Here is a 144179-nt window from a genome sequence, read left to right on the forward strand (position 1 = left end):
TCTTTAAGTGTGTTTCCAGAAGGCTTTTGGTGATATAGTCAAAGAAAACAGAAGAAATCAAAGATGAAGAAACCACTCTATCACATTCTTTCCTTTCCCATGAAGAGAAAATGATTGCACAGAGGTTCTTATAAATGCCTTAGGAGACAGACATTTGGACTTTCTGATATTTCTTGCTACTCCTCTTTTCCCTTCACTTCTTTCCTCTCTAAATTCTTATAACATGCCATGTATCTTCAAAGCGTGGGCCTCACAACCATTATTCCAAGTATCTAAACATGTCTATGGTATAGTTTACCTACCAGTGCATTGTACAGTAATGGTGTGGACACACAATTTATTTTGTTGCATTCTGTTGTTTTTTATTGTTAATTTTTTCTCAATACAAAAGTAACACATGCTCATATTAGAAACACCGGAAAGATCAGATACATAAAGAAGAAAATTAAAATGCTACATAAGTTCACATCACAGAGAAAACCACTGTTGAAATTTTGCTGTATATTTTTCTGGTGTTTTAAATATATAACATATATACACATGTTAAAAATTACATTTGGGGTCATATTGTGTGGGGTGCCCAGAAAGTCTGTAAACATAGGTGAAAATGATATTATCTATGTTAATAATATTATAAGAATTGCTGACATTAGCAAGGATATATTAATATTATTTCATATTATTTATTCATCTTACAGTTTGGAGATGTCCTTGAAGGCAGTATATGTAATTCACCTATGTTTCCAGACTTCCTGAACACATTGTAGGTAAGCGATATATATATATATCTATACACACACACACACATACATATATATATATATATATATTTTTTTTTTTTTTTTTTCTTCAGATACGGTATGGCTCTGTTACCCAGGCTGGAGTGCAGTGGTGTGATCTTGGCTCACTGTAACCTCCACCTCCCGGGGTCAAGTGATCCTTCCACTTCAGCTTGCTGAGTAGCTGGGACCACAAGTGTGTCCTATTATGTTGGCTTTTTTCTATTTTTTTTTGTAGAGACAGGGTTTCACCATGTTATCCAGGCTGGTCTTGACCTCCTGGGCTCAAGCAATCTGCCTGCCTCAGCCTCCCAAAGGGTTAGGATTAAGGTGTGAGCCACTGCACCTGGCCGGTGTAAATATATTTCTTGACCTTTTCTTTTTTTGCACCATAGCAGGTTCCAATCCTGACATGACCATTCATTTAAGGTCTTCAAATGGGCAATGGTCACAAATGTAGAAATATTCCCACTTGCTGTGCCAGAAAAGAAACATTTTACAAATATCCTAGCTTGTTTTTCCAAAAGGTCAGTTTATAAGCTCTCTGCAGATTTATCAGTTTCAAGCTCAATGACCACAATACTTGGCAAAAGTCCAACAACTGGAGACATTTAAAAGTAGCATATTTTCTGAAATCCCTTACCTTTCCCAAACACACTCCTTGTAGAAAAATTAGAAAGGGTGGAGGGTAAGAAGGTAGGGAAAAAAGTGCCAGCCTCGGCCTTAGCTGTTACATAGTCGAAATATGGACAGGGAGAGACCAATTCTTAGACAGGCCTTCAGTTATATTGACCTTTACAAAACATGTCTCCCCTGTCATGCCAATGAAGTTATTGAAATTGAAATTTATTCTAGGCCTTTATGAAACAGCTGCAGGACAAGGCCAGTCTCCATCATCTTCTGGGGAAAGCCTTCACTTTCATGGAGCTAAACTCCACTGATCAGCCCAATTACAGACTTAGAGGATAAATGCTTCAGAGCCACATCTTTTCTAAAGGTTTTCCTTTCCAGAAACTTCTTTTTTTAAAAAAAGTTATTAATTTCCAAGTGGCTGTGGTTATAGTCATGATATTTTGTGCAATGTTTCCATTTGACCTGACTCATAAGCATTACAAATTGGATATTGAGAAAAAGCCTTAGCATCGAATGGATTCAAATGTTTGGTGCTATTCTAATTGTCAGGTGTGCATTTTATATGGCAATTTCATCACTGCTGAAGAGACATACATGTTTCATTAGAATATGAGCCTGTTCCTGAGAGGTGAAGCCAGCTGGACTTCCTGGGTCGAGTGGGGACCTGGAGAACTTTTCTGTCTTACAAGAGGTTTGTAAAATGCACCAATCAGTGCTGTGTAAAAACGCGGCAATCAGCACTCTGTAGCTAGCTAGAGGTTTGTAAAATGGACGAATCAGAACCCTGTAAAATGGACCAATCAGCAGGACATGGGTGGGGACAAATAAGGGAATAAACTCTGGACACCTCAGCCAGCAGCAGGAACCGCTCAGGTCCCCTTCCATGTTGTGGGAGCTGTGTTCTTTCGCTCTTCACAATAAATCTTGCTGCTGCTTGCTCTTTGGGTCCTTGCCATCTTTAAGAGCTGTAACACTCACCCTGAAGGTCCGTGGCTCCATTCTTGAAGTCGGCAAGACTACAAACCCACGGGAAGGAATCAACTCCGGACACATTCCCGTCTTTTGTTCTGGAGCCAAAACCTTAAAACAATGAAAATCGAAGTATCCTGACTATAGGCTGATTATTTGAAATGTGAACAAAATGCAAACATGACCTTGGCCCTTGCAATACTGAAAAAGGAATTTTTAAAAGTGTTTCGAAGTCACACATATAAGAACTCTCTTTTATTTGCATGGTTTTGAAATATATATAATATATTTGAACAATCTCTCAATTTATATCCTTTGATGGGTAAGTCAGTTTTCTCCCACCACATTTTATGAACACATATATTTTTGTGAAAACAGGGAGTATGGATGTCCTTTTGTAAAGGAAAAAAAAATGTGAGCACCTCAGGCAAGACCTTTTCCCAGCCTAGTGATTTGAGAAAGAGCAACAGGAAACTGAGGCAGTAGAGGGCTAGGGTCTTATCTGTTTGCTGCCTCTCTATCTTCAGAGCTTTATTGGACAGATTGACAAGTTTGGTTTGTCCTTTAAGAGAAAGGGGAGGCTGGATTAAAATCAAAAGTCCTCTGGTAGAGGAAAGTTACCCTGCATCAGAGGCCAGTAAAAGAGAGAATGAAGAAAAGGAAGCACATTCTTTAAGACTGACCAACAACCTTAAGGTGCTTGAGTCAAATCTAAAGAAATATTGGATTGCACAGGAGTAGTCTCCCCTTGCTACTCATGATGGCCATAGCAACTTTAGGAAGTAAAGGATTTGCATTTTCTCTTCACATCTGTTTGGCGTGAATACACTCAAAACTTCAGTATACTCTCTTTCAGTGAAGCAGGGGAGAATTTTTCCACTTCCTCCAGAAAGTTTGTCTTCCTTTGCCCTTCTTATTCTCAGTACCTAAAATGTCATCCTCTCTTCCTTCATTTATTGTCCAGCCTTTTTTCCTTTTATCAATATTAGTTTCTTTTTTGAACGTCCTCCAGCCCACACACTCCTGTCATTATTTTGAGCATGCAGAATTCCCTCATTTGGATTCTCTTTAAAGTTATTTTATATTATTATTATTTTTAAATTTTACCCTAAGTTCTGGGATACATGTGCAGAATGTGCGGGTTTTTTACATACGTATACATGTGCCATCCATGGTGGTTTGCTGCACCTATCAACCCGTCATCTAGGCTTTCAGCCCTGCATGCATTAGGTATTTGTCCTAATGTTCTCCCTCCCCTTATCCCCCCACCCCCTGAAAGGCCCTGGTGTGTGATGATTCTCTCCCCGTGTCCATGTATTCTCATTGTTCAACTCCTATCTAGCATGCAATTTATCAGTTAGCATTGAGATATTCTTCTAGAGATGTTCTCCCCAGGCTACTGAGTGATGCCCTGACAATAGGAACCTGAGAGACTTCTTCCCATCAGCAGAGGGCCAAGAGGAAAGCAGATTCTCAATAAACCCACACACAAACCAATGGTGAAAGGATGGCTCTTAGAGAAGTTATCCATAGTCTGCTTCTGATAGTTTATATTTATTGGTGCAAATGTCCTTCTTCGTCTCTCACAACCTGATAGCTAAGAAAACATAGCTTAATCAATAGCTTTCAAGCCAAAGAATATGGGAACAATCCGACAGAACAGGACCTGCATTGTTTCTTCTGACTCTGAACACGTGTCCTGTGTTCAAAGGAATGGAGAGGGTGTTATAGAGCCCAGTAAATAAAAATCTCTGATACGCTTTAATAACCACAAAGCTTTATTTTAGCTACTTAAGTCCCTTATCAATTTTTTAAAAAATGCATCTTAGCCTTCCTGTTGATTTGATCAATGAGAAAAGAAGGAGGAGAAAAGGAATAAATAGTAACTTAATATGATTCAGGAGGATTATATATACATTATCATATTTAAGCCTCAGGACAATCTGACAAGTAAGTCTCATTATCTCCTATCACAGAGAAATAAACAGGATCATAGAAGTTAAGTAACTCAAAATCACACAGAGAATGAAAGAAGGAATTGGCAGTAGAACACAGGTCTCCTAATGTCTGGGCCAATTTTCCTTCCACTGGACAGTGTTTCCTAAGATTAGAAGATTTGTAATTGTGACTTGGTTATATAACCTTTAAATATAAAAGCTTTGTATCCTCTTCTGACTGATACCTGAAGAAACTGCTTCTGTAGGTTGCAAAGCCACTGAAGTACATCAAACAAAAATGAGTTGGTAGCGAGCACTCTTTGCTTTCAAGAACACATCTATACACCTTCCTTCTTGCTCTGGTGACAGTTTTCATCTCCAGCACATTTCACAGATTTGATCACTTACTTGAATCTGTTGCATAAGAGATCACACACACAAAAAAGCTCCCTATTATTCCCAAAGACCATAAATTTGTTCTGGTGAAAGCCTGCATAGCAAAGCAGATGGCCTCTCAGCAGACAATGAGGTGAGTGTTAGCTTCAGTTTCCCTGGAGAAGGGAGGTTGCACATAGGGTTATATTTTATGTAGTGGGAGGTAAAGGGGAGAGTAACCCTCTCTCCGTCAGGAGAACGAGTGAGCCCTTGAATCTCACTGGGTGATCTAAATAGAAACTAGGCTCTGAAGTTGACAGTATAAACTGGAACACAAGTATGGTACAACTAGTGCCAGATTTTCTTTTTATAGTTTTAAAATTTTGGACAAAAATATAGATGTAGCAAACAGGCTACACTGAGCCCCAAAGGGCTGGCATCCTCCCAAGGGGGCATGAACATTTCACTGTAGTGAGTCTAAGAGAGACATCTACTGGCTGAGCCCTGGACTTCCAGTGCAGGCTCTGTTGGCCTTGTGATTGACCGACGCTCCCCATCTCTGACAAGCTTGTAAATAAATGAAAATAATAATAATAATAATAATTACATTTGTTCATACAGAATGACTAATTGCACACTTAGCATGTGTGCAAATAAGCAAATATTCACAGAGGTCCGGGTAGATAGGGTGGGTAAAGAATCATCCATTCACATGTTTATTTTTAAAAATGTCTTTACTACATCTGACCAAGGAATGGTAAAGGCATTTTAGTTCTCCTATCTAAAAGAAGTCAGGAGTTCAAATTCAACCAAAGAACATCATGAATTACCATTTTTTTGACCACCAGATTAAAAGAATTGTGATATAGATAAAAAGTATTAATTCCAGCATGATAAATCCTGTGATAAACTCAGAAGTGCCCCATTGGTAGAATATTTTCATATAAAGCACCAATTTTTGGGGCAAATTTAAGGCACTGATGGATCTGTATTGGGGGAGGAACAGTTCCCATGAGCAGAACCCACCAGATAATCCTGTCTCCTGGCATCTGTGCTATGTGTCTGCTCCTTTGCTGCCTCCGTCGGGATTAGGTAACTATCTGCAACATTAGGACTGGGCCCTTATTAATCAGCATGAACAAACTTCCTGCTCTTAACTGTGAGGAATCATGAATTGGAGGACTAAATATAGGCAAACAAATCCAATAACGAAACCCTCATAGCCTAGACATAAGCAAATATAAATCCCTCTTGTGTTATTATAATGCCTACCAACCTAATTGAGAACACATTCATTTTAAGCTAAATAAATTACCGCTACAATTATATAACCTTGAGGTCACCTCCTTTAGGAGACGGCCAACACTTGTATTAACTATTCCACGCTTTACTGTAAGTGGCCTCAGCCAATCAATGCCAGATAAATGCTGTTAAAATATGCATTTAATTAACCCAGTCCTTCATTTATTTGCTATTTTAGCCTAGGGATGAAGAAGAAAGTGAAGTTAAATTGTGTGCATTCTCAAACAAGACTTCAGAATGGAGAGCTTTTTCTTTCCAGTCAAGGCACTCTCTTCCTTATTAATCTAGCGAAGAGAGAGCATTCCTCAACTTTAACAGAATAGTACATCCATCTGAAGAATGGGGCTTTGCCTCTGATATTTATAGCCCCACAATCAAGGAACCAACTCCTTCCCTTTTCCTTAGAGAGATGGATTTCCTTAGAGAAATGTCTTTTGCACTGATGGTTCGATCCCTCTCTGGCTGTGAACAATTACTGCAGTACCTTTACAGTCACATGGATCCAGTGGCAATTATATTAGTAACTGATGGATTCATGAATTACTTTATTGTTTCAAGGTACAGAGCTGATTTTGGTTGTGTGTTGAAATATTCTCTTTTCTTTCTTCCAGTGTTATGCAAACAATCCTAGCAGTACCTACCTAGTAGGTTATATGTCTTTCACCAATACTTTTCTTTTGGTTTTGATCCTGCTGTTGTAGGCACATTATTATTCACTGAATATCCATCTGCTCGCTCACATATCCCAGCTGTGTTCGTTGAAACCAGGTGGCACTGGGCTGCGAACAGAAGTGATGTGTGCTACTTCAGGCTGAAGCATTCAAGAGCTGATGCACCTTTTACCTCTCTTTGTTCCACAGTGATCCTGAAAGTTGAAATGGCCAAGGTATAAAATGAAAGCAGCACAGCTTGTGGAGTCCCCGTATAGAGGAGAGCTGCTTTGAGGGGGCATTCTGTCTTACACTGCTTTTTACATGAGCAAGAAAGCTTTGTTTTATTAAACCACTGAGATTTCAAGGTTTATCATAACATAATCTAGCCTGTGTTGACAAATGTAATTGGCTTCCATGGTAATAAACAAATCTATATTCTATAGTACTAAGTAACCACCTAAACTGTAGTAATTTGGATCTAATTTGCACGAATATTAATTCTTTTAAATAAGAAAGGAAAATTATGATATTCCCACAGCCTCCATACCTTCAGAACAAGCCATTTGTTCATTAATTTTTAATGAGAAACATTCATTATTATGAATTCTTCGACAAGACTTTGATTTTCTTTTTGGTAAGTGATGACCATAATTAAGCTCCTCATAATGAACACAGCAATTTTTAAACAGTACAATTTATATAATGTTTCTCCTCTGGGAGACTTAGTTTTCTCAATAAAAAGCAACAGTAGATATATGACTAAGTTTTCACAGTGCATGAGGATTTGTAGTTATTATTACATTCACCTCTGTTTTCATTGATTCATTCATCCATTGACACTTATCTTTTCTGCACTTCTTGCAGAACTGAGTTTTACTCTGTCAAAGAGTGAATTTTAAAAAAGGAAACTAAATATTGTACATTAGAGGATGTTGGGTTACTGGCAATATAACATTTCCTCCCCAAAGGGCTTTCCTGTTATTACTGGCTTAATGGCTTCATTTATCTACGTAGTTCAAAATCTTTTAAAGTCTATCATTCTCTTCTATAACACATAAATGTAGTCACATATACAACAAGGTCAATCATTAGTCAAAATACTAAAAATATTTTTCAGCAGCATTTGGTATCAGAGAAAAGGATACCGATAGAAACTTCTCTCTTATCTAGTTGCACCATTAGGAAGCCTTAATGGGTTGTGTCTCACCCCCAATCACAATAGGAAATATTTGCTGGACAATGGTAGCCCACACAAAACAGCTTTTCTGTAGTTCCCAACCATAATACTTTAGAAACTATTAGCACCTCTGCCTTGCTCATCTCATCTGTAGTAAAGGCAAACAGGAACAGACAAATTTGAAGGTAAAGAGGCCCAAACTGGGCAGGATCCAGTTGACATTAACACATTGTCCCTTTTTCATACTACCAAGTCTCACAGGTCACATGTCAAATAGCGTTCTGAATCCCAGCACATTTTTACAAAGCCATTGTTTTCATTCACTGTTTTCTACAGGTAATGTTGGTCCCTTCTAAGAACTTTTACTGGTTGAATCTTTCACTGCTCTGCATTTTAATATTACAATCCTTCTTCTACCCACCCTGTCTGTATTCCCGATGCCTCTAAGCCTACTCTGTTTCTACTCAGAATACTTTCCATTCTAAAAAATACTATATACTTACTATATTAATATTGGTAGATATTATCACTACCACACTAGAATATAGGTTCCCAAAGGGCAATGATTTTCTTATACCTTTGGTTAATAATATAAATGCTGGCACATAGACAGCATGCACTAAATATTTTTCAGTGAATAAATGAACAAATAAATGAATGAAAATTTCGCTGGTCCAATAAAACATTCTGATACTTATTTTCCTGATATTCTCTTTTATTCACCCCAAATCTACTTTGCCTCTGGTCATCTTATTACTGAATCTCATTCATTCTTCAACTGATCCTGGCAGCTTGTCACATGGTTGACTTGCTTCACAATTCTCCAACTTTTCTACTTTATTTCTTGGACCCAGACCACTGTCTTTTTTTTTCTGGCATGATGTTTTTCTGGACAAAAGATCTAGATAATTTCTTATGTGTGTTCCCATGGGCAGTGCTAACCAGAAATGATGAATTCCTATAGATGGATTATACATTCAATTTAATTTAAATTATTTAAAATCTAATTATAAATGGATTTTAGGAGATATTTTGGTAAAAAATACATGCACAGTGTGATTTAGAAAAGAAGAAAATAAAATCATCCATAACTCCACTATGAGAGAAATCTGTAGTTATTATTTTATTTTATTTCATTTTTTTTAGGTTCACTGGTTTATTATAAAGGACAGTACAAAGGATAGAGATGAAGAAATGGATAGAGCAAGGCATGTGGGAAGGGACAGGGAGCTTCTATACCCTCTTCAGGTACAGCACCCTCTTCAGGTACAGCACCTCCACATGTTCAGTTACCTGGAAGTGCTCCGAAATCTGTTCTTTTGGAGTTTTATGGAGGCTTCATTATGAAGGTATGATTACCACTGGTCACTGGTGATCAATTTAACCTTCAGCCCTTCTCCCAAGAGTTTGGGGGAGGACTGAAAGTCCCAACTCTAATCACGCTTTTGTCCTTCCAGTGACCAGCCCCTAGGGGCTGCCAGCCAGCAGTCAACTCATTAGATACAAAAAGCCATCACTCTGGAGACACTAAGGATTTTAGGAGCAGTATGCCAGGAAACAGGGTCAAAGACCAAATAAATACTTTACGATATCACAGAAAGACAGAAAACCTATCAGAAACCCTTAGTAATTTAAATTAGGGGTGTCATCAGCCCTAACTTCTTCTGATACCAGGGGAAAATACACATTCTAAAGAGCAAAGCAATTCAAGCATAACTTGGTATCTAATAATTTTGTTTTTGTTTTTTGTTTGTTTGTTTGTTTACCTTTCAGAACTTAGTTTGTCCCTTGTCTTCAGCGGAAGTGGCCACAGTATGTGTGTTTATGTAAGCCTGCACCAGTGGTCCATTATGTAGGGGTAGGGTTACAAGAGACCCAATGAACTCTACTTAACACAGTGTTGCCACTACTAGAGGTATCTTTTAGACCGAGCAGAAAGTGAGTACTAAGGTGGAAATACAGCTTCCACAAAGAAAATGTAATAGAAGCTGTTTAAAACTGAAAGCTGCAGTGATCTGTGATCATGTCACTGCACTCCAGCCTCGGGAACAGAGCGAGAGCCTCTGTTGAAAAAAAAAAAAAAGAAAGCTGCAGCTATTTCTGTCTTTCTCACCTCTCAGCCAGTTATTCTCTCCTCTTCCAAAATTGGAGCAATGACTTCAATCTCTTTCTAGTACTGATGGGACAATCATAAAGAGGGCAAAACCAGATCTCAGGACCCAGCTTTATCTGTCACTAGGGTCATCCCTAGGCATTCACATAAATCTCTGGTATACAATGTGGACTGGTGTCAATGGTCTTGGCATCTTGGAGAATACTTTTTTTTTTTTTTTTGAAACAGGGTCTCATTCTGTTGCCCAGGCTGGAGTGCTGTAGCATCACAGCTCACTGCAGCCTCGAACATCCCTGGACTCAGGTCTCCTCCCACCTCAGCCTCTCTGGTGGCTAGGACTATAGGCGTGCACCACTGTGCCTGGCTAATTTCTGGGTTTTTTGTTTTGTTTTGTTTTTGTAGAGACAGGGTTTCTCCATGTTGCCTAGGCTGCTATTGAACTCCTAGGATCAAGCAATCTGCCCACTTTGGCCTCCCAAAGTGCTGGGATTATAGGCATGAGCCACCACATCCGGCTGGGGAATACTTTTAAAAACTTAAAGCAAGTGAAGGGAGTCTGATTAAAGTATGCACAATAAAATATAAAGCTGTTTAGAAGGCCTAAAGGTCTCGGCAGTAACCTAATTTCCCCACTTTCCTAACTTTATACTAGTAATTACAAAATATTTCCTGATGAGAAACTTTGATTTCCTTGAAATTTTATGATCACTAATAGGGAAGGACTGCTGAGTCACAATAGTCACTGGTGGAATGGGGATTTAATTAGCAAGAACAGTCAAGTCCCACCCAGTAAGCACCTGAGAGCTTGTGAGTCAGTTGAAGACACATATTTGCTGAGTACCTGCCATGTGTAAGGTGCTGGTGATAGAGCCCAAGGAACTTGGCTGCTATGCTTCAAAGGAGTGGTGGACTGTTTTACTAAGTGGGATATGGCAGGACCTTGATTGCAACACATACTCAGAAGTAGTTCACCTCATTATAGCTTAAAAATGTAACACTCTGGGCTTCAGGTGATTCCATTTCTTCCTCAGTTCAGATCTGGTGCTGTCAGAAGCAAAGATGTAGTTGATGGATTCATAAGACAGATCCCACACCTGAGACTGGGTCAAATTAAATGTTTCAGCTGCCAGCTGGTACTCTTGAGAAAGGTGTGTTGCAAAAACACCCTTATCATCAGTACAGATCACAGAAGGATGGGCAATGCTGTACCAGAATCCGAAATGGTGCTGGTCATAAGATGGAACTGTCTGACTTTTGACGTTTGAGGTCAAACAGAGTTCCAGTGGTATCCGATGTTGCCTCACAAAGTCCACCAGATCCAGGGATCCTCCCTCACAGAAATGTTCCATGCCCGATTCTGTCAGGAAGCAGATCCAGGAGTATTTGTGTTTCTTTTTTTTGGTTTGGAATAGTAGGGTCTCCACTGAGGTCAAGGCCAAGAACTGTACCCTCAGTAGAAAGGAAGAACTCCTCGGCAAATTTTACAGTCTCCTTGGCTACTAAAGGGCCACCTCTCCTGTCAACTGCTATCAAATACCTAACATCAATGTCTAAGTTTTCTTGTTTGGACTGTTTTATACCTTTAAGTATAGATTCCACTTAAGTCTTTTTAGTCATTCTGGTAGCATTTTCTCTTCTGGGTGTGCTCCTTAGTTCCAGGTACTTGACGCCGTCATCTGCAAATTCTTTTATGACATCTTTTGTGACCATTAGTATATCTTCAGGGCTACTAGTAAGCTGATGAATAGTTTGAAACATCTGGAAACATCACTTTTGGCAATTCAAAATAGAAGTCTGTTTTGCAAGGCTGTTGCTCTTCTGCCTCTATCATTTTAGCAGGAAAAAAAAATGGTTCTTCTCCACTCTTACTCTTGGTATGAGCAATATGATGTATTTCAGTCAGTAAACTGTATGGTACTGAATTTCCTTCAGATTGCTTTACTTCCATACATTTTGGTAAGATTAGTTGTATGTGTAGATCTGAGTTCAGCTTCACCCTTTTTTTTTTTCTTTTGAGACAGGATCTTACTTTGTTGCCCAGGCTGGAGTGCAGTGTCACGATCACAGCTTGCTGCAGTCTCAAGCGATCCTCCCACTTCAGCCTACAGTGAGTTATCTTCTCATTTTTCTGTTCCTTCAACCTCTCCCTCTCCACTGGCTGGTTTCCCTCACGGGACCAACACGCATGTGCAGTATTTGCTTCCACCTCTTAGAGATTTCTCAACTACGAGGACTTAGGCAAGGTTTCCCTTTTGACTGGAAGGCTTGTAGAAACGTGACAACCCGCCTTCCCTAACACTCATGCCACAGCGGTAGCGGACCGTATTCTGGGGCAAACGGAACTCAGGACATTCAAAACAAAGGTCAGCCACAAGCGAACTTAGCACTGGCTACACCCTCCTCAATTCTGGTTGGCGAGATGCGCTCTTCCAGGAAGTGACGCACAAGTGCCGGCGGAAGGGGAAGTCCAGGAGCATGGGTGGCTTTTCCCCCTACCGAGGTCCGTGAGGTGTGTACTGTGCTAACCAAGGGGCGGCTCACAACCGTAATAGACTGCCATTCCTGAGTCTCTTCTGGCCATGGGCCCCCGGAGCCGCGAGCGTCGGGCAGGCGCGGTACAGAGCACCAACGACAGCAGCGCCCTCAGCAAGCGTTCCCTGGCCGCGCGCGGGTACGTGCAGGACCCCTTTGCCGCATTGCTGGTTCCGGGCGCGGCGCGCCGCGCACCGGTCATTCCTGTAGTTATTATTTTAAATAGCATTATTTATTATTCCTCTTTGAACTGACTTCTTAAGTTAAAACCAATCAAATTAATTCATAAAAACAGATTTCAAGCAAAGCTTATAAATGAATACAACAAGGAAAGAGATGAAAATAGGATGCTCAGAATTAGAAAAAAGAGAGCATTTTATAAATGAAGGGGGCACTTCATTTATAAAATGAGTTCTCTGACCTCAAGTCACTTTTTTTTTTTTTTTTCTTTTTGAGATGGAGTCTCGCTCTGTCGTCGAGGCTGTAGTGCAGTGGCGAGATCTTGGCTCACTGCAAGCTCCGCCTCCTGGGTTCACGCCATTCTCCTGCCTCAGCCTCCCGAGTAGCTGGGACTACAGGCGCCACCACCACGCCCGGCTAATTGTTGGTATTTTTAGTAGAGACGGGGTTTCACCGTGTTAGCCAGGATGGTCTCTATCTCCTGATCTCGTGATCCGCCCGCCTCGGCTTCCCAAAGTGCTGGGATTATAGGGGTGAGCCACTGTGCCCGGCCCTCAAGTCACTATTAAACAAGTTGAACTTACAGAATACAGAGCTCATGTCTATGAAAGGAGCTTTGTGTAGAAACAATTTCAGGGAAAGTTACGATCTCAAAGAAGGAGAATATCGCCCAAATCAATTGCACTGTTCAGTGGTGCTACGATGACCAACTCTCCCAGTTTGCCCACGACTGAGGGGTTCCTTGGGTTGCTGGTCTTTCGGTGCTAAAACAGAGATAGTCCCAAGCAAACTGGTACAAGATGGTCACATGAGCAGTATCTCAAACTGCTTGGGCATCGTGGGGGGGGGGGCGGGGGGAAAACTCAAAACCCTACACATCCTTGTTTTTTGTATGTAAGGCTTGTCTTAAATAATTATTTAGTATTTGGCCAATACAAGTGCCGTTAGGAAATTCTTTATGATAGAAATTTTAAAATAAAATAAACTCTGACACAGTGATGGCAAAAGAGGGACCATTCCTTAAAACTAAATCAAAAGCTAAAGTGGGCCCAAGCTGATGTTAAGAGTACAGAAGCACCTTCATTTCATTCAATTGCAGGAGATCAGTCCTTATCAATGTCTTTGCATCTGCCAGGCAGAGTCAGCAATAAGAGAAGAATGTAATTCAAGTGATTTGGATTAACTGACAGGCAGGAAAAGCCCCCTTTCTTCCAGATCCTGACAGGAACAGAATGGTTTGCTGTGGCATCCAAAGCAGGCCTCAGACTGAGTCAATCTTGAGGCAATTAAAAAAATATAAGGGTTGGACATTTTCTACCGAAATTATATAAGGCAGCTATCTGTCTCTGGGTGGTTTGTCTAAGAGGAAGGCAGTGGAAGGAGGAAATTCTGAGTATTCAGGATGTTTCCCTCTTTGTTTATGTTTACTAATGTTCATCAAGAAAGTGATTTTCAGAATATTTTATGCATGAAACCAAATTAAGAGCAACTAAGGAAAACACAAAGCTAAAAAAAAATAAAATCTCCCAGCTTTTGAGAAAAAAAGATAGAAGTAAAAATTGGAATTTAAATTGAGAAGAGATTTTTCCAGAAGTCAAATTTTTTGGGTTAGAAGAAAAGAAGGTTAAGTTATGATAGCACTGTCATGAACGAAAGCTTCATGAGAAGAATGAAGTATTTGAGGCACTCTAAAAAGTAACTTTTTGTTCCATGTTACCAAGGTACTTTTAAGGAAATGCATACTTGCCTGTTGGGTTAAGGAAGTGGCAAACAAGTCTGCCTTCCACAGAAGATTTTACTACTGCAAAAATGTTCTTGAGCTATTACAATTATACTAGTAACTCACAATCATTCAAATACTAACAGAAACTTAAACACAATAAAATGCTAAAATCAAACAGATTACTCACTTTCCCCCTCACATAATTATAACTCATTTGAATATCACTTTTGAATTTAGTCTCCCAATCATTCTGTGATTTAAGTGTTTATATTATTCCTGTTTTACATGCAATAAAACTGAGGTCCAGGATATTTGTAGTTTACTCAAGCTTTCACTGCTATGAAGTTCAAGGGCTACAGTTGCACTTAGGTCTTTTGGGTTTAGATGTTAACTATTAATATAAAACAAGCTCTCAGTTTAATCTCATAATATTTTGACTATTAAGGAGACAGCACCAATTTCAAGATTATCTCTGGCTGGGCGTGGCAGCTCACGCCTGTAATCCCACTTTGGAAGGCTGAGGCAGGTGGATCACCTGAGGTCAGGAGTTTGAGACCAGCCTGACCAATATGGTGAAAGCTCGTCTCTACTAAAAATACAAAAATTAGCTGGGCATGGTGGCATGTACTTATAATCCCAGCTACTCAGGAGGCTGAGACAGGAGAATTGCTTGAATCCGGAGGTGGAAATTGCAGTGAGTCAAGATCATGCCACTGCATTCCATTGTGGGTGACAAAGCAAGACTCTGTCTCAAAAAAAAAAAAAAAAAAGTATTATCTCTGCATTACATTAGTAGGCATAGAAGTTTTTGGTCACTCACTTCAGCAACTGCAGTGGCCAGAGACTTATTACTTCCTTCATGTTGACATAGTCATGAAACCTCAGGGGTTATAGCTGAAAAATCAATGCCAGATGGCTGTAAAGACTCCTGAAGACTCTGCTACTGTCAAGTCACCCCAACAGAAATGTCCTCAATGCTGATGAAGATGGAGTTAACACACACAGACCATCTGTTCCAGCCACATGGCTTTTAACAAGGAAAACCTCTTAGGGTATAATGAATGAAGACTAGCTACAGGCAAAGGAACATCTAGGATACATTCTTATTTGTCTGTTGGTCATTAGCTAATTGTGGATGGAGATAATTAAGACAGGTCTCGAAAAGTTGTCCCACAGTTCAGCTACTAGCTACTATTACTGAACATGTAGGAACATGTTGAATGACGTGAAATTAATGTTGTTGGCAAAATTGCTAAATTGCTTCAAGAAAGTCCAAATAAGCTTCACCATAATTTTTTTTTACCAGAATTTATTACTCTACTTTTTCTCAATATATTTGAGGTCACTTTTAGCAAAAGACAAAGGTGTGTAAAGTTAGATTAGAAAGTCAAAAGATAAACATGATCAAAATTGATCACTACCTATAGAACATGTATTGCAACCAACTGGTACATAAGTGTGATTGTAATAGGGGAAATTTTAAATCAAATTAGGGGCATTTCAGGCATTTCAATGTGTTACGTAATCAAGAAACTGATTATTAATATTACACCAGAAAGTCCAAAATCACTTCCTTTGGCTTTGATAGTGATGCATAAAACCGATACGTGACCTCTTCCCATGGGTTTCATCATGACATTGTAATCATACTTGGGATCCTGGAAACCTGGTTTCCAAGAAAAAGTGTAAAGTAATGAAAATTTTTACCTGAAGATGCTTGCTTGGAAACACCCCTCACTGAGAGATGATTGTGAGGGGCACCATTGATGTTCACTTGCTGATGCATTTTGGCAAGGTCAGGAATGCTAAGGCTAGAGGGTTCTTGTACTTTGCTTTAAAATAGAATAAGAGCTCTTCAGTATATGGCTTCAAAAAAAGGATCAATTCTTTAACAAGCTTTACAACCATCATGTAAACAAGGAATCTATTCAAGTTTAGGTTGGAGGCCATTTAATCATTTAGCACTGGTATTTCTAAGTAGATTTTCATTCCCTGCTGTTGTCCAACTTTTTAAATAATAAGATGGGTTGGGGCATCAATAATCTGGTATAAAACAAGCAGGTATTCCATAGAAGTTATTTGTGGAGACTCAAACGTTTCAAATTACCACAATATCAATGCTAGGACCTTTTAGAGCAGAAGTTCCCAAACTTTTTCAGTTCATGGTGACCCCAGAGCAAAATATATACCTAACAATTGTTTATTAAATGCTTACGTCCAAACAAGTCAATGTATATTTATGTTCTAACAACTTTAGTAGCCATGTGAAAAAATAATACATACATACAGAAAAAAATACTATTGTTATTTTATTATTAAATAACCACAGCTATTTACTAATAGGATATGCGTACCTGTTGCATACTGCATAACTTCTCAAACCTTGGACTCAAACTAGGCAATGCTACCCTCATTTCTTGGTCTACATTAAATTTTGCATAGTACTTGATTTATATTACAACAACCTCTGAATACCCAGCTACACAAAAATATGGTGTCATCTAATAAATGTAGTGTTAGCTAATGTTGAAACTACCAACTCCCTGGAGCTAGTAGTTTGTGTGGCATCCACGTTTCCTGCAACCAAGTACTGCAGTGTCCCCTCAATGATTTGAAATATTCCATGGTGCCTTCCTCTGAGTTCACTGTAGCACACTCAGGTAGCTTTTGATTGATAGGTGGGGAGCTGCAGTTATAAAAAGTTGTAACAATACCTTTGAGCAACAACAATAATAATATTACTGAGATGTTGCACTCAAGAGACTGACCAAATTAAAAGCAAAAGCTACTTTGAACATATTCTTATAAGTCACAACTCATCTGGAATAGAAAGAGAATGTGATCATTGTGGTCAACATTGGTTGTGAACATTGGGAATTTTTGTTGTTCTTCTCAGTGAAAGAGAAGGAAGTATGAAAGAGTTATGTTTGTCAGTGGTTAGGCAAGCCTGGCTTTCTGGAAGGCTGGGTGCAGAATGCAGTAGAGATAGATTAGAAGTTTTAGAATTAGAAGGCATCATCTAAATGTTCTGAATAATAAAGAGGAAGCTCTAATAGTGAATGCTTTCCCCATTATCGATTTCTTTGTATTTTGCCTCAATCTCTTTATAAAGGTATTCTGCATAAGTAATTATGGTTAATCACACATCTTAAGAAAACTGTCCTTTTAGACATGCAATTCACACGAATCCCACCGTAGCCCTTCTCACAATTTTGCAGCTTTCTGAACAAATGATTCAGTAGCCATGCATATTAATGTTAAAGACCAAAACGAGAAAAAATGAATTGCTGAAATCTAGACATTCAGAGAAGTCGTATGCTAATGATACCCCATTTCTATATTTCATTCTGTTCACATTTGCTAAAGAACTTTGGAACAAGCAATCAATGGATGAAAATAAGACCTCAGCAATGATTAACACATAAGTTATTTTTTCATTTTTTAAAAAACATTCATAATAATATGTTTTTCAAGAGAATTTACTGGTTCACTGAGATATGTAAGAAGTCAGTGTATTGTGACGTGAAGGAATTTACCTTTTTGCACTGGTTGAACTGCAAATTAACTACGTGGTCTTAGGTCAAAGCCACTTTGCCTCACTGCGCCTCACTCCTGCATGCACGATGGTGGCTAGATGTCTCTAATGCCCTTGAGTTGCAACACTGAATACTCTATGAACCTTTTTGCTCAAGTGGATTTTTGCTGTCTTCTGAACAGCATAAGTATTCTTGACCCAATCAGTCAAATAGTCGAATTAAAGAAAGAAGATACTACTGCTGAAGATTTTTTTAATTTAAAAAATTTTTAAATTGTAATAAAAAACACATAACGTGAAATTGGCCATTTTAACCATTTCAAAGCATATGGTTCAGTAGTGTTAAGTATATTCACATTGTTATGCAACCAATCTTCAGAACTTTTCCATCTTGCAAAACTGAAACTTTATATCCATTAAACAGTAACTCCCCATTCCCCTGTCTCCTCACTCCCTGGCAACCACCTTTCTGCTTCCTTTTTCTATTAATTTGACTAGTCTTGATACTTCATACAAGTGGAATCATATAGTATTTGTCTTTTTGTAATTGGCTTATTTTACTTAGCATAATGTCTTCAAGGTTGATGTAAGTTGTAGCATGTGTCACAATTTCCATTTTTTTAAGGCTGAATAATATTTTTGCAGGTACACACCACATTTAGTTTATCCATTTATCCATTGGTGGACATGTGGGCTGCTTCTGACTCTTGACTATTGTGAATAGTGTTGCTATGAACATGGGTGAGTTTTAAAGGAGAGGAATGCATATTTATTTTTCTCAGACCCCAAGGACATCGCAGTGCTGTCAATAATCTTCTGATTTCATCTAGAGAGTTTCCAGAAGTAAGGGAGGTAGGTCACCAGGGTGCTTAAAATCCATTCTGGGAGACACATAGGAAGATTATTTGAAATATTATTTCCAGATGTGTCTTAGGGCTAAAATGTGTTTCCTTCTGTTTTATTACCAGTCATTACAGGAAACAACAGGCAAAGAGAAAAACAAAGTTTTGTCTTCCAAAATGTCTTCGCTATCAGGACAGTTTTATTGAGAACCTGAATCTCCATAGGCATCTTTTATTTCTAATTAGTTACAGCTCTAAACCTTTGTGAGAAAAGTCTCATGGGGATTTAAAAATTTTAGCCCCATGTATTAGTGTAGCTGTCCCACTTCAAAAGTGTTATACAAAAGAATATTAATGTCCTTGAAAAATTTGTATGTCTAAGTCAAGCCAGATCATTTTTTAAGCAGTAGGCTCAGAACTTTTCAAGGAAAAGTTGTTTTTTGTCTTTTTTTTTTTTTTTAATGAAAGAACATCAGTCTTTAAACCAGATTAAAACTCCTACTTTTAGTTCAATCACTAATTAAAGTAGCATGTATATCTTTGACTTCAGATGCAGCAAAGTATTGCCTGATAACTGAAGCCACTTCTGTACTTGCAATATTTGCATTTTGTTTGTTTGTTTTGTACATTCTGCTACTTAAGTACTTTCTTTTCTAAGTAGGCTATATAAAGCTCATGTTGAGTGCAGCTAGAAAATCTTTTAATGAAGAAAGGCTTTCAACATTACTGACAATATTTTTATCTTATCTACATATAAAATTTTGGGGTAAATGTCATCAGGGGAATCCATTCTAAATTAGATGCTCAGTTTGAAATAGAAAAAACAAATTCTATTTAAATAGGAAAATAAGTTGCTCACAATCCGTAATTTCCATCTTTCTGTATCTGTGACGAATACAGGTGTAGAGGTCTCGTGCATGCATTTCTCTAGGTAGAACTCCATATTGAAGGCCTTTAGTTACCATTGTCCATAAAAATGCAATATAAGCCATATATGTTATTTTAATTTTTCTAGTGGCCACATTAAAGAATAAAACAGTGAAATTAATTTTAATAATTTATTAATCCAATATATAAAAATCTTATTTCAAGATATAATATAAAATTATTAATAAGGTATTTTACCTTTCTTAGTATTAAGTTTTCAAAATACTGTGTACGTGTTTCACTTAATAATCCATCTCAGTTTGGACCAGCCATATTTCAAGTCTCAGTAGCCGCATGTGGCTAGTGGCTACCATATTGGACGGCACATGCAGATTTAGATGACTACTTTCATTTCACCTCTTCTGCCTTATATACATTTATATTTATATGTACAATTTATGTTATCATTTATATTTATACATGCATTTCTAGATGTTTTAAACTTTTAAAAAGCCCGATATTCAGACACCCCTGAGTATCTATCATACCAAAGTTTCCTTATTTCACAAAGCAATCCATCACAAGTTTTCTTTGCACAGTGAGAGCTTCTGGTTTATTTCAAATAATTTAGTTTATAGAAATATGATATTCCAATGATTCTTAAAGAGTAACACACGAACTACGTAAACCAAAAAAACACCTGTATATCCTTACAATAAAGGAATCTAATTGGAATGGCAACCTAGTCCTCCTGGGTAATAAAGAAGAGGTGAAGATTGAGTCAGGATAACTTCCCATCTGGAATATCTATTTATTGCAGTTCTGTCTTCACCGTGAGAGGATAATTGCTTTCCTGTTACTCAGATATTTACATGGCACTTATTTTATTTAGGTCAGTGTAGAGAGTTTCTATGTCCAAAGTATAAAGGATGTAAACATCCTCCTTTTGATTTCAGGATTAAATACACATGCACAGAGTAGGTTAAATGTGAACAACAACATAAACATATACTTTTTATCTCTTTGTAGAGAGTATAACAGAATGTTAAAATCTGAATCTCATATATTTTCAATTTCAGCTCCCTCAATGTGACAGAGGAGGAAAGACTAAGAATCACTGAATGACTTACAGATCATCAAACATCTAGCCTACTCAGTAAGTAGCCTCCATTGTTTCTTTTTAATAGAATAGTATTTCCTCTTCCCTGCTTTGTTCTTTTTCCCATGCCTTGTCTTTCTCTTGCTTCCAGGTGTAGCTTCCACTGGACAGTAATCATATCAACCTGGATAGTTTTAAGCTTGGTGAATCCTCAGCTTAAGTCTCGTGGCAACTCCTCATTTGGCTTGTCATAATTGGCAAGTTTTGAGGTCTTCCAAGGCATCTTAAAAACATTCTATTTTTTCTACTCCTATTACTACTGGATATACTCTGGGAATATTAAATAACCAACAAGCATAAATAGTGGGACTTTGTTGGTCAGGTGGGGAGGGGAATGCAAAGGAAAGGAGTTCACCAAAGAGACAAACAAAATGCTTGTAACACTGAAGAAAGCAGAGTCTGGTGCCAGTGGGCCATTGTAACCACGAGTTTGTATCAATGAGTGCTGACACAATAGTCTGAAAAGTTGAGAAGGGCCAGTTTGTGAATGGTCTTGACTGCTGGGTTTGCTATTGAGTTTGCTCTCTATATAGGCAGTGGCAAACCAACTACTGATCTGTGTGTGTAGGTGTGCACATGTGTGCATGAACAAGAGTGTGTTTTAAGCAGGATGGTGACATGTTTAGGCAGTGATCTAGATAAATAATTGTGTTAACAGACTTAATATAGCAGAAGGGTTTGAATTAGGAAGGCCAGATGAGAAATGGTTGCAGCAGGGCATAGGAGAGCTAATTTGGACACTAATTGGTTATAATAGTATCTAACATGGATTGAGAGTTGTATGCATTTTCTCATTTAAATCTTACCATAGTCATACAAGGAAAGTTTTGTTATTAGTCCCATTTTACAATTGACTTTGGAGTTCAGGGAAGTTAAAGTAACTTCTTCAAGGATAAGCAACCGATTCATATCATTGGTGTTCAAATATTCTGTTAAAATCATGTATCAAATGAGCGAAAAAGTTTTGAGTATCCTTCTCAAATACAGGCATTCTAATTTATAAATTTTTATATTCATTACTGTCTATCCACATACTAAATATTAATAAAGCTTATTATTTTAGTGCAGCCCAATGGGTGATTTGGTGTAGCCACTGGGTTAAACGCACCCTGCTCTGGAGACTACTGGTCTACGTAATTGAATTGGAATATCTTTAGACATTGGATAAATCTTAAAGTTGACAATAAACCCTATACAGATCTTCTGCTATGTACAATGGGGTTATGTTTCAGTAAACCCATTGTAAGTTGGAGATATCATTAAGTAAAAAATGCATTTAATATGCCTAACATACTGAACATCACAGCTTAGCCTAGCCTACCTTAATTATGCTCAGGGCTGGGTGCAGTGGCTTACACCTGTAATCCTAGCACTTTGGGAAGCCGAGGCGGGTGAATCACCTAAGGTCGGGAGTTTGCGACCAGCCTGGCCAATGTGGTGAAACCCTGTCTCTACTAAAAATACAAATAATTAGCCGGGTGTGGTGGCAGGTTCCTGTAATCCCAGCTACTCGAGAGGCTGAGGCAGGAGAATCCCTTGAATCCGGGAGGTGGAGGTTGCAGTGAGCTGAGATTGTGCCATTGCACTACTCCAGCCTGGGCAACAAGAGCAAAACTCCATCTCAAAACAAACAAAACACCATGCTCAGGACACTTACGTTTACCTACAATTGGGCAAAATCATCCAACACAAAGCCTACTTTATAATAAAATGTTGAATATCTCATGTAATTTATTGAAAACTGTACTGAAAGTGAAAAACAGAATGGTTGTATGGGTATTCACAAAGTACAATTTACTGAATGTGCATCACTTTTGTACTATGTTAAGTTGCAAACTCCTGAGTTGAATCATTGTAAGTTGGGGACCATATGTATCTCTGAGACCTGGCTGCTTTGTAAATTGATTTTAACTTTTTGGCCCCTGAAGGCATCTGAGTTTGAAACTCCATATTAAACTTCACTGTCAGGCTAAGCAAGACTCTTACTACTTGCATACCTTCATATGATCCCTATTTGTATTTGTTTTGTTTGTTTTTTGAGTTGCTTTTATATATCAGTGATGTAGAAATGTTTTTAAGTGGTTGAGCTTAGAGGTTCTCCTAGTGATCCTTTGGTTCATCTCACTGACACTACAAATAAAAATGAGGAGAGGAGTATAACAAAAAAACGATTCAAGTTGAAGGTAGAGCTTGTTAGAGATTCATAATTAGAACTCAGATTTCCAAAGCTCATTGTTTTAAAACCTTTGAAGATACACAGGCTACCTTGATGTTGGCTTAATAGGCAAATATTTTGAGCATCCAGACAGCATTTTATATGCTTGTTAATGTGATATGTGATTGGCTCTAGAATTATTTAGTAAATTTTACATTATTATGATAATTATTTAGGATAGTGCTTTTAAACTCTGGTTCCTTAGAATCATTTGTGAAACCTTTTTAAAAATACTAAAGTCCAGGCCCTCACTTGCAGAGGTTCTTTTTGTATCATTCTGGAATGTGCAATCAGGAATTCATACTTTAAAAAAGCTACTCAGATGATTATAAAGTACAGCCAGGGTTCTGATCTTCGATTAAGACCTATCCTGATATAATACCTGCCTTGGAGCAACGAGGAGACACATATGACTATAAATATCGGGCCTAAAGTTGTTGTGAAATTATCTTTGAGCCATATCATGTAGATAAAAGAGATAAGATACAGAGAATTTGAGAACTCAAAAGACTGACTTAATACATACATATCTAATCTTGGACTTGTAACCAAAGAAAACACATTTAGTTTGGAAATGACTATAGAATATGTAAAAATTGCTATATTCTAGGCTTTCAAAACAACAAAAATATAAACCACTTAGTAACAAATCCAAGAAAAACTGTGTGGAACCATCAATGAAGACAACCAAAAAATGTGTCTGATGAATATTAAAGATGAGTCTAATAAAAAGGACATGTTATGTTCCTGAAGAGAAATGTTCAATATTTCCCAAGTTAACTGTTCCCAGTTAATTTTAAGACCGTAATTTCAATTAAAATAAAAAATTGTCAAATTTTAAAGTTTATGTAGAGAAATGTGTAGGCAGGAACATAAAAAAATAGATATACAAGAAAAGAATTGCACTGCAGTTGTTAAAAAGTACTGCATAGTTAATTAAAATAGTGGGTATTGGTGCAAGAATGGACATGCTTTGGAGAGCGGAATAGATATTAGACACAACATTTATATATAAGAATATCGTGTCTTTAAAAGTCACTATTTCATATCAGAAAAAAATAAAGGATTATTTAATATCAATTCTTAGGAAATTGGTTAACAATTTGAAAAAATTTTATATATCTATATGATATATACAATTCAAAAAAATATATCTATTGTATGTATATCTACATTGCATATTATGCCAAAATAAGTTGCAGACATATTACAGAGTTAATGCAGAAAATGGAATTACTAGACAATTAGAAAATTCTGTATTGACAATCTTATATTAGTAAATATAAGATTTATAAGTAAATATGAGTAAATATATAGACATTTCCGAAATACAAAGGAAAGCAGAAAATAATTTTGACTACATAAAATATAAAAACTTCTGTATACCCAAAACACACCATAAATGAAATTAAGAAACAATAGGCACACTATGATGAACCTTTGCAACCAGATATCAGAAGGTATATAGTTTTATGAATCAGTGAATCAAAGACAAGTATCTTACCAGGAAAATGGGTAATGAACAATAAATCTGCAATTCTCAAATAAGAGATACAAATAGGTGGGCAAAAACTCCAGAATATACGAAGAATATGTACCTCAGTGGTAATCAATTTCGTAAACAAAAATGTAAAGCAAACAGCTAGACCTTATGTCTACAAAATGTTCAAATGTTTAAAATACATAAAATTTTTATTGTTGGGAGGGTGGAGATAAGTGTTAGGGCATTATTATAATACCCTGTGATTGAGAGGATTAATTGGTACATCCTCTTGAAGGGCAAGAGGATTGTACCATTAGTCCACACTCCACCTGCACTCACATTAGTGAATGATTTAAAAAATTAAGCAGCTGATTTTAAAAGTTAAGCAACATGATTTAAAAAATTAAGACTCTTCTTTGATTCAGAAATAATACTTCTAGGAGTCTATCTTAAAGAAGATAGATGAGGAAAATTATGCATATTTTGGGTGGTACATATACCTCCATGGAATACTATGCAGCCATAAAAAGAATGAGATCATGTTCTTTGCAGGAGCATGGACGGAGCTGGAAGTCATTATCCTTAGCAAACCAAGGCAGGAACAGAAAAACAAATACCACATGTTCTTACTTAAAAGTGGGAGCTAAATGATGAGAACACATGGACACGTAGAGGGGAACAACACACACTGGGGCCTGTTGGAGGATGGAAGGTGGGTGGAGGGAGAGGATCAGGAAAAATAACTAATAGGTACTAGGCTTAATACCTGGGTGATGAAATAACCTGTACAACAAACTCCCATGACACAAGTTTACCTATATAAGAAACCTGCATATGTACCCCCAAACTTAAAAGTTAAAATTAAAAAATTATATTTTATAAGTTTTGTTCATCACAATACTATTTCTAATACCAAACATAGGGAAAACCTAATGCCCTCCAAATGAAGGAACAGTTACATAAATATTAGTAAGCCATGCTAAAAAAGTAATTTTCAGAAATGTAAAATTAAGAATCTCGTGCAAATACATGACTGCGTATTAAAGATTTTATTCTACTTATTAATTAATGAGGAAATCTATAAGATGATAAGAGTGGCTCAAAGAGCATTTGAGGAGTATTTATTAACAGTTTAATAAATGAATATTAGTATAATAATGTTGGTTCAGTTATAAAACCAGCTTATATCCTAAAGGGCAATAAACCCTAAACTTTGGAGTTATGTTCCCCTTGGAAAGAAAATATTTACATCTCAGGAAAAATTCCACAGGTTAACATTTAACTTTACTAATTCTGGAATCTTTATTAAATAGTAAAAGGTAAGTTGAATACATTTTATCTTTATAGATAATCTTATGGGGGGCTTTTGCCTGATTTAACATAGAAAGGGCTCAGCTTTTTGCCATATTTATGTTTTGTGTATTTTTTCTTAACAAGCCACATGTGGAATGCAAGCAATCATTAAAATTTGTAGCACAGATAAATAGGTATATATGGAAAAATGTTCACAATATTTTGTTAAATGGGAAAAAAGCAGATCAATAAAGATTACATACTTTGATCTTAGTTGTAAAAACAATGGGTAAAATTTGTAAAATATGCACATAAAAACATAAATCATATTTATCAGAATATTAATAGTGCACCTTCTGGTTTTAGCTCTGATATGTAAAGTTATCCCTCCCATTCTTACAAGAAGAAATAGTGGAACAAACTGACCAATTGAGAACTGAAGTTGCCAGGCAAACTGCTACTCTGAAATCTAGAGAGAAAGACAAATGTTTGAGAGTCACAGCTGATACTTGCTTACCTGGAACAGAATCATCTGGAGCCGTAAACTGGTAAAACATCTAATTGATAATTTCAACAAACTACTGCAGGTGGAGTGTGGACTAATGTGAGAATGAGAAACTCCTGGGGGCCACCATCTTGGATGACCCCATACGTTGGCGAGTTTTACTTTCAGGAAGTCCAGCAGGTTCTCATGGTGAAGATCAAAGAATGATTTGCCTTGTGTCTCTGGTAAGAGAAGGAAAGACTATCCTTGTGAAATACACTCAGAGGATTCTTCATAACAAAAGTTTACTATCCAGGGAAAAAGTCTTTACCAGAGCTTTATTCTAGCTGGGAGAAGGAATTTCTTCCCTCTCTAGTCATTTCTAGACATCCTGTCTCTTCAAAAATCAGGCAAAACAAAACAACAACGTAAAACGATACCACCGTAGAAACACTTCAGGTCATAGAACAGAGAAAGAGGCACAGTGAAAGAACTAGATTTAAATATAAAACTATAGAACACAAACTTTCTTCTCACTTGACCACAATACCACCAGGCCTTCAGTATAACAACCGTGGATTACGGTGGAAAGAGCTGCGAGACACAGACTCTCTCTGAGGACGAGTATTTAGGGAAGCCCAAAGTCAAGGTGGGAGATGAAAACAGGGACACAAGAGGAATTTAAAGACTGTGACATCTGCAGTTATAATTAATATCAAAGACAGCCTAATTCCTAGTCAGATTAAAATGAATCATCACACTAATGACTTATTTACCTCCATTCCTATTACGTGATACTACATATCTGGCTTTCAACAAAATATCACAAGGCATGCCAAAAAGCAAGCAAAAACACAGCCTGAAGAGGCAAAGGAAGCATCAGAACCACACTTAGATATGACAGGAGTTAAAGTTATCACACGTGTAACTTAAAATAACTGTGACTAATGTGTTAAGGTCTCTATTGGAAAAAGTAGTTAATAAAAAGCATTCACATTAGAAAGCAATAAGTAAAACTATATTTGGAAATGATATGATCTTGTATATCCTAAGGAATCCACTAAAAGACAATTATAACTAATAAACAAATTCAACAAGGTTGTAGAATACAGAATCTAAAAAAACAGCAAAGGTCTAGAAGGCAATAGTAATTAAGACTGTGTATATTGACGTAAGAATAAACATATACATCAATAAAATAAAGAATCCAGAAAAAAACCAATGTATCTATGGTTAACTAAATTTCAGCAAGGATGCCAAGATCATTTCATGAAGGAAATCATGCTGTGAAAACTAATGAACTATATTTAAAACACTGAACTAGCACACTTATATTGCACCATATTAAAAAATCTCAAAATTAGGCACAAATGGTTTTCCTGGTAAATTCTACCAAGTATTTAGGGAAAAAATAATACCAGTTTTATAAAAATTCTACCAGAAAGTTGAAGATGAGGGAACACTTACAAACTTAATTTATTAGGCACCAATACCCTGATACCAAAACCAGATGAATAAAATACAAAAAATGGTAGACTCTTCTTGAACTAAGACACAAAAATTCTTAACAAATCTAATCCGAGAATATATAAAAAGAATTATATACCCTGACAAGTTGAACTTATTGCAGGTATGCAAAGTTGATTTAACATTTGAAAAACTAACTCGTGTAATCTACCACATCAGCAGATTAAAGAAGAATCTTATGATCACATCAGTTGACACATAAAAAGCATTTGACAATATCCACATACATTTGTGATAAAAACTCTGAGCAAACTAGGAATAGAAAGGAACTTCCTCAACTTGGTAATGAACATCCATTAAACACTGTATAGGTAACATAGTACTTAGTGATGAAAAACAGAATACTTTCCCTCTAAGATCAGGAACAAGGCAAGGAAGTCCCTATCCACCACTCCTATTCAACATTGTACTGAAAGTAGTAGCTAGTGCAATAAGACAAGAAAGGGAAATAAACATACAGATTGGGAAGGAAGAAACAAAATGTCTTTTTGTTTGTAGATGACTTGATTATTTATATAGAAAATCCCAAAGAATTGACAAAAACAAAACAAAAAACTTTCCTGGAACTAATAAACAAATATAGCAAGGTCTCAGGATACAAGGTTAATATGAAAGTCAGTTGTTTTTCTTTATATCGGTAATAATCAATTGGAATTTGAAACTAAAAACAAATGTCATTTACAATTAACAAAAATATAAAATATTTAGGTACAAATAAAATACAGAATCTATATGCAGAAAACTTAAACTTATGATGAAAGAAATCAAAAAGATCTAAGCAAACGAAGAAATATTCTGTCTTCATAGACCGGAAGACTAAATATTGTTAAGATGTCAATTTTTTTCAACTTGTTACATAGTTCATTCAATCCCGATAAAAATCCCATTAATCTTTTTTGTAGCTATTGACAAACTGATTCTACAATTTCTATAAAACAAAAAAATCTAAGTTAACCAAAGTAGGACTATAGAAGAGAAAAGTTGGGGTGGGGGGAGGTGCCTCATCAAAGAAGATATATAAATGGCAAATAATATTTAAAGATGCTCAACATCATTTATCATAAGGAAATTTCAAATTAAAACAATTACTATTATATAAATATAAGAATGACTAAAATAAAAATCTGACAGTATCAACTGCTGGCAAAAATATGGAACAACATAAACTCTTATTCATTGCTAGTGGGAATATAAAATAGTATGGTCATTTTGGAAGACAGATCGACAATTTCTTACAAAGCTAAACATAGTTTTACAATGGAATAAGGTGTTCCTAGGTATTTACCCAACTGATTAAAAAACTTAGATCCACACAAAAATCTGTATGTGAATGTTTATAGTAGCTTTATTCATGTTTGCCAAAAACTGGAAGAAATCAAGATGAATGAATAAGTGAATTCATTAGGTTAATGAATAAACAAATTGTGGTGCACTGTGACAGTGAAATAACTTTCAATAAGAAGAAATGAACTATCAAGCCCTGAAAAGACATAGAAGAATTTTACATACATACTGTTCATTGAAGGAACAGCATAAAAAAGCTATATACTGTCCTTGTCCAATTATGTAATAGTCTAGAAAAGGCAGAACTATAAAAGTAGTAAATTATAGGTGACCAGTGCCTTGACAGGAGAAAGGGAGAGTTCAATGGGTGAAGTATAGGGAATTTTTTAGGGTGGTACACAATTATTTTTATGATACCGTGTTGGTGAATACATCATATTATGTATTCATCAAATACATAATGCATTCATCAAAATCCATAAAACGTAAAGAATAAACCTTAATGAATGCAAGTTTAAAAAACTCTTATAGAAAATTGGGATATTCCAGGATGAAATGCAGAATGTGACAAAACAATCTAACTGCATTACAAACCTATGACACAACCTTACTGAATTTGGTGTGTGTGTGTGTGGAGGTGGAAGTGCTTTGTGCATTGTATAAGACTAAATTCAAAAGAAGCTGTACATAAGTATTGCACTCTATTTGATAAAGATTTTTTCTCAAGAAGGTATGAGTTAACAATTGTGATACAACTATATGTGTACACTGCAGAGGAACTATTAAGTAAATGGAGAGTGTAAGCCTGTTTTCTCATTGTTGGAGTGGAAGGTTACAGAGAATTAAGGGGATGAGGCTAGAATGATTTATATGGTAATGGATTAGAGTTAGAGACATCATTATAAACTCATGTTTAGCTGAATATAGACATAGTTGTTACATAAGGAGATACCTAGAGATGTGTGTGTATACATCATCTGGCACACACACACATATATTTCCTTGCTCTGTCAGCTGACAGGGTCTCAAAGAAAGACAATCCTTTAGCAACAAATGCATTAGTACCATGATATTGGTTTCTAATATTCTCCAATCAAAGGAACCAAGATAACTGGGAGAAATGGCTCATTCCATAACCGGGCTGGAAATATTCCAGATGAGCCTGGAACCAAGAAAATAAGTTAGCAAAAACAACAACAAAACAACCACAACAAAACCTACAAATCAAAAACCCATTCACAGTGATGGGGATGTTTAAAGGATCATAGGAGCCAATTGAAAGCACTCTCAATGTCCAAAGGTGGAACAATTTGTTCAAGAAAATAAACTAGTATAAGATTATTACCTAAAGTATAAAATAAATATCCATGAGTCCATTTATATTTAGATGGATATAAATAAATTATTGAATAAATTTAAAAAGTTGAATAGACAAATTTTCCATGCAGAATAATTTCAAGTATTGTATGTAGAGACTCTGCCCTCAAGAAAGTATAGCATAACTTCCCATTCTTCATGTGTGGTCTGTGCATGGTGACTTCCTTCCAAAAAGAACAGTATGGAAGTGGGGGAAAAGGGTAGTGTTTGTCAGTCTTCACCAATAAGTGAAGACCTTAACCTTATTGTGCTGATATAGGGTGAGTCATGTTGAAGACATATATATCCTTGATGCAGTGTGATGAAAATGGCATTTTACCTCTGTGGTTCTCCTCCCCTAAATAAATAATTCTAGTGTAACGGTGAAAAAAACATCAGACAAATCTCATCTGAGGGACACTGCACAAAATATGTGAGCAGACTCCTCAGACCTCTCAAGGTCATCAAAACCAAGGAAACTGGCTGGGCACAGTGGCTCACGCTTGTAATCTCAGCACTTTGGGAGGCCGAAGCAGGCGGATCACCTGAGGTCAGGAGTTCAAGACCAGCGTGGCCAACATGGTGAAACCCCATCTTTACTAAAAATACAGAAAATAGCTGGGCGTGGTGATTTGTGGTGGTAATCGTAGCTACTCTGGAGGGTCAGGCAGAAGAATCTCTTGAACCCTGGAGGTGGAGGTTGCAGTGAGCTGAGATCGTGCCACTGCACTCCAACCTGGGCGATACAACGAGACTCCATCTCAAAAAATTTAAAAACCAAGAAGAAAAAAACAAGGGAAGTAAGAAACTGTCACAGCTAAAGAAGAGCCCAAGGAGACAAGACAACTAAATGTAATGTGATATCTTAGATGGGCTCCTAGAACAGACAAAGAGCATTCGGTAAAAACTAAAGAAGTATGAATAACATATGGACTTTAGTTAATAATAATGTATCAATATGTGTTCAATAATTGTAATACATATATGTATTATACTAATGTAAGATAATAAGGGAAACTGAGTGCAGGCTATTTTTCTGTAAATCTAAGACTATTTTAAAATAAAAAGTTTATTTATAAATATTGGTGGTGATATTCTCGGTTAATTAAAGTTTTTTCTTTCTGCAATTTTAAATGCTCCAAATGATAATAAACCCATATTAATTTCAAAATCAGCAAAAATGTTTTCTAATACGAACAAATACATATTTTTTTAAAAATAAAAATATTGGCCGGGCGTGGTGGCTCACGCTTGTAATCCCAGCACATTGGGAGGCCGAGGCGGGTGGATCACGAGGTCAGGAGATCAAGACCACGGTGAAACCCCGTCTCTACTAAAAATACAAAAAAAAAGTTAGCCAGGCGTGGTGGCGGGCGCCTGTAGTCCCAGCTACTCGGAGAGGCTGAGGCAGGAGAATGGCGTGAACCCGGGAGGCGGAGCTTGCAGTGAGCCGAGATCCCTCCACTGCACTCCAGCCTGGGTGACAGAGCGAGACTCCGTCTCAAAAAAAAAAAAGAAATAAAAATAAATAAATAAGTAAGATAAAATAGAACTATTTTCAGATTGTTTCAAATATACTTATTTTCTTCCAGCAAGATAAGAATACTATTCTTTTCTTTTTCTTTTTGGAGATGGAGTCTTGCTCTGTCACCCAGGCTGAAGTGCAATGGTGCAGTCTCGGCTCACTGTAACCTCCGTCTTCCAGGTTCAGGAAATTCTCCTGCCACAGCCTTCTGAGTAGCTGGGATTACAGGCACCCACCACTACACCTGGCTAATTTTTGTATTTTTAGTAGAGACAGGGGTTTCACCATGTTGGTGAGGCTAGTCTCGAACTCCTGACCTCAAGTGATCCACCGGCCTCAGCCTCCCAAAGTGCTGGGATTACAGGCATTCGCTATGCTCAGTCTTAATGAAATCAACTATATGACCATAATATGCATGAAGAGATGAGTCAATAAAACACAAAAGAACTCAAGAAGTGCAACATGGCTAATTAGTAGATGCTTATACAGCTGGCTTTTGTTTAAAGAAAGGCATCTAATTGTTTAAGTGTTTATATATACACCAATTGATTTGGTCAAGTTGAGCTGTTTGGCGAATTATGTCAAAAGTCACAAAGAAAGACCCCTACTGTTTCATCATGGGCTAACTTTCTGCTCTTCAGATGAGCCGATCCTATAGCCAACACTAAAAAGATTATTTTAGTATGAAATCTATTTTCATTACAACCAAAACTCCCCATAACTTACCTGAGGAGCCGAGTCCTTTTGCCCCAGTGCAGTGCTAACCTCTTTGTCTCCTTTTTCTGAGGGCAGAAAATGTGTGCAAAACACTGTGGCCCTGTTTCACTTATGTAAGCAGGCCAAACTAAACTTCAGTCACAGTTGTCTTTATTTTATGAAGATTTAAAGTCAGAGTTGCCCTCATGCCCTTCATCAGCGTCTACAAGAAAGATTGCAGCCAACAGCAGGAGGCTGGAGCACGGCAAGGCCACCCAAATTCTGCCTGCTGCTTAGAGTGGTGAGAGCACACTTAAGAAGTCCTTCAAGATTTACTTCACACCCAGGAAGATAATGGGAAATGCCTCCGGGTTCAGGATGGTGGTGCTTTGTGTGTGGATATGTAAAGTAGCGTGCAGCTTCTCTGCCCCAGAAATGACCCTCGCAGCATCCTTTGATTTGTAGAAACAAAATGCAAACAGGGAGGCTGTTCTCAGACAGGCTATAGGCAGATGTTTATGATGCTTGCATAATTGCTCACACCTGTTTGGGAAAGAAATTTTTAAACATTCCGTAGATGTTCTGGGAACTCCACTGTTGCCTTTGCACCCCCAAACTTGGCATTTGAAAATAATGGTTGTTAATGATCCTAGAATTTTTTTCGTTTTCGTTGGGGTTTTGGTAAAACTAGAATTAGTTCACATGACTCCCCTATCTCCAAGTGATGAAGAAAGGAAACTGACCAAATGCCTTTATCTTTTTAAGTTACGTTGTTGCTATAACCTGAAAATGCAAAGTAATTTCCTGATAAAACAGTATAAGGTAAAATGCTAGATTCAGATCACTCCTTACACAAAGTTCTTCCTATGCGCTGCAGTTTGTTAGCCCACTGCAATACTCTTTTCTTTGATTGCAATGCGATGCGTCTCACTTTGAGTTGTATGCCTGTTAATTTTCTCCCCCATTCAGCTTTGGAATTAACTTGTTAAATTAATCTCATCTTCATTTATTTTACAGTATCTTCATGTTTAAATGCAGATTTTATGAACATCTGTTTCAATCACAGTTGCAAACCCATTAGTTTTATGAGCTGTACATATTTTAGAGAGATTTACTGCTGACCTTTGTTGGTGAATTGAATGTTTTTGTTGTTAGTAACATTTCTGTAATTGATGCCATTGTTACTGCCACCGGGATAGTGGTTTCAAATGAGATATGTTTTGGGAAATCCTTTTGCTTAAACACATTAAATCAGACAGACATCACTTTAAAATTGTGTAGCTTTGGAAAAAAGTTTAGTGTGTTAAATCTTGCAGCATGAGAGCTAGGTAAACTGCCACTCAATTTTCCTTTACTTTGAAATAGTTTAAAAGTTTCATATTTGCTAGAAATGACATTTTTCCTTCCACAGTATTTGCCATTTAATAAAACAATTGGGGAGGCTACACTACTTATGTAACTGCTACTCGACTATTGATAAACCCATCAATCAAAGGTGTATTGTGCATTCAGCTTTCCACCCCCATAGAAAAAAATGCTGTTTTTCACAGTCAGATAGTAGAGTAAAACAGCACCTAAATGTTCAACCTCCAGTCTCCAGGGAGACATTTTAAATTCCCTCTGTGTGTTAGGGATCTAGTAAAAAGTGAAAGAAATTTTGTTTCTCATAGCAAGCTGTTGAAAGTGGCAGGCTGTTTGAAATATCTTCCACTTTAATGAGTATGCAGGCTGACTCTTGCCTTCATCCTGGAGGAGGTAATCAGAGTTGGAGTACCTTGGAGGAACGGGGTGAAAAAGCCATACTCATAAAGATGACAAATTTATTCTCTAATCTGTCTTAGAGACAACTTTTAAGAACTTTGGTATGATCATTTCAGTTCTGTACACAGTGGTGTGTTCTCAATTATGATGCAGAAAGTATTTGGTTTATTGTAAAAATTATCTATAGTTATGTGTCAATTTGTCTATATTCTGAATCAGAAGAAAATATCTAGTCTCTTCTGATGAAAAATGCATTTTATTTATTTTTATTTGGGTGCTTCCTTAACCTTTAGATAACAAGAGTCCTTGATTAGCATAAAATAGACTGCTAATTTTCATTTCAAAATGTTGCATTATGAAATAATGCTATTAAATTCCAAAAGTACATAGTAGTTATAATGTGAAATCATACAAATATATATTTAAGTTGAATTTTCTCTTTCCAATAAAATATTGGTTTTTTACTCTTCATGATCCAAAGCATAGTTACAACATTCTTATCTTTTCAAGCACAGAAAACAATTATAAATCACAATTGTATGTAACAATGTCTGTGATATGTGTCTTTTTTTTTTTTTATTATACTTTAGGTTTTAGGGTACATGTGCACAATGTGCAGGTTTGTTACATATGTATCCATGTGCCATGTTGATTTCCTGCACCCATTAACTCGTCATTTAGCATTAGGTATATCTCCTAATGCTGTCCCTCCCCCTCCCCCCACCCCACAACAGTCCCCGGAGTGTGATGTTCCCCTTCCTGTGTCCATGAGTTCTCATTGTTCAATTCCTACCTATAAGTGAGAACATGTGGTGTTTGGTTTTTTGTCCTTGCGATAGTTTACTGAGAATGATGTTTTCCAGTTTCATCTATGTCCCTACAAAGGACATGAACTCATCATTTTTATGGCTGCATAGTATTCCATGGTATATATGTGCCACATTTTCTTAATCCAGTCTATCGTTGTTGGACATTTGGGTTGGTTCCAAGTCTTTGCTATTGTGGATAGTGCCGCAATAAACATACGTGTGCATGTGTCTTTATAGCAGCATGATTTATAGTCCTTTGGGTATATACCCAGTAATGGGATGGCTGGGTCAAATGGTATTTCTAGTTCTAGATCCCTGAGGAATCGCCACACTGACTTCCACAATGGTTGAACTAGTTTACAGTCCCACCAACAGTGTAAAAGTGTTCCTATTTCTCCACATCCTCTCCAGCACCTGTTGTTTCCTGCTTTTTTAATGATGGCCATTCTAACTGGTGTGAGATGGTATCTCACTGTGGTTTTGATTTGCATTTCTCTGATGGCCAGTGATGATGAGCATTTTTTCATGTGTTTTTTGGCTGCATAAATGTCTTCTTTTGAGAAGTGTCTGTTCATGTCCTTTGCCCACTTTTTCATGGGGTTGTTTGTTTTTTTCTTGTAAATTTGTTTCAGTTCATTGTAGATTCTGGATATTAGCCGTTTGTCAGATGAGTAGGTTGCAAAAATTTTCTCCCATTCTGTAGGTTGCCTGTTCACTCTGATGGTAGTTTCTTTTGCTGTGCAGAAGCTCTTTAGTTTAATTAGATCCCATTTGTCAATTTTGGCTTTTGTTGCCATTGCTTTTGGTGTTTTAGACATGAAGTCCTTGCCCACGCCTATGTCCTGAATGGTATTGCCTAGGTTTTCTTGTAGGATTTTAATGATTTTAGGTCTAACACTGAAGTCTTTAATCCATCTTGAATTAATTTTTGTATAAGGTGTAAGGAAGGGATCCAGTTTTGGCTTTCTACATATGGCTAGCCAGTTTTCCCAGCACCATTTATTAAATAGGGACTCCTTTCCCCATTTCTTGTTTTTGTCAGGTTTGTCAAAGATCAGATAGTTGTAGATATGCGGCATCATTTCTGAGGGCTCTGTTCTGTTGCATTGATCTATGTCTCTGTTGTGGTACCAGTACCATGCTGTTTTGGTTACTGTAGCCTTGTAGTATAGTTTGAAGTCAGGTAGCATGATGCCTCCAGCTTTGTTCTTTTTGCTTAGGATTGACTTGGCAATGCGGGCTCTTTTTTCGTTCCATATGATCTTTAAAGTAGTTTTTTCCAATTCTGTGAAGAAAGTCATTGGTAGCTTGATGGGGATGGCATTGAATCTATAAATTACCTTGGGCAGTATGGCCATTTTCACAATATTGATTCTTCCAACCGATATGTGTCTTTTAGCATCTGTATTATCTGATTTAAAAAACTACATTGCTCTTGCCTTTTTATTATGTTGACCAAAGTTCTCTCTTTTTTTCCCTCACTTCCTGGTTACAAAAATAATGCTATTGTAGAAATCTTGGTTAGGCGTAGAAAAGTATCAGAAATAAATCAAAATTAACTGCTATACAGTGTAAGTACTGCCAACATTTAAAAATATTTCCTTTTGAATATGGTTTTGTGTTATGATTTTATCACTAGACATTCTATCATCTTTCTGTCATTATGAAGTCTACAAAAGACAAGCTGTGATGCTTATACATTCCATCAAAAAGGTTTATAACAGATTTAACTATTTATTTAGTTTTGCACAGGTAGATTGATTCTGATTTTTTAAGTATCAAAAATAATATTGTGATGAATACATTTGCATGTAAATCTCTTTGCACATAGCTAAATTTTTATTCAGGATAAATTCTTGAAAGAATTTATAGGGTAACGGTAATTTTGTTGAAGAAAACATACATTTGAAGAGTATCTAAATTTTGCTTTAGGAAAGATGGACTGATTTATAACCCTATAGCAGAGAATGAGACTATTCATTTTACATTCTCATTTATGGTGGCTATTGGATTTGGTTTTTAAATACCTTGATGGATTAAAAATACTTAACTTTTGTTTTAATTTTACCTTGCATTTAAAAAATTGTTGAGATTTAACTTTTCTCATTATTACTTATTATTACCATGCATTTTTGTGAATTTGCTGTTTATTTCTTTGTTCCATTTTTCTATGGGTTATATGTTTATTATTAAATGTAAGAGCTCTTTATATATTTAAAAATACTAACCTGTCAATTTATATTTATGTGGCAAACATATTTTTTATTTGTCACTGGCCTTTTGCTATGTACAGAAGTGTTTAATTTTGTGTTACCATATTTATTTCTTCTTTTGCTAATATGCTTAGATAGCCGTTTGGCAACCAGAGATGATCTAATTATTTTATGATTTTCCTTCTTTTCATATAAGTCTTTAATATATCCAGAATTTACTTTGGTGTATGGTAAGAAACAAAAGTTTATTTAATTTTTTTCCCAAACAGTGAACTAATTTTTTCAGCTTAATTTGTTCACTACCCTTGCCTCATGATTCCATCTTTCCCATAACATGATTCTTACATGTGCCAGGGTTTGTTTGGGGGCCTTCCATGCTGTTTTATTGACTAGTTTTACTTATTTTTTCTTGCATTTTAATAGCCACAATAATATAACATAATATATTAGTTTGGGCAAGTTGAATGACTTTTCCCCTCTCATCCTCAGAGATACAGCTCTTGACGTAGCTGATGCACAGTAGTATTGTCTAGCATGAAAAACAGATTCTTTTATGAAAATTTTATTTCGTTATTTAGAAGATGTACTTATTTTAAATTTTACCTCTGAAATGAAAACGTGTCCTGTAATTAATGTTAGCAGATGGCAGTCACTAAAAGAGTTATTAGGACATGCTCCAATATTAGTATATTAGTACATGCAGTAATAGTTACAGCTTTTCCTATTTTGTTACATCAGTTACATTTAGTGCATTGCTGACATTATGAATGCTGCATTTGTGCACTTAAGATGTCCTCACAATTACATTATGATTGTTCGTTGAAAAGTTGTATGTAAAAACTAAAAAGACAGACATATTTGTCATTGGACAAGGGACTTCAATTTTATATTTTCTAGCCAAAGAAATACCTATATGCATTAGCCGACCTACACAAGGAAGATGCCTACAAGTAGATGAAACTGTGTTATATGTTGTCACTAAGATACAGGAAAAGGATCGCTTATTATGCACTATGCAATGCAACTGAAGACAGGAGAAATCACCAAATCCCTTGGAACAGATCAAAGAAATTTCAAAGCAATGAGTAACATATGTGAACTGGCTCATGAATTGTGCAGGATACCACACATTAAATTACCAGAAACTTCTTACTGACTTTGGACAGAAGCCAGTTAGCATCTAGCATCATGTGATTCAATTGAGTAAAAAAAGTGTTGCCATCAAAATTTGCAAAGGGGGGGTCAGGCACAGTGGCTCATACCTGTAATCCCAGCACTTTGGGAGGCCAAGGCAGGTGGATCACCTGAGGTCAGGAGTTCGAGAACAGCCTGGCCAACATGGTGAAACCTTGTCTCTACTAAAAATACAAAAATTAGCTGGGCTAATTCCTGAGCCTCCAATCCTCTTGATGGTATGAGGAATGATGCAGTGACAAAATCTGTCTAAATCTGAAAACAGTTCTTTCAATAAGTATTTTTTAAATGAAAAGAAAGAATTACATTAAAATGTAATTGCTACCATTGGTACTACATAAAATAATGACAATCAATACATAATATCATAGATTGGATAAAAAACAGAAGTTTTCCTGATTCTCTTCTTTGGAAAATTAGTGTACCCATGGGTAAATCCACCTCCTCTGTCTCATAGAACTCTATGAACAGATTTTGGTCCTAACAACAAGTTTTCCTAAAGTTCTTGAAGGACATAATAGCACTGAAACTTCCATGTAGAGAACCTTGATCTCAATTTATAAGCCTTAGAACTCAAACGTGGTTATTCCCACTCATATCTAGGGCTCAGCTTCCCAAGTTTCTCTCACTTACAGTAATTTTTTTAGACAAGTCACTTGGGGGCAATTATGAGTGTCCATCCATGCATGACTGCAATCTATATTTTCTAACAAAATCTTCAATATCTTAGTTCCCAACACTCCACTCTTTTAAAAAGTATTCTGATTATTCTTATTCTTTTTATTTTTATAATGTGAGCTCTAATTTTGGATTCAGGTGGTACACATGAAGGTTTGTTACATAGTATATTGCGTGATGGTGAGGTTTGGCATGCAAATGATCTCATCACTCATAGAGTGAGCATAGTACCCAATAGGTGGATTTTCAACTCTTACCCCTCCTTCATTAGTCCCAAGTGTCTATTGTTCCTTTCTTTATGTCCATAACTACCCAATGTTTAGCTCTCACTTATAAGTGAGAACATGTGGTATTTGGTTTTTCTATTCCTGTGTTAATTTGCTTAGGATAATGGCTCCCAGCTGCATCTATGTCACTGCAAAGCACATTGCATTCTTTCTTATGGCTGTGTAGTGTTCCATGGTATATATGTACCACATTTTCTTTATCCAGCCCACCAGTGATGTGCACCTAGGTTGATTCCATGTCTTTGCTATTGTGAATAGTGCTGCAATAAATAAGCAAGTGCATGTGTTTTTCTGGTAGAATGATTTATCTTCTTTTGGGTATATATCCAGGAATGGAACTACTGGGCCCAATGGTAATTCTGTTTTTAGTTCTTTAAGGAATCTCCAAACTGCTTTCTATAGTGGCTGAACTAATTTACATTTTCACCAACTGTGTATACGTGTTCCCTTTTCTCCGTAGCCTCACTAGCATCTGTTGTTTTTAAATTTTTTAATACTAGCCATTTTGACTGGTGTGAGATGGTATCTCATTGAGGTTTTGATTTGCATTTCTCTGATGATTAGTGATGTGGAGCATTTTCTCATATGTTTGTTGGCTGCCAGTATGTCTTCTTTTGAGAAATGTCTGTTTATGTCTTTTGTCAACTTTTTAATGAGGTTATTTGTTTTTTTGCTTTTTGAATTAAGTTCCTTATGGAATCTGGATGTTAGACCTTTGTTGGATGCATAGTTTGTGAATATTTTCTCCCAGTCTGTAAGTCGTCTGTTTACTCTGTTGATATATATATATATTTATTTATTTTTTTTCTGTGCAGAATCTCTTTAATTAGGTCCCACTTTCAAGTTTTGTTTTTGTTGCAATTGCTTTTGAAGACTTAATCATAAATTCTTTGCCAAGGCCCATGTCCAGAATGGCATTTTTTACATTTTCTTCTAGGATTCTTACAGTTTGAAGTCTTACATTTAAATCTTTAATCTGTCTTGAGTTAATTTGTGTACATAGTGAAAGGTAGGGGTCCAATTTAATTCTGCATATAGCTATGCAGCTATCCAGCACCATTTACTGACTAGGGAGTCCTTTCCCCATTGCTTATTTTTGTCAGCTTTGTTGAAGATCAGGTGGTTGTAAGTGTGTGAATTCATTTCTGGGTTTTCTATTTTGTTTCATTGGTCTATGTGTCTGTTTTTGTGCCAGTATCATGCTGTTTTGGTTACTGTAGCCTTCCTTATGGTATAGTTTAAAGTCAGGTAATGTGATGCCTCTGGCTTTATTCTTTTTGCTTAGGATTGCCTTGGCTATTTGGGCCCTTTTTTGGTTCCATATAAATTTTAGAATAGTTTATTCCAATTCTGTGAAACATGATTTTGGTAGTTTGATAGGAATAGTGTTGAATCTGTAGATTGATTTGGGCAGTATGGCCTTTTTAATGATATTGATTTTTCTAATCCATAGGCATGGAATGGTTTTTTATTTGTTTGTGTCATCTCTAATTTCTTTGAGCAGTGTTTTGTAGTTCTCCTTGAAGAAATGTTTCACCTCCTTGGTTAGATGCACTTCTAGGTATATAATTTTATTTGTGGCTATTGTAAATGGGATTGCATTTTAATTTGGCTCTCAGCTTGAATATTATTGATGTATAGAAATTCTACTTATTTTTGTACAACAATTTTGTATCCTGATAATTCACTGAAGTCACAAAAATGTCAACAAAATACTAATAAACCAAATCCAGCAGTATATCAAAAAGTTAATTCCTCATGATCAAATAGGCCTCGTTCCTGGGACATAAAGTTGGTTCAAAATATGCAAATCAATAAATGTGATTCACCACCTAAACACATTAAAAGCAAAAAACATAGATCATGTCAATAGATGTGAAAAAAGCCTTTGACAAAATCCTAAAAACTGTCAACAAACTAGACATCAAAGGAACATACCTCAAAATAATAGCCATCTATGCCAAACCCACAGCCAACATCATACTGAATGGGCAAAAATGGAAAGCATTTCCTTGAGAACTGGAACAAGACAATGATACACACTCTCACCACTTCTATTCAACATAGTACTTAAAGTTTTTGCCAGGGCAATCAGGCAAGAGACAGAAATAAAAGGCATTCAAATAGGAAAAGAATAAGTCAAACTATCTCCCTTTATAGACGATATGATTCCTTACCTAGAAAACCCTAGAGACTCCACCAAAAGTCTCCTGGAACTGATAAACACTCTATCTTTATATGAAGCCTCAGAATGACCAGAGGGGAAGTGATGCCTTTCACTTTTTTATCCTGAGAAGTGTTTGAATTTGAATGTCTTCATTCATATACTTAGATTCCAAATGCAAATTGTCTCTTTCTTGTTCCAGCTTTTTTCAATCTCTCTTGCCAATGTTCTCAATTTTTAGACAATTCTCCTCTGCCTAGTTACTGTATGTTCATGTATTCTGCTTTTAATTCTATCTTTGATGAAATTCTAGATCCGATGTATAAGGCACAGTATCAGACATTACTTAAGGGAGGGTAGAAAGATCCTTGAGTCTTTGTAGGCTTGGTATTTAAAAATACATACATAAATTTTTTGACTATTCTCTCAGTTTAATGTAGATCCTGATGTTTCTCTCTCTGAGTTTGCCTAGACTTAGTGATTTGCTTCTAGCAAATAGTATATGGAGGAAGTAACGTGTAGCTCTAAGGCTAGGTAATGAAAGCCATTGCATTCTCAGCCCTGCTCTCTTTCTCTGTATCACTCTTTCTGGGGAAAGCCAGCTGCTATTTTGTGAGCACACTCATGCAGCCCTAAGGAGACCCAAGAAACTAAGGCTTCCTGCCAATAGCCAGAGAGGAACTGAGGCCTCCTGCCAAAGCCGTGGGAGTGATCATCTTGGAAGCCCGTTCTCCAGTTCCAGTTAATCCTTCAGATGACTGGAACTTCATCTGACATCTTGACTGCAACCCCAAGAAGATCCCTAAGCCAGAAATACCCAGTTAAGCCTCCCTCAAATTCCTGATCCATAGAAACTATGACATAATAAATGTTTATTGTTTTAAACTTCTAAGTTTTGGGGTAATTTGCAATCGAGAATTAAACAAAAACAGATGACTATAGCTAAGGTAGATGACATATCCAAAACATTTGCCATTGGTAGCTGTTGTAGTCCCAGTGGGCAGGCCTCTGGGATGAGGTCAGCTCTAGCCTACCTTATTCACACTAGTTTGTCCATTGTATTTCCCACATCTCAATCTCGTCTTTATCACTTGGTGTGGGTTTAGTAGCCTCATGTTTCCCAGTTGCCATCTGGAATAGAGAAGATTATCCACTCTAGTCCAAAATCATGCTGCAAGCACTGTGCTGTGTATGATTTGAGGGAGCTGTTATCCATATTGAAAGATAAAGATTTCAAGGTATAGAGTACAGGAAGCTTAGTCTGTAGAGTAGCTATAATCTAAGGCCATTACACAGCATTGTCAGAGCTATAATTTATTTTTGAAATTTGTAATTTGCATAGTGTCTACTTTCAGTAAGAATCAAATTGATAAATACACATTTTTGGTGGTAACTAATCCTGTAAGTATAAAAATAAATTCAGAGAATGAGAAAGAGGAAGAAAAAATGAACTAATAACTATTAGGGACCCACTATATTCTAGGCATTGGGCAGATAATACTAATATAACAAAAAGATTGATATAGTTACTGTAATTGCTCTACCTCCTTTGCACCTGACTTTGTTGCTGGTAATTTGACTTTTTTGCTGGTAATTTGCCCTTAATTTGCCCCTTCAGTTGCCTGCACAATCAAATTTCTCTTGACCGTGGACCTTAGCTACTTCTTGCCTATATTTTTCACATCTTCTCTTGGGTTTCCTGATTAAACAGTGATTAAATAGAGTGCGAAAAGGAAGAAACAGATTGCTGGTAGAAATGCAAAATAAATATTAAAGCTCATTAATTCTCAAATATTCTTATCATACTCTTGCACATGATCTATCTGATTTGGGATTACCACTTCCTGTCACTCAAGTGGCTGTAGTTCTTCCTTCTTCACCTGCAGTTACAATGTTCTGCCACTAGTTGGACCTGGATAGGAGTTTATGGTGTCAACAGCCAGATTTTAGGCACAGGTAATACAGATAAATGAGTAATTTTGCACATCTGATGATTGTTAATTCAAAAGAAAATGATCATAAAAGGTATAATAAAATTGTTAATATCAGAAAGCAAATTACTGAAAGAAATATAAACACCCAGATCTAGTCTAAGTTGCTGGGAATTCTAACGTTGGTTTATCCTTGAGCTTGACCTAACTATTTTTTTCAACTTGATTTTGTACAGTTGGATTCAAAGTCTTCTTAGTATATGCACATGGCAAGAATTTTGGGCTTTGGTGTCTTTCAAATGAAAGCTTTGCCCGCCTTCTGTAAATCGAAGACAAAGTCCTTTTCCTTTTTAACTTTACTCCTTGACAAACTGCTACTTTAAAAGGACAGACCTTATATGCTATTTGTGGGAGAAGATAAAATAAATTACAAAGTATTTTAAACATCTCTGACCATCAACAATCTTGGAAAACGGAGAGGTTTTTTTGTTTTTGTTGTTGTTTGTTTTGTTTTGTTGCTTGCTGTATGAGTTCCTAGGCATTGTTTTGCTGCACAGAATCTTGGTAAAGGAGGAACAGGGAAAGTGAAACAAGTCAGAAAGGTTAAAATGAGCCACATATTAAAGAAGCTGCACCAGAGACAGGTGAGGGAGGATACAAGAGATGGTATACCAGGCTGGAAGAGACTTTTGGGGAGTTGAAACTATAGGGACTTTGGGAGCAGTTGCTACATCTGGAAGAGGTTGACGAGACTGGAAAGATAATATTTCCAAAGATTTTCTGGATATATTCCTTCTTTGGTGTTTTTATTAAAGCCTTCAGTAAAAATTTACGTTGTTTTTAAACTAGTTTGGAGACTCTACTGATGCTTCTTTAACATAAAGTTATGCCACAAGAACCCATGAGTTGCCTGGACTTTATACAGATAATACATTTTTTAACTTTTTTGGGGGGTGAGGGAATAATTCAATTGATGCCAAATTGCTCCTCATCTTTAAATATCTTGTATGCATGTGTGATGCTGCTTTTAGCACCAAGCTGTAGAAAATACAGTAAGCTCTTCAAATTAGTCTTGTGAGATTGAAATTCACAAAGGAGCCAGTGAAATACAATATGCAGATGTAAGGGGGTGGCAAAGCTCACCCTTCCAGTATGGCTCCATGTGACCTTTCCTTTCTATTGTCTTCTGTGAACCCTTTTCCATGCCCATCTGTCTCCAGTGGTCTAGCCCATGGCGTTGTTACTTGATTATGTTATTCTGTTTTCCTCCATTTATGGCATTTCTGGAAACCTCTGAACTCTGCTGGACTTTAGTTTTGGGAATTGTCTCTGAGTTCCAGCTCCCTCATAGCTAATCCCTCATAGCTGATCCCTTACAGATGATCCTATCAGCCAGTTTCTCTATCTTGGCTCCATCATTAGGTGGTAGGCTCCATGGGCTCCCTTGGAATACAACTGTTTTCTATTTTAAGCAGGCTTTTGAAATTGCTTATGGTAAAAAGCAACAAAAGTATTTATTTTTGCTGGAAAGGCAATCCAGTAAGATCTGCTCTTTCTTAGAAGAACATTTTAACTGGAAGCAACAAATAAAGATGACTTTATAAGGATTAACATAGCAATGCATAGTATTGTCCCTCAGTCATTTATTTTTAAAGACAAAATATCAATGAACAAATAATTTGATATATATTTGCATATTAAGAGCTAATATTTATCATTTCTCAGAAGGCTTAGTTAACTCTTGGCTTGGGACCAAACCTCCCATTGCAACACATAAATTTGGCACCTGCACAATGAATATGGCCAAGTGGATTAGGTTATCATGAAAGAACCAGGAAAGCATTTTATTTTGTTAACATAAGGTTTCTACTGGGCTAAAACAAATACCAACTTCTTAGTAAAAAGTACTATTCAATGATAAGAATGTAATTGTGAAAGCCGAATCTCTCATTAGAAGGCAAATGAAATAATGGTTAAGTTTTCTTAAAAATTTATCACCACAAATTGAGAAGGAAAGTGGGCACATCTATTTCATAATTGTTCTAATAGAGTTTCAAAGTTTTTGAGAAACACATTATAATGTATAATTAAACGTGTCATGGGGATTGTGCCAGTTATATAACTGAGATAATTGTGTCAGGACATTTTGTGTGTGGAGTGGGGTTGGGGGTGAATGTTAATGGTATGAGACATATCCCTGATATCTTTCTTGATTGCATACACAAAAGAGATGTATGTTTGAACCTTGCCTCTAACTTCTTCATTGTGAGTATCTCACTATCTGGCTTTTAAAGATTTTAAGTTGGAGCAATTAAAAATATAAATGAGCTTCTGATGAATGTGCATGCAAGTCATTGAATTCATTAAGACACACAAAATTCCGCTTGAAACAAAATTTCATTGAAATTGACCATCTTTATTTGCATCCCCAACTCACTATAATAGGAGCTATCAAATGGTTCATTGCTAACAGGAGTATTTTAAATATTTCATACTTTTAGATGAAATACAGATAGAGTGTGTGTGAGAGAGAAAATGATTGTGTGAGTAGGGGGTGAAGAATGTCAGAAAGAGAGGAAAATGAAGTCAACTCTTAATTACCTGGGCTAATGGAGTATAGATAAAACAATATGGCATACAATCAGCCAATCAACCTGAGAGTTTTTCCCATCACCACAAACATTTCTTACTCTCACAGGAAACTCAGGTCAGGAGAGAGGTGGGCCTAGGATGCAATCAGGAGAAAGATTTGTAGGATAGCAGTCAGTAATCAGATTTTTTTTATTAGACCCCTTTAAATATTGCTCAATACATTTTCTTCATTTAGTAGAAAAGAAAAATACAATGGTTTCCTTCAACCTTACTTCAACCAACCATAAAACATTTAAATTTCTGTTCCATCCCTACCCATGTATAATAGGAAGGAATGAGGCTAGCTGAGATGCCTGTTCTGTTTCATCCAATAACAATATAGTTGCCACTACTGTCAGATTCCTTTAGTAAGACATTCATAGGCACATAAACGTGCCTATGGAATTTGAGCCTAAAAACATAATTCTGCCCACATAATTCTAAGTAACTCAGTGAGAAAGAAAAGGGGGAAGAAATTACAGAAACCAATATGATGGCTTGGGAATCCTCTGGTAGATTCAGCTTTGAAACAAACTGTAGACAAGAGCAGATAACCAAAAAAGAAATACAAGAGAGCAGCATGAGCCTATAGGAAAGGCATCACGAAGGCTGAAGCCAGAGACAGTCAAGAAGTACTTCATTTTATTTGGAGAAAGAAAATGAACTCATGTAGTGAACATTTATAAGTTATCTGTGTAGCTTTCTTGCCAATAGTATCCTGGTTTTCTTTTTTGGAATTCACTCTCATATATGCTTCATGTGGGACTGATACCATTTTCAGTTCCTGAGATGGCCCTTGAATCAATTCAATCAATTTATTCCTTTCTTCTAATCACCATGTTTTACTTCAAGGATGGATATCTGACCCAGTTAGGGCCAATGAAAAAGTACAGATCCCAGGATCTATGTGGGAGCTATCAGACACTCTTTTTCTTAGATGAGTTGATGTAGAGACAATGTGATGACTGGAACTATTCTAGCCATTTTTTCTACCATAGTGGGAGAGTTCTGAAATTGAATGGAAGACCCTAAAAGACAGATGGGAAAGAGAAAACAGAAAATGCATCCAGTGAGTCATTAGGCTATTCCTCTCCTGAGGCTGGAATTACCTGTGGAATTTTTTTATATGAGGTGATAAATATTCTTTATTATTAAAGACTGTTTGAATCAAGTTGAATTTTGCTGTCATTTGCAACCAAAATATGCCTAACTTAGAAGAAAATAGGAAAGATAGTGCAAAATAAGCTGGGAACTGTATTTTGTGAGTAAATTTTATTTTCGGAGTCCCATTTTAATCCTCACAGCATCTCCAAGAGTACAAAGCATAGCAGTACATTTCAGCCGACCTAAAAACCTTAACCTCAGAGAGGATGTCTATTTGGGAAAGTGACCCTGCAAACAGAACTCCCATCAACTCATTCGGCAGGAGTGTGTTTGGGGTGTCACCAGGAACTTGTACCTAGTCAATAAAAAGGATTAGAGAAGCTGTAAGAATAGAAAAAGAAAAAACAGTGGTAATGGCAAAGGAACTTTTTTAAGAACTTGGAAAAGTATCTTCACAATGATCAGTAGATATCTTGGTGGTAGAGCATCTTTATGGAGTTTTGAAGATCAGGGAAGACTCTCCAAAGGGAACTGTTGCTTTTTCTTCTGATCTGTGAAGCCTTTTTTGAGAAAGACTTTTTGAGGAGTAGTTGTATTTATTCTTCAACAATACTGAATGAAATTGTATGTTTTGTCTGTTGGTATCTTTTTCTTAATCACAATATTGTTCTGATTAAATAGCGCACTGTTGAATATTGTTAAATTCTACTTTATGGTAAGGAAACTGTATGTCAAAGAGGCTGAATAACTTGCCAAAGATCACACAGTGTGTTAATGGTAGTTCCAGGGCCTGAAATTTTGACTCTGTATCTTCAAAGCCATGTGTTTTCCATAACATAATTTTGCTTCTATCTTCTCAGGGAGAATAATTTTCAAACTGAGGAGGATAGATAAAGCATTTCTAAGAGGAAATTAAGGCACTAAATAGAAGAGTAGACCAAGGAAGCACCTGGATATGCTGAATTTCAGACTTCCAGGCCCCATTGAATTGTATATTATATGGGCCAGACAAACTTGTAGATGACATGAACATTTGAGAACTTGTGGAAGAGATAGTAAACATTGTTTTCCAAAGGGGGAAGGGGAAGATTCTGGAATTATAGACTGATGATTTATAATCTCTGGCCCAGACTGCTCCTCTGAATTTCAGAGCTATATATCCTATGTCTATGACATTATAATTAAGGCTCATTTGGAGGCAATTAAGCAAATGTTTTATAAAAGAGTTAAGTTTTTAGTAGCTAGTATCTGTGCCATGCCACATTTTTTATTAAAAGGAATGGTAGATATCAGCTAAGTGGCTAACTAGAGGTTCCTGGTGCTCAAGTCTTCCACAAAAAAAAAAAAAAAAATACACAAAACAACAAACAATCAAAATTCAACTGTAATGTTTGAAAGAAAGTGCTGGAGTACAGCAAGGGAGTGGCAAAATCCTTGTGGAACACAGAAGCACAGGATCACAGCATAGAGGGAAATGAGGCATCCTGCCTCTGCCACCCTGTCTCTCCCACTGAGATCAGCTCTCAGCCAAGAGGGACTTCCTTCCCCCTTGCAAGAAAAAGGTAAGCAGAAGATGCCACCCACAAGCCCTCATTGCCGCTGCAGAAACTTGCAATTCTTACTACAGGAAAATCCCACAGTCCTCACAAGCCCAGAGTCCAGTTTGGGGAGTGGGGAGCTGCCTGGAATTCTTATGGTTACATTACTCCAGAGTAGGAGCACACATTGTGCATTAACCCTTCCCCTTGCAACCTTGCAACCCGTCCACCCCCAACCAGGACACACGCAGCTGCAGCAGTACACCATCTTGAAAGTGGAGCCACTGCTAACATGCATTTGGCTCTAGGGATCAGTAACCATGGGACCTCTCCAACCTTGAGGCTCTATGCGGTCATTCCAATGCAGTCATTCCTGGTCATTCTGGGCTCATTCCAAGGAAGTCACATGGGTGACTGCAATACCATGACCCCCACTTCTTGGAGCCTGGGCCTGGAAATGATGTGACTCCAGTCCTGCACAGCACAGAAGGTAATTTCAGGCTAGCTGAACTGCCATGCGTCCATGCCCCTGGCTAGAAACAACCCAGTAAATCTACCCCTGGCGATTTAGCCAGGTGTCCCCAGTCATAGAAACAACCTGGATGGCTTGCCCCTAGTAAGTCAATCCCCAGTCTACTTACTCACCATACACCCATACCCTTGGCCTGAGAGACAGTCTGGAGGCCCTGCCCTTGGACCAATTTCCAAGCTGGCTGACCCCTTACTTGCATGCTGTGAGAACCAGCCTGGTGAGCCCACCCCTGGCAAAGCTGCACCGCCACCACTGAAAACTCCTGTAGCCTAGGCTACTTAGGAATTTGCATACATAATTAAAGTGGGTTATAGCTGAATAAACTGCAAAGAGGCTATACTAATGAATCCACTCAGCTACCCAACTGACACCCTAGGACTCATCTACATTTCCTACAAAGTCACTTCCTACAAAACTATTGAATAAAATTGGAAGAGGCAAACATTCCACCAGATGTGCAGCTATCAATGTAGGAACAGAAGAAACATTAAAAAGCAAGGAAATATGATGTCTTGAAAAAAACCACAATAATTCTCCAGTAACAGACCCCAAAGAAAAGGAATTTATTAAATGCCAGAAGAGTAATTCAAAATAATGATTTCAAGGAAACTCAGTGAGATACAAGAGAATATAAATAAACAATTCAACAAAATCAGAAAAACAATTCAGTATCTGAATAATTAATTCAATAGAGATAGATATCACAAAAAAGAACCTTACAGAAATCTTGGACATAAAGAATTCAATGAATGAAATAAAAAATGCAACTCAGAGTTTAACTAACAGATTAGGTCAAACAGAAGAATTTCTAACCTTGAAGACAGGTCTTTTGAAATAACCCAGATAGATAAAACTAAAAAATAGATAAAAAATAAAAAGAAGGAAGAGAGCCTACAGAACTTTTGGGACATTATTAAGCAAACAATTTTTTTGCATTGTAGAAACTCCAGAAGGAGAAGAGATGGAAAAAAGCATAGAAAACCTATTTAATAAAATGATAGCTAAACACTTTCCAAGTCTTAGAGATAAGAACATCCAGATGCAGGAAGCTCAAAAGTCCCCAAATAGATTCAACCCGAAAAGGTGCTCTACAAGGCACATTGTATTCAAACTGTGAGAAATGAAAGACAGAATTCTAAAAGCAGCAAGAGATGGTGTCAAGTCACATTATAAGGGAATCTCCATTAGACTAACAGCATATTCCTTAGCAGAAATCTTACAGGCCAGGAAAGAATGAGATAATATATTCAAAGTGCTGAAAAATAAAGTTGCCAGTCTAGAACAGTATACCCAGCAAAGCTATCCTTTAGAAATGAAGGTGAAATAAATTCTTTCCCAGACAAGAAAAAAACTGAGGAAATTAACCACCATTAGTCAAGTCTTACAAGTAATGCTTAAAGAAGTCCTATATCTGGAAGCAAGAGGACAATAATTATCATCATAAAAACATGCAAAAGTGTAACACTCACTGGCAGAGCAGATAACAAAGGAGGAGAAAATATCAAATCTTTTTATTTCAGAAAACCACCAAACCACAAAGCAAACAAGAGAGGAAGAAAGGATCAAAGAATATACAAAACAACCAGAAAACAATGATCAAAATGCCAAAAGTAAGTACTCCCTTATTAATAATAACCTTGAATATAAATGAATTAAATTTCCCAATTTAAAGACATAGACTGGCTGAATTGATAAAAAAATACAAGCCCCAACTATATCCTGCCTACAAGAAACCTACTTCACCTGTAAAGACACACATAGATTAATAGTAAAGGGATAGAAAAAAATATTTTATGCAAATTAAAACCTAAAGTAAGCAGGAGTAGCTATACTTAGGTCAGATAAAAAAGACTTTAAGACAAAAACTATTAAAAAAGACAAAGGCGGCCGGGCATGGTGGCTCATGCCTGTAATCCCAGCACGTTGGGAGGCCGAGGCGGGCAGATCACAAGGTCAGGAGATCGAAACTATCCTGGCTAACACGGGGAAACCCTGTCTCTACTAAAAATACAAAAAATTAGCCGGGTGTGGTGGCGGGCACCTGTAATCCCAGCTACTTGAGAGGCTGAGGCAGGAGAATGGCATGAACCCAGGAGGCAGAGCTTGCAGTGGGCCGTGATTGCACCACTGCACTCCAGCCTGGGCGACAGAGCGAGACTCCATCTCAAAAAAAAAAAAAAAAAAAAAAAAAAGACAAAGGCTATTGTAGAATGTTAAAGGGATCAATTCAGAAAGAGGATATAACAATTATAAATATATATGCACTCAACACTGGAGCTCTCGGATATATAAAGCAAATATTATTAGATATAAAGAGAGAGCTAGACTCCAGTACAATAGTTGGTGCCTTCAGTATCCCATTCTCATCATTAGACAGATCGTCTGGAGAGAAAATCAACAAAGGAATGTTAGATTTAAACTGCACTATAGACCAAATGGTCCTAACAGACGTTTACAGAACATTTCATCCAGCTGCAGAATGCACAATCTTTTCATCAGGACATGGAAAATTCCCCAGGATTGGCTATATGTTAGGATGTATTAGGACACAAAACAAGTCTCAACAAATTAAATACAACTGAAATTGTATCAAGCATCTTCTGGTCATAATGAAATAAAACTAGGAATCAAAAACAAGGAATTTTGGAAGCAGTACAAATAAATGGAAATTAAATAAAAATCTCCTGAATGATCATTAGGTCAATAAAGAAATTAAGAAAAAAATTTTTTATTATACTTTAAGTTTTAGGGTGCATGTGCACAACGTGCAGGTTTGTTACATATGTACACATGTGCCATGTTGGTGTGCTGTACCCATTAAATCATCATTTACATTAGGTATATCTCCTAATGCTATCCCTCACCCCTCACCCCACCTCCCAGCAGGCCCCAGTGTGTGATGTTCCCCTTCCTGTGTCCTCTGCTCTGTTCCATTGGTCTATATATCTGTTTTAGTACCAGTACCATGTGGTTTTGGTTACTGTATCTTTGTAGTATAGTTTGAAGTCAGGTAGTGTGATGCCTCCAGCTTTGTTCTTTTTGCTTAGAATTGTCTTGGCTATAAGGGCTCTTTTTTGGTTCCATATGGTAGTATTTTCTAATTCTCTGAAGAAAGTCAATGGTAGCTTGATGGTGGTAGCATTGAATCTAAAAATTAGTTTGGGCAGTATGGCTATTTTAACAATATTGATTCTTCCTATCCGTGAGTATGGAATGTTTTTCCATTTGCTTGTGTCCTTTCTTATTTCCTTGAGCAGTGGTTTGTAGTTCTCCTTGAAAAGGTCCTTCACATCCCTTGTAAGTTGTATTCGTTAAGTATTTTATTCTCTTTGTAGCAATTGTGAATGAGAGTTCACATGATTTCGCTGTCTGTTTGTCTATTATAGGTGCATAGGAATGCTTGTGATTTTTGCACATTGATTTTGTATCCTGAGACTTTGCTGAAGTTGCTTATAAGCTTCATGAGATTTTGGGCTGAGACGTTGGGGGTTTTCTAAATATACAATCATGTCATCTGCAAATAGAGACAATTAGTCTTCCTCTTTTCCTATTTGAATACCCTTTATTTCTTTCTCTTACCTGATTTCCCTGGCCAGAACTTCCAATACTATGTTGAATAGGAGTGGTGAGAGAGGGCATCCTTGTCTTGTGCTGGTTTTCTTCCTTTCTTTTTTTTTTTTCCACTTCCACTTAATGAATAGTAAATATATTTTCTCTTTTTTAGAATTTTCTTAGTATTTTCTTTTGTTTGTTTGTTTTTTCTCTCTTTCTTTATTTTATTTTTTTATATATGCTTTTATTTTTCCGTGATTACAAACACAACTGAATATCAAATGCACAAAGTAAGAATTATACGGGGAAAAAAAATCAGATATGTTCATATATATATCACCTTTTCAAGGCTATTTCCATCCAGAATAACCTTGGTTTGCCAAGGCCAATAGAAAGAAGTCACAAAATCGCCTTTAGTCAAATTTGTGTGTTTGCTTTCTTCTATAATTCCAATACCTCCAGCATCAACAACTTGAGATAGCTGCCAAGGTGTTATATAATCAGTGCCAGTGTCTTCATTCATTCTACAACGAAGGCTGTCACTCCACACTTGGAAGGTTGCACAGCGGCCAGGCAGAGGCACTCCTCACTTCCCAGACGGGGTGGCCGGGCAGAGGTGCTCCTCGCTTCCCAGACGGGGTGGCCAGGCAGAGGCGCTCCTCACTTCCCAGACGGAGTGGCCAGGCAGAGGCGCTCCTCACATCCCAAATGATGGGTGGCCGGGCAGAGGCGCTCCTCACTTCCCAGACGGGGTGGCCAGGCAGAGACGCTCCTCACTTCCTAGACGGGGCGGCCGGGCAGAGGCGCTCGTCACTTCCCAGACGATGAGCGGCCGGGCAGAGGCGCTCCTCACTTCCCAGATGGGGCAGCCAGGCAGAGGTGCTCCTCACTTCCCAGACGACGAGCGGCTGGGCAGAGGCGCTCCTCACTTCCCAGATGGGGCAGCCAGGCAGAGGTGCTCCTCACTTCCCAGACGGGGCGGCTGGGCAGAGACGCTCCTCACTTCCCAGACGGGGTGGCGGCCGGGCAGAGGCGCTCTTCACTTCCCAGACGGGGTGGTGGCCGGGCAGAGGCGCTCCTCACTTCCCACACGAGGCGGCTGGGCAGAGGTGCTCCTCACATCCCAGATGATGGGCGGCCGGGCAGAGGTGCTCCTCACTTCCTAGATGGGGTGGCCGGGCAGAGGTGCTTTTCACATCCCAGACGATGGGCGGCCAGGCAGAGACGCTCCTCACTTCCTAGACGGGGTGGCGTCCAGGCAGAGGCTGTAATCTTAGCACTTTGGGAGGCCAAAGCAGGCGGCTGGGAGGTGGAGGTTGTAGGGAGCCGAGATCACTCCATAGCACTCCAGCCTGGGCAACATTGAGCATTGAGTGAGCGAGACTCCGTCTGTAATCCCAGCACTTCGGGAGGCCGAGGTGGGCAGATCACTCGAGGTCAGGAGTTGGAGACCAGCCTGGCCAACACGGCAAAACCCCATCTCCACTAAAAATACAAAAACCAGCCAGGTGTGGTAGTGTGCGCCTGCAATCCCAGGTATTCGGCAGGCCGAGGCAGGAGAATCACGGGAGCCCGAGGCAGGGAGGTTGCAGTGAGCCGAGATGATGCCACTGCACTCCAGCCTGGGCAACAGAGGGAGACAGTCTCAACAAAAAAAGAAAGGAAGGGAGGGAGGAAGGAAGGAAAGCTTGTGCTGGTTTTCAAAGGGAATGCTTCCAGCTTTTGCCCATTCGGTATGATATTGGCTGTAATAACGCCACACATCTAGAGCCATCTGATCTTTGACAAACCTGACAAAAACAAGCAATGGGGAAAGGATTCCCTATTTAATAAATGGTGTTGGGAAAACTGGCTGGCCATATGCAGAAAACTGAAACTGGACCCCTTCCTTACACCTTATATAAAAATTAACTCAAGATGGATTAAAGACTTAAATGTAAGACCTAAAACCATAAAAACCCTAGAAGAAAAACTAGGCAATACCACTCAGGACATAGGCATGGGCAAAGACTTCATGACTAAAACACCAAAAGCAACAGCAACAAAAGCCAAAATTGACAAATGGGATCTAATTTAACTAAAGAGCTTCTGCACAGCAAAAGAAACTATCATCAGAGTGAACAGGCAACCTACAGAATGGGAAAAAAATTTTTGCAATCTATCCATCTGGCAAAGGGCTAATATCCAGAATCTACAAAGAACTTAAACCAATTTACAAGAAAAAAACAAACAACCCCATCAAAAACTGGGCAAAGGATATAAGCAGATACCCCTCAAAAAAAGACATTTATGCGGCCAACAAACATATGAAAAAAAGCTCATCATCACTGATCATTTGAGAAATATAAATCAAAACCACAATGAGATACCATCTCATGTCAGTTAGAATGCCAATCATTAAAAAGTCAGAAAACAACAGATGCTGGAGAGAATGTGGAGAAATAGGAATGCTTTTACACTGTTGGTAGGAGTGTAAATTAGTTCAACCATTGTGGAAGACAATGTGGCAATTCCTCAAGGATCTAGAATCAGAAATACCATTTGACCCAGCAATCCCATTACTGGGTATATACCTAAAGGATTATAGATCATTCTACTATAAAGACACATGCACACTTATGTTTATTTCCACACTGTTCACAATAGCAAAGACTTGGAACCAACCCAAATGCCCATCAGTGATAGACCTGGATCAAGGAAACATGGCACATATACACCATGGAATACTATGCAACCATAAAAAAGGATGAGTTCATGTCCTTCGCAGGGACATGGATGAACCTGGAAACCATCATTCTCAGCAAACTAACACAGGAACAGGAAACTAAACACTGCATGTTCTCACTCATAGTGCGAGTTGAACAATGAGAACACATGGACACAGGGAGGGGAACATCACATACCAGGGCCTGTGGGTGGGTGGGGGGCTAGGGGAGGGATAGCATTAGGAGAAATGCCTAATGTAGATGACAGGTTGATGGGTGCAGCAAACCACCATGGCAAGTGTATACCTATGTAACAAAACTGCACGTTCTGCACATGTATCCCAGAACTTAAAGCATAATAAAAAAAAAAGAAAAAAAAGTAATTTTTTTAAAAACAAATCTTAAAAAAAATGAAAATGGAAACATGCCAAAAGCTATGGGATACAAGAAAAGGAGTGCTAAGAGAGAATTTCATAACAACAAATGGCTACATAAAAATTATAAATATTTCAAATAGACAACCTACAGATATACCTCAAGAAACTAGAAAAGCAAGAACAAAGCAAATCCAAAATTAGTAGGAGGATATAAAGATTAGAGCAGAAATAAATGAAATTGAGACTAAAAAACGACACAAAAGATTAACAAAACAAGAAATAACAAAAATAACCCGACAAATAAAATCAGAAATGAGAAAGGTTACCAAAGAAATACAAAGGATCATTAAAGACTATTGTGAACAATTATACACCAACAAATTGGGAAACCAGAAAAAAATGGATAAATTTCTAGACACAAAAAACCTACCAAGATTGAACCCAGAAGAAATAGAAAGTCTGAACAGACTAATAATGAGTCACCAGATTAAATCAGTAATTAAAAAGTCTCCCAAAAGCAATAACAAAAATCCCAGGACCAGATCACTTCACTACTGAATTCTATAAAATGTTTAAGGAAGAACAAATACCAATTATTCTTAAATTATTCCAAAAAATTCAAGAGGAAGAAATTCTTCCAGTCTTATTTTGTGAGGCCAATATTAAACTGATACCAAAACTGGACAAGGACAGTACAAAAGCAGAAAAATACATACCATTATCCTTGATGAACATAGAGGCAAATATTTTCAACAAAATATGAACACATCAAATTCAACAGCACATCAAAAAATATACACCATGTTTAAGTAGGATTTATCTCAGGAATGCCAAAATGGTTCAACATATACAAATCAATAAATGTGAAACGTCACATCAACACAATGAAGGACATAAACCATGTGATTATCTCAGTAGATGTAGGGTAAACATTTGATAAAATTCAACATCTCTTCATGATCAAAACTCTCCACAAATGGAGTATTGAAGGAACCTACCTCAACACAATCAAGGACATATATGACAAACTCATAGCTAACATCATACTGAAGAACTGAGACAAGACAAGGATACCCACTGTTATCACTCTTATTCAACTTCCTCTTGGAAGCCCTACCCAGAGAAGCTAGATAAGAGAAGGAAATGAAGAGCATCAAAATTGGAAAGGAAAAAGTCAAATTTTCCTAGCTTGAATATTACATGATCTTATATACAGAAAACCTTAAAAATGCCATCCAAAAACTCTCAGAATTGATAAAGAAAATTCAGTAAAGTTGCAGCATACAAAGTCAATCTACAAAAGTCAGTAGTGTTCTTACACAGCAACAATGATCTGAGAAAGAATTTCAGCAAGCAATCCCATATACAACAGCTAAAAAAAACTGAGAAATGAATTTAACCAACCATGAATTTAATAGTTTTCTCTTAAGTAAAACTATACAAGATTGATATAAGAAATTAAAGGAGACACACACAAAAACATTGAAAGACATCCTGTGTTAATGGGTTGGAAGAATTAATATTGTTGAAATGACCATACTAGTGAAAGTGATCAACAGATTCAGTGCGATCTATATCAAAATGACATTCTTCACATGAAACAAAAAATGCAATACTGAATTTGTATAGAACCACAAATTCCCTGAGTAGCTAAGGCAATCTTTAACAAAATGAACTAAGTTGGAAGCATCATACTACTTGACTTCAAACTATACTATAACAGTAACCGAAACAGCATGGCACTGCCATAAAAACAACCACATAGACCAATGAAACAAAATGAAGAAACCAGAAATAAATTCACTTATTCATAGCCAATTGATTTTTGACAAAGGTGCCAAGAACATTCATTGGGGAAAGGACTGTCTTTGCAATAAATGGTGCTGGGAAAACTGGATATCCATATGCAGAAGAATAAAAGTAGGTCCCTATTTCTTAGCATATACAAAAATCAACTCAAAATGTATTCAAGACTTAAATGTAAGATCCAAAACAATCAAACTCCTAGAAGAAAACATTGGGGAAACCCTCCCAACATTGATATGGGCAAAGATTTTATGCATAAGACCTCAAAAGCACAGGCAACAAAACAAAAAATAGACAAATGAGATTATATCAAACACAAAAAGCTTCAGCACATCAAAGAAAACAATCAACAGAAGGAAGAGACAACCTGCAGAATGGGAAGAAATATTTGCAAACTACTTAATGACAAGGTATTAATCCAATTAAAAATGGGCAAATAACCTGGATAGACATTTCTCAAAAGAAGACATACAAATGGGCAAAATGTATATGAAAAATGCTCAATGTCACTAATTATCAGGGAAATGCAAACCAAAGACACAATGAGATAACATCTCAGCCCAGTTAGAATAGCATTGAACAAATGACAAAAAACAAAAACAAAAACAAAAAACAAAAACAGAAAGCAAATGGTGAAGATGTACAGAAAGGGGAACTCTTAGACCATGAGTGGGAATGTAATTAGTATAGCCAATACAGAAAACAATATGGTTGTTCCTCAAACAAATAAAAATAGAACTACCATATGATCCAGCAGTCCTGCTACAGGATATATATATACAAAGGAAATGAAATCAGTATGTTGAAGAGACATCTGGAGTCCTATGTTATTGTAGCACTGTTGACAATAGCCAAGCTATGGAATCAATCTAAGTGTTCATTGACAGATGAATGAATGAAAAAAAATGTGGTGTATATACACAATGCAATACTATTCAGCCATAAAAAAGAATAAAATCCTGTCATTTGTAACAACATGGATTATCCTGGATGACACAATGCTAAGTGAAATAAGCCAGGCTTAGAAAGATAAATATCACATGTTTTTACTGACATGTAGTAGCTAAACAAGTTGATCTCATAGAAGTAGAGAGTAGAAGAGTGGTCACAGAGGCTGGGAGGTGTAGGAGGGAGGAGAGAATAAGGAGAGTTTGGTTAGCAGATACCAAATACAATTAGATAGGAGGACTAAGTTCTAATGTTCTATAGTACTGTTGGGTTACTACAGCTAACAATTTATTGTATATTTTTGATAGCTAGAAGAGAGAATTTTGAATGTTCTCAACACAAAGAGATAATAAATGTTTGAGGTGATGGATATGCTAATTATCATGACTTTGTTGTTACCTCTTGCACACATGCATCAAGATATCACACATGTATGATTATTATGTGCCACTTAAAAATAATTTAAAAATAAATTGTATTAGTCACGGTTCTCCAGAGAGAGAAAAAGAGATAAATATTTATTACAAGGAGTTGGCTCACATGATTATGGAGGCTGACAAGTCCCAAAAATTGCAGTCAGCAAACCAGAGACCCAGGAGAGCCAGTGGTGTAGTCTCAGCCCAGAAGTTGGCAGTTTGAGCCTAAGGAAGAGCTGATGTTTCAGTTTGAGTCTAAAAGCAGGAAAAACTGACTACTCAGCTCAAAGACAGCTACCCAGAATAAATATCTTTTGACTCAGCCTTCCTGTTTTATTTGGGCTTTCAACTGATTGGATGAGCCCCATCCAGATTAGGGAGGGCAATATGCTTTACTTTTTATACCAATTCAAATGTTGATCTCATCCAGAAAAACTCTCATTGACAAATCCAGATATTTGATTAAATATCTGGATGCCTCATAGTCATTCAAGTTGACACAGAGTTAACCACCATAAAAATATTCATCACATTTGAGGATGCAACAATGATGGAAGAAATAGCTTTACGTTGTGGTACCAGTACCATGCTGTTTTGGTTACTGTAGCCTTGTAGTATAGTTTGAAGTCAGGTAGCGTGATGCCTCCAGCTTTGTTCTTTTGGCTTAGGATTGACTTGGCGATGCGGGCTCTTTTTTGGTTCCATATGAACTTTAAAGTAGTTTTTTCCAATTCTGTGAAGAAAGTCATTGGTAGACATAGATCAATGGAACAGAACAGAGCCCTCAGAAATGATGCCGCATATCTACAACTATCTGATCTTTGACAAACCTGACAAATACAAGAAATGGGGAAAGGATTCCCTATTTAATAAATGGTGCTGGAAAAACTGGCTAGCCATATGTAGAAAGCCGAAACTGGATCCCTTCCTTACACCTTATACAAAAATTAATTCAAGATGGATTAAAGACTTAAATGTTAGACCTAAAACCATTAAAATCCTACAAGAAAACCTAGGCAATACCATTCAGGACATAGGCGTGGGCAAGGACTTCATGTCTAAAACACCAAAAGCAATGGCAACAAAAGCCAAAATTGACAAATGGGATCTAATTAAACTAAAGAGCTTCTGCACAGCAAAAGAAACTACCATCAGAGTGAACAGGCAACCTACAGAATGGGAGAAAATTTTTGTAACCTACTCATCTGACAAAGGGCTAATATCCAGAATCTACAATGAACTCAAACAAATTTACAAGAAAAAAACAAACAACCCCATGAAAAAGTGGGCAAAGGACATGAACAGACACTTCTCAAAAGAAGACATTTATGCAGCCAAAAAACACATGAAAAAATGCTCATCATCACTGGCCATCAGAGAAATGCAAATCAAAACCACAGTGAGATACCATCTCACACCAGTTAGAATGGCCATCATTAAAAAGTCAGGAAACAACAGGTGCTGGAGAGGATGTGGAGAAATAGGAACACTTTTACACTGTTGGTGGGACTGTAAACTAGTTCAACCATTGTGGAAGTCTGTGGTGATTCCTCAGGGATCTAGAACTAGACATACCATTTGACCCAGCCATCCCATTACTGGGTATATACCCAAAGGACTATAAATCATGCTGCTATAAAGACACATGCACATGTATGTTTATTGCGGCACTATTCACAGTAGCAAAGACTTGGAACCAACCCAAATGTCCAACAACGATAGACTGGGTTAAGAAAATGTGGCACATATACACCATGGAATACTATGCAGCCATAAAAATGATGAGTTCATGTCCTTTGTAGGGACATGGATGAAACTGGAAACCATCATTCTCAGTAAACTATCGCAAGGACAAAAAACCAAACACTGCATGTTCTCACTCATAGTTGGGAATTGAACAATGAGAACTCATGGACACAGGAAGGGGAACATCACACTCCGGGGACTGTTGTGTGGTGGGGGGAGGGGGGAGGGACAGCATTAGGAGATATACCTAATGCTAAATGACGAGTTAATGGGTGCAGCAAACCAACATGGCACATGGATACATATGTAACAAACCTGCACATTGTGCACATGTACCCTAAAACCTAAAGTATAATAATAAAAAAATAAAAATAAAAAAAGAAATAGCTTTGCGTTTTACATTATTCCAATGTAATAATCAGTGTTCAATGTAATTTTGAGAAAAGTCTGGGTAAAAGTTGCTGAGGAAGTGGATTTACAGAATGACTGTTTCCTAGTACTGAATGAAATAAATTAAAAAGAAGAAACAAATATACAAAATCGAAACAAATGAATATTAAAGCAGTAAAAAAGGCATAAGCAGCAACCAAACAAGAGGACAAATTTCCTGTTATAAAATTTAAAAGTGATGGCCAAGGAAAGAAACCAATCATTCTATTGCAACACAGGGTAGGTCCTAGCCCTACTCTTAAAAGCAAAAGTGAGCGAAATAAAGAGTTGATAATATTCTGAGAAACTTTACTAAAGCCCTCAAATAAGAAGAGAAACAAACCGAGGAATGATTGGAATAGAGAAGAGGAAAATTTTCCCTATAGCAGATGTATCCAAATATAACCACCAGGTCTTGGCATAAGCAACAGGGGTGCTAGAGCATCATGAAATTCACAAAACTGGAGAATTAGGGCAAGGAGATTATGGAAGTGGAATATGCCCTTAGATGAGTGAAGACGGCCCTAATGTAGGTATCCTAATGAGATTTCCAGCCACCTCTTCCACCTCCTATGCTCACCATACACAATATAGAAAGCTAAAGAGAAAACAACATCAAATTCAGAGATGATATCAGGTGTCTGACAGAGTTGAAAGATGTTAAGGATGATTCGCCCTCTCTATATCAGAGCTGTGAAACCAGACCTGCTAATGTTAAATATGTGGTATACTGCAGCTATAAAAGTTAAAAGGAAGGAACACAGCATACACAATCCAATTAAAAATATAAATTGGGAAAAATATTATCTAGGGAACAGAAGAACATTCTCCATGGATATTTAATACTGGAGATGTATTTAATTAGAATATGAATTTAATAAAACAAAAGCTAACAAAAGCAATAAAAACAGCCTAATAGGATGAAAAGGGGGTTGCAGAGCTAAGAAAACAAGTTGAGATAAAACCAACATGGCTACTTATGGAAATGGAAAAGGAATAAATTCTAAGAAGTAAGAAACAGAACAGGCACAACTGAAAACAAAAAGATGTCAAGGAGAGAGGAATTGAGACAATCCTAGAGAATTCAAAGGTGAAAGGCTACAAATACACTATTCAAGAGTCAATATTCCTATTGAGGGCAAAGATCATCCGACATAATCTTTTTTTTTTTTTTTTTTTTTTTTGAGATGGAGTCTCGCTCTGTTGCCCAGGCTGGAGTGCAGTGGCGCTATCTCGGCTCACTGCAAGCTCCGCCTCCCGGGTTCACACCATTCTCCTGCCTCAGCCTCTCCGAGTAGCTGGGACTACAAGCGCCCGCCACCACGCCTGGCTAATTTTTTGTATTTTTAGTAGAGACGGGGTTTCACCGTGGTCTCGATCTCCTGACCTCGTGATCTGTCCGCCTCGGCCTCCCAAAGTGCTGGGATTACAAGCGTGAGTCACCATCCCCGGCCGCAACAGAATCTTAATTGTTATCTTTTACATAGAGAACCAAAGAGATAACTAAAATTTTTCAGAGAGATAGTTTAAGAAAATGAAGAAACATTTGGATGTGCACTTTGAATGACTTCCTATATATCATGAAATGTTTTATACTGAATGATCAATGTTGAAGCATATTCTCGTAAAGCTACTGAAATTTAAGGCTAAAAATTTAGGCATTTATAACAAAAATCAAATACAAACGGGGAAAATCAGTTTGTCTTCAATTTTCTACATAACGGTATTCAGTACTAAAAATGTTGATCTCTGAGTGAAGGTGTGGGAGACCTGAGAATGTTATATTCAGCTAAGCTGCAGGTCTAGCAAGAAAGCCACAGGAAGAAATTTTCAAGCATAAAAGAACTTGGGAACATAATATCCATGAGTTTTTCTTAGAAAAAATTTTACAATGATGTTATCTATCCCAACAGTCCCCAGCCTTTTTGATACCAAGAATTAGTTTCATGCAAGACAATTTTTCCATCAGGGGATTGAGGGATGGTTTTTGGGATGAAACTATTCCACCTCAGATCATCAGGCATTAGATTCTCATAAGGAGTGCACAACCTAGATCCCTTGCAGGTGCAGTTCACAATAGGTTTCGCGCTTCTGTGAGAATCTAATGCCACCGCTGGTCTGACAGCAGGTGGAGCTCAGGCAGTAATGCTCCTTTGTGTACTACTCACCTCCTGCTGTGTGGTACACTTCCTAATGGGCCACACAGGCCATGGACTAATTCAGTCCATGTCCTGAGGGTTGGAGACCCCTGATGTATCTAATGGAATGAAGACTCAAAACAAGGAATTTGAGAATGTAGACAAAATGGTAATATTACAAGGGAGCCATTACATTGGAACCATTGAAAATCTGATGGTAGAGAAGGATGGTGTGGAATAAGTGGAAGAGTTAGCGTATCTTTCATGGTATGAACTTGGTTTAAAAAAAAAAGCATAATGATTTCAATTCTTAGTGGTTTTACATAATCTACTTTAAAAAATAGACTTTAATTTTTAGATCAGTTTTAGGTTCAAAGCAAAACTGAATGGAAAATACAGAGAGTTCCTACATAACCTCTTGCCCTCCTTCATGTGTACAACCTCCTCCAGTATCAACATCCTGCACTACGGTGATACGTTCAATGAACCCACATTGAAATATCATCACCCAAAGTTCATAGTTTATATTAGGGCTCATTTCTGATGGTATACATTTTATGAATTTGGACAAATGAATAATGTATATGCCATTGTAATATCATGCAGAGTTGTTTCGTTGTCCTAAAATCCCTCTGTGCTCTACCTATTTGTCCCTTTCTCTCCCTCAACTGCTGGCAACCATAGTGTCTTCATAGTTTTGCCTTTTCCAGAATGTCATATAGTTGGGGTCACATACTATGTAGCTTTTTACACATTGGTTTCTTTCACTTAGTAATATGCATTTAAGGTTTCTCCATGTCTTTATGCCAAGGTTGTTCATTTTAATGCTGAATAATATTTCATTGTCTGGATGCACCACAATTTATTTCTCCATTCACTGACTGAGGACATCTCGGTTTATTCTAAGTTTTGGCATTTATCAATACAGTTGCTATAAATATTTGTGTGCAGATGTTTGTGTGGACATAAGTTTTCAACTCTTTTGGGTAAATAACAAGGAGCATCATTACTGGATCACATGGTAAGAGTATGTTTAGTTTTGTAAGAAAATGTCAAACTGTCTTTCAAAGTGGTTGTACCATTTTGCATTTCCACCAGCAATGAATGAAAAGTTCCTGTTGTTCCACATTCCCACCAGCATTTGGTGTTGTCAGTGTTTTGGATTTTAGCAATTCTAATAGGTGGGTAGTCGTATTTCATGGTTGTTTAATCTGTAACTCCCTAATGACATGTGGTGTTGAACATCTTTTCATATGCGTATTTGTCAGCTGTGTATCTTCTTTGGTGAGGTGTCTGTTCAGGTCTTTTGCCCACTTTTTAACTAGGTTTTTCCTTTTCTAATGGATCTAAGAAGAGCGTTTGATTTTTCTGTTTGTTCAGCTTTTTACTTGTTACGATGAAGCGGCAACTTCTAACCTCCTTACATGCTGGATTGGAAGCTGAAAGTTTACAATCTGCTTTTTAAGGTTGAGCAATAGCATAGAATTAATATTTCTTGTGGAAAATATCCACTTATCTGAAGTTCATCAGTTTCTTCTGTTATACTATATTTCTTTCTGTTAAAGTAATATTTAATTATATATTTCTTAAAAATGAAACTATGTTTAATGTTAACTTTTTGTAAATTTTTTCTTGTCGGTTAGAGCAATAATTTTTCTATTTCAATTTGTAAGTGAAAATGTGTGTGAATAATGTCTGTGTCTCTGACGGTGGCATTGTCAGTGAGTTCCTGCTTTCTTTTTTTCTATATTGTTTATTTTTAAAAATTGTGTGTGTATAGACTTATATAAACAATCAATGTCTTTCCAGAGAAATACCTCAATGTGCTAGATTTGTGGGTCCCTGGGATGTAGGGTCACAAGAACATCTGTAAATTTCTGCTTTCAGTTCTAAAGAATGAGTTAGCTTATAAATGGCACTCTCAAGACTAAATTAAGATTTCTGTTTCCATATTCGATGTTAGCTTTTGTCCAGAACATACGACCTGCGAAGGCCCTTGAAAAGTCCCTGACTAGAGTCCTGAAGCTCCCTTAAGGCAGAAACAGATTTATATGTATGATTCTATTCTTTCTCAAAATTACAAGTACTATAAGTAATACTATTATTGTAAAACTATACTTTTATTTCAAACATGTAGAAAAGAGTAGAAATAATATAATGAATGTCCACAAATGAGCCACTTATAAATCTTAGCATTTTGCCTCATTTGCTTTGGATCTTCTTTTCTTAAAAAAATTGTACACATTATGGATGACAGTGCAGACTCTTGTGAGCCCCTCCCTGAAGCCATTCCCCTATCCTGCTTTCCGGAATTAGATCCTATTCATTGAGCCTCAACTAAATTTTGGTAGAAATCACATCCATATAGTGGCTTAGTGGTTTTTTGAACTTTCTAGAATACATTGAAATTGTTTGATTCCTTCCATTCCTAGTAAAAAAGTGTTTTGTCTATCCAATATAGCTGTGGTTTGTGACATATGGCAGTATCTGTTGTAAACACTGAAAATACTAGAGAGATTAATATTTGAGTCCAACCTTGAAAAACTCCAATGTTTTCATTAAAATTCAAAATTCCCCGTCAAGTATTAATAACATTCATTCCTGTTTTGCAGTAAGCATCAAAACAATGAATTTCATTTGAGGAGGAAAGGGAGCTAGAACCTGTTCACTAGTTTTAACTGTCCTATACAACTATATCACTTTAGTTTTGAACAAAGAAATCCCATTCATAGAAATAAATCAGGTGGTAACATCTGTCTTGATTTATCATATACAAAAAACAAAACTGGGTAGAAATGATGGTTTTATGGACACTCAAGGCACTAGGCCAGAAGTGACTCCAAAAAGTTACAAAGTTGTCTTCAGTTTAGAACAGCTTCATCTCAATCTTCACTACTTACCAATTGCTTTTAAACCAAGGAGGCCTAAAGGATTTTGAGAATCATGCAAACATGATAGAATCAAATAATCAATAATCTGTCTTTCCTTGATTAGAATTCACTGTTGCCAGTTAAAATTTACAGCTGAATGTTCAAGAGAGTACTTTGAAAGAAGAAGCTCTCTTCATGGTCTGAAACAACCTCTGACCAAAAGGCATTAAGTTGAGTGAGAGAAATTTGTCAGACGCTCTTAAAAATGAGCGACCAGAGGGAGGCCGAATGAAATGCAAAGTGCCAGGCATCATGACATGGAGAAAATGAGCAAGAGCCTGACTCTCCCTGTAAGAAAGATCAGGAATATAGAGGGAGAAAATGCCAGGGTTCTGAGTACAGGGGACTGGCTTGTAGCTAAACCAGAGAAAGAAGATGAATAATATGAGCTGTGTAACTTGTATTTATATGCTGTCGTCCTCTGAGAAGTTCATAGTACTTTATGGATAACATCTAATTAAACTTCACAACATGCTTGGAAGTGAGGAATCAAGTGTTATTGTCCCTGTTTTACAGATAGGAAACCATGCTATCTGAGACTTGGCTCACCTTGTTAGCGGCACATTAGAAAGGGGGCTTTAAATATGTCTTCTATATCAATGCTGTATCCATTATCTTTTCTTCCTGAAAACATCTAGAATTTTCATGTGTTGTAAGAAGAAATCAGATGAATCATTATTTCTATTTACTGAATGCTCTCCCCACAAATTGATGGCTTCCCTTTCCAGCTAGGAAACACTCTCATTCTGAAAATAGCCATGCGATGTAGGAAAAGAATTCTCATTTCACAGAGGAAAAGTTGAGGCTCAGAGAATGAGAAAGCATCCACCTCTACCCAGTAAGTGGCAGGGCCAGGATATAAGCCAGCTCTTTTCTACCGTAAAACTCATGCTGTCTTAATATGAAATAGGATGAGATTTCTACCCTCTATGCCCTAAGTTTGGAAACATTGAGGTGGGCTAAAATGCGTGGATTAAGCATCCTCTTTAACGTCCTTAACAAGTGCTTCATGACTTGGCCTTTGGATATCTCTTCTGCCACATCTCTGAATACTTCCTACCTCCCATTCCAGCAAAACGGGGTGACTTTCAGTTCTCTATTGCACCTCGCAGTGTAGCCTCCACACCCTAAAACTTGAATTTTCTTTTCAATACTCCACTAACCCTTTAATTGACTGAATTCCTCACTATCCCCAGGTCTCAGCTTAGGAGTCACTTCTTGGAAACAGTCTCTGATTCCCCCAGATTAGGCTAGGGGCCCTTCTCCTATTTTCATCAAGCTTTGGACTGTTACCATTGCAGCACTTTCTACTATGTATTGTAATTCCTTTTTACTTATGAACTCCACATCAGAATGACCATTTCTAATTGGTTCATAGCTGAAACCTCAGCACGTCACCATCATTTTTGGCATCAGTAGGTGTCTAAAAAGTTGTACTAAATGAATGAATCCTGAGTCTTAAATTATTTACATTATCTATCCCCCGGTCCAACCTGCCCTGGATTCTCACCTTTCCGGTAACCAACTGGCTTTGACAGCCTTCTCTCGGTGAACCTGAGAAGTTTGGAGACAGTCTTAGCTTCTCCATCCTAAAAAATAGAGACATTAGTTTTCCCTGCAGAGTTATCAGGTATTCACAGAAAGGCTAGGCTGTCTGTGGAGTCCCTTGTGCCTGGGATTTTTGGATGCCCTGTTAGGCCCCTGGCACTCCCCACCTCTGGTCACCCCAACTCTGGACATTAAGTGAGCTGCCCAGCCCCACCACTTGGGTAGTCTTAATGACTCCCAAAAAGCATAATGCACAGTCTTCTTTATTCGTTTTCAGGCATTCCTTCATATAATTCATGGTGAATTGGACTCTCACCCTCTCTGCCATGCTGTTCATTGCACCCCACCTCATCAGACTGACTGAAGACCTCTGTGTTACCTGGGATAGTGGAAATTTATCTCCCATTTTACTCCCTCTCCCCACTCCACCCTCATTCCAAAGCTGTTGTTTCTGCCCTAAATTTACCCCTTCTTCTAACTGATTTTGTATCAAAGACTCTTACTGTGAAATCTTTCTCTTACTAAAAATGCCAACAACCACCAGCCACTTTCCCTTCCTCCCCAGTACACCCTTTAGCTGGTTCTTCTCTGTTCTTGGCACCTCCTAGAGGGAGGTTAATGTAGCCTGAATCTGGGAGTCAAGACCAACAGCTTCTTTTGAATAAACAGCCTGAACATACACACACATACATAGTGGTGTATACACACATACACAGACACACACACACATATAGACACACATATAAACACACACACACATATACACGTGTGGTAACATAGCTTTTAAAGTATATATATGTGTATATATATATATAAAGCCATATATATATATATACACACACACATAACCATGCATATGTATATCTAGTTTTAATATACATACTTTTTTTTTGGTGAAGTCCAGGATGCAGAGAACAGACTGAAAAATGAATCATGATCCCCTTTCTTGACTGCTTTGAATGTCATTTTCTAGTAATCGGAACAGCCGAAGCCAACTAACATTTTCATTTGAGGGAAAAGAAAATCTCCAAGAACTCAGCAGTCATGGTCTTAATAAAGTATATTTAACAACATGTAGTTTTTACACAATGTATTAGCGTTATTCATAAGGGTAGAAAGGCTACAAAAGCAGCAGTGAAAGGAAATGAATATTTTAAAAGAGGCTTTCCCCAACATATAAAGTAAAATCATGAATGCTAAAACATTTTATTGTCTGTTTTAAATTTTAGAGATGGCATTATCCCCTTTTAAAAAGTGTGTTAATCTATCCCTTCAATAGTAATTTACTTAGTTCCTGCTGTGTTTGGAATATCTTTAATGCTACATAAATATAAAATCCTTTAAAAAGTAAGTGAATCCAAATATTTATAAAGCTCTTCTTTGAAGAACCAAATTTTTATCCAAATTGTCAAATGGCTACAAGTTATGCTGCCTTTATATTTCTATCCAACACATCTAAATAGTCTCTATTGCCCAAATGGTCACGTTTTCCTCAATCATCTACCGCATTCTCATCTTCCTCTTTCTTACTTATCACACCACTGCAGGACGCTAACACATGTATTGAAGGATTTCTTTTGATGTCAGAAATAATTCCTCTATCATGTAGGATGTAGTGAAGACGCAAGTATTCTTCCCACATATGGGAGAGAGGACTCCTCTTAAACAATCCAGGAACCGATAATAATCAAAAGCTCCTAACAGAAGCACAAACAGGCTTCAAAACTGCCCTGTGTGAAATTTCAGCCTTCTGCAAACAGGAGTTGAGTTTTGTGTTGCAAGTGCTGAAACATTAAGAAAAGAACTCAGAATTAGACCACCTCTGCAGAGCTCAGAGAGAGACAGGAAGATGGCTTTTCTTCCACATTTGATTTGTTGGAAACCAAATCCAAGGAGATTTTATAGCCTTTTAGAACTCATAAGCCCTTTCATTTTATCTCTGTTTTATAGCCCTCCTCACTGAGACCATAATGCACAGGGGAGATCTGCCAAGACTCCTGAACTCGTCTATTCCATTTGTGTCTGTTGACAGGAATCCATCCCATTGTCAGCTGCCACTTCTTCTGCACGAAGGAGGAGTCCATGACTTCAGAATATCAGATGGGATAAGGAGATGAGAACAGATTTCAGATCCAGAAAGACCTGGGGTCAAACTAACATAGCCTTTACCTGCCACAGATGACATAATTTTTATGAGACTTGGTATTCTCTTATGCAAGATGGGGAAATAATTATGTGCATCTCACAGATTGCTATGGGGACTGAGGGAGGCCACACACGCTCTTTGTTCAAATCTCGTCAGCTGTATGCCTTTGCATTGGTTTCTGTAAAATGGAGCTAATGATAGTATCTATTTCACAGACTTATTAGGATTGTTAAATGAGTTACTTTCTATAAAGTACTTAGAAGAACACTGGGTACATAATAGACCCCCATAAATATTATTCTCATTATGAGTGGTAGCAGCATATCTGAAGTCTCTAACACAGGGTCTGCCACATGTGGGTTGTCAACATATATTACTGTCACCCTACATCTCCTTTATTTTGGGTAAGGGCTTTTATTTGGGGAAGGTTTTCTTGTTTCTAAAATTACATAGTGCTTAGCACATTGCAGACCTTTTGCTATTTTGCTATGTCTCTACAAGGTGACCTGACTGATTTGGAAAGATGAGTGAGCTCCGATTTTGTTTACGGCCCCTGCACCTCATTGAACTCAGTTCATCTGAGTCAGAACCTTCATTAACCCTCAAAGTATTCAAGCATCCCATTTTGCTTTGACTCAGTAACTAACTGTGGTTTTTGCTATTTGTGGGCTGTTGACAGCAGACTGGACTTTCACATGAACTATCGAGACGATCTATACCTCTATCAGTGGGGCCACAAGTACTGAATATCTAAAGTTACCTCCCTAAGCTCTGTCAAAATCGCCAAAATGCTCCTCATTAGAGACACAGCGCTGGGTTAACAAGAAAATGTAGCTGAAGTAGGATAGACAGTGAGGGCTCATGAACACGGCAATTTTTGGCCAAGGCCCTTTCTTAGAGAGAATGACTGTCTCTTGGCCCCTAAATAATGGAACACAGGACAACTCAACTTTGATAGGAAGGAGAGATCCATGTATCCATCAGGAAGGGTGGACTTAGGTGGAACTGAATCACTAGAGGGGGCCATAGGAGCATGAAGGGCCCATTGGCAAAACCAAAGACAGGCAGGGAGGCATCACCAAAGCCAACTTTGTAGCCCCTCTGCACCTCAGTTTGGCCCTGTCAGCCATATGAATCACAGGCAGCATTTATTCAATTGGGCTTGGCTGACATGTAGTTATGCATCCCAGTCTCAGCAGAAAATTTCGTTGGTCTTGATCAACTCAAATCCTCTCTCCTCCTGGTTTTGCCCTCTGTGCTTCTCTGCTGGCTCCTCAACAGTTTTTATAAATCCTAGGGTTGGATATCTTGGAAAGAGGCCAGGAAAAGCAAAATCAAGAAGGAAAATGAGGCTCCCTGAGTAGGCCCAGATTTGCTGAGTTTCACCATTTCCTTCCATCCCTTCTGACTTTGTGAGTCTGAATGTTAGAAAGTCTACTTGGGCCAGATTGCAGGGTAGGCAGCTGTCTAATATTCAACTTCTTTTCTTTCTTTCTTTCTTTCTTTCTTTCTTTCTTTCTTTCTTTCTTTCTTTCTTTCTTAATAAATTTATCTGAAAAGTGCATTAATTAACTTTACAATGATTGGAGATAGGAGTCAGATCATAACTAGCTACCAAAGAGCATAAAATGCCAGAATCAATATTACAGTAAAGATTTAAACTTCATAACATTTTCATACATAATGCCTTGTACGTACAGTAATTTCTTAGCTAACTCGGTAGGGAAATATTCTAGTTTGGCCAAGTGAATCTGCTTGTTACATACTAATTCACCAACATTTCAAAGATCAGGCTAAGTCTTCATTGAAAAATGGGACCTCAGGTTTGACTCAATTTTTACCTATATGCAACTATGAATCAAACTTTATCCATCTGGGATTTTCAGTTTGGGATAAAATGGAATAAGCTATAAAACCTGAACAGAATGCATAGAGCATCTCTTTGAGGACTCTAGAAAGTAAATAGTGACAGATAGATTGGAAAAAACCAGAATTCAAAATACCACTAAATTGGTGGTGACTTTCCTTTTTTAAAAGTTTCTCCAGCCTGGACTCAAGTTAACCTGAAAGATGGAAGCAGCCATCAGCATGGACATAAGGAACACCAGGAGAAGCCCTGTCATCTAGGCTTGAGAACTGAGAAAATGGTTTGTTGGAAGCTGTGGGGGACCATCCCACAGACCTTGACCCAACAACAGATGAATAACATACAGTGACACAGATATTATGTTTGTCAGTCTGGCTGAGAATCTGCTCATCTGACAAAGGGCTAATATCCAGAATCTACAATGAACTCAAACAAATTTACAAGAAAAAAACAACCCCATCAAAAAGTGGGCAAAGGACGTGAACAGACACTTCTCAAAAGAAGACATTAATGCAGCCAAAAAACACATGAAAAAATGCTTATCATCACTGGCCATCAGAGAAATGCAAATCAAAACCACAATGAGATACCATCTCACACCAGTTAGAATGGCCATCATTAAAAAGTCAGGAAACAACAGGTGCTGGAGAGGATGTGGAGAAATAGGAACACTTTTACACTGTTGGTGGGACTGTAAACTAGTTCAACCATTGTGGAAGTCAGTGTGGCGATTCCTCGGGGATCTAGAACTAGAAATACCATTTGACCCAGCCATCCCATTACTGGGTATATACCCAAAGGACTATAAATCATGCTACTATAAAGACACATGCACACATATGTTGATTGTGGCCCTATTCACAATCGTAAAGACTTGGAACCAACCCAAATGTCCAACAACGATAGACTGGGTTAAGAAAATGTGGCACATATACACCATGGAATACTATGCAGCCATAAAAAATGATGAGTTCGTGTCTTTTGTAGGGACATGGATGAAACTGGAAATCATCATTCTCAGTAAACTATTGCAAGGACAAAAAACCAAACACCGCATGTTCTCACTCATAGGTGGGAACTGAACAATGAGAACACATGGACACAGGAAGGGGAACATCACACACTGGGGCCTGTTGTGGGGTGGCGGCGGGGGAGGGATAGCATTAGGAGATATACCTAATGCTAAATGACGAGTTAATGGGTGCAGCATACCAACATGGCACATGTATACATATGTAACAAACCTGCACACTGTGCACATGTACCCTACAACTTAAAGCATAATAATAATAAAATTTAAAAGAAAAAAATACAAGGGTAATTAACATAGGAATGTAGAGGAGTCTATCTAAATCACTTGTTTACTCTTGTGGTCCTAAGACTAACCTTTGTCCATCTGTGGTGCGTGATTGCTCTCTACTCCTGGGGGTCCGGCAACAGTAATCACCTTCTAATGGTGTTTACTTGAGACTTTTGTCATTTAATGTGTGCCGAATACATGCCAGGAGGGCCAGGGAGTTGCAACTCATTACAGCACTCCCCTGGGAGTCTGTAAGTGGTCTGGATAATATTCAACTTCTATGTTCTGCTTACATTGATTGAGCTTTGCCCATGGCAGGCACTGGGTGATGGGCTTTCTCAAACCTCACTTTGTTTCATCCCCACAACAGGCCCGAGGATGGCAGGAAGTAAACTGACTTCCCTAAGGTTTCATTGATAGTGTAAGTGCAGGTCCCAGATCTGCCTGACCAAAAGGTCTTGATCGGTCTTTTAAAGTTGCAGATGAGGTTGTTTCCTGGATGTGGGGAGTGAATCTTGGTGAGAAACTGAGGGTTTGAAGAAGGTGAAAAAAATTGGAAAAATTGTTGTGGGAGTTGTCATATACTAAAATGAGACACTCAACAATGAAGGCTTGGTTGGAGATGGGGGCAGAGTTTCTGCTCAATAGGAGTGGAGAAATTAGTTGGGCTGAGACTAAAGATTGAGGATTTGTACAGAAACAAGATGTATGGTCTGAATGGCATCCCCCAAAATTTATATGTTGAAGCCCTAACCCTCAATGTGACTATTCAGAGATAGGATCTATAAGACGGTAATTAAGGTTAAACGAGGTCATAAGGATGCTGCCCTAACCCAACAGGACTGGTGTCCAGAAGAAGAAGAGACACAGCCTGGCATGGTGGCTCATGCCTGTAATCCCAGCACTTTGGGAGGTCGAGGCGGGCAGATCACGAGGTCAGGAGTTTGAGACCAGCCTGGCCAGCATGGTGAAACTCTGTCTCTACTAAAGATACAAAAAGTTAGCTGGGTGTGGTGGCATGCACCTGCAATCCCAGCTACTTGGGAGGCTGGGGCAGGAGAATTGCTTGAACCTGGGAAGCGGAGGTTGCAGTGAGCCAAGATCACCCCATGGCACTCCAGCTTGGATAACAAGACCAAACCTCTGTCTCTAAAAAAAAAAAAAAAAAGAAAAGAGGAGACACTGGAGTTCTTGCTGCACCACGTGACGACACAGGGAGAAGGCAGCAATCTGCAAGCCAGCAAGGGAGTGCTTGCTGGAAATGGAATCAGCTGGCACCTTGATCTTGGACTTGCCAGTTACCCTAACTGTGAGAAATTAATTTCTGCTGTTTAAACCATCCAGTCTGTGCTATTTTGTTATAGAAACCCAAGCAAACTAAGACACATAAAGTCAAGGTGGGTTTTGTAAGCAAAGCAGTCAGGTAATTTTCAAGGAATTGGATGTTCTTTAAATATGCGAGAATGAACAAGACAGAAGTTAACAAAGTAGTGGTTAGAGAGGTCTAGAGAATTTTGAGTGGCTCATGGATTCCAGGTGTGGCTTTACCAGTGAGTAGCTTCAGTGGCACAGTAAGTGGAGTTGAGGAGGATGACGAACTGGGAATTGAGAATGTCAGCTGAATTGGCAACATAGATATACTGAGGTTGCTGAGAATAATGAGAGAAGAGGAAAAGTAAGTCAGAAACTAAAGACGTCCCCTCATATTTCTATCATATATTTCGCTAGCTCTAAGAAATGCATCATACGTTATTTTCTTCTAGAAAGGGTCTTGTGGAGGAAGCATATAGTGACTTCTTTAATTTTGGGATTCTACACTGCCCATTATTTAGACAACCACAACCAAATGTATTCCTATCCTATAAGATTGCTGTCATTTTCCATATGTCTGAGGGGAACAAAAGGTGGCATTGTTTCAATGACCACTTTGGTGAGTGTACCTAAAGTCTTAGTTAACTACTGATGTTATAAACTAAAAATGTAATGCTTACTCATCTATTATAAGTGAAAGCTGCTCACTAATATCTTGTATTTTTGAGGTTTAGGGTTAATGAATAGGGTATTTTCTTTTTCTTTTTTCCCTCTTACCGGGAACCAAGTGGCCCTTGTCTCCCTTATTATAATTCAACTACGGATTTGTAGTCACTCACTTAAACAGCATGCAGATTTATATTTGTAGTATATTCATAATTATTTTTAAAAATCTATGCATAAATACTAGAAGGAGTTACATAAAAATATTAATAGGGTGGGTGGGGATGGTGAACTATTATGCTTTAGTCTTCTTTAATACTTTTCAGTTTTTGTTTTACCTTTTTTGTAATGGAAATGTGTTATTTTTATGAAAAAGCAAACCAACAACATTATACATAATATATACTGACTATGCAAATAAATAATTTTTTATCCATCCAGATTCTTTATGTCTTGCAAATGATACTATCATGAATTAAGGTATTGCTCAAAGAAGAGGAATTGGAACCTGTTTTGAGCACCTGCTGGATTAATAACTGCTTCTTCCGGGCAAGATTGCCTACATGCAGAGTAGCCAATAAATCTCTTGTCACCTGGTGTACAGTGCCTCATTCAGAAAGAGAAATGACATACCTTTGCAAGCAGATGAACTACCAGAGATATGGACATCTCACACAAAGATAATGCATCATCTCCCTCAATTAGGTACTGGCTCAAATCTGCCAGCTTAGGTAATTAGTACTACATCTCAAATAATGTTCCCTGCTATTGTAGGTTAAATTGTGTGCCCCTCACAAAAAGATAAGTCAAAGTCCTGCAAAGGTGATCTTGTTATCTCTACAGATGTAATCAAGTTCAGATGAGGTCATTAATATGAGTCATAATTCAATATGGTTGATATCTTTATTAGAAGAAGACAAGAGACAAAAAGACAGAGATACATGAGGAGAGAAGGCCCTGTGTGAAGGAGACAGAAATCGAAGTTCTGGAGCTGCAAGCCAAGGAATGCCAAGGACCACTGGCAGACTACCATAGGCTAGGAAGAGGCCAAGAAGGCTTCCCTCCTGCAGGTTTCAGAGGGAGAATGGCCCTGACACCCCCGTGATTCTGGACTTCTCCTCTCTAGAACTGTGAGACAATGAATTTCTTTTGTTTTAAGCCACCCTGTTTGTGGTGCTTTGTTATGGCAGCCCTAGGAAATGAATGCCCTGTAAAATTACAATTGCTTATTTAGGACCACAGACATTTATTTAATAAACATTATCTTATATCTCTGTTCAAATCTTTGATGCGTGCAAAGGTATTCATGTAAGCTGGGAGCCTGCTGCAGATATTACTAGAGTTGCTTCAAGTTTCTACACAGAGTTAAATATTCAATGTGAAATGGGTTGAATACAAACTCTGGGTACAGAGGGCTGTCAAACAGGGTGAGGCACCGAACGGAAGAAAACTTCCTAAATTAAAACCAAACTTTCTAAATTAAAATCATGTGGCCACACTATATGGCTGGACAAGGTCAAATTCATAGCAAAAGAAAACTAAAATAGTCTCAGAAAGCACCTCAGGAGGAAGGTTTGATCACAGACAGCTGTTGTGGTGGCAAAGGATTTCCCATTTCCACCGGACCAAGATGGCAACCAGGTTTCATATTCAGCATCATCCCATAACAAAGGCTAGTTGCTGCCAGGAGCACTATGTGGAGTGGCATTGGATGGCTGATTTTAGGGACAGAAGGAAAGAGTGCTGGAACTAATTATCAATGTCTGCCATGGATATAGTTGATATAGTTGGGGGAAATGGTGATAACAGAGCTACAATATATTTAAACTCTGTTGTGAGTTACTATAGTGGTGCAATGATCACAGGCCACTGTCATACAAAACTTGATCACACTTCTGAGCTCCTGGCAGGACTTGAAACCATTCAAGCCTGAGGACTTCTTAGAATGATAATATAGTAAGTAAGAGAAATAATTAAACACCATTTTTTGAGTGTGCTAAAGGAAATGAAGAATTTAAAGATAATTCCTAAGGGCTCCTTTGACATTTTAAGTTTATTTAGATTCTTCTCATATCTCATTTTTTTTTAAATGAAAGGTAATAGACTAGTGTTAATAATTGTTGGCATTTTCTGTTGTAATAACTATTTTTTTTGTTGTTGCTGGTTTTTTTTTTTTTTTTTTTTTTTTCAGTAACAACCATGTAGAATGAAAATGCTTGCTCAATCATTCTGGATGTAGGTAACCATCATTATGGGGCCCCAGAGTATTTGGAGTGAAAGGCTGTGGCATGCTCACCATTGATACCTGATGGCAGTGGGTCTACATTTTGATTATGACACTGAGAAGGAAGATGGAATACAACAATCTCTTGACTGGGGACTTGTAAATCTAAGCTCAAATATGGAAGACTGTAGTGAGAATGAATTCCAAAATGCCACCTCAGTTGGGGTTAAAGAAGAGGCTTACAGATCATAGGTCAGCATGCAGGTACACAGTCATCCATTTCTTGGATCTTGCACAGAGGCATGTTTGCACTGGCACCTGGTGGAGGCTCTGTGGTTGTGCTCCAGGGCTGGGACCCTTTCCGAGCCCCCTCCACTCCGTTGTCCTCTTTTTTTAATGGGTCAAGCTTGAGAGCGACTTTTTTCAGGGGAATCAAAAAGACTCTTTGGGTGCCACACAGACTTAGCTTAAGTGCAGGTATTTGTAGTAATGGGTGGAAAAAGCCAGTTACCCAATCCATGGAGGTCTTGAGAGGTGTGTAGAGTTTTAGTCCTTCCTACTTCAGGGAAGACATCTTTCGTCCAAAGTAATTTGTCAGGTAACCCAGAAAGCTCCTGGGGACATTTTGGGAAAGTTTTTAGTAGATTATATTTCTGTTGAAAGATAGAAGCTCTTATCTACCAGATCTGTTTCGGTAGAGGGATTATAACTTCTGTTCCACTGTCGTGTGACCTGGCATTGTGACTTGTTTTGGCCAATGGCATGTGAGTGCAAGTGACATGTGACATTTTGAGCAGAGGCTCTAAGAGCTATCATTGCCTTTACCACCTCTTTTTTTTCTCTGCCTTGAGACTGATATGTCCCAGATGGGGGCTTTTTCTTCAGACTTTGTTTCCAAATAGAGCAAGCATGGAGTAGAGCTGTAGCCAATGTACAATGTGAATGAGAAATTAATGTTTGCTGCAGTAAGTGGTTGAAATTTTGGATTTGTTTACAGCACAACCTGGCAAAAGCTGACCATAACATCATTTCAAAAAGCCACACACTATCTAAGGCAGTTATGGACTATCCCCATTTGTAGAAGGCAATTTCAGGAATCTAGGTAGAACCAAAGAGCTAATATCTTCAAATAAAAATTAGGTCCCACATTGATGATTCCAAGGACTCAGAGAAATCTGAAGGCATATCTCAAACTAGAAAAGAATGCAATGAGGGAAAAGGACATGCAGGACATAATTGCTAATACTATTATAAAAGATCAATACTAGACCAATATGTGGGGTGTGTGTGAGAGAGAGAGAGAAAGAAAGCCTGAGAAAGAAAGAACTAGGGGGAGGGGTTGAGAGAACAAGAGCTTGGAGAGTTTAAGATTGATTGGCCCAGCAGTGGCCTTTCTCTTTCTCCCAAAGAGACTGGTGTTTAAGAGTCTAGTCCTCAAATTGTGTGGTGAATATAGTAGTAGTTCCACCTAAGAAATGAAGGAATCCAGCTATTAGAAGACTGACTATAAATGGGAAGGGGGCCAAAGAAGAAATGCCTATACTTTCTCACAGGAAATATGAGAAGGGAACTGATCCACAGGGGAAATAGGGGTCAAGACAAGCAGTGAGGAACAAGGACCAGACAAGAACCCAACCTCTTAGAAACTGGGATACTGAGGTCAGAGCAGAGCTGGGAACAAACTGGATCAATACTGAAGCAGCGAGGTACCAACTTTATATTTCCCTCCAGGAAACTGCTTGGAGGCTGGAGTGGTTCAGAAGCTGCAGGAAGAATTTAAATGGTTTTATCTGTGTAGGTTATAGGACAGAATTACTACGTTCTGATGTTATGTGATAGGATAAAGGAGCAGGCCGATTATCTCTGTCTTTTAACAGATGTAATGAATCAAACTAGGCTAAAAAAAACCTCCCTCTTTTTTTCTCTAACTTCAGACAGCCTTCCCAAAGCTATGGGAATTCTCAGTGCATAGTGCAAGATGGCTGGTGGAAAGAATTCTTTTTTTCTTCAGTCTACAGATTTCTAGAGCTAAACAAAGTGACCTGATGTGTTCCCATCAAATGAATGATCACAGCTTTTGTAACATGATTTTTCTTTCTTTGTATTTCAGTATCAATGTGGCTTTACTACTGAACTAGCTTGCATTGAAGTTGCCTTAAATTCTTAAACAAGGGATCAATCATTTTCAAAGAATGATGTGGCAGAGATTGCTATTTGTCCCAATATCCATTTCCCCCCTCATCTTATTGTTTGTTGGCCAAACAATATGGAAGCTGCAGGAAGAATTTAAGTGGTTCTATCAGTGTAGGTTATAGGATGGAATTCTCAATTTTTAGCTAGGCGCTTGGCCACCGCAACCAAAGGATACGTTTCTCAGTCTTTCTTAGGTCCTGGTGCGGAGATATGACTAAGCTCTGGCCAATGGAAGGCCTGTGAGTGGGAAGTGTGCAAATGTGTATGAAGAAAAGGGCATATTCCCTTTCCTCTCTCCCTTATTTTCCAGCTAGACTCTGGACAAGGTGCTGAGCTATCTTGAATCGTACAGTTGAGGACAATACTCTAAGGATGGTAAAGAAACAAGATTAAATAGCTGAATCCATAGCCTAGTAGACAAAAATGGCAAATCAGGCTTTTAGATGCTTTCCAGGAGAAAGCTGGAACAGGATACTGGATGAATTAAAAAATCAGAACTGATGTTGGGAAATATATATACCAAGAGAAATAGATACACAGCCAGGAATTTAGTCTTCTGCATTGCAGGAGTGGACAGAAGGAAGGAGGTTAAAGGCCAGAGAAAGAGCACGTTTTCTTCTGTTGACTTCCTTTCTGCTGCAAGCAGACTTCATTCCTGAGCATCATTACAGAGTCAGCATACGCACTTGTAAGTCATCTAGAGTCTCATTCTTCTTACTAAGCTTCCCTTTTTTTTTTTTTTTTTTTTACATTGGTTGGAGCTTGCGATGCTCACCCAAACTTCTGCAATCTTTGTTACAATTGCCCTCATCACAAGAAAACATTATTGACCCAATGCACACAGCTCTACTTCTTTTCCATCCTCTTCTCCTACTTAACTCCTAATTACTCATAATGTGTTAGTTTAATCTCTCACAAGGAAGTCTTCACTGATTAAGGCTGGACTCCTGCTATATGCTCTCATAGTAAACTCTACTTCCACTTTCAGGGCATGTGACACGTTCTATTTGAAATGGCTTGCTGCATATATCTGGATTCTCCAAGAGGTTCTGTACTCCATGGAGCATAGGCTGGGTCTCTCTTGCCCACTACTGAATTGCTAGTATCTAGTGCAGTACTTGCATATTGGTGTACATTAGTAAAATGAATGTTTGGATAAGTCAGGTAATTGGTTGAGAAGTAGGTGAGTTCTAATTTCCTTATAGGTTCTGCATGGAATCCAACGCTCATATGATACATCTGAGCTGCCCAAGCCATTTTTCTGTCGTGTCCTACCCAGGAGTGATCTACTAAAAACAAGGTTTGAGCCTGTCTTCCCTCTTGCCTCCCCATGGAAAACTTAACTTGTCTCATGTGGTACTTTCTCAAATGCTTAATTTATGTCAATATGATAATGTTTATAAGACAATTTAGGTGCTACTAGGTTTACACAGTAATCTTAGATTGTTTTTCAGTGATTTTTTTAAGTTTTTAAATTGACAAAAATTGTACATATTTATCATGCACAAATGATGTTTTGAAATATGTATACATTGTGGAATGGCTAAACCAAGCTAATTAACACATGTATCACCTCACATACTTATCATTTTTATGGTCAATTGAGAATTTTTTTTTTTGTATGATTGAACAAAACTGTTTAATTAGTTAACTGAATTGTATAAACACAACTTCATATATACATGTATTTGCTGTTCGTAGGATGGCAACAGGTTTGTGCCATACAAACACAGAAATTCTAGTATATTCTGATAAATTTACACAATTCCTATCAAAAAAGCAATTTATCTTCCTTTTTTTATTATTTTGTAAATTATACTTTAAGTTCTGGGGTACATGTGCAGAATGTGCAGGTTTGTTACATAGGTATACACATGCCATGGTGGTTTGCTGCACCCATCAACCCGTTATCTACACTAAGTATTTCTCCTAATGCTATCCCTCCCCTAGCCCCCCACCCCACAACAGGCCCCAGTGTGTGATGTTCCCCTCTCTGTGTCCATGTGTTCTCATTGTTCAACTCTCATTTATGAGTGAGAACATTCAGTGTTTGGTTTTCTGTCCTTGTGTTAGTTTGCTGGGAATGATGGTTTCCAGCTTCATGTCCCTGCAAAGGGCATGAACTCATCCTTTTTTATGGCTGCATAGTATTCCATGATGAATATGTGCCACATTTTCTTTAGTCTATCATTGATGGGCACTTGGATTGGTTCCAAGTCTTTGCTATTGTGAACAGTGCCACAATAAACATATGTGTGCATGTGTCTTTATAGTAGCATGATTTATAATTCTTTGGGTATATATCCAGTAATGGGATTGTTGGGTCAAATGGTATTTCTGGAAAACATCATTCTCAGTAAACTATCGCAAGGACAAAAAACCAAACACCGCATGTTCTCACTCATAGGTGGGAATTGAACAATGAGAACTCATGGACACAGCAAGGGGAACATCACACTCCGGGGACTGTTGTGGGGTTGGGGGAGAGGGGAGGGACAGCATTAGGAGAGATACCTAATGCTAAATGACGAGTTAATGGGTGCAGGAAATCAACATGGCACATGGATACATATGTAACAAACCTGCACATTGTGCACATGTACCCTAAAACCTAAAGTATAATAAAAAAAAAAAAAAAGTCAGGAAACAACAGATGCTGGGGAGGATGTGGAGAAATAGGAACACTTTTACACTGTTTGTGGGAGTGTTACTTAGTTCAACCATTGTGGAAGACAGTGTGGCGATTCCTCAAGGATCTAGTACCAGAAATACCATTTCACCCAACAATCCCATTACTGAATTGAGAATTTTTAATGAATAGCTTGACAGTGAAACAAATGATCTAAAAAAGTCTCAATTTAGAGATCATTGCTTTTGTTGACAGTACTAAATAGCACTATCATCTTTCCTTTCATTTTCCAGGGATTCTAGAGATATAATTTTCAATATTTTCATGAAAAGGGGCTATTTTGATTCTTCACAGAAGCACTCAGGAGAGGAAGGTTTGAAATTATTTTAGAGTCTCCTGCCAGACTGTGATGAAGTCGTTTGTTTGTTCATTTTAGCAGGTGGTGTGCACCACTTTTAAGCTTGGCTTGTAAATCTCCCTTGTATGCTCCTTCATGCCCTTTCCCTTTTCAGCTCTCTGAGATGGTGACTTCACTCCTCCAATACCACAGTGACATTGGAAGCCATGTGCTGAACCCGGTAGAGCCACCATCAATCTGGATCTCTTTATAGCTTTGTGTAGTACAACGCCTATTCCCTTTCTCACTCTGGAAATGTTGGGACAAGATTCTCCATGAGTTTCTCCTGTTTCTGCAGATCTTTCAAGCAGAGGCACTGACAGCGTTTGTTCTGGACTACATATTTTTATTAATTAAACTTTTTATTTTGAGGTAATTGCAGAATCATATGCAGAAATAATACAGAGAGATCTTGTATACACTTTACTCAGTTTTCTCCAATGCTAACATCATGTAAAACTATAGTGCACATCACAACCAGGATATTGACATTGATGCAGTCTAACAATCTTACTCAGATTTCCCGAATTTTACTCATACTAGTTAGTGAATGTGTGTGTGTGCAATTGCATAGTTTTATGTAATTTTGTCACATTGCAGATTCATGTATCCTCCACCACAGTCAAGATACAGAAACGGCTCCACCATCACAGAAATCCCTCATTTTTCCCTTTTAAGGCCATGTACCTTCTTTTCTTCCTATACTGCTAACATCCAAAAACCAAGCAATATGTTTTCCATCTACATATTTTGCCCATTCAAGAATGGTACATAAAATGCAAGCATGTAACTTTTTAGGATTGACTTTTTTGACTCAGTATAATTTCCTTAAGATTCATCCAAGTTATTGCATGTATGAACAGTTTGTTTCTTTTTATTGCTCAGTAATATTCCACACTATGGATGTATAACAGTTTGTTTAGCCACTCACCCTTTGAAGGACAGGAGATTTCTTTCTGGTTTTTAGCTATTATGTCTAAAGCATCTATGGACATTTATGCACAGGTTTTTGTGTAAACATAGTTTTTATTTTTCTGGACGGGAGGCCCAAGAGTGCAATTACTCATTCATACAGTAGTTGCATTTTTAGTTTTTTTGAGAAATTGGCTTGCTCAATTCTGGAGTGGCTGTAGTATTTTGTATTTCTACTGGCAGTGTATGAGTAATACAATTTTTGTATTGTTGCCAGCATTTTGCGATACTACCATTTTGTCTATTAAGCATTCAAATGGGTATGAAGTGATATCTCACTGTGGCTTTAATTAGCATTTCCCTAATGGCTAATGATGCTGAATATCTTTTTATGTGTATATTTGTCATCTGTACATCTTCTTCAGCAAAATTTGTGTCTTTTGCTTATTTTCTAATTGGATTTTTTTTTTTTTTTTTTTTTTTTTACTGTTGAGTTTTGAGAGTTCTTTACATATTTTTGATACTAGTCCTTTGTTGGCTATATGGTTTGTAGCTATTAACATTTTCTACCAGGCTATAACTTGTCTCATCAGTGTCTTATATTTATTTTATTTTATTTTTTTACAAAAACTGCCTTAAATTTTCCTTTCATTGAGTGAGAAACTTTCACAGATCAGAGGGGAAGACATTTAGGACCTTTCTGTTCTAACTAAGCCAATTTTAAGGCACACAGTCAAAACAGTTATTACTCAAACTGTAGACAATGTACAATTCACTTACTAACTTCATTATATTACTTCCTTACTTGAAAATTTTCAGTGATTCCTCATTACCCCAAGGATAAATGCTGCATCCTTAAACCAAAATACCCCATGTTTTATAGAACTCATCAGTCTGATTACTTTTTCACTGTCCTCTCAACATAATGTGGGAATTCTTAACTTTTTATCTTTTGTTGTTTTCATTGTCCTTACCAAACACAGTTTCCTTCCTCCTCTCCATTCATCCACCTGTGTTGAAGGATGGGTTCAAATGGACTGATATGGAGCTGTGGGGAGAGTGGGGAGGGGAAGAAGAGATAAAGAGAGGGCACCTAGTTAGGAACTTTGTTAATCCAGGGGAGAGACTGCACGGCCTGAATTAGCAAAGTGGACGAGGTAGGGGGTTGTCTTGGTCCATGTTGTGTGGCTGTTAACAATACCACAGACTAAGTAATTTATAAACAATGGAAATTTATTTCTCATGATTCTAGGGGCCAGGAAGTCTAAGGTCAAGGGGCTGGCAGCTTTGGTGTCTGATGAGGGTCTGGTCTCTGCTTCCAAGATGGGGCCTTAAATGCTGCATCCTCAAGAGAGGAGGAACGCTCTTTCTCACACTACAAAAGAATAGAAGTGAGTGAGAGAGGCGCGAACTTGCCCTTTTGTAATGGCACCAATCCCACCAGTGACGATGGGGCCCTCATGCCCTGATCACCTCTCAAGGGTCCCACCTCTTAATACTGTTAAAATGGCAATTGAATTTCAACATGAGTTTTGGAGGGGCCAAACATTCGTACACATAGCAAGGGGTAAAATGGTGAACTAAAATTCTGTGAGGAAGAATAATGGACAGAAGAGCGTTGGGGCTATGGGAGCTAAAGAAACTCCTTGGAAGAAAGAAATTAGGGACTTGATTTGAGAGAAAGAAGTGATACACCTTACATTTTTGGTTTTGTTTCCCTCACCTTGTCTTTCCCTTCCTGGATATTGAGGCCTTATGTGGAACCAAGTCGTGGAGTCCACACTGCCCACTGCTCCATATTCTCCAAGCCCAACTTCTCACCAGTGGGACTCCTTAAGCTCCTCTGTCTTCTTCTAGACAACTTCACTCACTCTGGTAGCTGGCAATGAAGAGGGAATGGCGTATTCTTTTTTTTTTTTTCCTCCCAAGATAGAGTCTTGCTTTTGCGAGTTCTTGGCTCCCTGCAACCTCCGCCTCCTGGGTTCAAGCAATTCTCTGCCTCAGCCTCCCGAGTAGCTGGGATTACAGGCACCCGTCACCATGCCCGGCTAATTTTTGTATTTTTAGTAGAGATGGGATTTCACCATCTTGGTCAGGCTGGTCTTGAACTCCTGACCTTCTGATCCACCCGCCTCAGCCTCCCAAAGTGTTGGGATTATAGGCTTGAGCCACTGCGCCCAGCTGGAATGGAGTATTCTAAACTTAGTTGTCTTTCTTTCTTCCCCTTCTCCATTCTAGAAGCAGGCAGCATTGGTTTTGCAGCTCCTAGCTCACTAGGTCTGTTACAATTAACAAGGGAGACTAACCTGACCTCTTGCAAACAAATTTTGAAGGGTGACAACTCCCTTTATCGTTGGTCCTCTGTGCATACGGTGGTATGTGGCCTATAAACGTAGGGATGATGGAGCTGCAGACCCAAATCGCACCATAATCCAAAATTATCCCACAGATAACATCTCCTCTCGTCCACGGTTAACGCTGGAAGTTACTACTTAGGCCAGCTCCTTGATTCAAATAACAAGGGGCCGTTCCACCACCCCTAACTGAATAAATAATAGATTTTTAAATTGCTTTTAGACAAAACTTTCTCTTTTCTATTTTACTGCTTGTTCTTCCCTCCTGCCCTCACCCGAGTCTACATACCTTTCCCTTGAAGCAGAAACATAAGTCTGCCATTTAACAAAACCCCAATAACGATCCTTCTTGAAAGGACAAGGGCTAATAATCACTCCCCATTTAACATTCCAGTCACGTGATGGTGAAGGAGAATAAATCAGTTAAACAGCAAGATGCAGCACAACTAATTTTCATGTAAAAGGGGGTGATTGCTTTTTTTTTTGAAAACCATTGTGATTTTTTAAAGCGGTTAAAGCCTAAACATCCTTGTCTATCAGTTTATGAATTATTAATAAAAAAGAAAAGAAAAAAGGCTTTCTTTTTCTAAATATCATCTGGTAAGCCACCATGACCTGAAGAGGCTCACACTGATTCCTGATTTACATAGTCCCAGTTGGAAGTTAATGAAGACTGCTGAGCCACCTTTCAACATGCAGATAAACCTTCATGTATTTAAAAGCAGGGAATCTGTGCTTGTTCCTGGCAAATTATTCATCTAAGATCTGAAGTTTCTGACACCGCCTGCGTCAGATAAACTGTCACCCAAATTGCAAACTAATTAGTGATTCAAACATTTTCGAGCTGATTGATGACAGAATAATTTACGCTTGTTTCTCAGTTTCCAGCTGGCACGGGCTGCTGACTGGAGCCCTAATTAACGCGAGTACATCAGTCATGTTCTGCCAAGGCAGCACATACAATTAAAAGGCAGTTTAAATGGAATATCACATTAAAAAGGCTGGGAGATGCAAATGTGAGGAAACAGAGCTTTAGGAAGAAATGACAACAAAAACCCCAAAACCAAAACAGAATGGAAAAAAGATTTTTTTTTTTTAATGGAGAAGTAAATTGTACTCTGCATTGAGTATTTAACAAAAAAATAACCGAGAGGAGTCAAACTGGGCATACTAAATATTTTTGTATTTAAGGAGTTTTATTGAGATGAGTGTTTACTGCTCTTTTTAGTGCACACAGTTTGGAGAATAGCTTTAAAAATATGTTCTCAAAAAAGGGAACCGCCTCTTCCTCCTAAGCAGTGTTGGGATGGGCGGGATTCCTTAAAGGAGTCAAAAATTGTTCCTGCTCACCGACTCATCAGTTCTGTCTTCTGGGCTGAGTTCACAGTGACTTTCTCTTGGTGGCTCTGGTCCCCACCCTCCTTTGGCACTTTGGTCTACCCCAAGCCCATGAAACTTAGAACTGCCTCACATTATTTATGTTGCTTGTTTTAAAATGTTTTTAAAGAGACTATTTTTTAAGGCAGTTTTAGGTTCACAGCAAAATTGAGCAACAAGTACAGAGTATATCCTTAACACACATACAACCTTCCTCGCTATCAGCATCCCACTGATATTTTTACTGTCTCCACAATTTTCCCTTTTCCAGAATGTCGTAATAGTTGAAATCATACAGTATGTAGCCTTTTTTTTTCAGGCTGCCTTCTTTCACTTACTAACATGCGTTTACGAATTTTCTGTGTCTTTGCATGGTTTGAGAGCTAATTTCTCTTGAGTATTCAATAATATTCCATTGTCTGGATATACCACAGTTTATTTCTCCATTAGCCTACTGAAGGATATCTTGGTTGCTTCCAAGTTTTTGCAACTATGAATATAGCTACTATAAATTTCTATGTGAGGACATACGTTTTCACCTCCTTTGGGCAGATACCAGAGAGTGTGATTGCTGGAGCATTCATTAAGTTCTCACATGTACATGCTTTGCCTCTTTCAAACTGCAAGCTGCTTGAGGGCAAGGAGCATATCTTTATCTCTTTGCATTTCCCACAGAGCATGGCATGATGTTTTGCAGAGAATAAAAATACATTGTATTATAATTTCTGGTTTACGTGGTTTTCTATAGCTTCTTCTCTTCTTCTCCTCCTTCTTTCTTAACATTTCTTGATGGCTTTATACAGTCCAGGGTAACTATGCAGTGTTTTTATACTCACATAACAATACCTATAATAACTCGTACTGTGGGTACAATGATTACTTTCTGTTTTTTGATAAGGAGGCAAACTCAGAAGTCAAATAAATTGCCCAGGACCATGTAGCCAGTGAGTAAAAGAGCTGGGCCTCCTAAGGATGAACTGGATTGCTTCTCCTCTGAGGCTGCAAACTTCCTTTAGTGCTCTTAAATAATCTAAGAATTCTCAGGATCCTGGAGCTAGTAAGTAGCAAAGCCAGGTTTAGAAATTAGATTTACAGAGTTCTTCTAATCCATTATCTGTTATAGTATTTATGCTGAGTAGACATACATAGATTTTGTTCATCCCCAGTCTTTGATTCCAGAAAGGACTCTTTCTGAACTTCAGAAACCATTCGTTCTACAAATAATTGGTGAGTACCTGTTCTGTTCTATGCACAGAGCTTGGCTCTGGAAATACTGCTGTGTAAAAATCCAAAGTCCTACCCTGTGAGCCTACAGTCTAGAGAGACATTGATTGTATGTTAACACAATCGTGATTAATGAATCACGACTAGGGCAGGTGTTAAGAAGGGAAGAGTGTGATGATGGGGTAAATGTGAAGGGGACTGTTTAGCTCACTTTCAGGAATTGCACCATAAGAATGTGACTATGCAGCAGAAAACTGACAAGGGTATAGACTGAGGTAGGAATGTACTCCAGCCATCGAGGTATGGTCTGTGTAGGTTACAACCATGCTCAGATGCAATGGAGGGAAACTGATGTTATGAGCAAAGAGGAGGAGATGTCTAATCATGGGTTAATCTCACAAAATACGTGGAAGTTGCAACTTCGTAGAGCCACTAATCTCCTGAGGAGCAAGGATGTAAATACCTATTTGAGGGCCACAGATACTTCTCTTTTCCAAAAATCCTAAGGCAAGAATATGTTATAAGAATTGGCTTCTCTAGGTGGGCCCATCCCTGAATGGACAGGTAATGCAGGGTCTCCTGAATGTCATGTACATTGTGTCTAGTGTCCTACTGTGTGCAGAGGGCAGAGAATCCAGTGTAGCTTTAAAGAGGAGTGACTGGTTACTTTTTTCCTTTTGAATATCTGTATGTATGTACATATATATATATACAAAAAAAACCTAATAAACAGAGATCTACTTGTCAACCACCTAATAAATGAATGTTATTATTTTGCCATACTTACTCTTTCTCTGTTTTAAAGAAAGGACTATAAGATGACAGCTGAGGTGCAACACCCATCCTTTCCCTTTCCCTCCCTTCTCAGAGCTAACTATCAACTGAAGGTGGTCTGTATTTTTTTTTTCTTTTTGAGATGGAATCTCGCTCCGTCGGCCCGGCTGGAATGCAGTGGCATGATCTCGGCTCACTGCAACCTCTGCCTCCCGGGTTCAAGTGATTCTCCTGCCTCAGCCTCCTGAGTAGCTGGGACTACAGGCACAAGCCACCACGTCTGGCTAATTTTTGTGTTTTTTAGTAGAGACAGCATTTCACCATATTGGCCAGGCTGGTCTCAAACTCCTGACCTCATGATGTGCCCACCTTGGCCTCCCAAAGTGCTAGGATTACAGGGTGAGCCACCGCGCCCAGCCTGTATTTTTAAAAAACTTTTACTTTTAAGTTGTATTTATAATTTTACTATAGAAATATCTATAAAAATATGATTCTGTGTATTTAAAAAAATTTACACAAATGGTATGCTACTGTGTATTTCATTTGCAATTGTTTTTTAAATCACCGTTGTGTTTCTGAGATTTATCCAGGTAGAAGCAGTCAATTCATTTTAACTCTTGTATACTTTCACAAAAATGAATTAATCTCCAGTTCTATTATCCTGTTTCTTACAGATGAAAGCTGTTTCCACTCTTTTCTGTTATAAACAGGGCTGCAATGCACATCTTTGGACAGTCTTCTTAGGCTCATGTGTGGGAATTCCTGTAGAGTGCGTTTCTGGAAGTGGAATTGCTGAGTTGTAGGCGATGCATGCATGGACTCAGGCTGACTAGGAACTACCAAATTGTTTTCCAAAGTGATAATACAAATTATAACCAAATTATATCCTGCTTTCCCACATTCTTGCCACCACTTGATGTTTCCACATTTAAAAGTTTTTCCAGTCTTTCAGAGGTGAAATGATATTTCATTGTTGCTTTAAGTTGCATTTCCTTGATTATTAGTGAGGTAGAGACCATTTTCATTAGTTTATTGGACATTTAGATTTTTGTCTTTGGTGAGTTGCTGTGTATATCCTTTGTCCGTATTCTTAGGGTGTTTTATTATTAGTAGTAATTATTTGTGGGAATTCTGTATTTATTCTGGATACTACTGCTTTATCAACAAATAGTTCCCTCTAGTATATAACTTGTCTTTTAAATTTGTTTAAAAGTTAGGATATGATTGATTTCTAACCAGTGCCATGGAACATATTCTTTCACATGAGAATTCTTTATTCAAAGTCATTTTTTTTGGAAGAAAATGACTTTATTCTAATTAACTCACAAAGAATAAAATCATAACAGCTAGTTTAAGGAGGCCACACAAACATTTGCCCAATCCCAGATTCTACAGAGTAGGAACACCCCCCCTTCCATTTCAATTCTGAAGCAGGGAAGCTAGGAATGACAGGAGAGGTTGAACTGATGGTTACACTTTATACCCTCACTATCAATTCTATTTTTATACTAAATTAATTTAGTTTTGAGAGCTGATTTTCCATCTCTCCAGGTTGAACTTCTTGATTAGGCCAATCTGTTTGCAAGTCGGCACTGTTTCAGCACCTCGCTGAAACCCTCACAGAGCTTGATGTCACCCTGGTTCTGGGCACACTCCAGAAACTGATCTCATAGAAGCAAGGCTGCTGCTGCTGTGCCGGCTGGGTTCCCCGAGGCTCCTGGTAAGTAATGTCAGGCCTCGCAGGCTCAGCATTACTTCCTCCACTGAAGCCCCCAGTAATGGCATGACCCAGTATGTGCCCCACAGCAGAGCCCACAGCCACGCCAGCTGCAGTGGTTGCCATCTGGGCCATCAGACCTGGCTGCCGGGGCGCAGCAGCAGAAGAGCCAACTGCAGATGGGGGTGCCGCTGCTGGTGGCTGAGCGACTGGTGCTGGCCTGGGTGCAGCTCTTATCTGAGGGGCCTGGCTGGCTGGAGGGGCCATGCGGGACGTGCGGCTTCGGCTTCCTCGCGGCATCCTAGGTACGCGACGGCTCGGCCTCCGGACGTGTGACCTCAAAGTCATTTTCTTAGGGATTTCTGTAATTGGTCCCACAATGCTAGCACGCCTAAAACTTTTTGGGATTTCTATCTTGGAATTGCATTCAAAGTCAGTAGGACAATTAATGAAGGAAATGAGTTTTGTTCATTTAGAGGCAGAGTTGACAAATTTTTCTGTAAAGTGCCCAGATAGTAATTATTTAAAAATGTGCAGGCTAAGTTGCACCTACTCAACTCTGCTGTTGTCCTGAGTGAAAGCAACTGTAGAGAGCATGTGAACAATGAGCATGGCTGTGTTCCAATACAACTTTATCTACAAAAACCAGGCTGTGGGCCAGATTTGCACTAGAGTCACTGCTTTACAGTCACATACTACTTTTGATTGGTAAACTTATTGCAAGTGTGATTAATCTTTATTTACAAAATTTGGTAATGTATGTCATTTGGTTGCTGTCAGTAATGAAATTCACTCTGAAAAATGAAGAGCCACCTCTACTGGGAATATGAATGTTGAAAATAAGGTGAGATAGGATACAAAGGGAATGAGAAAATCAAACAGCTAGAAACGTTTGAGCCATGGCACATAACCTTCCAATGCAATCACTTTAAAATCTCCTGGGCTGACTAAATGCTGTGAAAACACCCCCAAATCTCAATGACAGCACAATAAGCTTACTTCTCCCTTTCTTACTGAGCCAATGTAGGTTAATTGGAGTCAGAGGAATCTAGTTTCTTTCCCTTTAGTGGTTCAATCATGTCTCAGATGGTCTTGAGAATCTCCAACAGCTGCTCTGTGTGTGGTTAAGAGATGAGGAAAGAGAGGGAATATGATGACTGTGCTGAAGGGTTTATGGCAGGCCTTAGGTGGAGGGTGCATTGTTCCCTTCTGCCCACATTTTAGTGGCCAGACTCAGTCATATGACCACACCTAACTGTAATGGAGGCTGATGAATGTCATGTGGATGTACTTACTTTCTCTGGCGCTGAGAAATGTATTTGGTTGGTGCAAAAGTAATTGCAGTTGTTTGGTAAAGCAATTGGCAAAACCACAGTCACTTTTGCACCAAGCTAATAATATAATCATAAGCTCAGGAAGAAGAGGACATGATAGGGTGAACATCTAGCTAGTCTTTAGTATATCATTTGAAGAGCACAGGGTCTTTTAGGGATGAGAGTTATAGTGTTTTTGTTGTTGTTGTTCGTTTGTTTGCTTTAGTGAGCGTATTACTACATAGCCACACTTTATAACTAACAAATGGTTAAAACTCTGTGTCCTAACTAAGCACCAGGTTAACCTGTATGTTTATATTTGGTGATGCAAATAAATGATTCATTAATCTGAGCTAATGCCTGCCTAATGCACAACAGAAGCATTACTGCCAGATTTTTACTTCATGCACCCCTGAAAGGGAACCAACGTTTCCAAAATGAAGACACAGTATGGTTTAATTTGAGGAAAGAATAACATAAGACAAGTCTGTAAGTGACCAATGCTCTTTTATCCAAGTTTGCCAGAACTGCGCCAAGGGGAAGGCACACGCATGGTGATTTGAGAAAACCATTCATTTAAGCTGCAGGCCTTCTTTTTGGAACTAGGGGAATCATGTGTGCTAGTGTAAAAACTCTATTACAACTCCTCAGGAGATCATAAAGTATAAAAATCACAGGATTTGGAGTTTTTGTTTCTGGCTTCTATAAATACTATCTGTGAGACCTTAGGTACATTTTTGTTTTACTTTCTCTGAGCTTCAGTTTTTTGTCTTGTAAAATGGACATAAGATCTACCTTGTAGGGCTGCTGTGAGAATTCAATTAGAAGATATATGTAGAAGCAAGTACACTATGAATTACAGATCCCTTTCCTCTCCTTTACTGCCAGCTCAGTCATTTACTAGTTGTTTGAACTTAAGAAATTCTCCTTACCTTTCTGGACTTAGTTTTCTCATCTCTAAAATGAAAGTATTGGGTTAAATAATATCTAAATTCTTTTGAGCTCTAAAATTCATGGACAATGTGTCAGAGTTTCTTATAAATGACTTTAGCTCAAATGGAATATTTTAGGGGCTTAAGAAAAATATAATTTTGAAAATAAAGTCATTCTTGAAAAGCACTTTTATGATCTCTTGTGTATATGTGTATATGGAGGCAGATTAAAGTAAGATGAAAGGAACTCCATGTGCAGTAGCTGTTTTTCAGTTACCATATAAACCAGGGTAAGGATTTAAGATAGAGCAGGTCTCTATTTCCATACCTCTTGATAATTTCCCCTCCTTTGAATATTCACTCAGCTCAAACATCCCTTATGACATTGGCCTTGTTTTCCTTGTCCTTAAGATTCTTATACAAATCCTAACCCCCTCCTAAATTGTTTAGGTTGGCACAAAAGTAATTGTGGTTTTTGCCATTGAAAGTAATGACAAAACGGCAATTACTTTTGCATCAACATACTTTTCTTTGAGAGCAGAATCTATGTCCTATTCTGGTCACCTTTATAGATCCTTCCGTAATGACTAGTATAACAGGGTTTGGCAAACTTTTTGTGTAAATATTTTTGGCTTTGCAGGCCATACAATCTTTGCCACAATGACTGAACTCTGCTGCTGTAGCTCAAAGCCATAGACAGTACATAGATGAACATGGCTGTGTTCCCAAAAATACCTTTTTTATTGCCCCTGAAATTTGAATTTCATATAATGCTCACAAAATAATATTCTTGTTTTGATATATTTTTTAACCATTCAAAAATGTAAGAACTATTCTCAGCTCATAGATTGTACAAAAACAGGCAGCAGTCAAGCTTTGACCCAGGGGTGATAGGTGTTGACTCTGTTGTATGCCATAAATTCTTATTAGTGTTTGCTGCTGAATTCAACTAACTATGGATTTAATTACTAATTTTTATTTTCAAAAGTGGCACATAAGGCAGTGTCCTCTCGCTATCCTGTAAGATCTAGAATTTCTCATAAAAGCCTATGATGCCTATGGATTACTGCTTTGAACAGAAACAATAAGGATATTTATGTAATAACTTTTCAAACAATAAGAATAATTCCCAGTGACTGCAATAAGCTTTTCTCAAGAGTGTTGGGGCTACCTTTTGTTTGTTGATGAAGTGAAAAATATTTAGTATAAATTTTATGATAAAAGAGAAAGGGAGTGACCTTTGATATCTAGAATAGAATCTTGGTTCTATTTCTTGCCAGCTGTGTTCTTAGTCAATCTACTAAACTTAGATCTGAGTCTCTGTTTTGTCTTCTGCCACGTGGGGATAATAATACGTTTATTACAGGATTGGTCTGAGGATTGGAGCTAATGTATGTGAGGACCTGGCACAGTTCCTGAAGCATGGTCCACTCTCAATAAATATTACCCAGCATCATCAGACTCTTCTCTTCCTTTTGAAGAGTGAACAATTAGGGATCCTGAAAATTTGAAACATCTTTGAATTGCAAATTCTCCGTGGATGTTTGAACCTAGAGTGCAAACATGAGAGGCCTTCATGACTCTGGTTTTATAACTTGCAGCCCTATGGTACTCTGTCCAATTAGGGCTAGACACGTAGGAATGCCAAAGAGAAGCACTGCAGCCATAGTGGGAAAAATTAATTTGCAGAACAAAAGCAGAAAATCTTCTCTTTTACAAGTGAAGTCTTTGTTCTCATCTGTTGTCAGTTATTAGGGGATTTACTGAACCTAAGAACCTCATGCTTTTGTATTTCTGAAAAAAAAAAAGGAAATAAGAAGAATACATGGTTAATATAGAAAAATCCATGAAATAGAGAAATCTTTAGTGAATAGTAGGGGTTGTAAAAGTTTTGGGGCCAAAGAATATTGGGGATATAAATCAATTTTTAAAACGTAAGTCATTTGGAAAAAGCAGACTTCCATTGGCTTGTGATGCAGTGCCATGTGGCTTGCCATTTAGCTAACTTGAAAACCCAGTTGCTGGTGGGTTACAGAATGGGAGTGATTTAGAGGAGAGAACAGCTGCTTAAACAGCAGGTTGTGGGAAATTCCACCACAGGAAGAGGGTCAACCTACATGACTCGTCTAGGTCAAAACACAAATCAGAAAAAATGCAGATTGACTTATAAAAGGAGTCAACTTACTCATCAGAATATACAGTTTTGGCTACAGCTTTAAATCACCAGTGGCCAAATCATTTGGTTATTAACTATCTAGTTACAACAACTTTTTTCTGAACCCACTCAAAGTACCTGGTGAATGAAAATGTTTGCTGCTTGAACTTTCTATGCCCTCTTTTGGACAGGAGGGAAATGTACTACTTTTTCTATGATTGCTTAGTACCTAGGTTTGTGTGGAGGCTTGCAATTTTAAAAACACAATTAATTTCAATTCAACAGAAGTTTATGTAGCAACTGTTATGGATTGAATTATGTCTCCCCAAAAGATGTTAAAATTCTATGGGGTCTTTGCAGATGTTCGAGTTAAGATGAAGTTATTAAGGTGGGCTCTAATCCAAAATGACTGTGTTCTTATAAAAAGGGAAATGTGGGCACCAACAGCACACAGGGAGAATGCCCTGTGCACATAAAGGCAGAGATTGGGGTAATAGATCCTCAAGCCAAAGCATGCCAAATATAGCCAGCGGACCATCAGAATCTAGGAGAGAGATATGGAACAGATTCTTCCTCATAGCTGTCACAAGGAACCAGTCCTGCTGACACCTTGATCTCCAACTTCTAGTCTCCAAAACTGTTAGACAACAAATTTCTGTTGTTTAAGCCATCCTGCTTATGTTAGTTTGTTATGGCAGCCCTAGCAAACTAATATAGCATCTCAGTGACAATACTTACAATATGCTTATAGGTTAAGTGATGTTTTCATTTCAATTTTGAAAACAAGGAAACAGAAAACATTAGATCTTAAAATCCATGCTTTTTGCTGTATGTCCAAGGACTTGTCCATAGAAGGCCAGAGTCTTCTGTTTCAGTGAGCTTACTGGTTCTAACTATGAGATTGGCATAGTCAAAGTGGCCTCTCTAGATAATGACAGAAAGTCATCGTGTTGAGACTTTTTAGCTGTAAGTAATGGGAAACTCAACTTGCAATGACTTAAACTATAAGGGAGATTCCTATCTCACAACAAAAGAAGTCTTGGGGTAGGACAGCTCCAGAGTTATAAGTGAAGTCAAAAGTTTGGTTAAGGACATCATCTAGGACTAAGTTTTCTTCACATTTCAGTTCTGCAATTTATAGCATTTGGGCTTTATCATCAGTCTACCTTAATGTCATACAATAAAAATATAATATGAGGAAGTCTTAGCCAGAGCAATCAGGGAAGTGAATGAAATAAAACGCATCCAAATAGGAAAAGAAGTCAAGCTATCTGCCAGGCGCGGTGGCTCACGCTTGTAATCCCAGCACTTTGGGAGGCCGAGGTGGGCGGATCACGAGGTCAGGAGATCGAGACCACGGTGAAACCCCGTCTCTACTAAAAATACAAAAAAATTAGCCGGGCTTGGTGGCGGGCGCCTGTAGTCCCAGCTACTCGGAGAGGCTGAGGCAGGAGAATGGCGTGAACCCCGGGGGGCGGAGCTTGCAGTGAGCCGAGATTGCGCCACTGCGCTCCAGCGCCTGGGTGACAGAGCGAGACTCCGTCTCAAAAAAAAAAAAAAAAAAAAGAAGTCAAGCTATCTTTGTTTGCTTATAATACGATTCTATACCTAGAAAACCCTAAAGACTGCCAAAAGCCTCCTAAACTTGATAAACAACATCAGTTATGTTTCAGGATACAAAATCAATGTACAAAAATTAGTAGCATTTCTACACACTGATAAAGTTCAAGCAGAAAGATCAATCAAGAATGCAGTCTCATTTACAATAGACACACACACACACACACACACACGCACACACGTAGGAATATGTCTAACTAAGGAGGTAAAATATCTCTACGAGGAGAACTACAAAATACTGCTGAAAAAAATTGTAGATGATTCAAACAAACGGAAAAACATTCCGTGCTCATGGACAGGAAAAGTCAATATTGTTAAAATGGACAAAATGCCAAAGCAATCTACAGATTCAACACTATTCCTATGAAATTACCAACATAATTTTTCACAGAATTAGAAAAAACTATTCTACAATTCATATGGAACCAAAAAAGGGCCTGAATAGCCAAAGCAATCCTAAGAGCAAAGAACAAAGCCAGAGGCATCACATTACCTAACTTCAACCTGTACTGCAAGGCTGTAGTAACCAAAATAGCATGATACTGGTACAAAAACAGACATATAGACCAATGGAACAGAAGAGAACACCCAGAAATAAATCCACACACCTACAATCATCTGATCTTCAACAAAGTTGACAAAAGTAAGCAATGGGGAAAGGACTCCCTAGTCAATAAATGGTGCTGGGATAGCTGGCTAGCCATATGCAGAAGAATAAAAGTAGACCCCTACCTTTCATCCTATACAAAAATTAACTCAAGATATAATTGTAAGACCTCAAACTATAAGAATTCTAGAAGAAAACTTAGGAAACACCATTATGGACATCAGCCTTATGAAGGAATTTATGACTAAGTCTTCCGAAGCAATTGCAACAAAAACAAAAATTGATAAGTGAGACCTAATTAAACTGAAGAGATTTTGCACAGCAAAAGAAATAATCAGCAGAGTAAAGAGAATCTACAGAGTGTGAGAGAATATTCACAAACTATGCATCTGACAGAGCACTAATATCCAGAATCTATAAGGAGCTTAAACAAATCAACGTACAAAAAAATGAATAAGCCCATTAAAACATGGGCAAAGAACATGAACAGAAACTTCTCAAAAGAAGACCTACAAGCAGCCAAGAAACATGAAAAATGTTCCACATCATTAATCATCAGAGTAATGCAAATCAAAACCACAATGAGATACCATTTCACACCAGTCAGAATGGCTATCATTAAAAAGACAAAAAACAACAGATGTTGGCAAGACTGCAGAGAAAAGAGAACATTTATCCACTGTTGGTGGGTGTGTAAATCAGCTCAGCTACTGTGGAAAGCAGTTTGCAGGTTTCTCAAAGAACTACAAACAGAACTACCGTTCGATTCAGCAATCTCATAACTGGGAATGTGAATATAATTATTAGTGAGATATTTGATTAGCATTTCTCATTTTAGACTAGCCACATTCCAAGTGCTCAGTAGCCACCTGTGGCTATAATATTGGACAGCTCGGGTCTAGTTCATTTCACTGCTCTAAGTTTGCTGCAGCAGTTTCAGGCATCAGATCCAGTCCTATCAATGTCCAGAGGTCATCTTTTCTGGTACTTCTCTTCTTTCATGTAAGGAAAAACTTCCCAGAAGCCCCCTTGCATACTTCTCTCATGTCTCATTGGCCTGAATGACTTCTAGTGCCCATGCCTATTTTAATTAAAAGCAACGTGAATGAGATACAAAATTGGCTCAGATCAAGTCAGACTCACTCCGTGTTCCTAGAGTCGCTAATTCTACGTGAAGGAGTACGGACTCCTGGTTGTTTCTCGCAGATAGAGGAAGGTAGGGGATGGGTATTAGGGATGTAGCAAAATGTCTTTTAAAGCATTGAGAGCAAGGGAAAATGATGGTGGGGTCTAGTGGATTCGTCACTGTGAATCCTGGTAGAAGACAAAGGCAAAGAGTTGTACTTCTTAGTTTGCAGAGGACATGGGGGTTTAACGACTCTAACTGGGCAGTCCAGAAAAGGATTGAAGTTCTGGCTCCAACTGGTAAGACTGCTTAGCTTCTTAAAGGTTAAAATTCGGGAAAGGTACAGTAGTCACCAAATCATGATTTGATTACATTCATGAGATTGAGGTGGAGGTAATAGTTAGTATTGGTTGTTGATAAAGAATAAGATAACAGATTTTTTTTTTCTAATCATGATGAAGTAGGCACAGTTCATCATAGGTGAGCCAATTTTTTTTCCTCTAGAAAATTGTGCTAAATAGTGCCCAAAATATTTTCATATCAAGAAGACACTAAAATAATCTATTTCAAAGTGTGCTTTTCTCCATCTTAGCATATTATGTCCATTGCATGTATGACCTGAGTCCCCTTTTCACAGAAACAGGTTCTTGCTGCATTATCATGGGATTATGACTGTGGGAGTTTTCTTTTTCCTTTTATTATTAATAAAATATTATTAATAATTAATATTATTATAAATAATAATAATAATTTTGCCAGAGGTATCTTGAATTTCAAATTCCCAACATACTGTTATTGTTATTTTTAAGAGACCAAGTCTTGTTATGTTGCCCAGGCTCGTCTCAAATTTTCGGGCTCAAGCCATCCTCCTGCCTCAGCCTCATGAGTAGCTGGGATTACAGAGGTGCACCAAAGCATGTGTCCACCCCAACGTATTTTTGAGGAAGCCCAAATCAGAAATTGGATTAGGGATTTCCAGAATCAGAAATTGAACTAGGTCCTAGGCAGAAGTAGAAGGTTGAAGCTCCTGGGAACAAAGGGCTATAGGTGGAAGGGCTGGATTTGGTTGCCTGGGTCATATTGTGGGGTTTATATTTATCAAGGAAGGTGACAACCAATGTGGATTTTCATGAGTGCATAGATTAGGCTGCCTGGGGACTGGGCATTCTTTTCTATCACAGTCAAATGAGGCAAAGGAAAGGAAATGGGAGAATGGCACCAACATTCCTGCAATTCAACCTCAGGTTATTTTTTCCTCTTGCACTCCTGATCTTCATTGACTAGCAAGCCTGACCTTCCTGAGTTTCTGTGTTTTTGTTTTGAAGCTACCTTTGAGAGTCTACACTGAAACAATGACAGAGAGGGCGCCTACTCAGAAGAGGAACAGAGTCACTTGTGATTCTCAAGAGGATTGTTTGTTTAAGTCTGCAAGGCAGAGGGGGGCGTTTGCCTCAGAAACACTCTGCTATAGCCAAAGGGTGTGAAATGTGACTCATAACAGTACCTGAACCCTGGCTCAGCACACTGGTGGCATGTTAGTGAAGAGAGGGAAGCATTGCAGCAGCCACACCTCCAATCCCAGAGCCTGAGTCTGTTGCCTTATAAATGATGTGGGTATTATTGGCTGCATGTGTGGACAACTCTCCTTCTATTGAGCATGCTTTAGGAATTTGGTCTTTGTGGGAAACAGAATGGGAGGTGATGGATTAAGGTGGGGTAAAGACACAAGAAAGAATCATGGACCAGCTTCATTGGCAAGCAGGGAGTTTTTCCTTCCAAAGCCATCTGTTTTAAGGAGTAGATCTTAGGATGGTGAGCTCTTTTATGGGGCAATTACCTGTCTCCACTTGGTGTCTTCACTTTTCTTTTTAGTCTTCCCCAGTGCTGATTGTTTGCTGCCAGAGGCAATTTATAAAACACCTGTCAATCACCTCAAAGCCTTTCCCAATGACACTGGCTTATCTCCTCTGTAGATCTCTATGGTGCTTTGTCAGCATGGCTATTCCCCAGCCCACCCCTCCCAGAGGCGTCCTGTACCCTGTGTTAGGACTCAAAACCTCTACTCACTGGAGTGTTTATTCTGATAATTAAATTTACAAGGAATGTTTGTATTTCAACCACAGATCCTATAAATGTTTTAAAAATGTTTTTTAAATGTCTTACAAGTAATAAGAACACATACCATTTTGGAAGTTGCACCTATAATTAATTGTATCTTCTTGGACTATATCCAGTAAAGCTGTATCTTTTCTTTTTGACTGATACAGTCTTTTCTAACTTGTAATGGGGACTGAGGAAAAAAACTTATGTATGACATGGAAAGTTTCCACAAATAATTCTTAAAGGAGGTACTGCAACTTAGTTCATTTTACCAAGATGAACTGTCCCATCAAAACCAGAAGCCTCTATTTTTTTTTTACTAATATGAAAGAGTGCTATGTATAGAGGGGGAAATGGTGAATGACTGAAAGAATGAATGAATGAATCTAAAGGAATCAGCTGACCTACTGCAGAACTTGATTGAATTAAATATTTTGAAGTTGCTTTAAATTTCTCAAGAAATTCCAGGGTCCTGGTTGAAGGTATTGAACACTAAAGTATTCTGGTGGTCCACAATCATTAGTGTAATTTCCAGACTCTTCATTACACACTGTTACCAGGAGAGAAACTTACACCATCGAGGTAACTTCTACAATATCTCCTTGTGTGAGCTGAGGTCATGAGATGGCTACACAAGGAGCCTCATGACCTTGAGGAAGTCTTTATGTACTTCTCATAAATATAAAAGAATGTATCAGCAAACAAAGACTGGTTGGAAGGTGTAAAGAAGACTGGATTCAGTCAAGTTATTTTGAAAAAGTTTACTAAATTTAGAGGAATATATAGTTTCTGAGCAGTTGTTTGTAAAATAAGCAGTATTTTTCACTTTGTCCCCCAGCCACTGTGAGTTTGTAGAAACAACTGAAGTGCCTACATATGTGGCTCTCTGAGAAGGGAGTCAATGGCTGACATGGAGAGGGCTTTCAGTGTTTATTGCTATGATGATACACTAGCACACTTGAAGAAGTGGTTCACTAAAGAGACCCTAGCGGCTAGAAAGAGTGGCTGAACATGCTGTGTGGAGCACAGCTGATCCATTCACCCTGACCAGCTTCACAACCCATAAAGACTGTAATCTGGCCAAATTGTCTGGAAGGATGGGCAACCATTTTGGAAATGGCAACAAAGATGAAGGAACTAACGATGTAGAGATTCAGGCTCTCTAATCTCTCTTTTTTATTCCCTCGTGTTCTCTCATACAGAAATGTATTCAATGTGTTACAGATACAGAAGGAATTGCAGTCCTTAAAGGTTAAGTCTAGTGATTTTTCAAATTCGTTTTAACAGTAGAAAAATTACTCCCACATGGATTCCCAGTCAGGATTTCTAAATATGAGAGAAAGAGAGGTAGAGCTCCGGATGAAATAAAGTTGACAGGTCCAACGTTTAGTCATCTTAGCTTTCTCCTCTCCCTAACTGTATCCCTCCCCCGCTACTTCCAGGCTGTTGAGGCACCTTCTGGAACTCAAATCCAAGAGAACATCTCTGTTGGCTTCAAAAGGAAATCACTACAAATTATCTGCAATTAATAACTTTACATTCACATGCTTGAATATTTCAATGAATAAACTTGGAGGATGTTTTAGTCTTTGTGGAAAGGGGTGAGATTTCATCCCTTTCTAGCTCTTGTACTTCAGGGATATTTTTACATAGCACAAATTTTATTTCATATGTCTTTTTGAGGCACGTAAAACCATCTTTCAAGATCTTAAGTCACATTAAAAATTTTTTTGCTTTAGTATATATTTCAAAATTCTAAAATGATTCCCAAACATAAAACCTTCTGCCTGGTATAGGGGAGTAAACAAGGGCTTTGACTTAAGGCTGTATCAGCTCTGTGAAAGTGGAAAAGTGGCTTACCATCTTTTAGTTTCCTCATCCATAAAATGGGAATACCACCTGTGGTAGCTGAATGATGTCCCCCAAATATATCCACATTCTAATCCCAGAACCTATGAATATGTAACTTGTATGGAAGGGACTTTACAGATGTAATTAAGCTAAGGATCTTTGTGGGCCCTAATTGTAATCACAGGTATCCTTTTAAGAGGAATAGGCAGAAGCAGAGACAGAGTGAGATACTTGACTACAGAAGAGGAGAATACAATGTGATTAGAGTGATGTGGCCACAAGCCAAGGAATGCCAGTAACCTCCAGAAAATGGAAGAGACAAGGAACAGATTCTCCCCTGGAGCCTCCAGAAGGAGCCAGCCCTGCTGCCTCCCTGATTTTTAGCTCCAGATTTTCATTTTGGACTTCTGGCCTCCACAACTGTAAGAGAAAAAGAAATTCTTTTCTTTCAAGCTACTATGTTTGCAATTTGTTACAGCTGCAATAGGAAAACTGATACATGTGTCATGGATGATTTTTGTGATAAGGTCATGCAATCACATGTTCAAAGTGCCAGTTTACACAGTAGGTTTTAACAAATAGTGTTATTGTCATTTTTCCTTCTGGATAAAATGCACGTAACTTGAAAAATAAATTTTGTTTATAAATTAAATCACTGAATGCCCATAGAAAGGAAGACTTAACTACTCAGTGATTTGCCAAAAGGTGACAAGGCATTAATGAATACACAAACAAGTCTTTAGAGTGCCAGGGGAGAGAACATTATTATAGAGACCTGGTTTTGTTGAATTCATGTGTCAAGAGCTCTTTTCCTCATAGACATTTTGATGCCTATTTTCTTGAATGCCATCAGGGGTTCCCTGGATTACAAAGGGTTTACTACACATAATTTTCTACACTGGATTCACTTTCCTAATTATGTTTAGGAGAGGCTGATTTTTAAATGTGTTTGAATTTTTGATTGATGATGGCAGGAGAGGGAGAAGCCAACCCACATTTCCCCACGATGCATGAAGTCCTCACAGGTGGTGCTTTAAGAGCTGACCACATATATTTTGAGTTAGAAATGCAAAGACAAATTTGCAAATATGTGTGTATGAGTAATGCAAGTGAATCCTCATTATATAGTTTTAAATTTGAAATCATATGAGAAATAACTAACATTTGAAAGATGTTCATGTTCTATTGGCAAAGCAAAAATATTGTGGGAGAAAATTAGGTATTGGAATAAATTATGATATTCTCTATTGTCAAGTGGGTGGCATATAATTATCTCTCTTGATTCCTGGAGATGGCTCAGCCTTCAGGATATTTGTTTATGATTTGTAAGTCTTTGTAGTCATTCGTATTGAAACCCTGTAAGCTGAAGGTGTAGAACTATTGGTTCTTAATAGTTAGGTGTATTCCCTTAACAGGTATTTGCAATAGCAACCAGGCCATTCCTCACTGAGAAATATATTCGATATTCACTTTATAGATACACTTGTTTTCCTAGATTTATAAATATAATAAATGGGATATTCCTTTCAATCTTTATGATGTCTTATTCAGTTTAAAGGAACTGGAGATTACTGGTGTGCATAAAACACCAGTAAAAGGAGGAAAATATGGATGATAAACATTCTTCATCTATTCTACAAAATTTGATAGCCTGATGTTTGCTTGAAACAACTTAGTCATTTCTTTCCAAGACGAAACAGTGTTGAACATTCCATCTTGCTTCATCATGTGAGCATAATGAAGGCCGAGGAAAACATTAAGAGAGATTACATGTTGCTGCGTTTTCCTGGATAGAGGCATTTTTCTTCCTTTTTCTTTCATGACACTTCCAAAGAGGACTCTCTTTACCCTACCAAATGCAGATCTTTTGTAAAGAGAAATGGTCAGTTAAAATACAGCCATTGTTCTCTTCTCAGCAGAGCAAGAAAACGACTGTGTAGGGTGAAGGATAAATGAATACAAGGTCTTTAGAAGTTGTTTGAAAGGAGACCACACTGCCTATCTTTATTTAACTCTTAATGAATGAACTAAACAAATGTTAAGGGGAGAGTTCTTAGAGAGAAAGTTTTTGAAAAAGTAAGAGACATGATTCCATTCACATCTTTGGGAGTTAGAAGGCCACAAATCTCATGATAAGTTTCTAAAAATCTTGAAATATCTACAAGAACTTTTTTTTTGTTTTTATTTTCAAAAATGTCGAGAGCAAACATTCCAAACAGTTTCTAACAGTCCCACTCCCGGCACAGCTTAGTTCCTGAGTGTGTGTCCAGGGACCCTAACCCTGCCATTCACATCTTTTCTTTCCATGCACAGCTGTGGAAGGCATGTGACACTGAACAATTAAGATAAATATTTCAAGCTTTTAAAATGTTCTCCTTGTTGGGGCTCAGAAAACGACACCCCAAAATATGGTTCTTTGGCATGCTGAGTACTTTGAACTTAGGAGATTAGAAGGTCTCAGAAGCAGCCTCAGAAGAAAAGTTCTTTCGGACTTCGCCTGCCTTCCTCTCCCCCTCCCTCTTTCTCCGCCAAAGTGAGTCATAGAAACCAGAATTCCTCTTCCCCAAGGTGGATCACAGAAGCTAAAACTCCTTTTCCCCAAAGATGGCCATAAAACCTAGAAAGGTTACTCTCCCCCTTCTCTCTTGAAGACTCGTATTCCAGAGGGGTCCTGCCCTGCACCTAGGGGAGGGAACGCTACACAGAGAGACCGAGAAAGATCTGAACAGACAGGTCTTGCTGGGTTCTCCCCTTCAGTCTTTTAGCCATAGATCGTACTCTGTCGTCTGATTTTATTTCTCTGCGGCTGTCCATTCTTCATTGAAGCTAAGCATAAAAACCGACAGTTTTCCCTGGGCCATTGAGTCTTCATTTTTGAAATCTCCTGTGTCACTTAAAACTTTGATTGAATAAACTTGTTATGCTTTTCTCTTGTTAACTTGTCTTTTGTTATAGGAGTGTCAGCCATGACTTTTATGATGGGTGAGAAAAGGTATCACACATTTTTCTCCCCATACTCTTAAAGTTCTATGATAGACTTAAAGTAAAAGCAACCATTTTAGTTTGTCAACTAAAAATTTAAAAAAATATTTAGAGCATTTTAGTATTTTGTGTATTTATTTTGAATTTATTTATTTATTTTTGAGACAGGGTCTTACTCTATTACTCAGGCTGGAGTATAGTGGTGCGATCACAACTTATCGGAGCCTTGACTTCCCACACTTAAGTGATCCTCCTGCCTCAGCCTGGGACCACAGGTGTGCACCACCATGCCTAGCTGTTATTTTTATATTTTGTAGAAACAAGGTCTTGCTATATGGCTTAGGCTGGTCTCAAACTGCTGGCCTTAAGTGATCCTCCCGCCTTGCCCCCCAAAAGTGTTGGGGTTACAGGTGTGAACCACTGAGCTTGGCCCTAATTTTGTTTTAAATTGTTCATTTTTGAATTGCTGACACATGTCTATAAAACACAATTAAAAAGATACTGGAAAGTAAACCTACCTTTTACTTCTGTCCTCCTCTGGCAACCTTGGTTTCCAGAAGTTAATATCTTTATCTGTTTTTAATGTAACTTTCCAAACTCATTCTATACATATACAAACATGTCTTACAGATGACCACATGTCTTAAATTTTATCTTACATCTTTTTTTCACTTAAGAATACAGCCCTTGAACAACATGGGTTTAAACTGTGTAGGTCCACTTACATGGGGGTTTTCTTCTGCCCCTGCCATCTCTGAGACAGGAAAACCAACCACTTCTCTTCCTCCTCCTCCTCAGTCGACTTCATATGAAGACAACAAAAATGAATACCTTTATGATGATCCACTTCTACTTAATGAATAGTAAGCATATTTTCTCTTCCTTAGGATTTTCTTAAAAACATTTTCTTTTCCCTAGATTATAAGGATATACTATAGTATTATAGTATAAGGTTATACATATTATAAGAATACAGTACATAGTGCATATAACATAAAAATATCTGTTAGTTGACTGTTTATGCTATGAATAAGACTTCTGGTTATAGGTGGATTTTTGACTGCGGGGAAGGTCAGCACCCCTAATCCTGTGTTGTTCAAAGGTTAACTGTATGTCTTATTCTAATCATTATATGTAGAGCTATCTCCTTCTTTTAAAAGCTGTATATTTTATTATAAAGAAGTATGGTCATCCTTTGGTAACCTTGGCAGATTGGTTCCAGGACCTTCAGGAATACCAAAATCCGTAGATACTCAATATCTTATATAAAATGATGTAATATTTGCATATAACCTACAGACATTCTCTTGTATACGTTAAACCATCTCTAGATTACTTATAATACTTAATACAATGTAAATGCTATGTAAATAGTTATACTGTGTTTTAAAAGGCTATATTTTTTAACTTGCAATGTAATTTTTTATTGTTTTTATTTATTTATTTATTTGTGTGGATAATTTCAATCTGCGGTTGGTTGGTCCCACAGATGTGGGATCTACAGATATTCTATATCTGTTCTACCACATTTAAGAAATCCCCTGTAGATTTGCCTTTAGTTATTTATAGTTCGTGACATTGCAAACAATTTTGCAATGACCTTGAAAATACATAATCTTAGCCATGCGACAGTGCATTAATAGAAGAACTACCTAAGTGTGTATTTTCTGGGGTAAAAGGTATTCGTATTTTAAATTCTGATAGATCTTGCTATATTACTGTTCAAAGAGATTGTATCAGTCATTCATATATGAGAATGTCTGCTTCATATACCCTCACCAACACAATGTTTTACTAAACTCTTTGATATTTGGCCACACTGAAAAATTACATTTTGGCAGTTCTCTATTTATGAGTAAAGTTAAGCATTGCATGATGTCTTTAAGAGTCATTTATATTTCTTCTTCTTCTTCTTTTTTTTTTTTTTCCTAGAGACAGGGTCTTGTTTTCTTGGCCAGGCTGGTCTCCAACATCTGGCCTCAAGCAATCCTCCCTCCTGGATTTGTCTTTATAGATCTTTCTACTGGGTTGCTAGTCTTATTGGTTTGCAAGTATTCTTTACATATTAAGGACGTTAGACCTTTGTGAGATGTATTGAAATATATTCTCTACTTTAAAACATTTTTGACTTTTTAATGATATTTATGATTTTCTTTTGACTTTATTTTTGACATTTTTTGTCATACAGAAATTTCTGAGTTTGTAGGCCAGGTTTGGTGGCTTATGCCTGTAATCTCAGCACTTTGGGTGGCCGAGGTGGGAGGATCACTTGAGATCAGGAGTTTGAGATCTGGCCAACATGGTGAAACTTGTCTCTGCTGAGAATACAGAAAGTAGTTGGGCGTGGTGGTGCACACCTGTAATTCCAGCTACTCTGGAGGCTGAGGCATGAGAATTGCTTGAACCTGGGAGGGAGAGATTGCAGTGAGCCTAGATCATACGATTTCACTCCAGCCTGGGTGACAAAGTGAGACTCTGTCAAAAAAAAAAAAAAAAAAAAAAAAGAAATTTTTGAGTTTTATTATATATGGTTAAATTTATATTTTATTGGTTCAGAATTTTTTGTGTACTTAGAAATGCTGCCCACTTTGATATTATTAAAAGTAGTTTTCCCATGTTTGTTTTCTGATACTATTTTTTTCATTTTTTACTAGAAACATTGCATACATCTAAAATTTAAATTAGTATAAAGAATAACAACTTCTAGATCTTTCCATACCTGTGATTTTTTTCTGTTTCTTTACTCTTTGTTCATTTCCATATTATTTACTTTGACTTTTTTCAAGCCTTAGACTCCATGTTTCTTAATATGTCTTCAGAAATGTCTATTCTCATTCATTCTCCTTCTTAGTTTTCTTTTATGTGATTATTTTGTGTTTATTTTTCCTATTCCCTGAGCTCTGTGTGCACATTTTGTTCTTTGGCTATCTAGCCATCTTCTCCAATTTTTAGGAGATGTGCTCTATGACCTTGTATATAGTTTTAAAATTTTGCTGTTGATCTAGTCTGTCCAAATTTTCATATATTCACAGCACTGTCTACATAGTATGTTTTATACATTTGCTGGTTGTTTTTTGCATTACATTTGTTTTATATTGCAAGAAGAAATGTCTTTATTTTCTTTTTGCAGTACCTTTGTATAATTCCTATGCTTATTCATTTTTGGCTATTGCTTAGTTTTTGATAAGGTGTATTTACTGGAGCTTCATGTGGTGAGAAGAATAAAAATTATGTTCTAGGCTATAAGAATCCCACTTAAGGAAGTGAGATAATGTGAGAGTGAGCAATTTATTTTAGCATTTACTTTTTCTAACAACATTTGACACTGCAGAATTAGTCACAATGCTGAGCTTTTCTTCTTCACTAGCTTGACAAACAGACTGTGTCTTGCAAATGTGGCTGGTTTGGTTTGAGACTTAGTGCTGCTTTGGTTCTAGGAAAATTATTGTCATCTTATTGTTCCAGAAAGGGCATGTTTGTTCTTACCTCTCAGTTTAGGCCAGTGATTATGAAGAACTGTTCTTTGGGGCAGTCTCTGAAATCTGCAACCATAGGCATCCTCTTTCTATGGCACCCCTCTTGGACCTTCAATGCATTGATTAGCCCTTCCTTGAATTTTTTATTCTAGGTTATAGATGTTGTGTGGCTAATCTTATGTGTAAAATTGACTGACAGTGAGGTTAAACATTATTTCTGGATGTGTCTGTGAAGATGCTTCTGGATAGATTAATATTTGAACTGAAAGACAGAGGAAGACAGATTGCCCTCCCCAATGTGCGTGGCCCTCATCCAATGCATGGAAGGACTAGAAGAAAAGGTTGAGTAAGAAAGAATTTTTTCTGTCTGTCATTGAGCTGGGACATTGATCTTCTCCTGCCTTTGAATTCTGTCTCGAACTAGAACTTACACCATGGGCTGTCTTGGTTCTCAGAGCTTCAGACTCAGGCTAGATAGTGCTATTGGCTCTTCTGGATCTCCACCTTGATGGCTGCAAATCTTGAGACTTCTTAGCCTCCATAATCATGTGAGCCAGTCAATTTCTTATAGTAAATCAATATCATTATTTATCTCTAGCTATATATCCAGAACCAATATGGTTCTGTTTCTCTGGAGAACCTAGACTAATACAGTTGCCTCCAAAATTTGTCAAGAATGAGCTTAAGTTTCTATTTCTCAGTCTTCTTATTGCTGTTGGGCGATTTTGAAGAGGATAAAGGTAAAACCACCACCTTTAAAATTAGAATCTAAGATCACACCTCAGGCTACAAGAAAATCTTTTAAACATTTATGGTTGTGAATAAAAGTAATTTTAGCCTGTGGGTACTTAAAGGACAATAAATGTGTACCGACTTTCATCTTACAGCCCAAGGATTAGTATGTACAGAACTTATATCAAAGATGACCTGAAAGCTACTGCCACCAAGGCTAGCTTTCTGACACCTGAGAGATTTATTCTAATAATTTACTAGAACAAACAGCTGGCAATACTATCCTTACAAAACAACATGGTATCTTTATTCTTGTTCTTATAACATAGACATTTACTTTTATCTTCATCTCTATGTCCTTATCCTGCAAGGGAAGGAGAATCTGATATTTACAGATCACCTATTATATTTTGGCATAAGTGATTTTGAGGCAAGTTCATATTTGCTTGCAAAACCACTAATTGCACCTTAAGAATCTGGTATCCCAAAGAGAAATAGTGAAACCAATTGTACCATTTTGACAAGACTGCCAAATTCTACTTTTAACCGTGGTAAAAATCAGTATACATAAAGGAATGAAAAAACATGCTTTTATGACCGCAATTTTGAAGGAATCATAGGAATGGGTGCAAGTATTTGAACATAAATTCTTGATACTTGAATACACTGAAACCAGTCTAGAAGTAAGCTAACAACAATTTGTCTGCTCTTCATGTACTGGAAGATTCTGAAGATGCGACAGTGTGGTGGCAGCTCTGTCAGGAGGAGGAAGAAATGGATGACTATAGATCCTCGCCAAGTGTCTAAAAACAGTGTTCAGAATTCCACCCATCAACCTGAGGAGATGAATAACTGAGATCACATTATACCTATATTTCCTGAAGTGAAAACTGTCAACATTACTGTCACTGAGAATGTTCTGACTGAGCTGGAAGGAGATTTTTGGCACTTCGCAATCTGTTAGCTCATATTTCCACAGCTCTGGGGAAATGGCCTCAATGCTTCAAAACCCAATACTTGGATTGTCAGGGAGAAATCAGGGTCAGAAGTAGAATCATTGATCCAGTACTTTCAAAGTTCCAGAAGAAAGAAACAATATATGGTGTCAACAGAACTGACTGAGAAAGAAAGGGAGGGTATTGTTCAATATTCATTATTTGATGTCTGTTTATTAACTGCTATTCCATGCACTATTCCAGATGCTGCAAATATAACAGTGAGAAAGCAAGCAAATCTCCTACCCTTAAGAGACTTACATTCATGCTTTGTGTATTTATGTGGTGATGGGGATAGGATAGATGATACGAACATATAGTATACAAGTAAAAAAAAAAAAGTAATAAAATAAATGGAGCATAGAGAATGATTAGCAGGATGGTGGTTCTTTAGAAAGGGTAGTAGAGTGTCCCCTCTGAGGAGGTGTCATTTAAGGTCTGACATAAGCCATGGTATACATGATGTGTATAAGTTGTTATAGATTGCAGTTGATCTTACCAGAGTGAATCAGGCAGTGATGGGCTAGGGAGCTGACACAGACTATTATCGTTGAGGAGCTGAGTACTGAAGCAGTAATTTCTTTGATGTTACTTCAGTTTGATGCATGTTTTATACATGTACACAGAAAATTTAATGGCAATGTTTTAAATAAGAACAAAGAATTTTGTGAACATTTTTTTTTTTCATGTAGCAACTGTGGTTTTTACATGGAGAATTTAGTGTCCAAGTTTTATACCTGTACATAGAGATCAAACATTTTTCTCTGTCTTCTCCTAACGTACAAAACATTCACAAAACTAAAAATATTGGGTACTTGAGTTTACAAAGCACAATCATTGTCTCATTTAATCCTCACAATATGATGCTGGTGGGTAGATGTTATTATTACCTTTGTTTCTTATAGAGGAAACTTAGGCATACACGAGCACATTAAGCCAGCTCTTGAGCTGGGGGGATGATGCATGCACATCATTTGGCATTAAATTTGACCTTCTTTCCAGCAAACATGAAACTGTGTGTGGATACTACTTAAGTATTTTGAGAGAAGAAGCCTGCATTAAAACATGTTCAGGCTCTCTATAAAAGAGTCGTATAATGCAGACATGTAATACTGAAGCAACAAAATGTCTAAATGTTAGAACTGTTTTGATTCTGGTTTGGCAGTAAGTTTATTTTGTAGTGTAATGAGGCTTGACTTCAGATAGATAATGCCTTTGCTTGATACACTTTAGCAGAAGAACATTGCTGAGATCTTCATTTAAGGTTTGTAATCTAAAGGAATAAACAAACTGCCTTAGTGCAAATACTTTGCAAAATATTAGTTATTGAATTGCCAGTACATTAAAAATACAATCTGTTTTAAAAATGGGAATATATACACACACACACACACACAAACACACAGACACACATATATACGTATGCAATATATATATTTTTCTTTTCCCAGGAACTCAGAATGCCTCAGGAGCTTTTCCTCAGACATTCTCAAAGCAATACGCCTTTGGGCTGAGATTAAGCATAGTACATTCATTAAAAAATGTTCAATTTTGTTGTTTCTAGGTAGTTCTGCCACCAGGTATGGTGGGGAAGCCACCCAGGTTTAAATTCTTTTTTTTTCTTGAGTGATTTTGTCCTTACACTTTCAGAAGTTTATTGAGCTGGTGCTTCTCCTCTGACTGACTTATCACAACATATTCTTGGGAGACTCTGGCATTATTAGTCTTAAGGTAAAAATGACTGATAACAGCTTAAAGTATTTATTCCCCAGTGGACAATTATATTTTCATTAGGATCAAAAAACAACTCAAACTGTAGAATTTCAGATACCACGAAAGGCAAATAGGAGGAAACTTTTGGAAATTATGAAAGGCAGTTTTATAATCTACTTATTTCTAAGGTCAGCTGCTTTTGAGCAATTGAAAATAGTACTTCCCGTAAACTGTCAGAAAAACTTAACTACTATTTTAATGATGAACAAAATAAAATGCATGTCTGCTGAGTTTTCTCACAGCCTTAGCTATCTTCTCTACCTCATGGCCATGCAAGTTCTGACATGCACTGAAGTAATTAAATACCATGAAGCATCCTCCAATTTTGTTCGTGCTCAGCCAAATTCATATCTTCTTCCACACCTCTCAGTAGGTGTGGAGCCAGAGCCTGAAGGAAGATCGCACGCATTAGTCCCTCCAAAAATGATGAGCTAGTCATCATCCAAGTAACGTTTCTTCCGGAGCGGGGCCATTTCCGTAGTCACAGTGTGTGTGGGGACTTCTCCCTGAAAATTTTGTGCTAGTGAACTTTGGTTAAAATAAACATCAAAGGAAACCTTAGAAAAAAGAAGGAAGAATAATATGAACAATAACAACAGGAGGCATGATTGTTAAGCATTTTATTCCTGCTATCTCACATAGTCCTCGCAATGAACTATGAGGCTGATATTGTTATCCCTACAGTAGTCCCATCTTATCCATGGGGGATACGTTCCAAGATGCCCAGTGGATGCCTGAAACCTTGGATAGTACAGAATCCTAAATATGCTATGGTTTTTCTTACATGTACACACCTATTATAAGTTTAATTTATAAATTAGGCATAGTAAGAGACTACCGACAACTAATAATAAAATAGAACAACTATAACAAAATACTTTAATAAAAGTTATATGAAGTGGTCTCTTTGTCTCAATATCTTACTGTATTGTATTCACCCTTCTTCTTGTACTGATGTGAGATGGTGAAATGCCTGTGTGATGAAATGAAGTGAGATGAATGATGTAGACACTGTGATGTTGTGTTAGGCTGCTACATTTATTTATTTATTTATTTATTTAGAGATGGAGTCTGGCTCTGTCCTCCAGGCTGGAGTGCCATGGCACAATCTCTGCTCACTGCAGCCTCTGCCTCCCGAGTTCAAGCGATTCTCCTGCCTCAGCCTCCAGAGTAGCTGGGACTACAGGAGCACCACCATGCCCGGCTAATTTTTGTATTTTTAGTAGAGACAGGATTTCACCATGTTGGCCAGGCTGGTCTTGAACTCCTGACCTCAAGTAGTCTTCCCACCTTGGCCTTCCAAAGTTCTGGGATTACAGGCATGAGTCACCATGCCTGGCTTATTTATTTATTTATGTTTACTTTAGAGACAGGGTCCTGCTCTGTCGCTCAGGCTGGATTGCAGTGGCACAATCACAGCTCACTGCAGCCTCCCCCTCCTGGGCTCAAGCAATTCTTCCGCTTCAGCTTCTCAGAGTAGCTGGGCCTAGAGGTGCACGCCACCATGCCCGGCTAGGCTACTACTGACATTTTGACAATAGTCAGAAGGAGGATCATCTACTTTAGGTGATCCTGGATCATTGAGTGAGGAAGTCTCTGGTTGGATGTCAGGAGCAGATGACATAGATGACTAACAGGCAGATAGCACAGACAGCATGGGTACATCAAACAAGGAATGGTGCCTGTCCCGGGAAGGCAGAGTGGATAATGTGAAATGTCATCACCCTACTCAGAATGGTGTGCAATTTCAAACTTAATGAACTGCTTGCTGCTGGAATTTTTTATTTGATAGTTTGGACCACGATGGACCCTGAGTAACTGAAACTACAGAGAGCAAAACTGCTAACAAGGAGGGACTACTGTATACCTATTTTACACATGGGGAAATGGAGGCACAGTGTAATTATGTGACTTGCCCCAGATCACATACACATTCTATTGTTTGAACTTGTTTTTTGATCCTTATGAAAATGTAAATGCCCATTAGGGAGTAAATACTTTAAGCTGTTATCAGTCATTATTTCCTTAGTACTAATGAAGGTCAGAATGTGTCTGGAGAATATGTTGTGATAAGTCAGGCAGAGGAGAGGAAGCCCCAGCTCAATAGGCATCAGGGAGTGACATTTAAACTTACATGCAGCTGACTCCAACATCCGTTTGTTAGTCTCTCATGTATGCTGAGGACATTAGCATCAGTGGAAGGAGATGGGAGTATTTATGTCAGGCTTTCCCAAGTGGGTGTTTGTTCCCTAGACCCCAGGTATGGCGTTTTATTCCTGTTGCTACCTTAAAGTAGTTTCTTAATGAAGGCAATACCCTGAGGATGGAGATGAGGATACAAATAATAATAACAGTGATTGTTTTTTTTCCTGCCCCTTACCTTGTATTTCCTTAGCATTTTCATCAAATATTTTGGTTGGTACTTGTCCTAATACATACTCACTTATCACCAGACTGTAAGTTCCTTGAAGGCAGGGACCATGATTTTATTTCCTTTTTTTCCTTTCTTCTTCTTATTTTATCCCCTTCCTACTTACCTTTGTTGTTTTCTTCCATTCTTCCTTCCTTTTTCCTACTAGGGAGGCCTATAAGAATCTATGTTGGAACTCAACTGCAGAGCCAGTGGGTTTTTAGTAGCAATAGTGAACCCAAAGCTCACTGGGTTACACTGCAGCCTTTTGTTCTTTATGTTTCTTTAAAAGTTCTGTTGGATAATGGTTTTTCATATGGTTAATGTGCCACCTGCTGACCTCTCCTGTGGACTTTTGCCTTGAATATTTCAGTCTTTTACTATGATTGGAGTATCATTTGATAAAATTGGAATTATTTGTTTTCGTATATTGGATATGTAAGATTTGTGTACTTTAATGTGCATTGAAGTTTAATATTGTGGAAGAACATGACTCAGAATATCCCTGGTGCCAAGTCACAGAGATAGTTTTGACCAGAAGAGAGCTTTCAGGGGTTGATTGGTGGATGATGCCTGTTAATGATAGGAAAGGCCCATGGAGGAAGATGAGATCACCAGCTGAGTGTTATGACTGCAGACATCTCCAAATTATTCCTCTTGATAATGGTCCCTAGTGCTCATAGATAGAAAGATGTTGTTATGGTGATGGGATAATGATACTGCAATATGCTGATGAGTCCAACTTGTAAATACTTCTCTGAAAGCCTAGTGCTGTGAGAAGGGTGAGAGATGAAGAATTATCTAGTCCTATGACTCTAGTGGAATATTGACCACATTTTCCTGATAACTACAAGGAAGACAAAAGTACTTGGGTTCAGATGTGGTGGGAGAGAGGTCTCATGGTTCCACCGATACTTACATAATAATTCATTTATGAATGAGATTACAATATAGGATGATTTGTACTTTGTTAAAGGATAAGCAAAGGTTCAATATACACCCATAGAATGGGCCTTGTGCACCTGCGGATGGATATAGAAAAGCTTCAGGAAGAAATGATGTTTTAGATTAGTTCTGAGCATAATGTAGGAATTTGCCAGGTGAAGGAGGAAGAATGGGGCTGGGAAAGATGTAACAGGCTTTGAAAGGGAGTTATAGAGAGTTTAAAATCGTCCTGAGAATCAAGTAATAACGAAGAATGAAAAGAGTCCTAGATTTAGCAACAAAGAGTTTGTAATGATCTTGGGAAAGTGTTCTCATCTTTGGAATTAAGGAAGGAAAGATAGATGATAACGTATGAGGACTACATAGCCAATAAGAAAGTGGAGATTAAATTTTGGAAGGTTTACCTATGAAATGGATGATAGTGTTGGGGTGGTGATGTTTTTAAGGGAGCTTAAAATTTTGGAGTTATGCTTTTTATTGAAGTATTACGTATATGCAGTAAATGAACAGAAGTATGATGAATTTTCTCAAAGTAACCATTCTCCAGACCAAGACATGGAAGGTTTAGCTCTTCCGAGGCCTCCCTCATACTCCCTTTCAGTCATTTCCCAGTTCCCAAAGGTAGCTACTCTTCTATCACCATAGACTGGTTTTCCTGCTTTTGGATTTTATGTAAATTGAGTCACACAGCATGTGCTTTTTGTTTCTGGTATTTTTAATCAATATCCTATCTATGAGATTCATCCATACTGTCAGATAGAGTCATATTTTGGTTGTTTATGTTGCTGTCTAATGTTCTATTTTATTATTATTTCACACTTTCCAATCTACTGTTGATGAACATTTAGGCTTTTTCCATTTTTGTTTGCTATGAAAAAATAATGTTGCCTTGCAAATTATACATATCCTTTGTTATATGATAGTATGTGTTTCTGCTGGACATATAGGCAGGGGTGTAATTGCTGGTTAAGAAGAGATGAGTGTATTCACCTGCAGTAGAAACAGTCAATTGGTTTTCCAAAGTGGTTGTACCAATTTTTAACTCCCACTAGTAATATATGTTTCGTTTTCTCCACATCCTCACCAAAGTTTGCATAGTCCTCTCCCACCTTATTTTGGCTGTCCTGGTGGGTATGTGGTGATATGTCATTATAGGTTTACTTGTATATCTCTGATGGATAATCATATAGGACACCTTTTTAGAAGCTTTTTGACCATTTAGATATCCTCTTTTATAAACTGAATCTTCAAGTCTTCTGCCTAAATTTAAAAGTTGGATCATCTTTCTGCCTTTCAAAATTGTTTCGTAGATATCTTTTTTTACAATAAGAAATATTTGACTGCAGGCAACTGTTTCAAAGACTCAAGTAATAATGGGAACTAACATAGATTGTCAGGTACTCTTTTTAATATTTAATACACATTAATTTACTTAATCTGCGCAAGTCAACTCTGAGATAGAGACTGTTGCCATCTTCTCTCTTTTAAAGGTGGGAAAATTGAGGAATAGATATATTCCAATTCGTGTGCCCAAGATCACATTAATAGTAAAGGTCAGAGCTGGGATGTGGATGTAGACAGTCTCCTCCTGGAGCCCTTGTGTTTAACTGCTATGCCACTGTGCACTAGGATGCAATGGATGGAGCAAGCATCCTTAGAAAGAATGCTTGGGATCCAGGGCACAGAAGGGAAAGTTAGATAGGAGGAGAGACATGCCTAGGAGGTTAAGAGGAAAACTGAGAACAGGTGTGGGAATTCCATGGATGGAGGGTGACAGGAAGCTGAGTGAATTCTCACTGGAGAGTTTTTATTCTCTTTAATCAAGCAGGAGGCAACATCCTGTGTGAAAGTAAAGAGGTGGTGAGAATTTAAGAAGAATGGAAAAGATTTAGATGGACGCTTTGGAAAATGGAATACTGACCCACTGGAAGGCAGGGAAGGATTCCCGGGCACACATGAATACTAATTTCAGATTAGAGACTACAAATCTACTGTAGGACCAATCTTTGTGCTTGTTTGATTGACACCAGCAGAGGTTAGTACCCTACCCTCCATCCCAAGAAAATGCTTTTAATGATTCAGGGTTAGATTTTTTTGCTTTCAGTTGTATTGTGTGGACTTGAAGTTCAGGGGAATTTGGACTATTTGGAATAGGGCCCAGGAGACAGTAGATATGGGGATTGGGCTGGAGAGAGATTGGCATGCAGACTGGAGCAGTGATGGGGAAAGACGAAGGGTCCAGTGGCTTCCAATCTACATAAGGTCTGAATATCCATGGTAAATGAGTGAGAGGGCTGGGAGGATAGGAAATGGTGATTGGAGATAGGATGTTTGAAATTGTTCTTTCTCTTGTACAGCAGTCTTGATAAGGCACAGAGAGTGATCGTGGAAGTCCATGACTGAAGTGAGGATGGGTGGCATGAAGATGAAGCTCATTGAAACTGAGGAGGTCAGGAAAGAATTGAGAGGCCAGGTTGTTAAGTGGGTTGTCCATGGGGAAACTGAAGACACACTGAATATTGGGAGACATTGGAGATGGAGGGGAAGATGAGTCCAAGTCTTAAATAAATGTGGGAATTGGCTGCGAGTTTTACGGGTGACTGTGAAAAGAGAGGACAAGAGATGAAAGAAGAGAAGTGAATGCTGCAGCCAAATGACAAAATGCAAAAGAACAGGGTTTAAAAATGACAGTGGTAGAATAAAGCTGGAGAAGAAGTATAATATTTAACTCTTGGAGCTTGGTTAGCACAATTTCTGGCATATCGAAAGCCGCCACCAAACGTTTGTAGAAGTAAATTCAGAAGAAAGAGTAGGAAGAAGGAAACTGGAAATGATCTGAGGAGAAGAAAGAAGAAAGTCAGAATGGAGGAAAGGCCAGATAAGTGGCAGACTAATTTCAAGAACAGATGCATGGGCAGTCTATTCATTGATAATTTCCTCCTTATTCTGTTTTATTACTTTTCAGTGCTTTTAAAACAGATCAGAGAGTTCTAAGGCATTCCTTTCACATCACATCACAGTAAACTTCAAAATAAAACGTGTCTTCTCACATCTTCCAAATTTGGGGCTTAATCTTACTAAAGACACAGCACTGGCTGTGACCACACAACAACTAATGCATAATGCATCAGGCACAGTTCTGAGTGCTTTACAGTTAAAAAATATATATATATATTTATATTTATATTATATATAAATATATATATGTAGTCTAAATATGTATTTAGTATAAATAGTAGTCTAAATATGTATGTAGTATAAAAATTGTAGTCTAAATATGTATGTAGTATAAATATGTATTTATATTTATATATAAATACATATTTATATTTATATATAAATATATATTATATATTATATATTTATATATATATTTATATAAATATATATTAATATATAATATATATTTATATATAAATATATATATAAGTATATATTATTTATAAATATATATTATATATAAATATATATTATTTATATATATATTTATATATAATATATATTATATATAAATATATTTATTTATAAATATATATAAATAAATATATATATATATAATATACATATATTTTTAAGAGACAGGGTCTTGCTCTGTCACCCAGGGTGGAATGCAGTGGCGAGACCATAGATCACTGTAACCTAAAACTTCCGGGCTCAAGCAGTCCTCCTGCCTAGGACTACAGGTGTGCTACCATGCCTGACTAATTTTAAAAATTTTCTGTGAAGTCTTGACTAGGCTAGTCCTAATCTCTTGGCCTTAAGTGATCCTCCTGACTGGGCCTCCCAAAGTGCTAGGATTATATGTCTGAACTGCTGCACTCAGCCAGCTTCTTAATTCGTTAAAAAATCCCCTCAAGAATGATTTTAGCCATTCAGTTCAGGAATTGACGTGATAAAATTGAAGGAAATACAGTTCCCTGTTGATCATAGGTCCTCAGCTCTTTTCAACACACTCTCATATCAAGATTTCGATAGCAAATTCAGAGACATAAGTCAAAACTCACTAGCACTATATTTACTATATTTCAAATAGCTTCCCACAAAGGTTTTTGTATGACCAGTGGTGCCCTTTTCAGTGACTTCCTGGTCACTTGTACGACCACCCATTTCAGTCTCACTCCAGAAAGCTGTGATGTTGATGAGGAAGATTGATGTTACTATAGGAATGACTTTGAATTTTGTCTAATTTATAACAAAGAAAATTAACTATGTGTCAATTTTGGTGCTTTTACTCTTATTAGGAACATCTCTCCACACAGTCACCACCCTGCCGCCAAACCAATTGGAACTCATCCACGAGTCTGTTACATGTTGGGGCTGTGTTAAGAGTGTCTGCTTTAGGTCATTGATAACACAATACTTCTGTTTGCAGATAACTCCGCAGATCTTTTTTTCTAAAAAGGACAGGGATTGAGCTGGCAGATAAAAACACTATCCTCTTGTCCTTTGAGGCTTTCTGCTACAGCACGTTCACTTTTGTTCTCTCTCCATAAAAGTAATTAAATCCGTGGCAGATGAAGTTACTATGTGGCAAAATTCATGGCAAATGGAAATTCTTCCTTTTCCCGTGAACATAAACTCCTTTCTTCCAGCCTCATCCTTCTTAGGCTCCAAAATCTAGGCCGTTTTCATTGCTTGGCACTGCTTCCTCAGACATCTTTGCACTTGCCAGGAAGGTTTACCTGTTTCTGGCTTCATATCAGATCACAGTAGGAGGCTTTAACCAGGGCCCTGGAGCTGTGGGGTGGAGCGAAGTGAAGAATGGGGATTTGGGGAAGTAAAACGCTTACTTTACTCTTTACCTCTGATGAGGACTCTGTGTGCAGCTTCTCCCAGTGGTAAGCCTTCTCCTCAATCAGGACTCTGGGCAGGACTCTCCCCTCTCCTTTGTCCTAACCAAACAGTGACTTAATCGGGGATGTTAATGTAAACATGGGTATTCTTATTTCATTTCAGCATTGGAGGTGTCTCTTGGCAACACAGGGTCCTGGCGCCCTGATGGACTGGAAGAGCAATGTGTATAAACCATTCTTTCCTCAAGACTTGCATAATGGAGCAGAGATTTTCTCTTATCAGTTGACAAAGTAGACTGCCCTTTCAATTCCTTGTCCTTTTGAATGATTTGCATTTGGGAATGGAATATTTTTCCAGAACCAGAAATCAACAAAATCAACCTTTCTTTCTTTCTTTCTTTCTTTCCTTCTTTCTTTCTCTTTCTTTCTTTCTTTCTTTCTTTCTTTCTTTCTTTCTTTCTTTCTTTCTTTCTTTCTTTCTTCTTTCTTTCTTTCCTTCTCTCTTTTTTCTGTTTCTCCTTCCTTCCTTCCTTCCTTCCTTCCTTCCTTCCTTCCTTCCTTCCTTCCTTCCTTCCCTCCTTCTTTCCTCCTTCCCTCCCTCCTTCCCTACCTTTCTTTCTTTCTTTCTTTCTTTCTTTCTTTCTTTCTTTCTTTCTTTCTTTCTTTCTTTCTTTCATTAGTAGAATCCTTTCAGTGAAATATTTGGTAAGATATCAATATATTTAACTGCTCAAAACTGAATGGCTGTAATTGAAGTGAGGCGAGGGGTCTGAAAGCTACCCATTGGAAATGCCTGTGCCAGACCGGGTATGGTGGTTCCTGCCTGTAATCCCAGGACTTTGGGAGGCCGAAGCAGGCGAATCACGAGGTCAGGAGTTCGAGACCAGCCTGGCCAACATGGTGAAACCCCGTCTCTACTAAAAATACAAAAAATTAGCTGGTGTAGTGGTGGGTGCCTGCAATCGGGAGGCTGAGGCAGGAGAATCGCTTGAACCTGGGAGGTGGAGGTTTCAGGGAGTTGAGATCATGCCATGCACTCCAGCCTTGCGACAGAGTGAGATTCCATCTCAAAAAAAAAAAAAAAAGAAAGAAAGAAAAGAAAGAAATGCCTGTAGCATCCCCTTCCAGCCATGTGGTCCGTAATACATAGATATTGAACCCCGTGACTTAGTGGGAATATGGCTGGGGATCACTCTTCTCATCTTTCCTGGCTGTTTGTATAAGGTGTACAACATAATGGTCTCAGCAGGGGTGTCATTGTAGTTATCCCCTGGTAGCTCCTGCAGACTCCTGCTCACCTTTAAAGTGCAAATACATAAAATGCTTGTCTTTAGATTTGGGAACAAGGTAACTCAGTCCTCTACCAAAGTGTGAGAACTGCTGAAAATGAGTCTTTACCTTAAAGTAGTTTGACATTACAGCTCCTGGAGATAATGCCCCAGACAGCAGAAACACATTTTTGTTCAACGCAGATATTTATTGTATGTCAACTATGTGTTTATCATTGTATCAGGAATTCCTAGGTCCACAGAGTTATTTGGCACACTCTTCTCAAGAACCACATTCCTAAAATACTTTCATATCATGGCTAAGTTAGCAAAGGGAATCTGAAATATTAAGAAAAGTATACAAAGAAAAATAAAAGTCACACATTCTCTCACCAATCAGTAATAATTATTATTTCTTCCTAGTCTTATACAAGATAGATTCCTAGTGATAGAATTCCTGGTCAGGAGGCATTTGAAGGAGGCATTTGGGAATACTGGGTGCCTTTTAAATCTATCACCAGGGAATCTACTTTCTCTCTTAACACACAGGATGTAATACCAGTTAACATCCATGAATACTTCAAGTCAGTTCTCTGGGCTTCTCTACAAGTTTAGTCTTTTCTGTTCAACTAATTTTTGTGGCAACCATTTTAATTGTCCTATTCATCACGGCAATCATGAGCTCTCTCTTTAGGTTATATTTTCTATCATAATTGCATGAAATCTATATATGCTATAAGTAGCATATGCATATCCATGTTTATGCATACACATACTCAGAGTACAGACAAGAAGTTCACCTAAATTATTTCTCAGCCAATGCACTGCAGAAATCAGACAGATTTCCCCAATGACTTGCTTTGAGTGCTCAAGAAGAAAAGTAGAATATGTATGTGTGTGTGTGTGTGTGTGTGTGTGTGTGTGTGTATATATGCTTTATACATACATTGATGAAATACCCTTTGCACAGCTTATGCATGTAATCAATAAATTCTTTAAAACGAATGCCAACTTCCTGACAAAAAAATGAATTGGCTGTCTCAGCTTCTGATTCTTTATCAAATTCTGAGAAACTCACTTTACCTCTCTATAGCTCAGTTCCCGCTACTGGTTTCAAATGCATTCTAACTGCCCTGAATATAAATCCCAGATTTTCCTCACTGAGGGCAAAGCTCTGGGGTAGGAGTGAACTGCATGTGTAATTGAATCTCTGGTTCAATGAGAAGATTTGTAAGGAGCTTTGCTACCTGTGCACGTCATAGTTAGCTCACAGAAATGTGTTGCGAATTTATGTTATAGCTGTAGATGCCCATGAAACAGAGTAGAAGGCTGAGATTAAAATTTAGTTTTCCTCCATTTTCACAGTGGTTTAAGTATTTCTGTGTTGAAAGACACACAGCCCCACAACCAGTGTAACATTTGGCCATTTATTCTGTTTTTTCCTAACTACTAACCATTCTTTCTCCTCTTGCTGCTTCTCCTACTCCTCCTCTTCTTGCTCCTGCTCCTCCTCTTTTGCCTTCTGTTTTTTCTCCCCCTCCTCCTTCTTCTGGAGATCTAGAGTTGCACTGAGCTACCTGAATTTTCTCTAGGTTTGCTTTCGATATTAGTAATAAGGATATCTAAAGCAGCCTTGTCTCAGTCATTACACTAAAGACAAATGTTAGATTTCTTAGAAGCTCTTCTATTCTCGAAGTGAAAGAGGAGATCCACTGACAGTTTCATCTTTACAGGTGAACAATTGTTAGGGTAAATCCTTGCATCTGATTCTTTTCACTGATCTCCAGAGACTGTTCTCTTTGTGGAATTTTGGTTTTACCATTTCTTTATATGAGTGTATTCAATTTCCCCAAGCTCCTCCTCTTTTATATTTTTAACAGCAAAGTATCAAATTCCAGTCAATGATTGCCTTTTCAGGTGTATATGGAGAACTTGCATCTACATAGGGTGAAGGGTAACTTTGCTTTACAGACATTTCGTACTTATAGAATCTGTCTAGATATTTTTCATCTCCGTATCTCTGTTGCCAAGATTAAACCTTATTCACCATGCTGGAAATAGATAAATAACAGAGCTGGTTTTTAAAAATCTTCAAAATTATTTAATTCAATATAGATTGGGAAAATTTGGAGAGACAGAGATAAGAAGTGAAAAACTCCAATAGATATTATCTGTAGCTTTTTCAGACTGATAGACACATAATTTATGTTTACAACACAATTCAGCATAAAATACTAGATGCTATCATGAGATGAGCTAAAAAATGTACAAGCAGAATGAAAGCTCACAAGAAAAATGCACATGTGAAAATTAATTATTATGTTGATAGTTTAATTATGGTCTGTTGCACTTTATTAAAGGCTCTATCTGGTGATATGAATGTAGAATTTCTTTGCTGAGTTTTCTATTTACTTCAGTAGGCTGGAAGGAACATAAGCATGAGATATAATCTTTTATGCCTTTCTTCGATGGTTAGCAGATTTGTTCTTCTGCTTTGCCAAGGAGGAACTAAAGGATTATCAGTAGAGTAATAATGTAGGAGCTGCAGGACTCTGTGATGGCCACAATCTGGTTCCATTGAGTCTCTTAAATGTTTCTGAGTTGAGTCAATTCCATCATCACTTGTTGAGTCCTGCTATGAACAATGGCTAGAATTGGACTTGAGAAGAATCAAAGTTAAGTGAGATCAGATCCTTGTCATCAGGAAACTCACAATTTAATGTAGAAAAGTAATACACATCAAACTGCTTCTTGGGCTTGGTAACAGGTATCAAAAATGTACAAAGGAAATACCGGAGAAGGGGTGGTTGAAGATGGAGAAAGCAGTTTTTTGTTGAGGGAAAATATCATTTTAATAGTACTTGATCTTCTTCAGTTTAAAACACAGTAAGTCCTCACCTAATGTCAATGGTTCTTGGAAACTGCAATTTTAAGTAAAACCAAGTATAATAAAACCAATTCTTTTCCTCATCAACATTACAATAAAGGGCCTTGAAGGAAACAATGTTATTTGAGGATCTGCTGTATATTATATGGCATCAAGTTACAGCTTTCAAGAACCTATCAATGACATTGAGTACTTATTGTACTTTCACAAGCTTTTGAGACAAATTGGGTTTGTAGTATAGCTTGAAATAATCATGTGGCATCTTCCTTTAAAGGTGAGAAATGCCACTGATTTTGACTTTGGAGTGGAAAATTTGGGATAAGAGATAGGAATCTTTAGCTAGAGGATAAGCAATCTGAGGCTGACCTGTGTAATGTAGGGCACGTGGGCCAGTGCCTTCATCTCTGTGGCACTGGCTGCTTCCGTTTCCTGTCCCGTCAGCAAGAAGTAGGGAATTGCTTCAGAGGCACAGCAGAACTAATTTGGAAAATCTGACAATTATCCAAACTGTCTTTTCAATATGGGCTGAGACGAAGACCTTGTATTTATCTTAACAAAACTGAAACTGCATTTCAAATTCTATGTTGCATGGAGGCTCGCTCAATACACACCTAAACAAATAAAGGAAGGGAGATTTTCAGATCACCACACCCGATCCACCACCTTTTTTTGTTTTGTTTTGTTTTCTTTACTTTTGATATCCTCTACCAAGGCCTTTTCTTGTTAATTTTGCCAGCTAGTTTCTACTTAAAGCTGACTTCCACGGAGATGTGTGTATTTGCGGGTCAGCTTCATCAAACATTCATTGTTCAATACTGTGACAGCTGGTAGCAGGCATACACACTCTTTCCTTGTTTGGTTTTCTGATAAAACCTGTCAAGTGCTAGTTGACTATAACTGAATTTGTCACCCTCTCAGCAAGGTTATACCTCTTCTTACTATGAAATAAAACAATAAAACAACATTTCTAACCCCTCTCTGCCAAACCCTCACAATTTGACAAGGAAATGCATGAAGAACAGGTTTTAACCAGACTAACACCCACAAGGTTCATTGTTGATGAAAAATTCTCATGCATCTAAAAATGTAAGGATCACTCTTGTGAGCACTTGCTCAGGAGACAATGGGAGATGTTGAGAAGGTTATAGCAAAAAGGTACTGGGCTTGTGTGCTGTTCAAACTGAGCATCGGAAATCTGTCAATTCGGGCAACAAATCATCCCAACGAGATGTTTGGTGCCCTGCAGGCCTTCTCTATGAAAATCTTCAACTTCTCAAACTAGTTTATTGACATGGTAAGGGCAGGTGCTTAGAGGAAAACTCACAAAGTCTGTCTCCTATAGGATGTGCAGTTTCTAAAGAGGAGAGACTATAATGTTGGAGTTTGAATTTCACTTTTAGATGGAAAAAGAGATGAAATGTTTCACTGGGCAAAGTCATCCTTAAGCAGCTACTAGGCAGACCTATATGAGGGTTCTGTCTGCCTCATATAGAAACAACATCATCTTCAGCCAGCTAAAAATGTAAGGATTTTCTCAATGTTTCTGTTATTTCCTGTCTTCTTTCTTTCTTCTCTTCTTTAGCTTCCTTTTTTTTTTAATTCTAGAAAACAGAAAAACAAACAGCTGCCACACTTACACTAAAGGACTATTAATATCAGATGAGTTGATTTGGCAAAGAAAGTTTTAAATTGTAAAGATCTATTCAGTTTTTTAAGTTGACTATTATTATTTATGATTAGTCCAGGAAGAAAATGTCTTAGTGTGTTTAGGTTGCTATAATAAAATGTCATAAACTAGGGGGCTTATAAACAACAGAAATTGACTTCTCACAGTACTGGAGGCTGGGAAGACCAAAATCAAAGTGTCAGAAGACTTAGTGTCTAGTAAAGGCCCTACTTCCTGTTTCATTGTTGGCCTTCCTTTCACTGTCACTTCATATGGTGGAAGTGGGGAATAAAAGATCTCTGGTTCTTCTTTTATTTTATTATTATTTATATTTTGAGACAAAGTCTCTCTCTGTTGCCCAGGCTGGAGTGCAGTGGCATGATCTCGGCTCGCTGCAACCTCTGCCTCCCTAGTTCAAGTAGTTCTCATGCCTCAGCCGCCCAAGTAGCTGGGATCACAGGTGTGCACCACCATGCCTGGCTAATTTTTGTATTTTTAGTAGAGACAGGATTTCGCCATGTTGTCCAGCCTGTTCTTGAACTCCTGACATCAAGTGATCCACCCACCTCAGCCTCCCAAAATGCTGGGTTTACAGGCATGAACCACTGCACCTAGCCATCTGGTGCTTCTTTTATAAGGATACTGATCCCATTCACGAGGAGGGCTCTGCACTCATGACCTAATCACCTCCAAAAGGCCCCACCTGCTAATACTATCACCTTAGGAGTTAGAATTTCAACATATGAATTTTGGGGGAACATAAACCTTCAATCCATCTCACTAAGTATTAGTCATAGAAAAAAATGGTTCAGAGGTGGTTTCATTTTTAACATGGAGCCTGGTCTGGAGAAAGGCTGAACACAAAGTATGAAATTATTTTATGGTAATGATACAAAGAGTAATAAGAACAATTACTGTTTTAGGATGGCAACAATATCTGCAGATAAAAGCAAACCCAAATATCTCAGGAACCTAACGCCATGGAAGCTCATCTCTTGCTGATGTGGCTGGGTTTGAGATGGTTGCACTCCATCCATCCTTTAGAAATGGAGGCTGAGCCATCCTCAGTGCAAAGCTCTGCGATCATCTTAGATGTCTGCCTTCAGCTGATAGATTGTTGAGGAGAGAGTGTGGAGGAAGTTATGGCAGTTTATATGGCCCATAACTGGAAATGATGAGCCTTACTACTATGTATACTCCATCAGCCAGAACAGTCCGTCATATGTTTACATGCAATAGCAATGGAGGCTGGGATATAGAGTCCAGCATCAGGCCCAAGAGAAAGGGGAAACAGGTTTAGTGTTTAGCTAACCCGTCTCTGTCATCCCTAGTTACTCATTCCTTCTCTTTTTCAGATTGAATAATTTTCTTTGAATTTCCTTTGTTCTATTTTTAAGTTCCCTGACTCTTCCCTCCCTCCATTCTGCTTTAAGCCCATTCAATATGTTTTAAATTTCAGATTTGGTTTTTTTTTTTTCGGTTGTAGAGTTTACTTTTTTTTTTTTTTTACAGTTTCTATTTCTTTGCTAATGATTTCTATTTCTTCATTTATTATGAACATATTTTTCATTACATACTTGAGCATACTAAAAATACTTGTTGATGTGTTATTTAAAATCATTGTCAGTCCAACATCTGGAACATATCTGGATTGATCTTTGTTGACTGTACTTCCTCTTGAGAAGAGGTCTTATTTTCCTGGTTATTCATATATTAATTTTTGTATCATATCCTGTTCATTGAAAAGGTTAGGTTGTAGACTCTCTGGTTTCCATTATTTCTCTTAAGAGTGAACTTTTGTTTGATCAGACTATTAACTTGTTTGAACTCACACTGTAAACAATGTTTTGCAGAAAGTTCAAATGTCAGTACAGTTATTTTATCCTCACCTGGGCTCTTTGAGTCCATTGCGCACATACGTGGTTAAAGACTTAGTCAAAGATTTGGGCAGGAGTTTTACAAAGAATTTGGAGCTTCACACCTCTCACTTTTCTAGTACACCTCTCACTTTCTATTGGCTGTCATTGCTTTGAACTCTGTCCTCTAGTTCTTTTGGCCAGAAAAAAAGTTGCAAGTCTTTCAAGTGTTAACTTCTTTCAGAAGCTGCTTGCTTGTTCACTCTTCAGTGCCTTTAGGTAGTTGGATTCCATATTTTGTTCAGAGTTTATAGTTCTTATTTGGGTGTGGGAGCAGTTGGGTGTCAGGCTTGGGGGAACTTAGTCATGCTCAAAGTGGAATTCCACACTAGTCATTCTAATGACTCATACTAACTTATTATAGCTAGAGCTTCAGGGGTCAACATTTTGTATGCTGAAAAGTATTTTGCTTCATCTGGACCTAAATTGTCAAACCATTCTTACCTGGTCAATTTTTTTTTTCAGTTTCTTAAATCTCTTTATTTATTTATTTATTTATTTATTTATTTGAGGCAGGACCTTGCTCTGTTGCTCAGGCTGAAATGCAGTGGTGAGATCACAGCTCATTGCAGTCTTAACGTTCTTGACACAGTCAATCCTCCCACCTGTCTCCCAAGTAGCTGGGATTATAGGCACACGCCTCCACACTCTGACTAATTTTTTAATTTTTTTGTAGAGACAGGGTCTCACTATGTTGCCCAGACTGGTCTCAAACTCCTGGGCTTCAGTGATCCTTCCGCCTCAGCCTTCTGAAGTGCTGAGATTACAGGTGTGAGTCACTGTGCCTCATGAAATGTCTCCTTTTATTCTCACTACTCTACTGTTTTTTATTCCAATAATGTACTATAAATAATTGAAAATATAAATAATACTGTAGAAATTGTTTCACAGAGGCCTTTCTCACAAACTGTTTTTCCCATCTGAAATATGTTTAGATATTATGTAATTTTTTTAAAGTTGAAAACATCTGTCTTCTCTTGTAGCAAATTCTCTTTGGTTGTTGACTCAATAGCCATTCTGCAAATTGAGGAATTTTGTTCCTTTCATTTTACTTAAGTTGTTTATACGTAAAAGGGTATATTTAGTGGTCCCTTAAAGGAACAGATTCAGGATATGCCATTTTTCAATTTAAAAAGTTTTTCTTAGCATTACAGCAAGTTTTAGAGGGCATAGTCTCTTTAGGGTTTGCTTTTTTATTTGTATTTTTTTAAGCATTAGAAACATTTATGGTACAATTAAGTTTGCATAGACATTACTTTGTGAATCCCAAAGAATAATACTCATTTGGAAACCAGGTTCCTCTACTGAGTCAGCTAATATTAATTGCAACTGGGGCAAGAGGCTCAGAATTTGCAAAAAGGAAAATGTGTCAAACACTATTATTTCCTTTTACAGTCATTTTATTAGCCACCAATGGACTCTTCCTTCCTGGGCTGCTTGCCCTACATAGAGACTGAATTATTTACAAAAAGTTGACTGCAAAAACTGCATATATAGTTTTCAAGCAGGTGCTTTTTAAACCTTTAAAATGCCTACTGTTTTTGATTGCTTTCACAAATTAGGTAGAAGACACATATATCAGATTCAGTTTAATCATTGTAGCATTAATCTGGTTGGAGAAAAAAAAGTATGCCTCCTTTTATATTTAGGAAGCTTTCAGTTTTCTAGCCCTTCCTCTGCAGACTTTCTAGAGTTATTCTTTAAACATTCTTTCTCCTTCACTTCACTACGCATTGGCTCATCAGTCCACTGGAAGCCGACTTCTTCACTTTATGTGATTTAGAACTGGTAAGTTCACAATGCCCTCCTAATTGACATGACATTTTCCTAATTCCTTAGAAGCATTTGTTGCTATAGTTGATCCTCATTATTGACAGAATTCATATTTGAAAATTTGTTTACTCACTGAAATTCACTTGTAACCCCAAAATCATACTTGTGGCACTTTTGCAGTCTTTCATGGGCATGTGCAAAGCAGTAAAAAATTTGAGGAGCTGAATGTGCGTGTCCCCAGCTGAGGTCGGACAAGGCAGTAGTAACCTGTTTTCTTGTTTACATTCTCATTTGGAAAATGGGTGTCCTTTGCATTCAATTTAGTAACCAAATTTTTGGCATTCTTTTGCTTCTTGTTGGTAATGCCACTGTTTAAAATGGCCCCCAAGGGTAGTCTTGAAGTGCTATCTCCTGTTCTAAGAACAAGAAGGCCATGATATGACTTATGAAGAAAATATTTTAAATCCAGCCCCAGTTATAGTGCTGTTGGCCATGAATTCAATGCTAATGAATCAATATATATTAAATAAAGTACCTTTAAACAGAAACATACGTAAAACAAGGTTATACATTTATTGGTTGATAAAAATGCTGTGCACAGAGGTTCACAGGAACCTAATCGTGTTCTTCGCCTAGAGCAATGGTTCAGTATTCTGTAATTCAGTTTTTGTGTGATTTTATAGACCATGACTACCAAGAATAATGGGAATTAACTGCACTTCATTTCTTTCTCCTTTGCAGGTATTTCTTCCTTAATCTACCCTTTAAACTTACATGCCCCTTGGTTTACATACTGATGGTTTCAAGTAGGTAACTTGTCAATTTTTTATTTGCAGCTTTGCAAGCCTGAAATGCCTATAGCCACAGATCTGCTTGATTCTTGTCTTTGGATGTCCCATAGACAACACAGCCTCAAAGTACCTACCTTCACAACCTTTTCTTTACCTATGTTCTGTCTTTATTGATGCCACTCAAGTGTCCAAGCGAGAAATATGAACTCTTTACACTTTCTTCTCTCTCTTTTATCCTGACATTGAACAAAGTCTTGTCAATATCACTAAGTTTTTCTAAAATTTATCATATTTTTGCTATTCCTACAATCATCACTGGCCATTATCCTTACTTATTAGGCCTGAAATGGTGAAACATTAAAAGTACCTTCACATAAATGTTCGTTGTAGCACTATTCAGAATGGCAAAGATGTGGAGTCAACCCAAATGCCCATCAATGATAGACTGGATAAAGAAAATGTGGTACATATACACCATTAAATACTATGCAGCCATAAAAAGGAACAAGATCATGCCCTTTGCAGGGACATGGCTGGAGCTGGCAGCCATTTTCCTCGGTAAACTAACACAGGTACAGAAAACCAAACACCGCATGTTCTCACTTATAAGTGGGAGCTGAGAACATATGGACACAGGAAGGGGAACAACACACACTGGAGCCTCTCGGGGGTTGGGACGTGGGGAGGGAGAACATTAGGAAAAATAGCTAATGCATGTTGGGCTTAATACCTAGGTGAAGGGTTGATAGGTGCAGCAAACTGCCATGGCACACGTTTACCTATGTAAGAAACCCACACATCCTACACATGTACCTCAGAACTTAAAATAAAAATAAAATTTTAAAAGATACATTAAAACTTTATTTTAACAGAAAGCATAGAAATTCATATTAATTCATCAGTCTTCTAGTGTTGGTCTGTAGGTCCAGACTTTCCTTATTGTTGTTATTGTTTTTAATATAAAATTGAGATTAGAATTCTTTGTCATCTTCCTTTCATAATCCATATTCATAATGCATTTTTATGATTCTCATCTTCTTTTTTTTAAAGAGAAGTCATTACTCAACTACATTTACAAAGCGCAGCCTCTGCTGGCATTTGATTTTAAACCACTGATTTAGTTAAGTTCTGAGATTCTGTTAATGTTCTTTTCCCTGATCTAGGTGCTTGTTACAAAGTATGTTCATCTTGTGGAAATTAACCGAGTTACATAATTATGGTTTGTACACTTTTATATATAGAAAAGAAAAAGTAGAAAATTAATGATATAGAATTTGAGGTGTAAACTGAAGGAGAGGCAGAATTTGGATAGACAGAGAAGGAGGCGGAGGAGGAAGAGAAGGAGAAGGCATGGCGTGAGAAAGGAGGAGATGTAGGAATGAACCAGGCTTATGTGGGAGAAAATAAAGAGGCCATTGGGCCCAGCAAAGAGAGTGCACAGTGAGGATCACTGGTAAACAAGCTTGGGGAGGAAGGAAGGTTCATATTAAATGAACAGCATTGAAAGATAGTTTAAACTAAGGAAAAAAATTCCCAAGGAAATAGAAAAATACTTGCTCTGTAGGGAGTGCTTCTTACTTCCTGGAGCTCACGCAAAAAAATTATGCAATGGAAAAGCATTACAATGAAGGAGACTATATAAAATTTATTGCAGATTTTTATTTCTTACATATAATTACAATTTTGCAAGGAATTGGGTCTTCATGCAGTTTGAGGCTTAACTTTGTCCATTTATTATTTGCTCGTATTAATTTTTTTAAAAAACATAAATAAAAATCACTTTTATAACTAACCTGTTGAAATAATTTTAAATTATACTATTGGGAAGTAAAAAATAAAAACAAAACAAAGGCAGTAAATGCCACTTGTTAGCTGACATCACCCCCTGAAAATTCATCTGGGAACTTTTGTGCTTGTGAAAATAGGGGAGGGTTATACAGCAAGTGTTTTTCCAACCGCCTAAAGCAGCACTTACTTCCATAAATACTGTATAATATAATCTGTAGAGTCTCCAAAGAATTCAGAGCACTCAGAAATGGCTTGTACTTCCCATGCTTTTGTCACATGAGACAGGTGATGTGCTATGAATGCGGCACCATTTTGGTATGAAAACTGCCACTTAGTGGGAGTATATTTGTAATAAAAAGGGCTTTTCCCACATGAGAGCACATCTTTAAAGTTCCATTTCTCCCCAAATGTAGATGCACTGGGGTCTCATATGTGCTCGTCACAGTTGAATTACTTTATATTGTATTTACTCAAGAAAATCCCAGCTGCTGTTCTTCCCTTTCCTTCTCCAATTCCTGATATAATATTGCCCTCTGGCAATTGGTTATGAAATTCTGAACTGCTGACTGACTTATATTCCTCAATCATCAAAATAGTTGTATCTTCAGAGGAAAATGTTAGAGGGTGATCATAAGACTAAGATTAATGAAGACTAATATTGTGGCTAGTTTCCCCTTGGTAAGTACCTTTCATATTGAAGATATTTTCTGGGTCTGAATTATCTGGCTAACTGCATACTTCAAATGACTCCCAAATAGCCATAGCTGACTCCATACAATTTGCCCACCTCCAGGACCGTGTCCCCAACTGTTTGCTAAACATCTCCACAAATGTTGGCAGGACACCTGCTGTTTACCGAGTGCTACACTAACATTTACAGAAGATGATACATAATAAGTTATGATTCTTGTCTGTAGGCATCTTGCAATCCATTTTGTAGAATGGAAACAAATGCACAGCAGAATATAAGTGCAGTATTGGAACAGTAACCAATTATTATTAACATCCAGATGAAAACCAATAAATAGATAATAAATAAATAGTATCTCAGATGCTAAACATGCCATGGAGAAAAATGTAGCAGAGTAGGAGAAGAGAGAGTGGCAAGATTGATGAGACTTTGATGAGGTGGTCAGAGAAGCCCCTCATGATGGTATTTGAGTAAGATCTATAAGAACTAGGAAATCATGTAACATCGTAGTCTGTGGAAGAGCACGCCAGGTGGAGGGAGCAATCAGCAGAAAAACTCTGAAGAAGAAAAATACATACATATGTATGTATATGTAAATATTTATAATGTAATATGTTTGTATTAAAAAATTAATCAACACTAATAAATTACTATACGCCGTGGATTGTTCTAAGAGGTTTACAAATACTGAGCCGTTTAATCAATATAATATTACCTAAGTTTTCTCTGTCACACCATTATTGACATTTTGGGTCATATGATTCTATTTGTGAGTGCTATCCTGTGGATTGTAGTACGTTCAGCAGCACCCCTGGATTAGCCCCCTAGATACCAGTAGCATCTCCCAAGTTGTAGCAATCAAAAATGCCTCTAGGCACTGCCAGGTATCTTCTAGAGGGCAAAATTATAGCTCCTTGAGAACCACTGAAGTAATTCCGTAGATAGATTTTGTTATCTGTAATTCATAAGGAAATGCATGGATGGTAAGTAGTCTGCCAAGGTCACATATCTAGTAAGTAGAGTTGGGATTCAAAGGCAAGCCTAACAGTTCTGGCAATCACGCTGATAACTCTGACAGGTGCCTATTTTTTAGGAATAAATATAAAGCCTGAAGTGGTTGAAAGAGGGTTAGGAATTAGGGTGAGTGTGAGAGTTAGAAGATGAGGTTACAGAGAAACTGGGGTTGGGCAACCGTACAAAGACTGCTTTCCACTGTAAGCTAAATGGGAAGCCATAGGAGAGCTTGAGCAGAGGACTGATAAGATCTGACTTGTGTCTTCAAGTGATCAGTTTGCATTTTAATAGAGTGTAGGCTATGGATAGACAAAGGCATAAGGCTAGTGGGAGGACACTGTGCCAGTCCAGAGGAGAGATGATGGTGGCGAGAAACAGTGTGGTAGAGATGGGGATGGTTGGAGATGAGCTGAAGCTTGAAATGCTTGGACTGGTTGAAATGCTTGAAAGAATGGATTTACCATTTACTAAGTAGAGAAGTCTGTTGGCGGTTTGAGACTGGGGAGGAGTTGAGGGTCATGAGTTCTGCTCAGTCTGTAATAAGTTTAAGATGGCTATCAGATGGAAATGTTTGGTAGATAGCTGGAAATATGATACTGGAGTTAGGAGATAAAATTTTTAGAGTTATGAGCTTATGGATGACATTTATATCCATAATACTGAATGAGATTACCAATAAAATTACAGATGATACATAAGAAGAGAAGTTCAAGGATTAAGCCCTGAGACATTCCAGTGTTCACAGGTCAGGAAGATGAAAAGGAAAGGGAGAGATAAGAGCTTCAAATGGATTTCCAGTGTGGAAGGAGGAGAACCAGAAGAGAGTGGAATTCAGCAAGCCAGTGAAGAAAACATTTCAAGAAGCACAAAGTAATTGACTACTTTAAATGCCACTGCTAAGTCCTGTAAGATAAGGTCAAAAGATTGTCCACTAGATTCGACAATGTAGAGATCAATAGTCAAATTGACAAAAGCTATTTGCACAGAGGTTGGGATAAAAGACTGATTAGTAGTGGTTCAAGAGAGAATGGGAAAAAGGAAGTAGAAAAGCCATATAGCTATATTTATAAAACTCTTACAACTCTTTATAGCTTTGCTATAAAGAGGAGTAGATAAATAGAGTGGTAGTTTAAGGGAGAAGTGGGAACAAGGTGTTTTGAAAATATATATTGGAGGAATTACAGCATGTTTCAAGCTGATGAGAATGAGTCAGTAGAAAGAAAACTGATGATATAGAGAAGGGAGACAGTTGTTGGAGGGGTGAAGTTGAGTAGGAGAGAGGGGTGGCATCAGTGCAGAAGGGATAGGATTGTCTAGATAAGAACTGAGACAGCTTATCTATAGTAATGAGGGTAACAGGAGATGACAGAGAAAATGGGTGCAGATGCCAGAATATTGTAGATATAATGGGGGGAATATGTTGAAGTTCTATTCTAACTGCTTTTATTTTTTCAGGGAAACAGAATGCAAAAACATTAGCTGATTAAAGAGGGAGAAGATGGTGATGGAAGTTTGTGGAAGGAAAGGAAGCTATGAAATAGTTGTTTAAGAATGTGGGAAAGAGAATAAAATAAACTTATAGCATTGCTGGACAACAATAATGATTCTCTTAAGGTTTAAGTCATGAGTTAAAAGAGAAACCCCTCAGCATGGTTGTGAATTTTTCTCCAGTCACATTCACCCATCTGGGCACAAGTCCAGAGTGGAAGGAGGGGGAGGATCAAGCAGAAGTTTGGCTTGGCCAGAAGAGTATTAAGCAAGGGGGAGATTATAATGACAGACCTGGAACCTGAGGTGGGAGTCAGAGTATTTCCAGGGACATGCAGTCAGAACAGGGCTATAATCTGTTAATTTTAGGTCTTTTTGTGGCTAAGGAATTGTTGGGAGTGAGGTACAAGATAGAGTGATTTGGGAAATTAGGAGGTAGAGGCCAGCACTCATGGAGGATATAGTATAGGGAGTGGCCACTGGAGAGAATGCATAATTGAAATGATTGCCTGTGTATATGTTGAAATGACAGTGAGCTCTGGCAAGAATATTGGAGGTAGTGGCAGCCAGCCATGTCCCAGTATCTTCAGAGGCATATGTGAAGATGATAAGGCTGTACTAGAATTTGCCTTTCTTAGATTTTAATTTCATAATACTATTTGTATTTGTGCATGTAAATATAGGTTAATTATTAAAACATACAGAAAGGGACAGAGCATAGAAAATTATTCATTAACTTAAAAACCAGATCTAAGAAATTAACATTTTTCTTCACAGCTTTTTCCTTTTGTAAAGAAACACAACAGTATAGACATAGCTGAATCCCATTTTATTGTTTTTTCCAACTTAATTTCCCTTCCCAAGCCTTTTCCTTCTTTCCTTTTCCTGAAGGTTGCACGCATCCAAATCTTCATAAATTGCCAACACGTACATAACAATGGATATACTGTCTAAAAAATAAACAAAAGGTATAATGCGGCAATCATCACTGAAAATTTATCAATATTAATAACAAAAGTAGATTTATTTCATTCATTTTTAACTGCTGAGTAATTTTTAGTTGAACATTATATAATAGTTTGTTTATCCATCTCAATGTACATTTAGGTAATTCCACCATTTGGCAATTACCTACAATGCTGTAACACACATCAGCACCCATGTTGCCTTGTGAATGTGAGCGTCTCTTTGATACATACTTAGAATGGAATTTTTGCATCATAATGGATGAACAGTTTTAACTTATTAGATAATGCCAAATGGTTCTCCAATGTGGGTTTCTCATTTACACTCTCCCATGAAGTGTATAACCTTCCCATTTCTCACATTCCGTGCTAGCACTTGATATTGCCAGACTTCTAAATTTTGTCAATCTGATGCATGTGATGAGGGAAAGGCAATATTCAATAAGATAACAGAGCTTCTGATGGTGGATAAAGACAGAAATCCTTAGCATATGTCATCACAATGATGCCTAATTGGAGTTAAGGAAATGAAACCCATATATACTGATGTTTTAGTGATACCCACTGAAGAAGCAGAAAAAGATTACATAAGTTACAACCAGTATAAGAAAATCAATGGAATATATAATAATCCACATTTTCAAAGTATTCAATAGCAGGAGTGAAATACATAAATTTTCAGCAAAGCAAGAACTGAAAGGGTTTAACATTAACCAACCTACATTAGCAAATATTTTGAAGGATTTACTTAAAGAAGAAGAAAAGTGACCCAGGAAAAAGGTCTGAGAGTTAAGAAAGAATAGACAGCAGAAAGTTGGTATAAATATGGATAACTAAACAAATATTGAAGAGGGAGAAGATGGCTATGAAGTTTGCAGAAGGAAAGGAAGCTATGAAATAGTTGTATAAAAACGTGGGAAAGAGAACTGAATAAAACAATAAGTATATTATCTAATTTGGAGATTAAAAATTAAAATGTAGTTAAATATTGGATGAGAATAATAGAGAAGACAGAATGTGGGATATTGGAGTCCAGGTATTCTAAAGGTCTTATATTATTTGAAAATAATGGTATGGTGGATTGATGTTACATATAAAGAGAAGAGAAATAGCTTGTATAACCCCAGGAGCAGAGATTGAAAAGAGTGAAAGAGAAATAGTACTTGCAAAGAAAGCAGAAAAAGAGAAACAAAAGAAACATAGAAAAAAACAGAACAAAATAGCACAAAATAAGACAGTAGAATAAATTTCAAATATTTTATTACATTAAATATAAATGTAATGACTTATTTAAAAAATTCTTAGGTTGGATTAAAACAAGCAAAATCCAACTAGATGTTATATATATAGATATGAGGCACATAAAGCATAAATAACAAAAAGATTGAAAGTAAAATGTTAGAGATATATGAGACAAATGCAAATCAAAAGAAACCTATATCAATATTTGAAAAATAAACTAGGCGTGGTGGCCTACACCTGTAACCCCAGCACTTTGAGACACTAAGGCGGGAGGATCACTTGAGGTCAGGAGTTCAAGACCAGCCTGGCCAACGTGGCAAAACCCCGTCTCTATTAAAAATGCAAAAATTACCCAGGTGTGGTGGCACATGCCTGTAGTTGCAGCTACTCGGGAGACTGAGGCATGAGAATTGCTTGAACCCGGGAGGCCGAGATTGCAGTGAGCCAAGATCATGCCTGGGTGACAGAGCGAGACTGTCTCAAAAAAAAAAAAAGAGAAAAAAAGAAAAGAAAAAAATAAATCCTGAAAAATAAAGTTTGGGCCAAAGAAAGCATTATTATGATTAAAGAGAAGTGAATAAATTGAAACAAGGGTTGAAAGTTAAGGGAAGTTATATATTCGGCATAATTTTCCAAAAAACCTATGAACCTATCTTTGGTTTTAAAACTTTAACTTGATTTATTATATTTCATCATCATCATCATCATTAGTATCCATATTATTTATTAATATTTGCAAAATGCTTACCAATTCCTTTGCTTGCCTTTGCTGGCTTACCTTGCTTTTTTCCTTCTGTGATTATTATTATTAATATTAATATTTTACAGAAATACATTATTTATTCTTTGTTGAGGGACTTTGTGTAAGTTAACTCTGCCTTTGTCTTTATTCTCCCATCACTATTGAATGATAGATTGGATGCATATAAGAATCTAAGTTGATTTTTATTGTTTCTTAGTTATTTTGAGACATCCCACTGCTTTCTTCTGCTTTGGCAACTCGAATCTCGATTAACTTAGATACGATTCAAGCTTGGTTTTTGTTTTGGTGTGTATGAGTTTGTCCTCCTCCACTCCCCTTAATAGATGAATGTCTCATTGCCATTTTCTTGGGGAAAGGGGTAATTTGTAAAAAGTCATTTGTGTGGAAAGCTTAGTCCTTTGAGAGTCCAGATTTTATGCAGTTATTGGTACCAGCCCCTTGCTTTGCTCTGCTGGGAGCCATGATGTTTGTCTTCCTGTGAGTATTTACAATCCCAGCCTTTAGCCTCTTGAGCTCATATACAAGTCTATTTCCCATATGGATCATAGAGATGATAACAGTTTCTTCTTACTTCTTTGGCTTTTGGTTCTCTATTTTTGGCTCCTGGAGATTTACTTTGTTTGTTTTGGACTCATGTATAGATTTACAAAAATAATTTTTTATGCTCTGTTTGTCTCTTTCCCTCTCTCCCCACACATTGATGGCATGAGGTAGTTACTCCACTTTCCATACTCTTTACACTTTGTATTTTCTCCTTTGTGGAATATAATTATACTTAATAGAATTATTTGTTAATTCCCCCTTTCTATACTATGAGTTATTTGATGAAATGTCTTATTCACCCCATTCTGTAGCACATTGCTTAATACCAGTAAGGATTCAATAAATGCTTGTTGACAAAATGAAAGAAACTCTTCTCATTTTTTATTTATATAAGAAGATGTATTTGGGTACTATAAGCATACACTCAGACAAATGAGAAAATGTGGATCCACCAAGTCTTTATAGTCTCAAACTTTATAGTTTGTGCATGATGGAGAATTTAAAGACAAGTCTTTCTTCATGTTGGTTCAATCTGCTTCCATTTTACTCTCTGTTTTATAAGTGAGTTGCATCATTTCCACCAATTTACAAACGGTATGTTATTTTAAACAATTTGGCTATTTTAATTCTGTGGAACATACCACCAAAAGTTAAAAAGTTCCAGTTGCCAAATGAATATATAATTTCTGTTTATTTATTTATTTTGGGACAAAGTCTCACCCTGTCACCCAGACTGGAGTGCAGTGGTGCGATTTCAGCTCACTGCAACCTCCGCCTCCCAGGTTCAAAGATTCTCCTGCCTCAGCATCCCAAGTAGCTGGGATTACAGGTGCACACCGCCACACCTGGCTAATTTTTTGTATTTTCAGTAGAGATGGGGTTTCACCATGTTGGCCAGGCTGGTCTCAAACTCCTGATCTCAGGCGATCCACCCTCCTTGGCCTCCCAAAGTGCTGTGATTACAGGTGCGAGCCACTGTGCCTGGCCCATAATTTCTTAAATTATTAATTTCACTGGAAATTTTTTTTTTTTTTTGAGACGGAGTCTCACTCTGTCACCCAGGCTGGAGTGCAGTGACATGGTTTCAGCTCACTGCAAGCTCCGCCTCCCAGGTTCATGCCATTCTCCTGCCTCAGCCTCCCACGTAGCTGGGACTACAGGTGCCTGCCACTGCGCCCAGCTAATTTTTTGTATTTTTAGTAGAGACGGGGTTTCACTGTGGTCTTGATCTCCTGACCTCGTGATCTGCCTGCCTTGGCCTCCCAAAGCGCTGGGATTATAGGCACGAGCCCACGCCCGGCCTTCACTGGAAAATTTGATTCCTCCCTGAGAGTTACCAAGTGATTTAGGTTTTATAAAAATAGTACTAGTGGAGCCTAATAATTTTCACATTTTTGTACCAGGTTACACATTTATTTTGTCAGAAATTCCAAGAACAATTTGACAGAGGTATGTGATGCACACACACATATATCATATATATGTATGTATATACACACTTGAAATATAGACACACACACATATATATCAAAACTGGACATTAAAATCAAAGCATTTTTTGTCACCTCTAAGTTCCCCCATTTAAAGAGATGGTGCAAGAGTTCTTAGGCTTCTGGTATCTATCACAAGTGAACAATCAAATCAGTTCTGATTTGAGCACTGTCACTTGGATTACGTTTATCTATTGCATGGTAGTGCCAAGTTAGAAGGGCTCAGGGATGAATCACAGCACTGATTGTCAACTTGACAACCTGGAAGATGAGTAGCACTATTTTATCCCTTTTTCCCCAGCTGCATGTGTCAGAATTTTTGAGCTGCTACATGCTTCAAAATTTTGTGTGCCTTGAATAAGTGGTAACGTCCAGAATTTGGTCCGGAGTAGATCCTCCCAGCCCTGAAATTGTCCTTATGAGTCTCCTAGTAGCTTTATGGTGAGTTCGTGATTGACTAAAATATGGATTTTTAAAAATCATAACCACTGCTTCAAGCCATAAGAAAAAGAAATAAATATGTTGCATGATACTACATAGTGACATGTACATTTTTCTGTAACATATTATATAGTATAAAGGAAACAGTACTTGGACCAGGAAGCAGGAAACTCCATCTGTATGCCCTAGCTAGCTATGTGATTGATCTTGGACAAATCTTTCATACCCTCTGTGCCTGAATATCCTCATTTGTAAAGTTTAAAATTTAGACTAAATGGTTTTAATGATCCATTGAGAGCAAACATTCTATGTTTTAAGGTAATGCAATGAAATTAATAGCTATTACTAGAAATTAGATTATATAGAATGTCTAAGAAAGACTCTTTCTGGTTTCAGATGGTTAATTTAAGTCATTTATAGCTTTATATCATTCGATACATGGTCTTGCATAACTTTGGAGGCCTTAGGTAAATCTGTATCCTCCCATACTTCCAATCAGCCTGTTCATAGTGACATGTGGTTCAAAGAATTTAAATGTGGTATTAGTTCTGTGTTTGTAACAATGGTAGCTACTCCAAATTAGAGTTGTAGTAATTAAGTTAACATCTCAAGAAACCCTTGTGGGACAGAAAGGTGGCAGGGGAACTTAACAGTTTCACACAGAAAGCACGTGGGCCCTGGTGTATTTTATCTCACAGGAAGCGTATCTGTATTGCACAAAGGGGAAATTAATCTTTCACTGGGATTCTAAGGAGGAACTAAGCTTACTGACTATGGTGTTTATAAGTAACTTCCAAATGCAACTCGTAGTGGTGGTAAACTCAAGTTAAATAAACTGAGATGTGCTACTTATTTCTAAATTTAACAAGGAGAGAACAAAAATGCCGTTATCTCTAATTTAGGGTCATAAAGCAAGATGCAAGCATCCGGACACCCTGTATGGGATAAAAGAAATATAGTTCAGACTAGACCATCAACAAGTTGTGTTTTAAAGACCTGATTGACTTTATTAGCAATTCATAAATCAGGCAGTATCCCAGCCATAAAATAGAGAGCGCTCCAATGAACTGAGGAGAGGAAGTGGGATTTACAGGCAGAAAAGGGCTGATAAAACAAAAACAGAGAGCACAATGTGGGTTGGTTGTTTCAAAGTTATTTTCCTTATAGAGCTAAAACAGGAGATTTCCTTATTGTGCCAGTTTAGATAAACTGGGCTTCTTCTGATTGGTTGCTGTGAATCTCTGTTTTTGTTTGTTTGTTTGTTTGTTGTTTATTTCTTTGCTTTTTTTCAAACTGATCCTTTTTTTTTTTTTTTTTTTTTTTGACGGAGTCGTGCTCTGTCACCCAGCCTGGAGTGCAGTGGCATGATCTCGGCTCACTGCAACCTCCACCTCCCGGGTCTGAGGGATTCTCCCGCCTCAGCCTCCCCAGTAGCTGGGTTTACGGGCACCCACCACCACGCCCAGCTAATTTTTGTATTTTTAGTAGAGGTGGGGTTTCACCATGTTGGCCAGGCTGGTCTCAAACTCCCGACCTCAGGTGATCTGCCCACCTCAACCTCCCAAAGTCCTGGGATTACAGGCATGAGCCACTGCTCCTAGCCTCACTGGCCCATTTTAAAGTTCCATTTCGTTATGTGGCACTTAGCACAAGTGACTCCATTCTGGTTTGGCCTGATCTATTGGGCCTAGTATACCTAGTATAGTAGCTCAGTCCAAAACAATGGCCTTTATATAATATTTATTTAACAAGACTAATCTCACATCTTCATTAGAAATCCATAGCCAATCTCAAAAAAAAAAAAAAAAAGAAAGAAAATAGAACCCTACTATCAAAAATAGAGAGTCAAAAACTAAAGCTGTAAGCAGAAATTGACATCAGTGTGATCCATATGGGAACTGAACTTGGTCATGAGTCCAAGAGGTTGGGGATCAAAATTCAAATATTTATAATAAATAATTTAAAAATTAAATACATTGAATACTGTAGAAAATAATATTAGAGATTTAGAGCATAATCTAGATATTCAAACAACTCAGGGAAAAGAGAAAAGAGATTAAAAGACGAGGGAAAGGTACTGATTAGAGATAGTATACTCTGTATAACAGGAATCTCAGAATGAGAGGGAATATTGAAGGAAAGAAACATCCAAAGAAAGAAGACAAATTTTCTAAGGTGAAGAAGTCATAAGTTAAAAATAAAAGATTTCATTTAATAGTAGGTGAAATTAAGAGTAAGACACACTATTAGATAAGCTTTTGTGAATATTTCTGTCAATATTAAAGAAAAATTCCCATGCATATCCAAGCAGAAAAAGAAGTTACCTACAAGGAATACATATAAAATTGGCAACAGACCTCTGTACAACCCCCAAATGTGAGAAAACAATGTAGAAATATCTATGAAGTTTCAGCATAAAAACGTTGTTACAGGAAAATTTTATGCCCAGTAAATTTATCATTCATGTGTGAGGGCAGCA

At 37.7% G+C, this 144179-nt stretch overlaps 2 long non-coding RNA genes and 2 pseudogenes across 3 annotated transcripts; 2 read left to right on the forward strand and 2 right to left on the reverse strand.

Annotated features, from left to right (window-relative positions):
• Positions 1-10676: 10676 nt before the first annotated feature.
• Positions 10677-12017, reverse strand: LOC129479288 (adenosine deaminase-like protein; annotated as a pseudogene).
• Positions 12018-12307: 290 nt separating this feature from the next.
• Positions 12308-103095, forward strand: LOC134736301 (uncharacterized). Of its 2 annotated transcripts, none has more exons than XR_010120229.1 (3): positions 12308-12609; positions 20697-20773; positions 103053-103095. It is a non-coding gene; the product is annotated as an uncharacterized lncRNA (long non-coding RNA). The 2 variants fall into 2 exon arrangements; XR_010120228.1 differs by lacking the exon at positions 103053-103095 and adding an exon at positions 75805-75939.
• On the forward strand, positions 80048-82811 carry LOC129479290 (uncharacterized). Its single transcript, XR_008656635.1, has 3 exons — positions 80048-80155; positions 80986-81080; positions 82703-82811. It is a non-coding gene; the product is annotated as an uncharacterized lncRNA (long non-coding RNA).
• On the reverse strand, positions 90740-91495 carry LOC129479289 (coiled-coil-helix-coiled-coil-helix domain-containing protein 2-like; annotated as a pseudogene).
• Positions 103096-144179: the final 41084 nt, after the last annotated feature.

This window comes from Symphalangus syndactylus, chromosome 3, assembly GCF_028878055.3.
Source record: "Symphalangus syndactylus isolate Jambi chromosome 3, NHGRI_mSymSyn1-v2.1_pri, whole genome shotgun sequence".
NCBI lineage: Eukaryota > Metazoa > Chordata > Mammalia > Primates > Hylobatidae > Symphalangus > Symphalangus syndactylus.